Raw genomic sequence first — 144,179 nt, 5'->3', positions numbered from 1 at the left:
AAATGGGGCTCACAACCTACCGCCATCAGAGCACTGAGGACATATTAATTGGAAAGCCTGCCCAGCACTGAGGATGGAGTGCACATGATGCACCCTAACAGCACAATCCCTTGAGTCTGTGCTTCCCGAGGGCTGACATCTTGCTCATCTTTTCCTCTAGCAATCAGCCACAGCTGCCTGGCACTGCCCACGCTCAGTCTCCTGCCTCAGGGGCTGCTGCCCTGAGCAAAGCCACTGGAGGGACTGGGGACGAGGACCAGGACACTGTCACCTGCACCTAGGCCTCTGGATCAGCACAGAAAGGACAGAGGTCCAAACCACAGATGCTGAAGGAGGACGGTGGCCACAGGGGAAAGGAGGATGCAACCACCAGGTGTACCTGGGCTGAGGGACTCAGGGGAGGTGGCCAGGACCAGAGGACACCTCGCTCCCCCATGGTCCAGGCGGGAAAGCCACTTCTGCTTTAGGGGCTAAGTGTCCCATAGAAATCACCTTATTTGGGCTCTCCAAGCTGCAGAGGCTGCACGGCTCCCCACCCAGCCCAGCTGGGCTGCAGCCATACAGTTCAGGTGCAGGAATATGGTCATTTGCTTTTCTTCCCCTTGGGGACCAGACTAAGGGGAACAAAGTGATACTGATTACCTGTTGGTGGTCATATGCGTTCCTGTAATTCTCAAAATGTTTGAAAATTGCACTTCTCAGAAGAAGGCGGAATAATTACAAACATCAGACCCCTGCTGGACCTCACGTTGACCCTACCCCACCCGGAACTGGGCCCTGCTGCAAGCATCATGTGGTCAGATTCAAGAGGGACTATCAGGATCAGCATTCTGGAGGCTAGACCTCATGTGACTCCTGCCCAGACCCTGGCCCTGACCGCTGTGGCTTGGAGGGGAGGAGACAAGGCTGGCCATGGGCCTGCGCTCCTATCCGCCTTGACCTTCTCTAGACTCCAGTTTGGAACCAAACAGGATGAACACAGAGGAACCCTGAGAGCACCAACACAGAAAGTGCGCCACAGAAACCTGGGGCCTTTGGCTCTCTCCCTTCTCCAGCCCCTGCATGCTCCATGCTGTCTGGGTGCTGTGGGTCCTGAAGGAGGGGCCCGGCGCTCTCCAGGTTGGGCCGGCTCCTCCTGGAACAGGGCCCACAGCTCTCAGTGGCCCTTCAGGCTCAGTCTTCTGCACTGAGGAGGCTGTGCCAGGAGCCAGCCCTCCCTGGAGCAGGCCAGGACCTGGCAGACACCCTGGGGAGACCCTGCACACTGGGGGCTCCCCCAGGAGACTTCTGCCCAGCAGCACCCCTCTGCTGCCACACCTGCCAGCAGAGGCCAGACTCGGGGACTGGAATCTGGACACAGCCCTGTGGTTCTGGCTGGCTCCATGTCATGGCTCTCACCAAAGCCTCCTCTTCCTGCACAGGAAGGTAGAGGGGGGTTCTGAGAGCAGGCCATGGGCCAGGGAGGGAAGGAGCAAAAGAAAACCAGGTGGCCCCAGAGCGCTGAGTGGAGCTCCATGTGCGAAGGCCAGCTGGCTGTGTGATTTGGGGCAGGTTCAATGAATCTCTGTGCTTTTGTTCTCTTCAAAATGGTGAGGAGAACCCATGCTACTGACGTGTTGGGGTTTCCAGTGAGTTTCTTGTGCAAAGACCCGGGGCAGCACTGGGACATCAGCAAGGGCTGTGGCCATTCTTGTGTGCTGCCAGGTCACCACTGAGCAAGGAGCACCTCAGAGCCCTGGCAGTCCCTGGCCACCCCTGCCTCTGGCTTGAGGCTCGGGGGAGGGACAGGCCAGGACAAGCTTTCTTCAACAGCCACCAGCTGGGCACATTTCAGTTCCCTCCAGAGTCTAAAATCAGAGTCCTTTTGATGTGGCCAGTGGCCCCAGTGCCCAGAGAGAATAGCTTGGTGAAGTTATTGGTGTGGCGTTTTGGTGTTGTCTTCATAGAAAACCAAAGGGCTTAAACATTTACATTTGCCCTGAAGTTGTAAGCAAGTTCTGACCCCCTGAAGATGAGACAGAGCCACCTTGACAGTCAAGTTCAAGTCTAGGCCCCCCTCCCCCACCCCACTGCAGGGGAAGGTCATTGCGTGTGTGAGGGTGGTTGGAGCAGTCAGGCCCCTCAACCAGTTCCTGTGCTGGGCCTGATGGGTCCATTTGGATTTGAGGACCTCTCTCTGGAAGCATTTCATGACCAGATCGTCCTGGAGATGGTATCATAGACCTTGGTCTTCCCAATATTTCTTTTGCTGATGCCTGACTTTTACCTCATTTCTTCTCCTCAGCCTTTCCAGTTTTCTTTTGGGGTTCCATTGCAGATAGTCCATTTGGTAGCACACGCTACTGTGATCTAGTGTTTCACTCTCCGTCAAAACTTCTGCTTCACCTCCCAAAATTTCTTTTCTGGAATCTGCTTCTTTGTATGAGGCATGCTGATGTTTTCAAAACGAGTCCTGATAGTTCTTACCCTCTCTTTGTAATTAGGGAAAATGCCAATCCTTTTTGGCAGTTGGATTTGTATTCCTTCTGTTTTTGAATCAGTGCCTTCTCTTCATGGAGAAAGCTCAAAAAAAGGAGTGGTGGTGGACCTCCATCTCAGAACTCCTCAAGCAAATCTGCCCACATCTTAGGTGTTCAGGCGAGAGAGCCCTGAGCACTGTGTTTTTTAAAAAGAACTGCCCCCCTCCACTTTCTCACAGAGGTTCACTCAGTCTTTGGTGTTTCTTAGCTCAAAGGGCATCAGAAAGGCCACCCCTCTTAACTCGTCTGAACTTTCTTTAGGCACTTTCCTGGTGTTCTTTTTTCTCCAACAGGCAATGGAGGTGATTTATTTGGTACATTGCTGATGATGTTAATTCTTGTGGACACTGTCTTCTTGGTCAATGGGTGTCATCAAGGCTTTTCATCCAGGTGTTAGTGGTAGGCACAGTGGGAGTCAGTAAGGACACTGACCTCTGCCGAGGAGGGTTTGTCCTGTTTTTTTAGTGCTTCACACTCTGGCACTGACCTGCCACCTTCCTCGTCCCCAGAGCTGCTCCTCTTCCTGAAGCAGCTGTTTCCACTCTGTCTACCTCAATGTTGCCACTGTCTGAGACAGGAGAGTTAGATTTGAAGGGTTCTGGGGTGGGGGATGTCTCCAGAAGTATCAGGAGCTAGAGAGCCACCTCTTTAAGCACAGGTTGTTCTTTTGGTCTCAAAGGTGACAATCCAAACTTAAATCCCCTTCTCCATAACTACCTGGCCCATTTTGAATATGCCTGCCACGTTTTGACTCATTCAGACCTTTGCACCCTCTCTACCCCACCTATCCTTGAAATCTCCTGTGGGCTACATGTTCTCCTGTTCCAAAGGAAATCATCCCAACAATATTGCTCTTTCTCATACCAACTCACCTCTGCACTGACCTCTGTGGAGTCAGAAGGTATCCCACATTACACAGATGAAAGAATTGTTTGCTCCCAGGGGTGTTCTTCAGAGTTTGAAATGGGGTAGAGCTTTGAAACGGGGCTCCACAGGGATAGCCTCTTTCAGGAATTCCTCACGTCCCAAAGTGAACTGTAGTGAACAAGGGCTGTCTGGCCCTCCATCTCCAAAGCCCCACCAAGTACACATGGCCTGAGATTTCCATGGTGATGGTAAATAAGCCTCACCTGCAGCCTCTCTGATCACTACTGCATGTCCCCTCTCCTCCAGGTCTGTGCTAAGTGCCCGGATGTGATAAGACTCGGGAAATGGAGCTTGACCCAAGAGTGGAGGCCTTGAAGTCACACTAGGACTGGGAGCTCTGAAGCTCTGAGTTCAAGGGCTTCAAACCTTGGAAACTGGACAGCAATGCCCAGTGGAGGGACAGGTGATTAGGGTCCACATTTATATGTGAAAGTAAGAATACAGGCATGGTGTGTCCATACGGCAGATCTAGAACTAGCTGGAGGGAAGACGGGTGCTGGAAGTTTTGCCTTGAGAGCAGAACAGATAGGATAAATATGGTATTTCCCAGGCAGTGGAGGTATTTGAACAGAGGCCCAAACACTGTCACAGGGACAGTGTTGGGAATGATTCAGTTATGAGGAAGGGGTAGAAAAGACACTCATCAGTTTGAAAATATGACAATTGTACATTTGCATATTTTGAATATCAAAAAATCCCTCTTTGGCTGGGGTTGTAGCTCAGTGGTAGAGCGCTTGCCTCACACGTGTGAGGCTCTGGGTTTGATCCTCAGCACTACATAAAAACAAAACAAAATAAAGGTAATGTGTCCATCTACAACTAAAGAGAAAATATTAAATGTGTGCACTACTGCACCCGGATTTTAAAAAAAAAAAATCCCTTCTCTATATTCACCCTACACAAAAATCAACTCAAAGTGGATCAAAGACCTGGGAATTAGACCAGAAACACTGCAACTGACAGAAAACAAAGTCAACACTCCAATATACTGGCACAGGCAGCAGCTGAAGACTCCAAAAGCTCAAGAACTAAAACCGAGAATCAGTACATGGGATGGCATCAAATTAAAAGCTTCCACAAAGCAAGGGAATCAAGCATGAAGAGAGCCTTCAGAATGGGAGAAGATCTTTACTGGCTACTTTGCCAACAGAGGATTAATATCCAGAATATATAAAGGACTCAAAAACTTAACACCCTTCCCCACAAAAAAAAAAGAAATACCCCAATAAATAAATGGTCAAATAAACTATAGACAATTCTCAGAAGAAGGAATAGAAGCCCAGTGTGACAACACACACCCATAATCCCCGTGGCTTGGAAGGCTGAGGCAGGAGGATTGCGAGTTCAAAGCCAGCCTCGGCAATTTAGTGAGGCCCTAAACAACTCATTGAGACCCTGTCTCTAAATAAAATACAAAAAAGGGTTAGAGATGTGGCTCAGTGGTTAAGTACCCCTGAATTCAATCCCCGGTACCAAAAAAAAAAAAAAGCTCAACATTCTTAGAAATTAGGAAAATTAGGGAAATGCAATTCAAGTCTACACTCCAGTTAAAATGACAACCATCAAGAATACAAATAATTGCTGGCAAGGATGTTGGAGGAAAGTATACTCATACATTGTTGGTAGAACTGCACATTAATACAACCACTTTCAAGAGCAGTATGGAGATTCCTCAAATGACTAGTAATGAAACCATATGACTTGGCTATCCCACTTATTGGTATTTATCCAAAAGACTTTAAACTAATGACTGTGATACATGCATACCATTGTTTATAGCAATGCAATTCACTAGAGCCAAGTCATGGAAACAGCTTAAGTGCCTGTCAACAAATGAACGAAAAAAAAAAGAAAATATGGCACCTATAATGGAGTTTCGTCAAGTCATAAAGAAAAATGACGTCATTTGCTGGTAAATGGAAATAAGCCAGACTCAGAAGGTCAAAGGTTGAACATTTTCTCTCATATGTGAAAACTACACAGAGAGGGAAAGAGAGGGAAGAGGGGAGAGAAATTTTTAAAAAGGGGAGGGGATATCACAGAAATAGAAGGGAGACCAATAGAGTAAAGGATTAAGAGGGAGAGGAGGGCATGGAGAAGTATTGGGGAATCAGATGATGCTATGTCCATGTATGAATATATTACAATGAATCCTCCGTGTGTATAATAATGCACTAATTTAAAAATAATAATAGAAAGTAGAATATTAGGATAGAGCAAGCAGATCAGGGGAGGAAGGAGGGAATGAAAAAGGAATGGGGAATGAGATTGGTCAAACTTTTATGTAACTATATAAATACAGCATATTGAATCCCACTATTGTGTATAGTTATAATGCACCAGTTAAAAAAAAAAAAAAACCTTCTCTCCACTCTGCCTGTTCCCAGAAGAAACTATTTGCAATGATTTAAGCTTCCCCCACTTCCTGAGCATCACCAGTTTTCTTTTTATGCTTTTGCCCTCCTCTCTCCTCCCCAAGTTCTTGTATCTCTATGTTTGATATTTAATCCATTACGTTTTAAATCTAATTGAAACTTTTTCCAACTTTTAAGGGTTACTTGTGAACTTGCTTTTCCAATGAGTTCTTCCTTGGTCATTTGTTTTTACTTTATTTTAGTAATTTTGATTATATTTTCATTCTCTTTATTTTTTGATGGCTCATATTCATCCCTATTTGTAAGAGTCATATGAAGGAGGTCCCAGTGGTATGTGTCATGCTTTTACATGTCTTATTAAAGTTTTTGACTATAGTTGCTATTCCCTAATTTAAATGAAATATGTATTGTAAATGAGATGTTTTATAAAGTTTATATATAGCTGGAAAGTACTAATAAACACCAGTGTACCCATCTCTTAGCTTGAGAAATTCAATACAAATATTATCTTTGAGTCATCTGTGTGTCCTCAGCAATCATTTCCCCTTCCCTGATATTGTTATAGATTGCTTTCTTTTTTAAAAAATAGATTTTGTTTACACTTGTTTGTTTGCTCAAAAAGTAGTTTTGCATGTCCTTGAATATAATGCTATGTAAACATTATAGCACAATGTAGTTGTTCTAGCTAACTATTGCCCAATGTTGTTCTACAACTAATGATCTCAAAATTCATTAGCATAAAATGATAATCAATCCTCATTTGTGTATTTATTGGGGTCCATTGTATTGAACTGAGGTAGGTTCAGCTGGTTTGTGGTGTGAGTCCAGGCTTGGTTCACCTGGCTTTCAAGGCAGTCTCTTCTCATGGAAAAAGACCAGAGCACCAGAGAGCAAACCCAGCCATGCAAATGTATATTTAGCATTCACTTGTGTCATGCCTGCCTGCATCTCAATGGATAAAGCAAGTCAGAAGGCTTAATCTAAAATCAATATGAGGGGATTTCATCTCTACCCTCCAGGAGGATGGGGTAATGGTGTGGATCTATAACACAATAGTAAGTCACACATCAAGTCTGTCATTCAATCTCTCACGATAGTACAGATTATATTTGTTAAATGCTTCCATGTAGGAATATGTAGCTGTACTTGATTCATTTTAACTCATGTAGTATTCCATTCTAATGACTAATTTTTCCATAATTCTCCCATGGACATTTAAATTTTGCCAATACAATGCTGCTTTGGACAAGCTGTGCATCCCTCCTGGGGCAAGTGTCTGAGAACTGCTGAAGATTAAATCACAGGATAGCAAATTACCCAGAACTTTGAAGTAAAGCAAAAAAGATAATCTTTAAAAAGTAAAAAGCATTCTAGGAGAACTTTTATTAAGCCTCCAGAGGGTTATACAACTCAGGGATATAACCTTGTTGACTTATTAAGGATTATATAAAGCTCTATAAGTCAATGAATTTAGAGATGAACTTGTAGAAAAATGACAAATTTTTGTACTTGATAAAGATAATGAAAAGTTAGTTTTCTTGCCTATAGCACAAGAACATTTTGAATTTAGCAATTTTTACTCTGATTTTATAAATTCTGGTTTCTCATATCCTTATTAATTTGCTATTCTTCTGCTTCCTTTATTAAAGGATAAATAAAATTTTGACATATGCTCATCATCTATTTGTATAAGAATTATGTTTTTTTTTTTTGATACATTTTCCCAATAAACTCTTTAAAAATTAAAAAAAAAAAAAAAAAAAAAAGAATTATGTTTTTAATAATTTGAGAATGCAACTGGAGTAGAATCATTGACTCATGGGATAAATCCATATTTATCACTAATTAAAAGATCAAATTGTATTCCAAAGAGATTGAGTAAAAGAGCTTCCACTACTACAAGTCCTTGCCATACTTGATAATTTTTATTTTTATATATCATGACTTCTCCTCTAGTCAGTTGTAAGCTGGTTCTCAAAGTTCCTCATTTTTCTCCTTTACTGGCTTCCACCTTGCTGGTGGACCCTCATTTGATCCAGGAAAGCTCCCACCAGCCTGTGTGTCATGATTTGGATATGAATTGTCCTCCCAAAGTTCCTGTGTTAATGCAGAAATGTTTGGAGGTGAAACGTGAGAGCTGTAACCTAATTGGTCCATCCTAGCTTAGTGGGCTGACTGGGTGGTAACTGTAGGCAGGTGGGGTGTGGCTGGGGTCTCCCAGGAAGGGTTCATTTTCCTTGTGATCTCTTTTTCTCTCCCTGTCTTTGCTTCCTGGCCACCATGAATGGAGTAGTGCACCTCCACCATGTCTTTTCACCACAATGTTATGCCTCACTTTGAACTGGGCCCAGAGAAATGGAGTCAGCCCACCATGGAGTAGACCTCTGAAACTATGAGCCAAAATAAACTTTTCTTCCTCTATGCCAGTCTTGTCAGGGATTTGGATCATGGCAATGAAAAGTTGACTAACACACTTTGCAACCCATACCACATCTTGCAAGGAAAGAGACTGGCTTTGCAACTCAGGATGCCTCTCTTTTGAGAAGTGCATCTGCCAGCTCCTTCTGCAGTCTGCATCTTCGCTTTTCCCCACATCTGTGCTCAATCTCTGCAGTGGGTACCTCTTCTACTTATTTTCTAGTTAGTGTTTTAGTTTTCCAGTTTATTTGAAAATGTGTTTTACATGTATTTCCGTGTGTATCAAAAAAGGAGTAGAGGAAATGCTCAGAACTGGAGGCAATTAGCTGAGCAACTAAATGCAATGTGTACACATATGCACAGGCAAATAAAACCCAAGAGCATGCACAAGCATACCTTTTTTAAGCCATGTAGAGGGATATTGTAGGGCAGAGGTAACAGTTTGGTGGATGTGGTACAGGATTTCAGGGTTTCCCAGGAAGGCCATACTGCAATAGAGGCCCTTTCCCAAGGGATCCTGCCCCTTCTATTCCATCATGAGTCTTTTGGTACTGGTTCCTGGAGGCAGAGTATTCAGATTTCTCCTCCTGCTTTCACAGAGGGATAACCTGAGATCCTAGAGCCAACGCTGATGATGGAAGAGAGCAGAGGAGTGAGTTATCATTCCTGTAAGTTGCTATGCCAGAATATCATTGACGGGTTGCTTAAACAACAAACATCTATTTCTCAAATTCTGGAGGCTGGAAGTTTTGGATCAGGTGCCAAAATGGTCAGGTTCTCAGTGAGGGCCTTCCTGCTAGCAGATTGATGGCTGTCTTTTTGTATTCTCGTATGGTAGTGAGAGAAGTTGTTTGTCTCATAAGTGCACAAACTCATTCCTGAGGACCCCATCTTCATGACCTGGTCACCTCCCAAAGGCCATATGTCCTAATGCCATGAAGTTGGGAGGTTAGGATTTCAACACAGGAACTTGGGGGAACACATTCAATTCACAATATCACATCTTTACTTGGGTCATCTAGACCCCTCTTCTCTGAGGGTATCTCTTGTCCTTCAGAGATGTCAGACCCAGAATAAGCTCTGACCAGAGAGTCAAGCCCCATTTATGCATAAATATTCAGGCTCAGGGAAGAAAGTTATGACATTGGTCACACAAAAGGTTAATGTGGCCACCTGTCTTGATCCTTTTCGAAGACCTGAGCCCAAGCCAGACAAATCATAAATCTAATATTTTTAACATACTGTATGTGAGTTAGATAATGAGACTTGGGGAGCCTGAGTTCAAAGAGGGGAGAGAATCCCAAATCCTTGACTACCTGGAGAGATCAGAACAGCTCTACAACAAACCAAGGCTGAGAGTGAGACCCTAGCAACAAAAATTCACTCACTTCGAGGGCTGCTGTCTTGGGAGTTGACCAACTTGCTGGGTAAGCTTGGCCAAGTTGTTTTCCTTCTTTGGGGCTCAGCATTTTAATTAATGCGTGTAATGTTTGGTCTCAAAACTGTCGCACCCTTCCATACTCTTGTGCTTCATGAGATTACCCATCCTACAGATTTGAGGTCACTCTGGGTGATCATTCCTTTGGAATGTATCAGGAAAAATTGGTGAAGAAATTATGGTTAAGTGCCTCACTCCCTGCCTTTAAAAAAAATTTGAGACAGGATCTTGCCAATTTGCTTAGGGATCTCACTAAGTTGCTGAAGCTGGCTTTGAACTTGCAATCTTCCTGCCTCAGCCTCCTAAGGCACTGGGATTGCAGTCCTGTGTCACCACACCTAGAAGCACTGTGATCTTATGCTTGGTGAAGGGCAAGTGGATGATCAAGTTTTAGCTTCTACGGGGACAAACATTATGGCAGCATATTGCACAGATCCCCTGTTTGCAACCTGTGTAGATAAAGAGAAAGGACTCTTCAAGGATGGGCATCACAGAATCCACGGCTGATCAGACCATTACTTTCTATGTGGCAGGTGCCAGTGAAGGAGGGGATAGGGAGAAGCTAATAAAGGTAACTGACAGTGGAGTTTCCTAAAGGCACTTTGGGTCCTAAATATGGCAGTCCCCAGAAATAGTACCTTCTATTTAAATAGAATGTTCATTAGATTGTGGGATGGGCAGAGGAGACCCAGTGCCTGTAAGATTCCCAAACCACATCACCAAATCTCCCTTGTACTACCTCCAAGGCCTACATCTGGGAAATGGGGCTACTGGAATTTCAGAATAGGGCTGCATTGTCCACCTTTCTTATCACATCCAATGTATCTGGAGTATCATTCTTGATAGGATGAAATTAGATTGGAAGTGTATGGGATCATGGCCAAGGGTGGAAGTCCAAGAAGTAGAGGCTTGCTTTCTGTAGCTATGAAAACCCCAAGTGTCCAGCATGGAAAGGTGTTTTTAAATGGAGGGATCATTTAAGTGTGGTGGTGCACATTTATAATCCCAGTGACTCAAGAGGATGCGACTGGCAGGAGGATCACAAGCTCAAAGCCAGCCTGGGCAACTTAAAAGAAACTGTCTCAATAATAATAATAATAAGAAGAAGAAGAAGAAGAAGATGAAGAAGAAGAAGAAATAATTAAATTTAAAAACGGCTGAAGATGTAGATCAGTGGTTGAGAACACCTATGTTCAATCCCCACATACACACACACACACACACACACAAAAAAAAAGTTAATTAAAAATAAAATAAAAAGGAGAGGTATGATGCTCAAAGACAAAAGGAGAGGCAGGACCAAAAGGAGGGGTGGAGCCAATCCTCTTCCTAGTGCTTCGGAGCAGGCTTAGCCCATCCCAGCTTCCCAGGAGGTCTTAGAAGTGCAGGCTCAGATGGGCTTCCTGACTGAGCTCTGGGTTCAAGGGCTTGCCGGACTTCTACCTGAAGGTGTGACGTGAGAGTGTCACCTCTCCCTAGTCCACATTTTCTCCTGCAAACTTGGGTCATATATCCTGACTGATACCCAAAATGGGAGTGGGGTCGGGGTCAGGGGAGGCTAGAGCTTGAAGTAAGGAAGGGCTGTTGCTAGATGTGCCCCTGGGACAGAGTAGAGCAAGGACAGCTCTTGGGGGAATTTAGGAAGGAACTTCAGTTGCAGTGACTTCAGGAAGATCGCATTGCGACCTCGCCCTGCCCCGAGCCCAGCACGGGGTTGGCTGAGTGCTGAGGGGAGACTGGATGCCTGGGCCTGATCCCAACAGGGTCTGATCCCAGTGGAGCCTCCTGCTCCTCCTCCAGGTCCTTTACATCTCCTCCTCTACCAAGGCCTCGGCCTCCTCTGTCCTGCTCAGCCTCTGAACTCTGCGGTCCTCTGCTCTTCGCTGCGGGTCGGGTCAGGGACAGTGTGGGGATGGCCGGGGTGCCCATGAAACCTACTGAGAGAAGGATTCAATCCTCCCCACACCAGTAACCCCAGTGACTTGGGAGGCTGAAAATTGGAAGTTAGAAGCTAGCCTCAGCAACTTAAGGAGATGCTGTCCCAGAATAAAAAATAAAAGAGGGCTGGAGATGCAGTCAGTGTTAAAGCACCCCTGGTTCAATCCCCAGGACCTAAATAAATAAATACCACAAAGTCTAAATTCCTAGCAAATTCTAACAAAGAGGTTGTACTGAGCTGGGAAGAGAGACTGTTTTCTGACACCATTTACCCTGGAGATGTCTCCTGGCCTCCAGGTCAAGTACAAACAGACTTCAGAAACCACACCATCAGTTGGAGAGGAGGTGTCACGAGCAAGGTTACAAGCATCTTCTTATTTGTCCCTGTAGCTCTATGATATCAGTGGTTCTGAGAGACTCCTTTTCAGATAAGAAAACCAATATACATTGATATCCAGTAACTTGAAGAAAGATAAACTGGAAAATGTGAGATGCCCACTAGATAAATCCAAGGACCAGGAGAGCTGTCAGGGCTAGAAATCATCAGTCATCAGCCCAGTCATCAGTCATCAGCTAAGGATGACATGGTCCTAACTGTACATTCATCCCAGCTTGTCTTTGTCAGTATTGAGGAAGCACCACTTTTTTTTGTTATGTTTTGGGGAAATATCTGCAATTTCCTTTAAAATGAATAATCCAGGAGCAATGACACCAAATTCTAGTGACTCAGAAGGCTGAGGCAGGAGAATTGCAAGTTCAAGTTCAGCTCAGCAATTTGGTAAGATGCTGTCTCTAATAAATAAATTTGGATGAGCTTAATATAAAACATATCTGAATATGAATTGGATGATCAAAAACCAAACTAGTATTTCCTACATTTTTAACCAGAAAAGGAATGAGAACTTGTCCTAAAGAATTCTCCTTACCTCCCGCTATGGTTTGAAGGTGTTCCCCCTCAAAATTCATGTGTTAGAAATGTAATTCCTAGTACAACAGTGTTGAGGGGATCTTTAATATGTAACTAGGTCCTGAAGGCTCTATCCTCATCAGTGGGTGAATGCTCTTGGAGAAGGAGCATGTTGCAAGGCAAAATGTCTCAAATCAGCTACTCAGGAGGCTGAAGCAGGAGGATCAGTAGTTCAAGGCCAGCCTCAGCAACTTAAGGAGAACCTGCTTCCAAATTAAAATATAATAGTAAGAAGTCTGGATTGGCAAAGCTTAATCCCTAGTACTGCCAAAAAGAGAGCGGGAGAAAGAGAGGGAGCAGGTAAGTTATCATGGGAGGAGTTTGTTTCTGATAAATCAATGAAATTAGGTTCCCTTCCTTCCCTCTTTTGCCTTCTCTCATCCTCTCATTTTCCATGTAGGGTGATTCAACAAGAAGTTTATTGTTTGATGCAGGAAACTTGCTATTGGACTTCTCTGTCTCCAGAACTGTGGATAAAAAGTTTTATTCTTTATAAATTTCCCAGTCTCTGGTATTCAGTTATAGCAACACCAAATGGTCACCTACTCTCACAACACCAGTTCTGTTTGCAACACAGGGGCATGGATAAAAGATGGTATACTAGTCAGTACTCAGAGAACAAGTACAGCCACGTGGGCAAAGGGAGGTTGGGTAAGAAAGATTAGTAATCCAATGCAGATAAGTAATCATGATTCTATTGATCAAATTCCTTTCTTGCCTACTGCAAGAATTTGAGAACTGGTTTTTACTCTAAAGGCAGAGGGACCATGAATGATGTTGAGCTGTCCAGGATACAGATGGAGCTAAGTCTGAGAGAAAGGCTGAGTAAGGGGATGGATTGGAGGTCTGGAGAGGGAAGAGAGAGTTTCACTCCCAAGAGAGAGTTTCACTCCCAAGATCATTCACTCCACTCATGGAACTTAAATGGTGCACTGTAAATATTTGTTGGTGTGTCTTGGATAGCATAGAATGGAAAAATATAGGATTAAATAGGAAGAGTCAGAAATTAACTAAAAATCGAATGGTAAAAGGACTTTTAAAGAGCTTGGTGCAAGCAGAGGTGCAGAGAGATGGAGAGGAGCTAAGAGTGTAATGACTAGTTGGGGGATTCCAGGGGCAGAAAGGACAGATTGAATCAAAAGCCTCTTTCATCTCCTGGCCCCAGCTCCTCAACAATGCCCAGCTTTCAAGTGTGACTGTGTGTGTATCTTTGTCATTGCAGATACCAGCAGAGGGCTCTGACCCATATACTCACCCATTTCCAAATAATCTAGAATGAAAACTGAAATTCTGAGTCATGGAATAAGCGGAAGAGAGGCCCAAACCATAGAGACTGGGCACACAAGATGCTCAAGCATGCAGACTTTGAGTTTGCAAGATGTGCTCCTCCAAGAAGAGGGAGGCATCCTGACTTACAAAACCAAACCTCCTTCTTGCAAGATGGGATATGGGGTGAAAAAGAGTGATTGAAGCCCAGTGATATTTCTTAAGCAAGTTTGTAGGAAGCAGCTTAATTTCACAGAGGAGAAAAACAGGGGTGGTTTGTTCTCGTGAACCAGCCTGTTACTTGGCAAAGTCTGTTACTCTGGAATTGGGTGTATATACCTAATTACTGGAAAACAGTTTGATCTTGTCAACTAAAGTTGAATGTAGATCTCTCCTCTTAACCAGCAACTATACTCCTTGACACATAAGTGTTAATCTAAGATGCCCAAACCAATTCATATTTATATAAGTAATTGATAAGTATGTGTCAAGATTGTATCTAGCTCATTAATGAAACAGGACAACATAAAATTGATTCAATTAAGGCATAGGAACTGGCATTTATATAATCTGTAGGAAAACTGCAGAAATAAAATTGCTAAATTTGATACAAAACTCATCATTGCCCCACAGGGCAATAATACTGTAATTCTTGGTGACATTGCCTTTACTGAATTTTTAAGAAACAGACATACCTAACTAGTTTTCTACAAATTAACATTCTACATAAGAGAGTTATAAAAGATTAAGACTCAGTTAATTATAAATAATAAGCCAAAAAAGTTTTATGACATTGAGATGACCTTAAAGTGTACTTAACCCTAAAGTCCCAAGTTTTCAATTCTACAAATATTTCAATAAAATTGACACAGGAGCATTAAAGTAAGTTTTAAGTAATGTCTAAAGTAAATGTAAATTAATTAATATGATTATAATTATATTGTTTTAATTATATAATTACATATTATATACTATATTTTACAGGTGTTCCAATCTGGAACTATGGGGCAAATTGGTTAATAAAAAGTACTTTTTGAATATTGAAATATCACATAAATCATTATTCTACTTTGCTTCAAAATTGGGGGTATTATGCTAACTAAAGAATCTATATATAACAATTCTATTATACGTGCCATAGAATATGTTGCTAAGATTGTTCAAAACAGAATTTTCTTTATTAACAAAACCTAGAAACCACTCAAAAGTTTAAGAGAATGGGTTGGGGTTGTAGCTCAGTGGTAGAGCACTTGCCTAGCACATGGGAGGCATGGGGTTTGATAAAAATAAAAGTATTGTGTCCATCTACAACTAAAAATATTTTTTTAAAAGAGAATGGGCCAGGTGTGCAAACCTCAGTGACTCTGGAGGCTGAGGTAGGAGGATTGTACACTTAAGGCCAGCCTTGGCAACTTAATGAGAGCCTGTCTTAAAATTTTAAAGAAAAAATATTTTTTTTAAAAGGATAAGAGGCCAGGCATAATCACGCACACCTGTAATCCCAGCTGGTAAAACAAGAGGCTGAGGCAGGAGGATCACAAGTTCAAGGCCAGCCTCAGCAACTTAGAGATCCTGTCTCAAAATAAAACAGCTGGGTATGTAGCTCAGTAGTTAAGTGCCTTTGGGTTCAATCCCTGGTACCAAGAAAAAAAAAAAAGATTGAGAAAAAAAATTATAGTGTGGTTCTTACAATAAAATACTAATCATCAGTGAAAAGGAATAAGCTACATGTGTAATATGGAACAATGCACAATGTAATTGTGACATTATTTAAGTGGCTGGGTCATATGATTTGCTTTGGTCAGTTCAATTCAAGGAATGACAAAAATGCACACTAAAAATGAACTTGCATGTTTGGTCTTACCTTCTGCCTTTTGACCTTCAAAGAGCATGACTCTTGCTGGGGATATAGCTCAGTTGGTACAGTGCTTGCCTCGCATGCACAGGGTCCTAGGTTCAATCCCCAGCACCATCAAAGAAAAAAAAAAAAAAAACCTCTGGAAATCATCCATCCAGGGATTAGAGGCATGTTGAACAGATTTAAATGAAGCCTGTGTCCTGGATGCAAGTCTGTCTGAGCCCTGCCCATCCTCAGTGGCATAGCCATGGAATAATATTTATGGTAGTAGCCCATTGACTCTTGGGAAGGTTTGTTATGCATCATTATTGAGAAAACAGCCTAAATCCTTTATAGGTAATGTTCAAGGACATGCAAAAATAGTTCTCTGAATATGATCTAACATTATATATATATATATATATATATATATATATATATATATATATATATATATATATAAAGCATTCTGCTGTCAGGTATAACTAATTAGAACAACATGGTGAGGCTTATTTGCCATCACCATGGAAACCTCAGGCCATGTATACTGGGTGGGCAAGAAAGTATAAACAAAGTATAAAGGAACCAATAAGCATAAATTTCAATATAACGTTTATTTGAGTGTGAAGGAGAGAGATGCTTTGGCCTACACAATACTGGTATATAGGTACACACAGAGCCCCACAATAGTAGTGGTGGTGCTTTGCTTCTTGGGATGAGTGGGGTACGCTGTTCTTCATTGATACTACAGTTACATACTGTTATGGTTTGGATCTAGAATGTCCTTCCAAATCCCATGTGTTAAAGGCTTGGTCACCAGCTTGGCAGGTCCTGGTGGGAGATTTTAGTTCATCAAAAATACAACCAGAAAAAGGACGACAGGAAAAAACAAAGAACTGGCAAAAAAAATTCTCACCAACAAAAAGAAGGGGAAAAGGCTACCACAAGGCCAATGGAAAGTAAAACCACGTATTTTCAAATTCCCCAAAGTTAGCGAAGCACTCACCTCCAAAATCAAGAGGCAAACACAGAGACACAAGTGATAACTATCAGGGGCAACACATGAGATGACGTTCTTTTGTTCTTTGTTTTTGTTTTAGAACAAAACATTATTACTCTTGCCTGAGAGCAAAGGGGGAAAGAGGACATTACTCTTTGTGAGCTTTGTACAGTTATTTGCCTCTTAAAGACACACAAATGTGTAACTTGGATTTTGAAGCCAGATTTTTTTAAGTGCCTTTTCCTACTCCTATCCCCTGATTGAATCCCCTCAGCATTGTCCCTACAACAGAGTTTGGGCCTCTCTTCAAGCACCTCCAGTGTCCGTCCGGGAGACACCCTATTTATCCATGTATCTTCCCTGTTCTCAGACAAATTTCTAGCACCCATCTTCCCTCCAGCTGGCCCCAGATCTGCCACATGAACCTTAGGATTCTCCAAACCAAGGCTATATTTCTTTCTTCCATATATAAACTTGGACCCTAATCACCATTCACTGCCTCTACCCCAGGCATTGCTGCCCAGCTCCCACGGTTTGAAGCCCATGAACTCAAGAGTGTCAGAGCCCCCAGTCCCTGCGTGACTGGCCCCTCTTTGCAGGGCTCCATTTCCCCTAGAGTCTATTGCAACCAGGCATTTAGCACAGGACAGGAAGAGAGGGGACATGCAATAGTGATCAGAGGCAGCAGGTGAGGCTCATTTACCATCACCATGGAAACCTCAGGCCATGTGTATGGGTGGGCAGGACCAGACCACCCCTCTTTGGTCCTTGTTCACCCCAATTTACCGAGACTCTTGAACAGACGGGACACCTCTGGCAAGCAGTCATATTCTGAAGAACCAGTTTCATGGGTTACACTACTAACTCTGTGCGACCCTGAGAAGACCACCCTCTTGGAGTTCTGATATTTTTACCTCTAAAGGTTGGGAAGGTTGGAACGTTTCCTTCCCCATATGAAAAGCAGTGGGTAGAATGGAGGGAGAGTTAGGCTGGAACAGGAAGAAGGCAGAGAAGGCTTCTGGGACAACAGCAGTAGATCAAGGCACATGTCCAGGTGTGTTCACCCAGGGACCGGGGGGGGGGGGGGGGGGGGCGTACAACGTCACTGCACAGGAAGTCACCCAAAAGGGAAAATCCTGGATGCCAGGCCCTGAGAATGAGCAGAAAGGGATCTGAGCACAGAGAGACAGTGGGGTGAGACCTGGGCAGACTGTAACTCTTCAATTACATCCTGCCACTGAGCCCAAGTAGACAACGGAAATTGTAGAAAGAAGAAATGAGATAAAAGTCAGGCATCAGCAAAAGAAATATTGGGAAGACCAAGGTCTATGATACCATCTCCAGGACGATCTGGTCATGAAATGCTTCCAGAGAGAGGTCCTCAAATCCAAATGGACCCATCAGGCCCAGCACAGGAACTGGTTGAGGGGCCTGACTGCTCCAACCACCCTCACACACGCAATGACCTTCCCCTGCAGTGGGGTGGGGGAGGGGGGCCTAGACTTGAACTTGACTGTCAAGGTGGCTCTGTCTCATCTTCAGGGGGTCAGAACTTGCTTACAACTTCAGGGCAAATGTAAATGTTTAAGCCCTTTGGTTTTCTATGAAGACAACACCAAAACGCCACACCAATAACTTCACCAAGCTATTCTCTCTGGGCACTGGGGCCACTGGCCACATCAAAAGGACTCTGATTTTAGACTCTGGAGGGAACTGAAATGTGCCCAGCTGGTGGCTGTTGAAGAAAGCTTGTCCTGGCCTGTCCCTCCCCCGAGCCTCAAGCCAGAGGCAGGGGTGGCCAGGGACTGCCAGGGCTCTGAGGTGCTCCTTGCTCAGTGGTGACCTGGCAGCACACAAGAATGGCCACAGCCCTTACTGATGTCCCGGTGCTGCCCCGGGTCTTTGCACAAGAAACTCACTGGAAACCCCAACACGTCAGTAGCATGGGTTCTCCTCACCATTTTGAAGAGAACAAAAGCACAGAGATTCATTGAACCTGCCCCAAATCACACAGCCAGCTGGCCTTCGCACATGGAGCTCCACTCAGCGCTCTGGGGCCACCTGGTTTTCTTTTGCTCCTTCCCTCCCTGGCCCATGGCCTGCTCTCAGAACCCCCCTCTACCTTCCTGTGCAGGAAGAGGAGGCTTTGGTGAGAGCCATGACATGGAGCCAGCCAGAACCACAGGGCTGTGTCCAGATTCCAGTCCCCGAGTCTGGCCTCTGCTGGCAGGTGTGGCAGCAGAGGGGTGCTGCTGGGCAGAAGTCTCCTGGGGGAGCCCCCAGTGTGCAGGGTCTCCCCAGGGTGTCTGCCAGGTCCTGGCCTGCTCCAGGGAGGGCTGGCTCCTGGCACAGCCTCCTCAGTGCAGAAGACTGAGCCGAAGGGCCACTGAGAGCTGTGGGCCCTGTTCCAGGAGGAGCCGGCCCAGCCTGGAGAGCGCCGGGCCCCTCCTTCAGGACCCACAGCACCCAGACAGCATGGAGCATCCAGGGGCTGGAGAAAGGAGAGAGTCAAAGGCCCCAGGTTTCTGTGGCGCACTTTCTGTGTTGGTGCTCTCAGGGTTCCTCTGTGTTCATCCTGTTTGGTTCCAAACTGGAGTCTAGAGAAGGTCAAGGTGGATAGGAGCACAGGCCCATGGCCAGCCTGTGTCTCCTCCCCTCCCAGCCACAGCGCCAGGGCCAGGGTCTGGGCAGGAGACACATGAGGTCTAGCCTCCAGAATGCTGATCCTGATAGTCCCTCTTGAATCTGACCACATGATGCTTGCAGCAGGGCCCAGTTCCGGGTGGGGTAGGGTCAACGTGAGGTCCAGCAGGGGTCTGATGTTTGTAATTACTCTGCCTTCTTCTGAGAAGTGCAATTTTCAAACATTTGAGAATTACAGGAACGCATATGACCACCAACAGGTAATCAGTATCACTTTGTTCCCCTCATTCTGATCCCCAAGGGGAAGAAAAGCAAATGACCATATTCCTGCACCTGAACTGTATGGCTGCAGCCCAGCTGGGCTGGGTGGGGAGCCGTGCAGCCTCTGCAGCCTGGAGAGCCCAAATAAGGTGATTTCTATGGGACACTTAGCCCCTAAAGCAGAAGTGGCTTTCCCGCCTGGACCATGGGGGAGCGAGGTGTCCTCTGGTCCTGGCCACCTCCCCTGAGTCCCTCAGCCCAGGTACACCTGGTGGTTGCATCCTCCTTTTCTCTGTGGCCACCGTCCTCCTTCAGCATCTGTGGTTTGGACCTCTGTCCTTTCTGTGCTGATCCAGAGGCCTTGGTGCAGGTGACAGTGTCCTGGTTCTCATCCCCAGTCCCTCCAGTGGCTTTGCTCAGGGCAGCAGCCCCTGAGGCAGGAGACTGTGAGCGTGGGCAGTGCCAGGCAGCTGTGGCTGATTGCTAGAGGAAAAGATGAGCAAGATGTCAGCCCTCAGGAAGCACAAACTCAAGGGATTGTGCTGTTAGGGTGCATCATGTGCACTCCATCCTCAGTGCTGGGCAGGCTTTCCAATTAATATGTCCTCAGTGCTCTGATGGCGGTAGGTTGTGAGCCCCATTTTCAAGTGGGGTCCCCTTTCTTCCCCCATTTGGATCTGACTTCCCCATATGTGCTAATTTTTTTTTTAATTTTGAAATTCTGGAGAGTGAAGACAGGTCGTCACATATTCTAGAGAAGCCCTCTACCACTGAGCTGCACCCCCAGCCTTTTAAAAAAATTTTAATATTTTTTATTTTGTTTATCTTTATGGGGCGATAAGGATCCAACCCAGTGCCTTCACATGTACGAGGCAAGCGCTGTGCTACTGAGCCATAACCCCAGCCCTTAAAATTTATTTTGAGACAGGGTCTCACTAAGTTCCCCAGGCTGGACTTGAACTTGTCATCCTCCTGCCTCAGGCTCCTGAATAGCTGGGATTGCAGGCCTGTGTCACCTCATGCCTAGCCCTGTGTTTGTTCCTGGAGGCCTGGTCTTTCTCTGAGGGAATTCTAGACTGGTTCTCACACTGCCCTCCTCAGCCTCATTGCCTGGCTCCCAGGGGCTCCTTCTGTTGGGCCAGTGGTGCCTACAGGGAGCTCACTGCCCCTGTGGGTCCCTCCTCCTGGAAATGCTGCCTGAGGCCCTGCCTGCCACTCAGTGTTTCTTGCTGCAAAGGGGAGGGAGGGAGAGAGGGAGGGTGCGGACACTAGTTTGTGCCTGTGCGCCTTCTGTCTGTCTGCTTGCATCTCTGTGTAGTGCACTCTCAAGGCTGAACCTGAGCTCAGGACCAGGCGTCCCTCCCCTCCAGACCATGGTTCCCATGACATCTGTGCTGCTGGAAGGAATCTGGTAAAACCCAAGTCAAGGTTTAGACCATGAGCTCTGACGTCAGCCATAGTAGATGCTACCCTCATTCTCTGGAGACAGGGGGCCTGTCTCCTCCTGAATCCTCAAGTCCAGGATCTGCCCTGATCCTGAGAGCTACTGTACCACCTCCTCCCCATCCCCAGCCTGTCCCCAGCTGCTCTGAAGGAGGCAGGTCACACAGAGGATGTCCATCCCTGGGACATGGCCTGACCTGGTAGGGGTCTCATGCCCTGACCCCACCATGGGGCATCCTTCTTACCAGACAGAAGGTGACTTTCTTATCCATAGAAGCTCCTCTACCAGCAGCCACGTTTGTCCTTCTCTAGGACCCAGGCAGGCTCACACTTTGTCCTTGGATGGCCTGACCCTGCTGACCACTGGCCATCTTCCTGACTTTTACTATTCCACCCACTGACCTCCCCTCCGACTCAATGACCTGGACAAGTCAGTTTAGTCTTGAGTCCCAACATGGCCAATATCTTCTGAGTCGTTGAAATACTGGACCATCTGATGAGGTCTTTGTCAGTTTAACTGATTCTACTCCAAGGAACCACCCGCTGGATGATTCTGATTGGCTGAATTTTGTGGCCCACCCGACCATGAGTGGTCCACCAGCTGGTCACCAGCTGCCAATCAAAGAGAGAATCCTGTGAAGCCTAGATGAAAAAGAAAAGAGGAAAGGAGAAAAGAAGTAGGGTTGAAGGAAGGTTGGGTGGTAGTTGCCCAGAAGTCTTGACCACAGGCTGCTTGAGTTTTTTTTTTCTTCTTCTTCTTCTTCTTTTAAAAACTAGCTATATTGAGATATGATTGACATACCATAAAATTCACTCATTTAAAATGTACACTGGAGCTGATTGCAGTGGTGCATACCTATAATCTGAGCTATTCAGGAGCAGAGGAAGGAGGGTCAGGGTCAGCTTAAGCAACTCAGTGAGACCCTGTCTTGAAATTTAAAAAATTAAAAGACTAAGGATGTAGCTCAGTTGTCTAGCACTCTTGTGTTCAGTTCCCAGTACTGAAAGAAAACGTGTTCTGGTTGTTAGTATAATCACAGCATTGATTGTGCAATTTTCATCACAATCTAATTTTAGACCATTTTCATCACCCCAAGGGAAAACTCTGTACCCATTAGCAACCACTTTCCATTTACCACAACCCCTAGTTGAACATAATGGCTAATCGATTTTGTACCTATAGATTTGCCAATTTTGATATTTATTATTATGGATTGGATCTGGAGGATTCCCACAGCAGCAAAGTACAGTGGTGGGCTTTTAGGAAATGATTGAGTTATGAGGGCTTTAACATTTTTAGTGGATTAATCCTCGTTAGTGGATTAATTCACTGATTTTCATAATTTGAATGGACCATTGGGAGGTGATGAAGGCTGTGGGAAGTAGGACCTAGTTGAAGGGCGATAGGTACTTGGGAACGTCCCTTGGGGACTATACTTTGACCCTTGCCCATTGAGCTCACTGTCTCCACTCTGATCCCCATAAGGTGAATATCTCCCTTCTGCCATATGCTTCCCACCATGGTAGTCTGCCTTACCACAGGCCCATAGTGATGGGACCAAGCAACCATGGACTGAAACCTCTGAAACCATAATCCCAAATAAATCTTTCCTCCTTTGTTTTTCTCAGGCATTTGTCACAGCCACAAAAAGCTAACTAACACACACTTATAAATGAAATCATACAACAGGTTTGTGCCTAGCTTTTTCAGTTAATAGGTTTTCAAAACGTGTTCTTGTTGCATCATGTATCAGAATTTCATTTCTTTATTTCTGTAAAATATTTCATGGTATACATAACCACAATTCATCCATTCATCAGTTGATGGGGAGTTGGACTCTTTCCACTTTTTCTTATGAAAAAGGTGCTATGAACATTTGGGTAGTTTGGTGTAGACATGTTTTTCATGTCTCTTGAGTAGATATCTAGGTCACAGTGTGTATTTCTGGGACAGAGTGGAATTCTATGTTTAACATTTTGAGAAACTGCCAAAGTGTTTTCCAAAGTGCCTACACCATTTTACATTCCCATTGGCAATATATAAGGATTCCATTTTTCCTCTATTTTCATTAGTATTTGTTATTTTCTTTTTTAAAATTTGTAATTTGTTTTAAGTAGTTATACATGACAGTAGAATGCATTTATGCACTTTGATATATCATATATAAATGGGGTATAATTTCTCATTTTTCTGATTTGTATATGTTGTAGAATCACATTGGTTCTGCAGTCATGTATGTACATAAGGTAATAATGGTTGCTTCATCATACTATCCTTCTTATTCCCATATCCCCACCCCTCCCTTCACTCCCCTCTGCCTAATCTAAGTAACTCTATTCTTCTTTTTTTTTTAAAGAGAGAGTGAGAGGAGAGAGAGAGAGAGAGAGTTTTTAATATTTATTTTTTAGTTCTCGGCGGACACAACATCTTTGTTGGTATGTGGTGCTGAGGATCGAACCCGGGCCGCACGCATGCCAGGCAAGCGCGCTACTGCTTGAGCCACATTTAGCGCCACCCCCCCCCCTTATTGTGAGTTAGCATCTGCATATCAGAGAAAAACATTTGGTCTTTATCATTTGTTATTTTCTATTTTTTATTACAGTAAATCTCTTGGGTTAAAAAAAAAGTGGTATCTTGTGATTTTGATTTACCTTTCCCTAATGAATAATGGTGTTGAGCATATTGTCATATGTTCCTTGGCCTATATATCATCTTTAGAGAAATATCCATGCAAATCCTTGCTTATTTTTTTCCACTAATTTGGTTTTTGTTTGTTTTTGCTGTTGTTGAGTTCTAAAAGTTGGTGTTTTTCTTTTTCTTTCTTGTTTTCATATTTGTTCTTTGGTACTTGGAATTATACATGCTAGACAAGAGCTCTATCAGTGAATCCCCAGAAGAGTGGGTTTTTTTTAATGTACTCTAGATATAAGTCTCTTATCATATATATAATTTTCAAATATTTTCTCCATCCTGTAGGGTATCTTTTTACTTTGTTCGTGGTGTCATTTGAAGTCAAAAGCTTTTAATTTTGATGAAGTCCAATCTATTTTTACTTCTTTTTTTTTTTTTTTTTGGTAGCTGGACACAATACCTTTGCTTTATTTATTTATTTTTATGTGGTGCTGAGGATAGAACCCAGTGCCTCACACATGCTAGGCAAGTGTTCTACCACTGAGCCACAACACCAGTCCCTCGTTTTTACTTTTGGTATCTGATCTAAGAAATCATTGCCTAATACAAAATTCCAAAAATTTACTCCTATGTTTTCCTCAAAGAGTTTTAGAGTTTAGTTCCTACATTTAAGTCTTGATTTTTTTATTTTTTATTTTTTTTTACTATTGGTGATTAATCCTACGGCCTCAAGCATGCCAGGCAAGCTCTCTGCCATGGAGCCAAATCTTAGCCCTTTGGTTCATTTTGAATTAGTTTTTGTATAATGATGTAGGATGGGGGGGGGTCCAACATTATTATTTTGTCTGTGGCTACCCAGCACCATTTGTTGAAAAGACTATCCTTCCCCCATTGAGTTGTTTTGGCACCTTTCTTGGAAAGTGATTCTAGTGGTCAAAGTATAATTTTATCTAACAATATAAGGCTTATTTCTGTGCTTTTAAGTCTGCTTCGCTGATCAGTACACCTGTCCTAATGCCAGTGTTGCACTGTTTTGATTAGTGCTGGTTTAATAAGTTTTGAAATCGAGAAGGGTGAGTCCTCTACAACTTGTCTTTTCCCAAGATTGTTTGGACTATTTTGGGATCCCTCAAATTTCCATGCAAATTTCAGGATCAGCTTATCAGTTTCTGTGAAGAAATCAGCTGGAGATTTGATAGGTATTATATTGAACCTATAACTCAACGGGGGGGAGATGAAGTAGTCAAGATTCTCTAGAGAAACAGGACCAATAAGATGTACAGATATAGAGATGTTTATCATAAAGAATTGGTTTGCATGATTATGGAACAAGCATGTCCAAACTCTGCCTCATGAGCTGCCACGTTCAAGACCTAAGAAAGTTGACCTTCCAAAAAAACCAGTCTGAAAGTCTGCTAATGGAGATCCAAGAGGTCATATGTTGCAGTTATAGCCAGAAAATGAGCCTGCTGGAGAGCTAGAACTGAGAGTGCAGATGAAGTCTGAAGACAGTCTTCCACAGAACTCCCTTTTGCTCAGGGAGGCTGGACTTTTATTCTACTCAGGCCTCCAGCTGATTAGAAGAGGACCATCCAGTCATTCCCAATTATGGAGGGCAATGTGCTTTACTCAAAGTTCATTGATTTACTTATTAATCTCATCTAAAAATATCCTCTAAGTTGCACAAAATTAGCCATCACATGAATATGGGCATATTGACACTATTAGGTCTTCTGATCCATGAACATGGAACGTTTTCCCATTTATTTAGAATTTCTTTAATTTATTTCAACACTTTTTAATATTCAGAGCATAAGTTTGATACTGCTTTCTTAAAAAATTATTCCTGCATATATTATTCTCTGTGATTCTGTTAGAAACAATTGTTTTCCTTAGTTTTAACTTTTGTCTTTCATTGCTAATGCTCAGAAATACAATTCATTTTTGTATATCGATCTTATATCCTACAACCTTACTGAAATCTTGTTTTTGGTAGATTTTTTTTTCATTTTTATGGAGGTAGTCTTCTTTCTTTCTTTCTAATTTGAATTCTTCTTGTTCCTTTTTCTTGCCTAATTTCCTGGCTAGACCTTCCAATACCGTATTGAATAGATATGGGTTATTGCAAACATTCCTCTCTTGTTCAGGGGAAGATGTTCAGTATTTCACAATTAAATATGATGTTAGTTGTGGGCTTTTCACAAATGCCCTTTACCAGGAAGGGAAATGTCCCTTTTGGTCCAAATGTGTTGGCTACTGTTATGATAAATGTGTCCTTTATCTTATCAAGTGATTTTTCTGTGTCTGTTGAGAAAATCATGTGCTTTTATCTTTTTCCTATTGATGTGGTGTGTTAGATTAATTAATTTTTCACATCTTGATGCATCTTGAATTCCTAGGATAAATCCCACATGGCCTTCGTGTTTGAACATTTTCATATGCTGCTAGATTTAATTCACTATCATTTTGTTGAGGATTTAGTATCTACATTCTTAAAACATACTGATCTTTGTTTTCCTCAATATGTCTTTGTCTTTGTATACAAGATTCAGACCACTTCCTGGGACTAGGAGATCCATCTTGGTCTACTCTGCAAGACCCTGTAGTCTTCAGAGTCAGAGCCCAGAGTGATCTCTGGGAGCTATTTTAATGTAGACAATTTCCATAGAGACCACCAAGTCCTTGTGTCCTGCTGCCTATGGTCATTAGTGTGCCAGGAGGGGCAGGTGCCAGGTGATCCAGTAACAAGCAGAATCTTTGAAATCAGTTGCCTTCTCAAAACTCTCCAAAAGGCAGATGAATGGAAGCCTCCACATGAGAAGCTTCCCTCCTGGAACTTGCATTGTAAGAGGGAGGGGAAACAGCTACAAATAATATGTAAAGAGTGACAGTGGATGGTAGAAAATTGCTATGACTAAAAACAATAATTTTGGTGGAGGAGGAAGGCGTGGCTTATTCTTGAATACAGCCCGACAATAACCGGTTGTTTAGTGAAAACTAAAGAGGTTAATAAAAAATCAAAATATTTTCGAGAAAGTAGCATTAGTAGGAACTCATTTTTCACTGAGTATGCAAATTGATAAGACCACTTTAGAAAACTGTTTGGCCTTATCCAAGGAAGGAGAACATACAATTCCATGACCAAGTAATACTTTGCACATGTGTCCTTGAAAATGGGCAAATCTTGATTAAAGCAGCAAAAACATTCCATATGTATGTTAACAGAAGAATGGTGAAGTAAAATACGGTAGAACTACTGTAGTAGAATACTTCATAGCAGTAAAGATATGCAAACTGGAGGCCGGGGTTGTGGCTCAGTGGTAGAGTGCTTGCCTGGCATGTGTGAGGCCCTGGGTTCAATCCTCAGAACCCTATATAAATAAATAAATAAATAAATAAATAAATAAAAGATCCATTTAGAACTGAAAAATATTTTTTTTTAAGTGCAAACAATGGCTCCATGCTTCAATGCACAAGAAAGACGCTAACAAGGGGTGGAGGTCCGGAAGGGCAATACACATAAGAAGATGTGCAGAACCATCCAATGTGTGATTTGCAAACACAAAGAACTGTAAACACACTACAAAGAAAGGTAATTTATATAGAAAGGTAAAATTCCAGATAGTGGTTGCCAGGGATGTGACTGGTTGAGGCTCTAGGGGGATGTGCAGAAATAATCATGGGGATCTGTTTCTGGAGCTGAGCAGTAGCTACCCGGGATGGATTCTCCCTTACATATACAATTTATATGTTCTTTCATATTAGCTGCTGCATTGCATTTTTTAAGATGGAGAAAAATCCCTTGCAAAAAAAAATCTTGGCTTTCTAATGATAATTCATGAGAACCTGGATCACAGTGCTCTATCTTCCTCCAAATGAACTTCCTGCTAAAAGAATGATTGGGGAAAAATGATTTGGGAATGAGCTGGGGCTGTAGCTCAGTGGCAGAGCACTTGCCTAGTATGTGTGAGGCACTGGGTTTGATCTCAGCACAACATAAAATAAATTAAAAAAATAAAGGTATGCTGTCCATCTACAAATACAAAAAAAATTTAAATGAATAGGAAAATGATTACCTCATTCAGAGATAATTTAGCAAGAAAGGATGAGCTAGAGACACTTTTTAAAAAATACTACTATAAAAAAAACATGAGAAAGAAAGAAAAGTGCAAAGCAAGGCTTACTGGGAACCTACCAGAAAAGCATTGCCTTAGATCAGGAGCCACTGTGACCCATATTGTTGCAACAAATTATAGTGTGAAAATTCTGAGATCTACCTGCTCACAGAACAGAAGGGAAGACAGCAGGACAGCTTGAAGTGGAGCTGGCAGAGCTGGGGACAGAATGGTGGTGTGTTGTTTTTGTGTGTGTATGTGTGTGGGGGGTGATAACAGGACACCAGCTCAAAGAGGAAAAGATTATTTTCTAGCAAGGCAGATAATGAGGATAGGCCAGGGGAGGGGGTTGCTGGATTTTTTTTTTTTTTAGTTGTTGATGGCCTTTATTCATTCATTTATATGCAGTGCTGAGAATCAAACCCAATGCCTCTCACATGCTAGGCAAGTGCTCTACCACTGAGCCACCATCCCAGCCTGTGCTGTTTCTTAAAATTAAGACCTCTTTGAAGTTATTCTATCCAGGCCAATGTTTGAGTATGATAAGAAATAACCCAGTGACTGGGAGGAGGCTCCAACCTCTGCTTGGTGTTGGTTTTCTAGGAAAGCCCCACAGAGGTCTTCCATAGACAGAGCTGAGTGTGTCTTCCTAGGACCAGTTCTAGTGCTAGCTGCCAAGGACACCAGAACGTCTGACTCCTTCCATTGTCTCCAGCTTAAGCTGCTTAGACCACAATGTCCTGTGCTCCCTGTTGCTGGAATTCTGAAGCCCAGGCTCACCTTTCCTTATCTAAGCCCCCAGACTGGCCACTTGCCTGGGGGTTCCATTTTTCTATTTCTGTTCATTACATTTGTTCTTCTCCTTACTCTCCTATTTCCTTTAAGAGAGTTATACTATAATGTAACTATATTATATACTATATTAGTGTTATACTATATTATATACTTTAATAGTGCTATACTATATTATATACTATAATGGTATTATACTGTGTTATGGTATAATATAACTATATTATATACTATAATAGTGTTTATACTGAGTCTGAGTTTTGTTTTTCTTGTGCAAACATGGGCCCCGTATTGACTCACACTGTACAGATGGGAGCTGACTGTGGTTAGATAGAAGTAGGAACTGGAAGAAGGGTCCCTTGGAGACTAGGATGTGGGCAAAGGAAGGCTAAGAGGCAATTCTCTGAATCAAGTTACTAGGGGAGGGGCAGAGAGGTCATGCAGGCGGCAGAGGAGCTGGGGATTGGTCCTATGGACTCAGAGGAAATTAAAGACGAGCTGCCCAGTAGCCAGACCACAAATCAACAACAGAAAGAACAAAAAATCTCCAAAGCACTTGGAAACTAAGCAGCACATGCTAAGTAAACTATAGGTCAAAGAGGAAGTAGTCTCAAGGCAAATTTTAAAAATGAAGTTAAATGAACGAAAATGAAAACAGAACATATCAAAATCTGTGGAACATAGTTAAAGCAGTTGCCAGAGGAAAATTTATAGCACTAAATGCATACATCAGCAAAGAGGGAAAGTCTCAAATTGATAACCCAACTCTCCCTTGAGAATCTAGAAAAAGAAGAACAAAATAAACCTAAAGCTTATTATAATACAGAGGAGAAATCAATGAAATTAAAATCAAAAAACAATGTATATATCAGTGGAGAATTTACTGTTTGATAAGATCTAGCAATATTGACAAAACAAATAATCACATATATCTCTCAGATTATAGATTTTAGACATTATAATGTCGATGCTGGAGTGAAACAGAGGATAACATGATGAGCCCTGCAGGCATCCAAAGGCACAATTCCACTTACCTAAGTATGATAATGTAGCTGAAATGGACTGATTCCTTTAAAACCAAAAACTATCACAGCTCACACAGTTGAACCAGATAATTTGAAAAGCCACCTAAAACTATTAGGAAACTGAATTTATAATTAATTTTCTGAAAAAGAACTCGCTAACCCAGATTTCACTGGAGAATTTTATCAAACATTCAAAAGAGAGCTAAGTCCAATTTTACAAACTCTCTTAAAAGAAATAAGAGAGCAAGGAAACTTCCCAAGTCATTCTAGGAAGCCAGCCTAACCCTCACACCAAAACCAGATAAAAATGGTAAAAAGAAATAGTCAGGGATCGAAGGAGGGGAGGGAGGAAGGGAGGAAGGGAAAGGAAACTGGAGATCAACATTCATCATGAATATAGATGCAAGAAAGTCATAACCGAATGTTGACAAACAGAATCATACAATTTATAAAAAGAATTATATACCATGAACAAATAGGGCTAGTTCTGGGAATGTAAGACTGGTTCAATATTTGAAAATCAATCAACAATTTAATGTAATCCAACCTATTAGTGGTCTAAATAAGAAAAATGAGCATGTTGAGCAGCGCAGAAAAACCATTTGACAAAATTCTGTACAAAAATTTATGATAAAAAAATCTTTTATGAAAATAGAATTAAAGGAGACATTCCTCAAATTGATAAAAAATGTCTATAAAGCTGGATGTGGTAGCACATGCCTGTAATTCCAGCAGCTTGGGAGGCTGAGAGAGGAGGATCACAAGTTTTTAAAGCCAGCCTCAGCAATTTAGCAAGTCCCTAAGCAACTTAGCAAGACCTTGTCTCAAAAACAAATAAAAACTTCAAAATGGATTATGAACATCAATGTAAATTGTAGAGTTATAAAACTTCTAAGGAGAAGATGGCGATGGGAAGGGAGTGAGCCGCTCTGTGCCCCTGGCCGTGGCGCCCGCAGCGTGTGTTGCCGCATCTTAAAAGAAAAAGTAAAGATCATTAAAGGAGATCTGTCGACAAAGACTAAGCACCGTGTCAAGAAAGGGGCCTAGGTGGAGTGAGTCTGTCACGACTCCAGCACGAGCGTAAGGCTGCAGTCTCCGAGCTGCCCGGCTCTCTCGGGCCGGCTTTCCCTCTCCTCTCCGCCTTTCCGCCTTGCTTCTCTCCTCCATCTCTTCCTCCCACGCTCACTCTCTGAATCTCATTTCAATTTCTTTCCCCCGCCCTGCCCGCTCTCTTGCATGCCCAGTCACCCGGCCCGCACAGCCCCGAGGCGCTGCCTCCCCTCCCCCCAGCCCACATTCCCTCCCCGGCCTCCACCGCTTCCTGCGGAGCTTGTTAGAGCAGTCTCTTCACCGCGAGTGAGCCGCCGACCCGCCGAGCAAAATGGAACAGCTGATAAGATGAGTGACAATTTAAAATCTAAGGGATCCAACATGGCAGCGGACGCGGAGAGATCAAGTCTCTAACCCCTCACAGGCATAGGGAGACGTTAACTGTCAAAATGCTGTTTGCTCGGGATCACTAGGCAATGTTGAGCTGACGTGGATCTGGGGCGAACAGTCTGGGCTTCTCAGAACACACCAAGCCCGGATCAGCTGCATTCAAGCTCCGGTTCGCCTGCTTCTAGTGACTCAGCACTAACGATCCCGCTGAAATAACTGGTCGGCCCTCCTGAACTTACCGAGGTAAAAGCCAACCAAGCACGATAGCCAGACTGAGGGAATCAGGAGTGAAGTGGGACTAGCGGCGCAGAACTCCCGGCTACCGCTCCCACCAGTGTTGACAACAGAGGTCCCTTGCACCAGTACCAGGGGAGTTCCTACCGGAGGGCAAACAAATTCGCTGGGGGTTCTCAGCCCCAAGCTCTACAAACTTAGGGTCTGAGGGAGGCAAACAGGGAGAGTGTGCCCAGGCGTTCATGAAAACAGGGCTCCCAGGAGCAGCAGACCTAGCGTGTAGCCAGTATTGTGGTGAGCGTCACCAGTGAGCGGGGCCTGGCTTGAGGAAACACAAGAGAAGGCCCTAGGCACTCAGGATTGGAGACCCACACAGTCTGGGAGGAAGAGCTGCTGCACAGTGATTGGATCCCACCTATTGAGAAGAGAAGCTTGGCCCAGTGGGCACAGCTCCACCTACTGGGAGAGAAGTTAATCGAGCTCTATGACTGCATTTATTATTATTATTATTATATTTCTCTTATTTTATTTTCATTTTTGTTGTTGTTGTTGTTCTTTAACTTTTTTTATTAATGTTTTCAATTTTTTAATTCTTTTTATTTTATTATTATTTTTTTAAACTTTAATTTCCAATTTTTATTATCATTTTTTTGTTTTAAATTTTTGTTTTTTCTTTTCTTTCTTTCTTTCTTTCTTTCTTTCTTTCTTTCTTTCTTTTCAATTTTCTTCTTTTGTCTTTTTGTTTCTTTTCAATTTTCTTATTCCCCCTTCCTTGAATTCTACCTGCCTACACTCATTCTCTTTAGTGACTTCTTCCCTTCCCTTCTAATAACTTTCCTCCCAAGCATCAAATAAATTTATAAGAGTAAACAGTAACTCAGCAGTCAAACAGAACAAGAAGTAACATGAGCAGCATAAAAAACAAGGAAGAAAAGGAGTACAAACAATGAAGGACAGCCTAAATATTCAGGAGGACCTAGAGTCATCAGAAAAATGTTCATATAAAGAACTCAAGGAATACCTTAGACAGATGGAAAGGAACCTTAAAGAGGATATGAGACAGCAAATCCAAACAGCGAAAGATCACATTGAAAATGAATTACATAAACAGATAAAAGAAGAAGTTAAGCATCTTTATCAGGAGATAGAGATTATAAAAAAAATCAAACAATAATTCTAGAAATGAAGGAAACGATAAACCAAATTAAAAACTGAATCGAGAGTATCACTAACAGAGTGGAGCAAGTAGAAGCCAGAACGTCAGATAATGAAGACAAAATATATCATCTTGAAGAGAGTCTAGCCAACTCAGATAGGCTGGTAAAAAATCACGAGAAAAACATCCAAGAGATTTGGGATAACATAAAAAAAAAAACTTACTAGTCATCGGGATAGAGGAAGGTACAGAGATTCATACCAAGGGAATGAGTAACCTGTTGAATGAAATAATTACAGAAAACTTTCCAGAAATAAAAAAGGAATCAGATATACAAATTGTAGATGCATACAGGACACGGAGCACACAAAATCACAGTAGACCAACGCCAAGACACATTGTTATGAAGATATCCAATACACAGAACAAAGAGAAAATATTAAAAGCTACAAGAGAAAGGAGGCAGATTACATTTAGGGGTAAACCAATAAGGATAACAACGGATTTTTCATCACAGACACTGAAAGCGAGAAGATCCTGGAACAACGTATTTCAAACACTGAAAGACAATGGATGCCAACCAAGAATTCTGTATCCAGCAAAATTAAGCTTCAGGTATGACAACGAAATAAAAATCTTTCATGATAAACAAAAGCTAAAAGAATTTGTAGCCAGAAAACCAGCATTGCAAAGCGTCTTGAGCAAAACACTACATGAGGAAGAAATGAAAAACAATAACCAAAACCATCAGTGGGAAGTGCCTCGGTAAAGACAGAGGATGGGGGGAAAGCTAATCATGGAAAAACAAACTAAATTAGAAAAAAAAAAGATAAATAAACATGGCAGGAAGTACAAACCATATATCAATAGTAACTCTAAGCGTTAATGGTTTAAACTCTCCAATAAAGCGACATAGGCTGGTAACATGGATTAAAAAAAAACAAATCCAACAATATGCTGCCTCCAGGAGACATAGGCTGGTAACATGGATTTAAAAAACAAATCCAACAATATGCTGCCTCCTCCTTTTCTGATTGGAAAAGACATACACAGGCTCAAGGTGAAAGGTTGGGAAAAAATATACCACGCACATGGTCCTCGTAAGCAAGCAGGGGTGGCCATCCTCATATAGAATTAAATCAACTTCAAGACTAAGTTAATCAAAAGGGATAAGGAAGGACATTATATACTGTTAAAAGGAACCATTCACCAACAAGATATAACAATTATCAATATTTATGCACCAAATAATGGTGCTGCGATGTTCATAAAACAAATTCTCCTCAAGTTCAAGAATCAAATAGACCACAACACAATAATTATGGGTGACTTCAACACACCTCTCTCACCATTGGACAGATCCTCCAAACAACAGTTGAATAAAGAAACTATTGACCTCAATATCACAAACAATAACCTAGACTTAACTGACATATATAGAATATATCAACCATCATCAAGTGGATATACTTTTTTCTCAGCAGCACATGGATCCTTCTCAAAAAGAGACCATATATTATGCCATAGGGAAACCCTCAGTAAATATAAAGGGGTGGAGATAATACCATGCATTTTATCTGATCATAATGGAATGAAACTGGAAATCAATGATAAAAGAAGGAAGGAAAAATCCTACATCACATGGAAAATGAACAATATGTTACTGAATGATCAATGGGTTACAGAAGACATAAAGGAGGAAATCAAAAAATTCTTAGAGATAAATGAAAATACAGACACAACATATCGGAATCTATGGGACACAATGAAAGCAGTTTTAAGAGGGAAATTCATCGCCTGGAGGTCATTCCTCAAATAAAGGAAAAACCAACAAATAAATGAGCTCACACTTCATCTCAAAGCCCTAGAAAAGGAAGAGCAAAACAACAGCAAATGTAGCAGAAGGCAAGAAATAATTAAAATCAGAGCAGAAATCAACGAAATTGAAACAAAAGAAACTATTGAAAAAATTAACAAAACTAAAAGTTGGTTCTTCGAAAAAATAAATAAGATCGACAGACCCTTAGCCATGCTAACGAAGAGAAGAAGAGAGAGAACTCAAATTACTAACATACAGGATGAAAAAGGCAATATCATAACAGATGCTACAGAAATACAGAAGACAATTAGAAATTATTTTGAAAACCTATATTCCAATAAAATAGAAGATAGTGAAGACATTGATAAATTTCTTAGGTCATATGATTTGCCCAGACTGAGTCAGGAGGATACACACAATTTAAACAGACCAATATCAATGGATGAAATAGAAGAAGCAATCAAAAGACTACCAACCAAGAAAAGCCCAGGACCAGATGGGTACACAGCGGAGTTTTACAAAACCTTTAAAGAAGAATTAATACCAATACTTTTCAAGTTATTTTAGGAAATAGAAAAAGAGGGAGCTCTGCCAAATTCATTCTATGAGGCCAACATCACCCTGATTCTGAAACCAGACAAAGACACCTCAAAGAAAGAAAATTACAGACCAATATCTCTGATGAACCTAGATGCAAAAATCCTCAATAAAATTCTGGCGAATAGGATACAAAGGCACATCAAAAAAATTGTGCACCATGATCAAGTAGGATTCATCCCTGGGATGCAAGGATGGTTCAATATACGAAAATCAATAAATGTTATTCACCACATCAATAGACTTAAAGATAAGAACCATATGATCATCTCAATAGACGCAGAAATGGCATTCAACAAAGTACAGCATCCCTTTATGTTCAAAACATTAGAAAAACTAGGGATAACAGGAACTTACCTCGACATTGTAAAAGCTATCTATGCTAAGCCTCAGGCTAGCATCATTCTGAATGGAGAAAAATTGAAGGCATTCCCTCTAAAATCTGGAACAAGACAAGGATGCCCCCTATCACCAATTCTATTCAATATAGTTCTCAAAACACTGGCCAGAGCAATTAGACAGACGAAAGAAATTAAAGGCATAAAAATAGAAAAAGAAGAACTTAAATTATCACTATTTGCAGTTGACATGATTCTATACCTAGAAGACCCAAAAGGGTCTACAAAAAAACTAATAGAACTAATAAATGAATTCAGCAAAGTGGCAGGATATAAAATCAACACACATAAATCAAAGGCATTTCCGTATATCAGAGACAAATCTTCTGAAACGGAATTGAGGAAAAACACTCCATTCACAATATCCTCAAAAAAAAATAAAATACTTGGGAATCAATCTAACAAAAAAGGTGAAAGACTTATACAATGAAAACTACAGAACCCTAAAGAGAGAAATAGAAGAAGATCTTAGAAGATGGAAAAATATACCCTGTTCATGGATAGGCAGAACTAACATTATCAAAATGGCGATATTACCAAAAGTTCTCTATAGGTTTAATGCAATGCCAATCAAAATCCCAATGACATTTCTTGTAGAAATAGATAAAGCAATCATGAAATTCATATGGAAAAATAAAAGACCCAGAATAGCAAAAACAATTCTAAGCAGGAAGTGTGGACCAGGCGGTGTAGCGATACCAGATTTCAAACTATATTACAGAGCAATAGTAACAAAAACAGCATGGTACTGGTACCAAAACAGGCGGGTGGACCAATGGTACAGAATAGAGGACACAGAGACTAATCCACAAAGCTACAACTATCTTATATTTGATAAAGGAGCTAAAAGCATGCAATGGAGGAAGGATAGCATCTCCAACAAATGGTGCTGGGAGAACTGGAAATCCATATGCAACAAAATGAAACTGAATCCCCTCCTCTCACCATGCACAAAAGTTAACTCAAAGTGGATCAAGGAGCTAAATATCAAATCAGAGACTCTGCGTCTGATAGAAGAAAAAGTTGGCTCCAATCTACATATTGTGGGGTCGGGCTCCAAATTCCTCAATAGGACACCCATAGCACAAGAGTTAATAATAAGAATCAACAAATGGGACTTTCTTAAACTGAAAAGTTTTTTCTCAGCAAGAGAAACAATAAGAGAGGTAAATAGGGAGCCTACATCATGGGAACAAATTTTTACTCCTCACACTTCAGATAGAGCCCTAATATCCAGAGTATACAAAGAACTCAAAAAATTAGACAATAAGAAAACAAATAACCCAATCAACAAATGGGCCAAGGACCTGAACAGACACTTCTCAGAGGAGGACATACAATCAATCAACAAGTACATGAAAAAATGCTCACCATCTCTAGCAGTCAGAGAAATGCAAATCAAAACCACCCTAAGATACCATCTCACTCCAGTAAGATTGGCAGCCATTATGAAGTCAAACAACAACAAGTGCTGGCGAGGATGTGGGGAAAAGGGTACTCTTGTACATTGCTGGTGGGACTGCAAATGGGTACGGCCAATTTGGAAAGCAGTATGGAGATTCCTGGGAAAACTGGGAATGGAACCACCATTTGACCCAGCTATTGCCATTCTCGGACTATTCCCTGAAGACCTTAAAAGAGCGCACTACAGGGATACTGCCACATCGATGTTCATAGCAGCACAATTCACAATTGCTAGACTGTGGAACCAACCCAGATGCCCTTCAATAGATGAATGGATTAAAAAAAATGTGGCATTTATACACCATGGAGTATTACGCAGCACTTAAAAATGACAAAATCATGGAATTTGCAGGGAAATGGATGGCACTAGAGCAGATTATGCTTAGTGAAGCTAGCCAATCCCTAAAAAAACAAATACCAAATGTCTTCTTTGATATAATGAGAACAACTAAGAACAGAGCAGGGAGAAAGAGCAGGAAGAAAAGATTAACATTAAACAGAGACATGAGGTGGGAGGGAAAGGGAGAGAAAAGGGAAATTGCATGGAAATGGAGGGAGACCCTCATTGTTATACAAAATTACATATAAGAGGTTGTGAGGGGAATGGGATAATAAACAAGGAGGTAAATGAATTATAGAGGATGGGGTAGAGAGAGAAGATGGGAGGGGAGGGGAGGGAGGATAGTAGAGGATAGGAAAGGTAGCAGAATACAACAGTTACTAATATGGCAGTATGTAAAAATGTGGATGTGTAACCGATGCTGCAATCTGTATTTGCAATCTGTATTTGGGGTAAAAATGGGAGGTTCATAACCCACTTGATTCTAATGTATGAAATATGATATGTCAAGAGCTTTGTAATGTTTTGAACAAACAATAAAAAATAAAATAAAATAAAATATTTTAAAAGTTTAAAAAAAAACTTCTAAGGAAAAAAATTGAAATCTCTAAGGTCTAGGCTTCGGCAAGAGTTGTTACATTTAAAAAAATTTTAAATACTTTTTGTAGTTGTAGATGGACAGAATGCCTTTATTTTGTTTGTTTATTTTTATGTGGTGCTGAGGATTGAACCCGGTGCCTCATGCATGCTAGGCAAGCACTATGCCACTGAGCTACAGCCCCAGCCCAAGAGTTGTTAATTTTTTTTCCAAAATTTTGATCTGTAAAAGGAAAAAAAAATAATCTGGACTTTACCAGAACTAAAGACATTGCATTTGCAAAAGGTCCTTCTAAGAAAACAAGTCTCTTCCATTAAGAGAAAATATTTTCAAACTAGATATCTGACCAAAGATTAATATACAGACTGTATAAAGAAAATTCATTACGGACACTGTGGTGCAAACCTGTAATCCCAGCAATTTAAGAAACTGAGGCAGGAGGATTGCAATTCCGGCCAGCCTCAGCAACTTAGTGAGATATTTCTGTCTCAAAAAAAAAAAAAAAAGGTTGGGGGTGTAGCTCAGTGATAGAGCGACCCTAGATTCAATCCTCACTACTGAAACAATAATAGCAACAACACCTACAACTATTAAAGTGAAAAAGAAAAAAAATGGGCAAAAGACAGACATTTCACTAAAGAGAATATAGAGATGGCAAAATTAACATGCAAAAAGATGTTTGACACCGTGAGCCACTAGGGAAATGCACATGGAGCTCATTATGACAGATTGCTATATACCTACCAGCACAGATGAAGGAAAAAAAATAGTGACAAAACCAGGTGGTGGCAAAGAGGAGGAGCAACTGGGTCACTCATAATTTGCCGGTGTAAATACTAGCCACTCTGTAAAATTGTTTCTTTTAAAAATTAAACATGAAACTACCATAAGACCTAGTAATTATGATCCTGGAAATTTACCAAAGAAAAATGAGAATTTATGTTCATGCAAAAACTTATACAAAAATGTCTATAGCAGCTTTATTCATAAGCACACAAACAGGTCACAAGCCAGTTGTCCCTCAGGGTGAGAGTGTCCAGAGTGGGCTGAGGCAGATGCTGCAGAAGCTCACATGTGGACTGTGTGGAGCTTTCCAGAGAAAGCGCATGACTGGGGCAGACATAGGGTGTGTGTGGAGGGATGGGGAGAGAATAGTGAAGGCGCACTAGCAGATCCAAAGAGTTAATCTAGAGTTGGGTACATTGTGAACTGAATCTTTAAAGTCACAGGTTTCCCAGATCTGTGAATACTGCTTCAATAGGGCAGCCTCCTTGGCGGTGAAGGGGCATGTGCTTTTCTTCTTTAGCAGGATGTGACTTGCTACCTACATATAGAACGACGTTGTGTGGACCCGTTGTGTTGTTGCTTTTGTGTGTGGGGTTATGGGCGCCTATGCAGGATGTATAAGTACATATAATATATAAGCCAAAAGGATTGGACTAACTAAGTCAGCCAAGGGACTCTGGTATATAGGACGCATGTTCCTCCAAAGTACCATAAGATGGCAGTACATGGGCACAGCATTTAAAACTTTCTTCCACTGAGAAAATGTTGAAACCGAACTATCCGCTGGTAATTCCTCTGCCATCCTGGGAAACTCTACACTCCAAGGCTTACAGGGCATGATGATAATGTGTTGTAAGCACGTGCAGAATTTGTTGAGGTAAATACAAAGATTTCAAAGATGACAAGAGATCAAGTAGTTAAAATCCTTCCGAGTGCTCAGTAAAATTTGCTCCTGAAGACGGAAGTGAATGATACTTGATAAAAGAATCTGTAATTGCTGCTGTAAATTAATAATCTGTAAATTAAGAATTTAACCCTATGTCAGGCATATATATAATCGAGTCCTTACATATATTATTAAACCTTACTGTTTTCATCTGGAATACTGATGATTATCCTCATTTTACAGACTGGGAAAAGGTGGACTAGAGCCGTTAGGAATTTCGGTAATGGAATACAGACGGTGAAGACTGAGGTGCAAACTGGTTTAATCCCGTTTGCCTGATCCACAACAATCATCCAGTACACCGTATCTCCGCTAGGTGGTGCTCGTGTCTAACCTGTGATTGTTGGTGATCCTTGAAGTCTGTCCAACACTATTAAACTGGAAAGGGTCTTTCTCTTCATCAAAAATATTTTGCAACTAATTATTTGTATATTCATTCCCACCACCAACTGAGAATATCCCTTAGCTTGGAATTAGTGATAACAGTAATTAGCAATTTATTATCAAGAAAAAGTTTTATCTCTGGTACCCTGTTGGTGGGATTGTTAATTAGTTCATCACTATGGAAATCAGTATGGAGGTTCCTCAAAAAGATTAGATATGAAATCACCATATTGACCCAGCTATACCACTCCTCAGTATTTATCCTAAAGAATTAAAGTCACCAATGGATAAAGAAAATGTGGTGTATATATACACAATGGAATATTAATCAGCCATAAAGAATGAAATTATGGCATTTGCTGGTAAATGGATGGAACTGGATACTGTCATGCTAAGCGAAATAAGCCAATCCTCAAAAAACCAAAGGCCAAATGTTCTCTCTGATATGCATATGCTAACACACAATAAGAGGGGAGGGAAGAATAGAAGTTCATTAGATTAGACAAAGAAGAATGAAGGAAAGAGAAGGGGGTGGGAATAGGAAAGACAGTAGAATGAATCAGACATAACTTTCCTATGTTCATATATGAACATACGACCAATGTAACGCCACAAGAATGGGAGGTTATACTCCATGTATGTATGATATGTCAAAATACACTCTACTATTATGTGTATCTAAAAAGAATTTTAAAAAATTATAAAGATTTAAGAAGAAAATCATCATATTGAAGCAATACATGCTCCCCATGTTTATAGCATCACAATTCACAACAGCCAAATTACAACTATAATACACCAATAAAATATATGGAAAAAAGTTCATAAGATTCTTTACAAGAGTACTTCATTTTTTGTTTCCCACTTCAATTGTACAACTAAAATTACAAGACACCCAAAATACCATGAATTAACAACTCCTGGAAGTGATAGATCCCAAGTAAGCATAAACAGCTACCTTCAAATGGTAGTTTCCTGCCATACATTTGGTTTGGTGTTGAGCAGAGGGAAAGTAAGATGGCTAGATACCAATAGTTACATTTTTAAAAATTAACTTTGCAAAGCTGACTTTTTCCAATTCCCATTTCTATCTGGGAGTATAGAGGTATCAAGATGCCAAATACTCCATAGTACTTAAGTGATAGAATACTGAAAAGAATGTAAAGATAGGCAGGCAGGAAGGAGGGAGACAGGAAAAGTCTATTGGACATACATCTATTTTATCTACATACAGAAAACCCATGGGGATCCTGCCTACTCACTGCCACCCCAGCTCAGCAGTTCATGTTCACACCTCCACCCCCCAACCCAGGCAACAACTTGGTGGAAGAAGGGAAACAAGATCAATTTAGGATAAAGTAAATAGGGAATCAGAACCTTCCCTTTTTTTTTTTTAACTGAAAATGCCAAATCCTATCAAAGTGAATTTAGCATGTGAATTTTCACTAAAGACATCTCTATTTTTTGACTTGCACATTTATGATATATGTGATTTCCAAATGTGATATGAAGTTATTTAAGGTGGGCATTATCTCTTTTTTACCAATCCAGAAACTTGTAGCTTTCCTAAGTGATATATCCAGGGAAACAATGAATTTAGAAAATTAGACTTTCAAGCATAGTAAAATATCATCTAGCTGGGTGTGGTAGTTCATACCTATAATCTCAGCTACTGTGGAGGCTGAGGCAGGAGGATCAAAAGTTCAAAGCCAGCCTCAACAACTTAAGGAGACTCTGCCTCAAAAAGGTGTGGTAGGGGCTGGGGATGCAGCTCAGTTGGCAGAGTGCTTGCCTTACATGCACAGAACCCTGGGTTCAATCCCCAGCACCAAATAAATAAAGTCAACATATTATTTTTTTTTTTAAAGTGTGGTGGGCTGAGGATGTAGGTCAGGGGTAAAGCGCCCCTAAGTGGAATCTCTATTGATGAGATAAAAGTTGTGTGACTAGGGGGACTATCAGGTTTCAGACCAGCCCTGCAGATCCTCTAAGGTGAGTTCAGCCATGTGAGACCCATCAGACTGCTGCTTGCTTTCCCCCAGCTCTGTTCAGCTGTGTGGGTGCAGACCATGGCTTGGAGGTGAGATGGAAATAGAAGGCCTTGAGGGCACATACAAGGAAGTAATTCCAACAACTGGCTGGGTAATTAAAGCTGGAAGAGGCAGAAAGTGAGAGTCTGAGAGGAGGAAGCAGGCCACTGTTAAAGGGGATGGGACCAATGCATTGGCAGTCTGGCTGTGGGGAGGGTGCCAGAGGGAGTGAGCTGTGATAGAGAGCAAGATGCACAAGATTTCTGTTAGGGAAAGCTGTCAGTATTTGTCAGGACAGGTCTGGGAAATGACCATTGGAATGAATGGCTGAAAAGACAAGATCTTTGGCAGAGAACCGAGATGCCAGGATATTGGAAATGTTATTTACAAAAATATTGACATCACCAAACAGAGAGTGTTAGAGAAAGTGACAGTGAGGCAGGAAGTGAACCTTCAAGGAAGAAAATCCTCTGCAGCCTTTGGTAGATGACTGTCACCAGGAAGGTGGTGGGAGAAATGGGGTATCATAGAAGCAGGGAGAATGTTCCAGGAAAGGAACAATGAATGGTGAGGAAGACAGCCACCTTTGGGCCCATGGATATGCAAACAGGGCATGAAAGAAGACATCAGCATTCTGACAGAACAAAAAGAGAAAAAGAGGTTGCAGTCAGAGCTGTGAAGTCAGCCACATCCACTACTGAACAATGGAAAGGTGACTTGTGTGACCAAGGAACTGAACTTTCAATAGAACTTAATTCAAATTCAGTTAAAAACTGAATCAGAGTAAAATATTGTATTAGTCAGCTTTCAGTTACTGTATCACAGATCTGAAGTAATCGACTTATAAGGAAGAAAGGTTTATTTTGGCTGTTTCAGAGATTTCCGTTCATGGTTGTTTGGCCCCATTGCTTTCGGGCCTGTGGTGAGGCAGCATATCATAGCAGGGAATATGTGGTGGAGCTAGCTGCTCACCTTCTGGCAGTCAGGAAGCAAAGAAAGGAAGAGAGGACCAGACAGGGTCCCACCATTCTCTTCAAGGCTACCTCCCCAGTGACCCCAAGAACTCCTACTAGACCTCTTAAAGGTTCCAATCCCTTCCAATAGCACCAAGCAGAGAACCACACCTTTAACACATGGGCCTTTGGGGAACATTCCAGATCCATACTATAACAAATGTTTTTCTCTTAAACATAGGTTTATTGATTTGGTAGGATTTCATTTCATTGTAACTGTTGGAAATCCAAACTGAGATGTACTCTACCTATAAAATGCATTGCTGATTTCAAAGAGTTAATGTGGGGGATATAAAATAGCTAATATTTTTATAGTTTTTGTGTGTTGAAATATATGGGGTTACATAAAATGTTATGAAAATTAATTTCACCTTTCAACTTTTTTTTTCTTATTTACTACTAGAAGATTTGGAATGAGGCCTATATGTTCAGTGCTAGCCTAGAGAAAGATGAAGGGACCATGGAGGGGAAAGGTCGAGATTGCTTCTCAGCCTTTTGGCTAAGATCAAATGTTGTTTCTGTTCTTATCAGCTTAGTATCTGATATGTCCTCTACCCAAGGACAATACATTAAATGGATTTTTGGAAATAGGAGATGGAATAGCCTGCTCTGTATACTCCATGCATCAAACAGATTACAGTATCTCCAGGAATGATGCACCAAAAAAGAAAAGGTAGAAGACATATGGCATTTCACTGACAAATGACCAAGCAGCACAGAGGAAGGCTCTAGGGATGGTCAGGAATGGAAGAAGGGGTCAGAGAGTTAGATGCACAGTCGTATGGGACAAGTGCCTCAAGGTTGAGGGACCACCAGGGAGTCTTGGGAGTCTCTTGGTGCCTGGAATGAATAAGCAAAGGCAACAGTCAGTCATAAAGAGGTAAGTCCTGATTTTCTCAAAACAGACATGGTATTGAGGCCATGAATTTTTTCAGGTAGGTAGGAGGCCCAGTGCTAGCTGGGAATCCCAATTCACTCTGTCAAAAGGGGCAGGGAGAAGAACTCGACAGGATTTACTAATGGATTGGAAGTGGGGTCTGAAAGTAAAAGAGGAGTCAAGGGTGACTCTAAGCTCTGACCTGAGCAAACTTGAAGGATGGAGTTGCATGTCATCAGATAGGGGAGACAGCTGGTAAAACGTTGGGGTGCACAGAGGGAGGACATGAGTTCCCACTGGGATTTGTGAAGTTTGAGATTCCTGTTAGACCTCCAACTAGAGATCTTAAAAAGGCAATTGGCAACAGGAGTCTCTGGTTCAAAGGAAAGATGAACCTAGAGACATAGATCTGAGCATCTTCAGCATATAGATGGTATTTAAGACAATGGACTATGAATTCTGAGATCAAATAATTGTATACCAATTAGAGATCAATTCATAGTCACGTTCGTCATTTTGAATAGCCATGGCATAAATAACTCCCAATTCATTTTTAAAGGTGGTTTTTTAAAGTGCATATTATCTAATGATATTTGGCTTAATGTAATTTTACAATGACCGTATTTACTCCGGACACACACCAGATTATAGGTAGTACAAGAATCCAGAAACTAGACTGACGTTACCACATTTCATCATTCAGAGACACTATAGCTGCTCATCCAGAATTTTCTACCTTCTGCTCACCCTCACCTCATTCCTGTCTCATTGCAAACATTTCCCTGCACACTTGGAATCTTGTTACAATGAACAAAATGTTGAGTGAGAGGCTTTTGAACTGAACCACCCACAGTACCCAGCTGCGTTAGGTCAACTGGTGAACAGGCAAATCTCCAGTTCATACCCTCAGCATAGTGCTCTCTGCCCAGAAATTAACCAACAGCCTAAATTGCAATAAGAAGGAAAAAGGGGAAATTGCATCAGATGAATCATTCTTCCTTTTTTTCCCCCCTAGTTAGCTAAGAAAACACAAATAAACTCCTGATTATCACAGTTCAACCCTGGGTTGCTTCTGCATTCCACTTCCCTCCAGAAACCCCATGCCTCCCTACAGGTGTCCCTGCACCCTGCCCTCAGCCAGGCTGTACCCCATTCTTCAGCACCCACTTTCCTTGGACCCATTTGTGCCACTATACCCTGTAGTGAGCTCAATCTTGCCAGGAAAATGACTGATTCATTTTCTGAACACTCCCCTGCCAAAACCCCTACTGTGAACAACACAAAAGCTCTCCATCCTCCTCCAGGCTGGCCAGGCTCCAACCCTTCTGTGCCATCTGGACTTCCACTAAGTGCTACACCCTCCACTGTGCTTCTTGGACCAGCGCCAACAGAAATGCCTCCTTCTGTGCCTCCCACCAGACCCCCTCCAGGACCCCCAGGGCCCTTTCCTCCTTCAGGATCATCATGGCCCCCTTCTGGTGATTCTTACCCAGCCTGATCTGTGCCAGGCCCTGACCCCATACAGCCATATATTATATAAAATATGCCCTTTGCAGAGCTACCTATACCTTATGGTGCACCCAGATTCAGCAGGAGCTGGTCTTTTAGGGCCACAGGGATTCATGTCTTCCGGGCTTTGTGCATCAGAATCGGTAGGACCGTATCCTTTCCCTAATGTACTATACAGCCATCTCCAGGGCCATATCTCACTGTTGCTCCTCAGCAAGCATCAGAGGCAGCAACGCGTTTCATGGGACATGGGGCTACCAGGAGCCTGAGTACCCCCAGCACTTGCAGGATCATATCCCACACCAGAACTCTCTCCTACTCCCAGTAACCCTTTCCAGGTGTCTTGGGGACTTTCTGGTGTTCCATCAACAGCTGGTAGCTCCCCTTCCTGCCATTAAGTTGATAGCGGATGAAAAGATGGCATTTTTCAAACTGCATGCATATATGCATATTAAGGCTTGTATAAAAATTGCTGATTTCACTTTGAATGTTTTTGAAGGCATTTGTGGAAGAAGGTAGATCTTCTACCCAGGCCATTTCCTGTAGTTGCCCCCTCACACTACCCCAGTTCTTTAGAAGGAGCACATCTCTTGATTACTTCCTTATAAGGAAAACTGACACACTCTAGGGGTGTGCTATCAGAACATATACCAGTTTAGAGAACTTTAGCCAAACAGACATGACTCCTCCCTTTCCACAATGTGAATCCAAAATGCACGTCTTTCAGAGAGCCTTCTAGAATGTTCCATGTCCTCTATATGGCTTTTTGCATCCTTTAGTGTCATCTATGACCTATGGTGTCCTCTTTTCCCTGTATTTCCTGTACAGGGAAAGGCATACTCACATTCAGTTTTAGCTGTTTAGGAAAGAACTGATAATAGATATTGTGCTTTTGCTACGGCCATGTGCCAGAAGGCACATAAAAACTTTGTTACTCTTGCTGATGCCAAAGCCAAAATGTTCAGGAGGTTCAGGAGGGGGGTCACATTCATTCCTCACCAAACTTCTCACTTTGTGGTTCAAGAACTCTGGACAAGCATTGCCTACAATTCACTGTTCCACTGATGTTTACAAGGTGACAATTTGTCTAATTCTGTCATTCCTTTTGCTTTTTTTAGTTGGAATTCTTCCATAAAGGAAACATTTTCCTTATTAACTCCTTGATTTTCCTGAAATACAACTGAAACTCAAAGGGAGGATAAATGCTTGATTCTGTCCCTTTGTTTATAAACTTACAGAGAACTAGGTTGTGCCCAGTAGGCTCTAGTGGCAACAAATGCAGGATTTTGGTTGTTATTTTATTTTGTAATTGTATCAGGACGATATGTTTTAGGTCACAGACATCCCATTAGTGTCAAGACTGTCCTCTCTGGAGTCTCTTTCAGATTGGCTCATCTGTTCTCACTTCATCCCTTAAGTCTTTGATGCCTTCCTTGTTTCTGGCACAAGAGGGCTCTAAGCTCTTGGGACACAGGGAATACTTCTTAGAGACTCCAAAGAGGGAAGCCCTCATGGCCCAATTTTCCCCAAGATAAACTGCTAGCTACCACTCCTGAGTCATTTAAAAGGAAGCAGGAAATTAAAAATGTTAACAGAACCATCAGAAGTATTAGTCATTAAAAATGAAGTTGTAAAATGCTAAAGAGTAATGTGGAAATTTTTCATTTTCTCTCTACATACATACATGTATACAGTAAGTTTTTTTTCGAAATAGTTTCACAGGAAGTTGCAAAGATATACCCTTCACCCAATTTTCCCCAATGGTTCCATTTAAATAATCCTAGTAGAAACATAAAAACCTAAAAATTGACATTTGGCACAAGGTTATATAGTTAGTTCTGTGTCTTTGAATCACACAACACAACCCTCACTACATTCAGGATCTAGAACAATTCCATCACTACAAAGGTCTCCCACCTGCTGTACTTTTAGAACCAGCTCCACCCCTTGCATGACATCCCTAACAGTTGGAAACTATTGTTTTCCACTTTTCTGATTTGTTACCTCAAAGTTATGCAAATGTAATCATATAATACATGATCCTTGAGATTCCATATTGGTTTTCTATTATTCAATGCAATGCCATTGAGATGTTTCCAAGTTGCTATGTTCTGAAGTGTCTTAGTTCATTACTTTATTTTTTAATTTTTTTTTTTTGATGGACACCACGCCTTTGTTTATTTTTAAGTGGTGCTAAGGACCAAACCCAGTACCTCACACAGGCTCACAAGTACTCTGCCACTGAGCTACAGCCGCAGCCCAGTTCACTGTTTTTTATTGTTGAGTGTTTTTTCATGGTCTAGATGTTTCAGTCTGAACCATTCACCTATAGAAGAATATTTTTGTTATTTCTAATTTGGAGCTCCTCCAAATAAAGCTGCTACAATCATGTACATGTTTTTGTGTGGATGCAAGTTTTTATTTCTCTGAGATAAATATCAGGAGTGTGATTGCTGGGTCATATTTCAATTGCATAGCTCTAGGCAATCACTAATTTTGTTTTGCCTTTATACCAGGGTTTTGCAAAATACTGTCTTGAGTTAAATTCAGTTTATGGCCTATTTTTGTAAACAGTTTTATGGGAATACAGCCAAGACCATCCATTGGATGTCACCCACTGGCTAACCTAAGGTAAATAATGCTGTCTTTTCTAATCACTAGGTGCTAGAGGTACAATAAATACCTCTAGATACCTAGAGTCAGAAACAGCGTTATAGCTTAGAGGTAGAGTGCTTGCCTAGCACATGTGAGGCACTGGGTTCAATCCTCAGTGCCATATAAAAATAAACAAATAAAGAGGTACTGTGTCCTTTACAACTAAAAATTATTTAGAAATAAGCCAGGCATGGTGGTGCACGTTTTTAATTGCAGTGGCTTGGAAGGCTGAGGCAGGAGGATCCAGAGTTCAATGCCAGCCTCAACAACTTAGGCCCTAAGCAACTCAGTGAAACCCTAACTCTAAATTAAATATAGAAGGGGCTGGGGATGTTGGGCACCCCTTGGTTCAATCCCTGGTACCAAAAGAAAGGGAAAAAAAAGATAACTTAGAGGGGTGGCAAAAGAGAAAGTCTGGAAAAGGATGAAGTGGGAAGACAAGACAGGTTGGCATGAGAAGGTAAGTGTCTGCGGCTGGGTGAGAGATGCTAAGAAGATGGTTACATGCTAGAACTTTCAGGAAGCAGGTTTCTGAGGTAGAAGTGGGTCCAATCCCTTATTGGGCACCTAACTTTTTATATATCATTAGCAATGTGTAATGAGAAGTGTGTGTGTCTGTGTGTGTCTACAATCATCTAATTTAATGGACCAAAGGGCACAGATATAATGCCATAATAAGCACTCAAAACACAAAAGGGTGTATACCACCTAACAAGCCTCTCTGACCACAGCACCTGGGAGTCATACCATCAAAGCAATCTCATTATTCTTTATATCTTGGACTCAGACAAAAAGTAACAAGGCAAGCAACTATGAAGAGAAGCATAGCCAGCTACTCTGGAAATTCAGAGAGGGGAAGGAAAGGCACTGTGCTTAGGCTAGGGTATTCATAAAAGGCTCCAAGGCTGTGGAGTGTCTTGCAAGGAGAGGTGAAATAAAAGAAAAACGATGGAGATGGAAGCAAAGTACAAGTGACTCTGGAGTTAGTGAGCAGCAGAATAGGACAGGAAGGCCCTGGTGAAAGATGCTGGAGACAAGGCTGTGATGCAACAGGGAAGCAGAATGCTTATGAGACAGTGCCACTCTGGCCATTCTGCTTTTAATTCAGCAAGAGCACTTGAACTCACTTGAACAACTGAGTCTGCCAGTTGTTACCTCATCACCACAGCTAGTCAGATTAGAATTTACTTGAATTAATAAATGCTTCCTGTTAATACTGAGTATTACATAGATTATCTCTTGGGGAGAAAACGCAAGCTACTGAACTGAAGCCAGTATATGAACTCCACATTTGAACATTTGTACCTGTAGATACACAGCTATGTCTGCAAGGGGACATATTCTATCAGCCAAGTTTTCTTGGGGATAGGCAACAGAATCTGCCTCTAAATGATATTAAAAGAAAGGAGTTTGATAGAGGGATGTGAAAGATCTCATAGAATTGGAGGTCAGAAAGGATGAGTCAAGATGATCTAATGGGTTTCATGGCAAAATTAACTTGACATCCTGGAATGGAAACAGTCAAAGTACTTTTTCTAGCTTCTGGCTGTTCTGATGAAGACATAATGATCCAGGAGAGTTCAGAGATTCAGCTGGTCTGGCTCTATTGATGTGCCTAGTCCTTCATTGGCGGAAAGGAGGGCACTTCGTCTTACAGCTCTTAAAGACTACACCCAACATGTGAGAGAGAATTCCCAAATGGGAAATGCTGCTCCCAAAAGAAAGCAGGCACTCAACAGCTGAAGAACCACAAATCTCTCCACTACAGTTATGTTCTTAATTTGGGCTTCCTGAGGGAAGGCGACACCCATATCACACTCCTCTAGGATGGTAGTGATTTCTAACAGTGTTATAATGATCAGAGAATCATGCCAAATAAGCACGTCTTGGCTCTGAATACACTACAGATGCATACATATGCGTCTATTAGAGTACATAGTATATAAATCTAATTTTCTTGGGTGTAAGCAACAGATTCTGCCTCTCATAGTAGAAAATTATGCCCAAGAAAAATGGACAAATTATAAAAAGATAAAACAAAATTGACCAAAATAGAATATAAAAATGTTCTTGGGCCAAAAACCAAAATGAAGCCATCTGATGACACTAAGGTGATGTGCAATGTCCCAGGTGTCCTTCACCAACTACCGGTTATAAATCATTTAACTGGGTTCAGATCAAGGTTTTGGAGCTTTCGAGTGAGGCAATAGAAAGGCAGAAGTTAGAAGAGGGAAGGAAAGAGACAAAAACACAATCACAAAATGACAACACACATGAGGAAATGACATGCTAAGAGAAAAACCAACAAAATCAACAATCTGAACATCCTAAAAAAGATTTAAAACAAAAGTTGAGGGTATTCAAAGAGATAAATAGAAGTTACACTTTAATTTAAGAAAAGACTTTGAACTATTTTTTAAAAAAGGAATGAAATAAAATTGGATGAACATAAAGAAGAATCAATTAGAAAATTTGGAAAAAATGTATGGCTCAATTAGTGTCTAAAATAAACAGTAAACAGTATACTAGCAAATTGGAACAGAGGAAATTACCTCAAATGCAACACAATACACACTTATACCTCCTTTCAACTGAGATGTCTAATAGGCAACTCAAATTCTTATCACATTTTTACTAAAAGAAACAGAAGAGTTTGCACAGCTTCCATTCCCATGATAATCAGGAAAAACAAAACAAAACAAAACAAGGGTGCCTGCGATTGCTACTAGCTAATGAAATAATTTTTTAAATTAGAAACAAGGGGCTGGACTATGGCTCAGCAGTAACACACTTGCTAGGCACATGTGAGGCACTGGGTTCGATTCTCAGCACCACATATAAAAATAAATGTCTATCAAAAACTAAAAACATATTTTTAAAAACAGAAACAAAAAAATGCATTCAGCAATGTAGCTAGAGCTATGACCAATTAACAAAAATTTACTGCTTGTAACTGAGTATTTGAGGAAATGTAAAACAAAATTTTAAAAACCTATTTTGAGTATTATTTTCAATTCTAAGAATAGGAGGGCACAGTGGAACACACCTGCAATGCCAGCAATTCTTGAGAGGTTACAGCAGCAGCTCAGTAAGTTTAAGGTCAGCCTGAGTAACTACGTGTCTGGGGGGGAAAAAAATCTAGGGATATTGCTCAGATAAAGCACTGAGTTCAATCCTCAGTACCAAAAACTTAAAAATCTAAAAATGAACTTTAAAAAGCAAACAACACATAAACAAAAACTCATTTTACTGGAAAACATTTTGAATAAATCAGACATACAGTGTTCTGAATAGAACATCATATTTTTAAACAATCTATCCCTCATATTTTCAACATAGCCAATCAATCCAAGCAGACCAAAATGCCATGGGGACTTAGATTTTTCTGTCTTTTGACAAGCTGATTCTCAAGTTATCAAAGATATGTTATGAAATTTTTAAAAAAATCTGGGCAACTTCCCTATCACATATCATAATACAAGGCACATTAAGAATATGGATTCACTAGGAGAAATATCGAGTCCAGGTGCCACAGCACAGGGGAAGGGGCGGGATGGGAGCAGAGTGATGAAAACAGGGAAGGATAAAGGGCCTCGCTGAAGTGCAGTAAGCCAAGAGATGACCGCTCATTCTAAGTGGAGGTGGGGACAGGGCTGGATAGGTGAATTTGGAACTTGGGGGAGAGGTCTGGGTTGCAGAGAGACATTTGAAATCATCAGATACTGCTGAACTTTTGCTAAGCCTTTATTACTTTCCTCCTTTGAAATTATGTCATTTGGATTTTCAAATTAGTCTTTGAAGTTCACCCACCTACATTTCTGTTTTCCATTTGAGGAAATGGATAGAAGTATATTGGATAAATATAATAGAGGACTAGACAGAATAATTAAAGTACTTCTTCTATTATTCCTGAACTATTTTCCTCATTTTTAAACACTTCCCCTTCATGTCACTTTCCTTCTTTAAAATCATTAACAAGCTTATTTTCTCCTACACATACACCAAGACTCTATCTGGTATTCACAGTATCTTCTCTACTGTCAAAATGGCTCCTTCATTCCTCAAAAAACACTACAACTACACCCTGGCCATAGTTACTCAAACTGCTTTCACAACTGTCCAGATCACCACCTTGTTCTGTAAGAGCTCGAGAGCTCATGAAGTCTTTGTTCCAACCCATGATTTCCTCTCCATTACTTCCAACACACATTTGGTATGGCAGTCTTAATAAGCTCTCTTGCATTTAAGCATCTCAAATCTGTTTCTCTAACTGTATAAGCCCACTAAGAGGTTATATTTGAATGCATTTCCAATGATGGATGCAAAAATAATAGTTTATTTTCTAATATAAATAACTTTCCACCCCCAAAATACATAACCCCAGGAGTAAATCAATTATACAAGTCTAAATTAACAGGACTCCATTATCAACCTAGAGAATCAAACCAGTAATATTGTGGAAGACACAAATCAGTCACAGCTACAGAGAAATCACCAAGACAGAAAACCTGTTCCATAGGTCACACAAGTTCTAACCAAAGCAACTTCTTATGTCCCACTTAAATCAATGAAATAATAAGGATTCTGGTAATTCTCTTCATTCAGAGTGAAGCAGAAATTGGGTAGGGTAACATGTCAAATACTTGACTCCAAGCAATTGGGGCAGAGGAAAAACTCCAGATGTAAATATATAAACACATGCACACACAAACATGCGAGCAGACAGACTCCAGACAATAGTCAAGCACGCCTCACAAAACTATGTTTACTGTGAAACCACCAGAGTTAGGAAAATAGGATTGTTGCCACCACTGTTTATTTATCTAGTTCATAACTAAGCATAGTAGTGCCTGCCCTTATGGGGCTTACAATCTTACTAGGGAAAGTATAGAAAGTACACAAGAGAGCTGGACTGTAAAAAAGTTCATGCCAAGTGCCACAAGACTTCAGAAGGCAGCGTAGTTTAAGAATGCAGGATTAAAAGTCATGAAATCCAGGTTCTAGTTCCAACCTTGTAAATCAGATAACCTCTCTGGTATTATTAACCCAGCAGAAAAACGTAGTAGTGAGATTTAGAGGATGTCTGCACTTGTTTCCATCAGGATTCGAATCAAAAGCTGAGGCAAGTTTTATGGAGGAGGTGGCTCCCAAGCGCAATACTGATGAAAGGCAGAGAAGGCATTTCAGACAAGGAAAGTGGCACTGAGGTAGGCGGAAGTGTGGCTTTGGAGGGGAGAAGAGACAAGTGTCACACAAAAATGGAAAGAAGTACGTGGCAGCAGGAAGCCAGCTGCTGGAGCCCTCAGACACTACCCACTTTGAAGTGAACCGTGGGCCTCACATTCAGCAGTTACAGAACACAATCCCAGAGAGGAGAAAATACCAGAGAACAATGGCGGCATTTTATCAAACATTTCACTCTACTTCCAGAAAGTATAAAATAATTTAACATTAACTCTACATTTCAAAATTGATATCAATAAGCTGTCCCAATTGTCAAAATGTAGACCAATTCAAAATTTACATTCATATTAAATATGTCTCTTAATTTAAAAGGACATTTGATACAAATTATATTAACCCAGTAATTCCAACATTTTTTTATCTACTAAGTTCCATGTACTATGGAAATAAAAATAATTAGTAATAAAGAACCTTGCCCTTGAAGAGGCTGCAGTCTGGTAGGTCAAACATCAACTACATCTACCTAGAATGTAGTATGAGGCACAGCATGATGAACATGAGAACGTAATATCATCTGTTGAAAAACTGGATTCCTTCCTCTGATGGGGTTTGGCAAGGGCACAGAAGGGAAAAGTGGTTGGCGCAAATAGAAATGAGTGTACCAGGGAGAACGTGCCTGGGAAGAACAGGACTTCTGGGCAGAGGGCAAATGGGCACAGATTGGGTAATGTGGGGTCATGGTATGTGCAGGTTCTAGCCCAAGTACTACATGGCTGGAGCACAGTTTAAGTGTTAACAGGGGGTGACACAGAGGCCTGGATTCAGCCCTAAAAACATTTGTTTTAACCCTCTACTCTCACTGGTTTGTAAGTCAGGAAGAAATAGAAAATTAAATGAGTGGCTAGGAAATGAGTAAAGTGTATCGTAAGTAGTTACTATAAGCTCCTCTCAGCAAATTGTTTGGCAGCACATACTCCCCTTTCCTTTCCTGACATCTCTTTTGTGCCCACCCCCATGATGATCTGCTTCCCCTCTGTTCCCAAGTCATCATAGTGGAAATGGAAGAAGAGGCCCAGGAAGAGCAATAGGATGGAAACAGAAACACACATACATGGCCATCAGGTTCTATTAGGGAATGGTCACTGCATTGTACAAAGGTTTGTAGGTAAAGTACACTAATTCCTTCAGTTTTCTAAAAGTGTCCAATTCACAACAAAATTATTAAAAATACCATTCCATGTGGGAAATGTATATAGAATCCTTATAGACTATTTTTCACTAAATATCAATGTCAAAATACCATAGGATTTCCAACCCTATCTTTACACAACTAAGATCTAACCAAAAGTGCATTGCTTAGTTTAAAAAATAAAAAGATGATGTGTAATTTCCAAGTTCTAGGTTTTCAGACACTACCAAAATTATGTCAATGTATGAATAAACTGCCTTGTGAAAAACAGTAAAAGGTAGATGAAATTAGCCATCTCTTTAGGGTAAACACTAAATATCAATTTCTCATAATAACATTATAAAACCATTCTAAAAGTAATAACTCCTTGAAATTCCATTTTATAATGAAGAAAATAAATCTGTCATTTTATTTAACATTCATTCTTAAGTTACAGATGTCAATACAATCTGCTTCTAATGAAAGCAACCTTAGTATAATCTTAAAAACATGCACATATACACTCAGTAAGATCTTCCACATTTCTAAATAAATTACATGCATGATATATATTAACCAATAAAGAAAACCAATGTAAGAATCCAGGACATTTATTTTTCTGCATGGACATTTAACTACTGTACAATATGCACACAAAACAAACCCACAAAGCAACAGTGTGAAATAGGTAGTGAGAGACTCTTAAAATAAGCATACTTTAAATGCCTTAGCTTTTTTTGTTGTTTTTTGTTTGTTTTAGGCAACAAAATATTTTCAGTCCTTGACATCTTCTCACACTTACCTAGCACCACAGATGCAAGGACTGAATAGTAAACATGTATAATTTCATGCTCAAAACCTAAAGCATGCATTGAATCAAATTTATATATTGTGATCTACTCTACTACATACGTAACACATACTTCTAATATTTTATACATTACATTACCCTGCAGCATTTTGAAATTTTAACATTTATGCAAAACAACTTTTGAAAGATGAAATGAGTTTCAAGGCTCACCTCCAGGCTGGTTTGGTTAAGTGAGGGAAATGGCAGCAGCCTCAAGGTTCATACTGAATGAAAATGGTGTATGTGTATGTCAATCCATGTAAAAAATACCTATATACACAGATGGCACAAACATTTGTGCAGTTGGAATCACCAGTGCAAATGCATGCATTTGAGGTACTTATTTGTTCCATGGTCAGGTATAATTATGCGTAGTCACTTTCCTCAAGTGCTAAAGATTTCAGACCTGATCAAATGAAAAGCTCTAAGAGTAAATATGAAATATTTATATAGTTAATTTCAAAGTGCTATGCTTTTAATGAAGATTTGTTTAACATTATAGGCTTAAATATTTAGTTTAAAAATATTTACCAAACAATAAATTTTCTCCTTGTCTAGAGACTGACTGGAAATTATACCTGGCCAAGTGATTTAAATAGCATATTTGAAATTTTTGCAAGAACTGTAGTGAAAGAGTAAAATACTTCATTATTGCTTCATTGGACTGAGAAACCCAAAAGGCATAAACAATGCTCAATGATGAAAACTGATTATCCAGAACAGCGGTGCATGCCCCAAAATGGCCTATGCAATAAAAACTAAGCATTCTCCACATTATCAATGCCATTGATATCAGTCTCCCCACACAAAGAGGAGGGAACAAAGTGGCTAACAGTGGGACACAAACAGCTCTTAAGCTCTGGCAATTCCTGCTTCAGGCGTTCCAACTGCTCCACTTGGAATATATTTGGTTGTTCAGGCATCCAATCATATATCCTATGGTGAAACAAACACAGAATACATACATAAAATAGTGTAATTTTATGGCTTATTTAAAAACTGCCTGACTTAACATTGTCATGAGAATTCATTTACAAAATGTCTGGAATATCCATATTACTGAGTTTTTCTTTTGTTTTTATTTTTAAAGACAAAAGCATCAGATCCATTTAAAATTTTTCTTCTTCCTAGTCTAGTAACCCTGAACACCAGCACTGCTTTTTCATATCCCTGATACAAAAGAGCCGATTATAAAGCAATTGAATTGGAAATGTATAGATTACTAGTGACTTTTGAAAGTATCTGCTACTCAAGTGATTCAACTGGCAATGCCTTAATTTCAAAATGGAAATGTTTGGAGAGCTAGAATTCATAGCCTATTCTGACTTCAAAGTCACTGAAGATCGAAGTAAAAAAAAACTGCCCAGTGTGGGAACTACCCTAACTCTGTGTAGTACAGAGCCAGAAAGAGTCTCCCATGACTCATAGGAGCACTGGCATCACCCATCAGCAGAGAAAGGATAGGATGGCCTCTCACACCACAGTTGAAAGCCAAGTAACTGTACAAGGAAATGTGAGAATCAAATTTTACAAACATCACAGTTGGTAAGAAGTTATTAAACAAGATTTAAAAACAACATCTTTAAATATCTGATTCTAGTACAACAGATTTTGTTAATTAGACATGTGAAGGAATGAAAAGTGACCTCTGGGTCAAATATGAGACAGAAAGAACAGAACCATCTAACTTTACTCCCTTCCTATGTTCTGTTAAAAATAAAGGGAATTTCTGGGCTGAGGATATAGCTTAGTTGGTACAGTGCTTTTCTCACATGCACAAGTCCCTGGGTTAAATCCTCAGCACCATAAACATAAATATATAAAATTAAAAATAATGAATTTTTTTTTTAAAAAGTGCATGATTATGCCAGATACAGTGGTGCACACTCAGCTACTGGGAATGCTGAGGCAGAAGGATCACAAGTTCAAGTTCAGCCTGTATAATTTAGTGAAACCCTATCTCAAAATATAAAGGGTGAGGGTATGGCAGGTATGGCTCAGTGGTAGAGCACTGAGTTCATTCCATGGTAACACGCACACGCGTGCACGCACACACACACACACACACACACACACACTCCATGAGTATGAGAAAAACTCAAAGAGACAGAGCAATAAAACTGAAGGTTAAAAAAACCAGATGGATGAGTAACAATTAGAAGTTTCTCTGTACAACCTAAAAAGACCAATTCACAAGCCAGTAGTAGGAAAAACAAAAAGGCTAGGCTAAAAGCAGCAAATTCCTCTTAAACTGAAATGAAAGGGAAGGGAGCAAAAAAAGAAAATAAGAGGTAAAGATGTGGAGTAGCAATAAGCATTTTCTTCCTCTACTCCCAGCTGCTGAGGCTGTGCCTCCTTCACACTAGACTGAATTTAACTGGATGTCTCTTAGAATAGAAGATAATTTGGGCTGGGGATACAGCTCAGTTGGTAGACTGCTGGCCTCACATGCACAAGGCCCTGGGTTCAATCCCCAGCAACACACACACACACACACACACACACACACAGATATAACCAGATAAGGTGGGGGTTTGAGCATTTTATAAAACCACCACCACAGCCACAGCACCAGGGGAATTTGGAGACAGCATATTACAAATACTAAAACCAGATACATCCTTCCTCCCCCACCTGTCTTCCCTCATTTAATTCCTGGCAGCCAGTGTTGGATGCCCCAGGAATAATATACAGATTCTTATCAGGAATTTGATCAGTCAAAAAGTAAAGTTCTTGCCAAGCATGGTGGCATATATCTCTCAGCAATTCAGAAGGCTGAGGCAGGAAGATTTCAAGTTCAATGTCAGCCAGGGTACTTAGCAAGACCCTGTCTCAGTGGTAGAGTGTGACAGAGTTCAATTCCTAGGACTGGGGCAATGTGTGTGGGGGGATAAAGTTCTAAATCTACTGACATCACCCCACAGTAAAGACCAGGTCAGCAACCCCATTCGTACCTCCAGAATGTCCAATAAGCTTTGCAAGTCCCAACCGTACCATGGAAGGAAACCTTGGATTTCCAAACAGTTTAGAAAGCTTTTAAGATGAAAGAACACGACTGGGGATATAGCTCAGTGGTAGAATCCTTGCCTGACATGTATGAGAACTTGGGTTCCATCTTTAGCACCAGGGGGATTAAAATTCTTATGGAAAATTTTCAGGATGGCACTTGTGCCCACAGAGGTCAACCAATTTTGTAGTGGAGCTATCCCAGTAAAGAGAAAGGCATATTAAGGATACCATTCCAAGAGAGCCACTGCCACTCTAGCAGCCCTGTAACCTAAGGACATGTGTCCTAGGAAGCATAAACCAGTCTTACTTAAATACAGTACATCTGCACCATGTACTGATGCAGTTTCTACAATACCTGACAGGATTAGAATGCTTGGCCCTACTCCTGAGAACTGATGGTAGGCTACAATGCAGCAGGAAATACAGAACAGCCCACTCCAGGCTGTTCCTGTTGTACTTCCAATAGTTCCTGTTGTACTTCCAATGCCTGACCCACAGGCAGATGCCTGATGGTGCTGGGCTAGAGACCTAGTGGGTCACAAAACCAGTTTAGAAGTTAACATTTGCATTTAACAAGTACATACTCATGAATATGAAATATTCAAGGCACATTTCTTTAATTTTGTTCATACAGATAAACATATGTAAATATACATATCTATGTGTGTCATGGATTGCAATGCAAAATAGACTGGGGGTCAAAAAGTTCTGAAAGATATTGTCCTAGGGCTGGGGTTGTGGCTCAGCAGTAGAGTGCTCGCCTCGCCATGTGTGAGACCCAGATTCAATCCTCAGCACCACATAAAAATAAATAAAAAAGATACTGTCCTAGAGAAACCTAATACAGGGGCTGGGGTTGTGGCTCAGCGGTAGAGTACTTGCCTAGCACATGCAAGGCCCTGGGTTCGATCCTCAGCACCACATAAAAATAAATTTTAAAAAATTAAATAAATAAATAAATAAATAAAATATTGTGCCTACCTACAACTAAGAAATAAATATTAAAAAAAAAAAAGAAACCTTATACATATATTCCAGGAAACCTGGTTAGTAATGTTCACAGCAAAGACCAGGAATGTAGCTCAGTGGTAAAGCACTTGCCTAACATGAATGTGTGAGGGCCCTGGTTCAATCTCCAATACTTCAAAAATGATGATGATGATGGTGGTGATGATAAATAAATAGTTCACAGCAACACTGTGCATAATAAAAGTTGGAAACAACATAAATGCTCTTAAAAAGCAGAACAACGGAATGTTATACAGCCATGAAAATGAATAATAGCTATTTTCCAAATAAAGTATGAAGTTTAAAATTATGTAAAACTCAATGGCTAATTATTTAAAGAAAGAAGATTAAATTTTTTTAAGAGGAAAATCAGGTAGGGTTGTCAGACCCTGTGGTAAGAGTGCTTGCCTAGCATGCATGAAGCACTGGGTTCAATTCCCAGCACCATATAAAAAAAAATAAATTAAACAAAAATAAAGGTATTGGGAACATCAACAACTAAAAATATTAAAGAAAAAATAATTTTGTAAGTGGTTATGTATGAAGGAGAAAGAAAGGAACTGTAAAATTATAATGGTATTTATTTTAAACACAGGTATCTGCTGTATTGTTACTGTATTGTGTTCTATTTTAATCATCTAAACTGATAAACAGCTATTTAATAAAACTGAAGGGCTGGACTGGGGATATGGCTCAGGCGGTAGCGCCCTTGCCTGGCATGTGTGTGGCCCGGGTTCGATCCTCAGCACCACGTACAAACAAAGATGTTGTGTCTGCCGAAAAACTAAAAAATGAATGTTAAAAGTTCTCTCTCTCTCTTTAAAAAAAAAAAGATTGTTAAAAAAAAAAAAAAAAACTGGAGAGCTGGGAACTCAGTGGATAGCTCAGTGGTTAAGCACTTGCCTAGCATGTCATCAGGCCCTGTGTTTAAGACCCATCATCTAAAAAAAAAAAAAAAAAAAAAAAAGGGCAATTCTACCAGACCAGTACTATCCTTGATCTCAAAACTAGACAACCAGGGCTGGGGATGTGGCTCAAGCGGTAGCGTGCTCGCCTGGCATGCGTGCGGCCCGGGTTTGATCCTCAGCACCACATACAAAGATGTTGTGTACGCCGAAAACTGAAAAATAAATATTGAAATTCTCTCTCTCCTCTCTCACAAAAAAAAAAAAAAAAAAAAACTAGACAACCATTTGAGTAAGGTAAATTAAAGGTCATCTCACTAATTATCAAAAATGTAAAACTCTCAAACAAAATATTAGAAAATCAAATGCAGTTTATATATCACAAAAATATGATTAAACATGAAATCTGTGTTTGAAGAGTAAATCTGCCTTTGAAGAGTAAAATAGTTTTTTAATAATCTAAAACACCCACTCTTACCATGCCAAATCCTAAACAGCTCCAAATCAGTAAACATTAAAAAACTGTCTTCATGTCTAAATTTGATAATGTAACTATAAGAGCAATAAACATATTAATTAGAAATAGTGAGGTAAGGGCTTGGGGTATAGCTCAGTGCCTGCCTTGCATGCACAAGGTCCTTAGTTCGATCCCCAGCACCAGAGAGAGAGAGAAATGGGGGGTCTCCTAAAAATAAATAAATAAGGAGACAGGGACATGGCCAGGGACAGTGAAAGGAATTGGAACAAAGGACTGAGGCTTTTTTATTATAAGCCTTACAAAACTATTTGAATTTTTAAATCATAATACATGAAGTTCTTTGGTTACATTAGAAAGAAAATCCAGAGTTAACATAATCTAATTTATCTCTTATCAGACTCTAAGAAGAGGTTGGTGCCATTCTGTCTCTCCACACTTTCAGAGTACTACACTAATTTATGTTCTTGCCTCTACCTAAAATGTCTATCTTATCTATCCTCAACTAACTTCTAACTTAATTCTTCTTTTAAGACTCCAAGCCAGGAAGAACTTCCTTTAGTGCCTCGTTTTCCATTATATGTGAACATTTGATGCCAATAACCAAGGTCCATGAGATGAAGGAGCTGCCTAAAAATATAAATCCATACATCTTATAAAGCCATACATTCATAATCTCAAGTACACTGTTCTTGCCTGAAAATATTTGCAATCACTCCTTCCTCCACATATGCACACACCTATGTGTGTACACATATATGAAATCTTTAAAGATTTGATCAAGGTAGCACTTCCTTCAAATTGTTCATTTAAAATTTTAATTTTCATCTAATTAGCTGGACATTATTTTTAAGTTACAGAACACACTATTTTATGCAAAATTAAACCAAACATTAACAAGGAAGGGAGGATCTTGGCTATAATTTAAAAACCAGTCTAATTCAGACAAAATAGTGGGGGGAAAGCTTTATTAAGAAAGTGATATAAATTTATAGGACAAATAATAATACGAACTAAATTCAAGGAAAGGCAGGTCCAGTCAGGATTTTATTACTTCCTCTTTACATGCCTACAATTTTACCGCCTTAATAACATCCTTTCTAATCCCAAACTTCTTTACATTAAAGAAATCTGTCCCTCAAGATAATGTCAGTACAGTAAATATGAATTCCTACTGTGTTACACACATCCAGCCTGTGGAGGCAGTAAATAAAACAGGGAAAAGCTTTGCCCTCATGGAGTTTATGTTCTTGTTTGTGTGCATCAGAAAGCGGGGAAGAGTTGGGGAGAAAGGGGTCAGGAAGAAAAATAGCCAAGTACCATATGATATGCATATGTGGTATGTCAGATGGTGAGAAAAGACATGGAGAAAAGTTCGGAAACACACAGTAAACAGGTTGGAATCTTTCTCTGAAAAGAGAAACAGCAAATGGGGGAAGTTGTGGAAGAAAAGGTCAGAAACGGAATGAGGAATGAAAGGTGGTACAGGGAAAGGGGGTGGGGGTCAGCTCACACAAGGCCCTTACTAAGGACTATGGCTTTTCCTTTTAGGTGGCACAGAAAACCATGTTAGCAGCAAAATGATCTGACATAGGTTTTAAAAGCCTCCCACTGGCTGCAGTGTGAGAATAGTCAAATGTGGAGGCAATCACCGGGGTGCGGGCTACTTCAGTGATGTGCACACTGAGATGAGTTGATTCAGCTGAGTGACAACAGTAAACAAGGTGGGACAGACTCAAGATATGTCTAATAAGGATATGTTTAATAAAAGAGTCAACAAGATTTTCTGTCTCACTGGATCTGGGATATGAGGAACTGGAACAACCACACTTACATAAACAACATTTATGTTGAAATCAGGAAGATGAAAGGAGGAATAGGTATTGGTTCCTGGACATAAATGTTTAGAGATCAGGAAAACGGTCTGAGTTGGACACATACAATGTTAGAAACATATGACGATATGAAAAGACACAGAGTATGACGAGACCACTGAGAAAGCTGTATAGACAGAAAACAGGAGGCAGACAGTAACCATTACTCCCTAAAATGATTTAGTACATCTGGGTTAGGACCTACTCATTTGCATTTTTAGCAAGCTTCTCAACTGACTGATACACTTCAAAGTTTGAAAAAACTCACTGACAGACAAATGTCAAGATAAACCTCAGGCCAAACTACAGAATTTTAACTTAACTAAGTTTAATTTTATTTATAATTTTATAAGATGAAAGCTACACTTTTCCTAACATTTCATGGAAATTTTTTATGAAAACCAAATACCTATCATAAATTAGACCATGAACTCCAAATTCCTTCAATTTCCTTCTGTTTTCAGGGTCATTGGTATCATCACCCCAGCAGAATATGACTAGTCCCTTAGCTTTTGCCTCTTGGATATAGGACGGATTTCTGAGCAGGTCTTCAGTATGTGCGTTAATCCCCTAAAAGAAGAAAAGTTAGCTGTTCATGAAAAAGTAATATGTTTACTATAAATGTTAAATACTTATAGAATATATGGGTCAATGCTTTCTAGAGTGAAGAGGCAAGGAAAGAAAATGTTAGATTTTTTTTTCTTCTAATTTCCCTTATTCTTTTCAATATATAATGCAGTTAAAACAGAGTGCTAATATATGTAAGTGATTTGTAAACATACATGTTGAGTGTATGGCTATTCTCAATTCTAAATAGAGCTACTTGCTTATGACACAGTCAAATCTTTAACCATTAGGTAGATAAACATGAAACCTTATTTACTTACTACCACTGTAAGATACAAAACAATAGAAGCAAAACAGTGGAAGTTCAAACAACTTACCAGAAGATTTTCAAACTGTGCAAAGCTCATTGCGATGGGGGTTGTCCGAGATCTGAGATCCATAAGTTCTGGGTAAATGTCAGATTTTCCTTGAGTCAAAAATAATATGGGATATTTGTTCTGCTTCTGCCGAACCCTAAAAAGGACAAAACAATACTTTCTGTGAGGCGATAACTATAATATTGATTTGAAATTTAGAAATTATTAAAAACATGAAGAAATTGAAACAAAATAAAAACAGTCGAACTACTCAGATATATAACCACCATTAACTCAAGAAAAATATAAAATACTCTCAGGCATGAGCAACGAGAAAGCCCAGGAAGGTTTACGTAAGTTAAGAAGGGCATGACACACAAGTACATGAAGCCCACAGGGTGTGAGGCTCTAGGATTTCACAGGAAACCATCAGAAAGCCATCATGAAAACACAGGGAACTTGAATGAGGCCAAATCAAGGGAAAGCCGAACAACTTCCTAACCTCCAACCACCATCTGTACTGAGTGCTAACTACAATCTAAGAGGACAGAAGAATATTACTTACATTGTACAAATATCTGCATCAAATGAAGAAAAGACTATTCTCCTCTTTCCAGAGTTTTCTAAAACAGTTTTTAAAATTATATCCAAAAACATATTCATGTCAAAATATGTTGATAAGTTACCATCCCACATTCCATCCTATGTAGGGGGGGAAAAAAGCCATAGCACACCTTAGAATCAGAATGCAAAAAAAAAAAAAAAGACAGCATCTAATTCATACTTTTCAAAAATTTCTTAATACACTTTATTATGTTCATTTAAAGCATACCACAGAATATTATGGAATACATGAAGACAGTACAAAGATTACTAAATTGAAATAAGTTATCATATCAATCATCTCACACAGTTGCCCCTCTTCCTCTATTTTTGGAGTTAGGGATTAAACCAAGGGCCTTGAATACACATGCTACCTACCAGCCTACCACCGAGATACACCCTATACTCTTCCCTTTTGTGGCAAGAGCAGCCCAAATCTACTTATTTTGCATACATACAGTATCATTACATATAGCCCTCATGTTGTGCATGAGCACTCTAGACTTGTTATTTTTATCCTTTGACTTTGATCTCCCCATTGCCTCCTCCTCCTCCTCTCCCCAACCCTGTAACCACTGTTTTTTCTCTTCATGTATGTGAATTTTAAGTTGTTTTCAGATCCCACACATAAATAAGATCATACAATATTTTTGTGTGTCTGGCTTGTTTCATTTAATATATAATGTCCTCCAGGCTCAACTATTTTGTGGCAAATGTGAAGAGCTCATTCTTTTCTAGGGCTGAATAATAAATATTCCAACTTATAAATGGACCATTATCCAATTGTCCATCAAAGGGCACTTAGGTTGTTTCTATACCTTGGCTACCATGAATAATACTATAATGAATAAATAATACTATAATGAATAAAGGTATCTCTAAGGTAATGATTTAATTTCCTTTGAATTTGTGCCCAGAAAAGGGACTGCTGGATCATATGGTACTTCTGTTTCTAATTTCTTTAGAAACCCCAATATGGCTGCACTAGTCTACACTTCCACCAACAGTATATAAGAGTTCTCTTCTAAGCATGATCTCACCAATATTTATCTTTTGACTTTTTGATAACACCGCCCTAATAGGTATGGAGTGTTATCTCTTAATGCTTTTAACCAACCCTGATTTCACAGATGAGGAAGTCAAAGACCTGAAAAGATAAAGTAACCTGTCTAAGACTACAGTTATTCAGTGATGGCAAAGAAATCATAATTCAGGTATAGACACTCATATAAAAAGTCACTATCATTAATAGGCTTCACTTTAATATTAAAAGATAAAATTCTAAAAAATTATAATCTACTGATTTAAAATTTATATAATCTTCATAAAAAACTGTTTCATTTGCTAAATGAGAACCTATTAATTTTACCAAAAACAACAAACATCAAAATAACCTTATACATTATAAACAATCCTTTATTTTAAAAAATAACATTTGTGATTCTTCTTCATTGGGTCTCAGACATTATCAACTATCCTTTAAAAATAGTTAAATAATTCAGGGGCAGGGGCAGGGCAAGGGGAGGTTCACTGGGTTGAACAGGGTGGAGTGGGAAGAAGGGAGACTGGAATAGGAAAGTCAATAGAATTCACAGATGAATGCAAGACCAGCATTTACTATGTGAACCAGGACCATCGTAGCCTGTATTAACAGCCATGATTAGCTAGGCACAGTGGTGCATGCCTATAATCCCAGTGACTGGGGAAGCTGAGACAGGAGGAGTTCAAAGCCAGCCTCAGCAACTTAGTGAGGGCCAAGCAACTCATTGAGATCTGTCTCTAATGAAACATAAAAAAGGAACGGGGATGTGGCTTGGTGGTGGTTAAGTGCTCCTGGGTTCAATCCCTGGTACCATAAATAAACAAACAGACAGACAGACAGACATGATTTGAAGAGTCACAGAATATTCTGACCAAAACAAAATACAGGACATCAATCAGTCCAACTGACCAATTATGATACCTGAATAAACTACTTTCAATACCTGTCCTCAATCTAGCTCTCTCACCATGATTCTCATGTTTTCTTCAACTAGAACACACGTTCCAAGAATACAGAACCTTATTAAAGTTCACTGATTATCCACTGTATTCAGAAAATGCCTAGACTGTAGCAGCTTTCTATTAAATATTTACTGAAAAAAAGAAATGATTACATTTGGAAACAATTTAAAGCATAGCTGAAGAAATTTCTTTTCCTGGTAATTATTACTAACTACTGCTCCTCAACAGAAAACTGCTCAGAAAATTATTTAAAATAAATATTTAGATGAAGAATTAGAAAGTATTAACTAAATCAGAGATATTGTCTACTTTATAAATCTGTCTAGAACCCATTCATTAATGTACAAACCAGGTGTATGTAAATCAAGACTTCTATTATAAATGCATCATTAATTTAAAAAGTACTCACATATTAGCTAAGTGTAACATAGGCTTTTGTAAAAAGATCTAACAAGTACTGTACTTTGATGGATAAAGTTGAAAAATTTCAGTTTAACTTAATTGCATTAAAACAAAAACACAGAAACCAAAGAACTTTAAAAATGGAAAAGGGGGGACAGGGATTGCATAGAGAATTACTTACCCTTTGTTGGCAGATCCATTTAATTTCTATGTTAAACCCTACATCTTCTGGCAAAGACTCTAAAACCTGGAGTTTTGTTTTTGGTGAAACAGATGGTAGAATAAAAACAAATAAATAAAAGAATTATTATAAGAAGCAATCAATAAGAATACTTTACTAGTAAGGATAAAGTGTTTTATGTCTTCAGTAAAAACCACTGTGTTCTCATTAAACTGACAAAATGGTTAGTGACCACTATATTAAATAAGACAAATTAAAACAGCAAAAGGAGCAATTTCAAGCAATAAGTGTAATAACTTATAACTACCACCAGAAAGATAGATCCTTAACCTAAAATCCTTTTTTTTTAAATATTTATTTTTTAGTTAATAAATAAACTAAAAAATATTTATTTTTTAGTTTATTTATTTATTTTTATGTGGTGCTGAGGATCGAACCCAGCCACAACACCAGCCCAACCTAAAATCCTTTTCACCATTCCTTTTAGAACATTCCATGTGAGTTATAGACAACATCAAGAATTCAGGAAGACATCTTATGTATTCTAAATTATATTCAGGTATATTGATATACTAAGGTATGATTACATGAAAACCAATGATTTTTAGCTTTTTTTGGAAGCGATAATACTTTTAAAAAAAACATGCTGATAACCCCCCCAAAAATTATCTCCAAATGAAACAATATACTAAAACTCATAAAGCAAAAAACTATATAAATGAACAAATAGTTATTCTATTTATTAAAAAACATCTGGGACTGGGGTTGTGGCTCAGTGGTAGAGTGCCTGTCTAGCATGCGTGAGGCACTGGATTCGATTCTCAGCACCACATACAAATAAATAAAATAAAGGTCCATCAACAACAAAAATTTTAAAAAATCTGAATTATTTAGTCTTAAAAACAAATGATAGGGCAACACACAAATATGCTTAGGGCAAAATGAATCAAAATACATTGTTTTTACTTTAACAGATTCAAAACTTCAGAGTGTCATTAACATGTATAAAATATGATATTTAATTTTATAAAAGCAAATAAAAGCACACCAACAAAAAAAAGTTAGTGTAAAGAGCACAGCTGGGGCAGGGGATATATAGCTCAGTTGGTAGAATGCTTGCCTTGCATGCACAAGGCCCTATGTTCAATCCCCAGCACCACAAAAAAAAAACCACTGCCTACCCAGGTGTGGTGGCATATCCCTGTAATCCCAGTGGCTGGGAACAGGGGTGGGCAGGCTGAGGCAGGAGGATCTTCAATTACAGCTTAAGCAAAAGGAAGGCATAAATAAGCAACTCATTGATGCTCTGTCACTAAATAAAATACAAAACAGTGCTACAGATGAGGCTCAGTGGATAAGGAGAAAGTGTGTTATAGTGTGGATAAGGAGAAAGTGTGTTATAGTGTTAAGACTATAAAGCATAAAATTTGCAAAAAGATTGTCCTTATACTAAAATTATATTTGATAGTTTGTTAAAATTTCTTTGTGATTACATAATGATAATGGCAAATTAAGTGTGTTAGATGCATCTGAGTGTCACTTATTAGGCTAAATAAATGTTGTCAAACATTCAATACACAATTAAAATTTGTCTATTTCTATAGGGTACACATACACAATGGAATACTACCCAGCCATAAAGAGGAATGGATGGAGCTAGAGACTATCGTGTTAGGTGAAATAAACCAGTTCCCAGAACCCAAGGCCACATGTTCTCTCTGATATGCAGATGCTGACTCACAAGTGGGCATGGGGTGAGGCAGTGGAGTGAATTTGATAGAGGAGTGGGGAGAGGAGAGGGAAGATAAAAATGGGAAAGACAGTAGAATGAACTGGATAAACTCTCCTATATTCCTATGATGTGTAACTCCACACACTGTACAACCACAAAAGTGAGAAATTAAACTCCATGTATGTAAGATGTCAAAATACATTCTATTGTCATGTATAACATATAATTTTTAAAAATTTGCTTTTCTTTCTATTCAGTAATTCAAAAGGTTGGGAATCATGAGATTTCTGAGAACCAAATGACTTATGGGTTCTTTTGTGACAACATTTTTGCAGAATGAATAATACTTCTTTTGGGGGGGGGGTACCAGAGATGGGTACTCAACCACTAACCCATATCCTCAGACCCTATTTTCGTATTTTTCATTAGAGACAAGATCTCACTGAATTGCCTAGAGCCTTGATATTGATGAGGCTGGCTTTGAACTTGAGATGCCATTGCCTCAGCCTCCAGAGCTGCTGGGATTATAGGTGTTCGCCACCATAGCTGGCCAATCAATACTTTGACTACTTTAATTATTTAGATTGTTTTATGAATGTCTTCTCAGGTAATACATACCTAAGTGTTTTAGCAAAATACCTCATTACAAGGTCCTTACTGTCACTCCTTTTCTAAATTATTTATCTTCATATTTTAGCAACCAGATAACATACTAGATAAATACCCCACTAACACTATAATGGAGTTTTATTCATCCATAAAGAAAAATGAAATTATGGCATTTGCAGAAAATGGGATGATCATGTTAAGCAGAGTAAGTCAAACTCAGATGGTTATGGGTCATGTGTCTTTTTCTCATATGTGGAAGCTAGAGAGAAAAAAGAAAAACAAACAAACAAAAAAAGGTGGGATTGTATGTCCTAAAAATCAAAAGGGAGATCAGTAGAGAAAGGGTCCAAAAGGCATGGAGGCGGGAGGGAAGGGAAAAGTGCTAGGAAGGGATACTGGCTAAATTATAGTGTTATATATTTACATATTGTTATATATATATTGTTATGCATGTACAAATATATAACCACAAATCCATTTAGCATGTACAACTATAACGCACCAATAAAAAATGCGGGGGAAAAAAGAAGAGAATATGAAAATAAAGAATCATCATAAACTGAAAAAAAAAACTCCACTAATAAGCCCCCATGCCTAAAACATACATTTTCCACATCATAATACTCTGTATTCACCTATTTTTGTTTAAGAAATCTACCACACCTGACATTACCAGGAAAAACAAAACAAAAACAAAAAAACAGACAAGCCAGGCAAGATGGCACACACCTATAATCCCATCATCTCAGGAAGATGATATAATGGGATTGTGTGTATAAAGCCAGCCTCAGCAATTTAGCAAGGACCTAAAACACAGGAGACCCTTTCTCTAAATACAAAAATAAAGGGGGTGGGGGTGGGGCTGGAAATGTGACTCAGTGGTTAAGTGCCCCTGGGTTCAATCCCTGGTATCAAAAAAACAAAACAACAAAAAACACACATAAGAGCAGGTATTAAGAGGCACAGTAGAAACCAAGGGAGACCCATCATCTCTTTTGCACCTATGTGGGCTTTCCTGATTCTTTCAAAAGAATTCCTGTATTAATTGCCTGGTTTTTAAAATTTTTCATCCTAATTTCTTTCTCAGTGAATTTTTTTAAATAATGAGGGTACTCATTTTCTCTAGTACAGAATCTTATTTCTTTCCATAAAAACTATTGTTTGAAAACAATCACTTTTTTAAACATCTCACCCTCTTCCAGCCCCTTTTTTGCCTTCTCCTTCTTCTATATACAGAAATATGTACATATGCTCTTCTTACCAAATTAAGCCATTGAGGAAATTTTTGAGATAAGTTACTCTTAAAATAAAAAAGCAGCACAAGTATATCACACAAAAGTACACCTTCTAGAAGCAATGATAACAGATTTGCATTAATCACATTATTCACACCATCTTTTTAGTACCCATTTAGAAGAACAAAATAAATTGTTCAGGCAATAAGATTAATGAGATAGACTTGTCCTAGTTTTCCTCAGAAACTTACCATCTTAAGAGAAGGAAATGGTTGATTTTCAGAAAAGGAATTTTCTTCCTCAATCACAGATTCTGAAATTTTAAATAACAAAAATGTAGTAAATAAAATGCCATTGTATCACTAAGATTTTTTAAACTCTAAAAAAGTAGAATGAACATATGCTGAAAGTATCGTAAGGTCCTTTAATGTCTGAAACGTCTGAAGTCTCCTGGATTATTTTCAACATTGAAAACTGCATATTCTAAACAAGCATCCCTCATAAAGACTAGTTTGCAACATGTAGTATAAACACCATAGTCTGGTCTCAAGAGTGATTGTTTTTTTAAACATTGGGGATTGAACCTAAGGGTACTCTTATCACTGCGCTGTTATGCCCAACCCTTTTTGAGATAGCATCTCCCCAAGTTGCCAGGCTGGACTTCAACTTGCTATCTTCCTGCCTCAGCTTCCCAAATTGCTAGGATTACAAGTGTGCATCACAGTGCCTGATCATAATACTACTCTTCTGAAAGTAGTCAAAAGCAATAATCAGTCATTTATCAATGGAATTGAGTTATGTTATTTTGCTAAGACTTCTATTTAAAATATCAAAATCAGCTCAGAAATTAGATAAAATAATGAATAGATAAACCAATAAATCATCTTAAGAGATCTAGAAGACAATTTTACTGAGAAAAAATTTAAAATATCAAACCTTTCTTAAAACAAACACAAATCCCAATTTATGTATATTTCAAAAAACTAAAAATAAAACTAAAACTAAAATAATGCAAATTTTTCCAGTTGAATAAATTAAAGGCAAAATTAGTTTTATAGTCATTAAATATCTGTAACACTAGGCATTTATAATTATGCTTCAGAGATAGTCTTTTAAGTCTTAAGCACCTCACAGTTTGTTCATAAAGGCATCCATATTGTGTTAATAACACAACTGCAGACAAACTACTAAAGTGCCTATCAAATGTAGAACACTGTGAAAGTAGATCTCTAGAAATATGAAACCATTTTTCTACACGTGAGAGGCTTAATTAAAGAGCAAGAACATAAACACAAAGGATTCAAAAAGGATACAATAAGCCTCAAATGAATGGAAACCTATTAAACCCTAGGTGAGTAGAAAGCAAAGTGTAATTACAAAGAGATATGGCAGGCAACAACAAGCTTTGAGGAAATGGAGGCAGAGTGCTGAAGTAACCTGCCCAAGGTCATAGCTGATATTTGAGAGAGGTGGTTTCAAACTCTGGCTCTGTAGCCAAATTCTATACTTGATAATACTCTAACCATAATGATTAGAACATTTGGAAAGATTTATAGGTACAAAAATTGCGAAGAATTCTGATGGCTTTGCTAAGAAAAATAACAGAATGGTTATTACAAATGACATATTTCAGTTAAAAATTAACACATGTACAGCCATCAAATCTATAAAAATACATTCAGATGGCCCAGTATTATATTCATTAAAATGACCATGAACAGGTTTCCATATTGGTGCGTACCTTGTCGATCTTTAGATTTTAATGCAGTCACATGGGCAAGCTAGAAGACACAAACACACAACATGCAATGAGAAAAACAAATCCTGGTTTATGAAGACATGGTTATAGTTCTATTAACTTGAAAACTCAGGAATTTTGAAAATAACATAAAATGTAGAATTACAAATTTATTAAGAATAAATTATTTTATATACCTAAGGTCATGGTCATTTATATACCTAAGGTCATTTGATCATAAACCTAAGGCCATGATCAAATGCCCAGGTAGGGAAGAAGAATATAAAAATTCCTGAGTCCAGAAACTGCTCATACTTAACTATTTATGTATCTAATGAGAATGGAAAAAAGAATCATGTAAAACTACATGGTACAACCAAAAATACAAAGATCCTAATCAACATTTGTACAAAACCTACTATCAAATAAAAGGCCAACTATAAAACAGAGACAGCCATAAAGAAAAGGGCTACTGCAGAACAAAAGCAATTTAAGATTATGAATGTGAAAGGCTAACCCCCCCCTAAGGCCTACAAAGACTTATGGCCTAGTTCTTTCAAAAACACAAAAATCAATGACATCCACAAAAACTGTTAGAGAAAATGGATGAATCAGCATCTTCCAAATCAGAGCAGAAAAGTAAAGCACACATTATGTATATTAACTAGTCAATCTTGTGTGCAGGAAAAACATAGCCATTTATCAGTAAGTAGAACTTATGAAATGGTAATTTACATTTATGCTACTGTTACTACCTTTAACAACTGGAGTTGGTCAAATGTTAGTTCCTTTACTGGAATTTCAAACAATTCAACTGGATCAGCATCAAACTTCTAAAAAATACAAAAAAAGAAAAAAGAGAAATGGGCCTGTTTCATTATTACTGAATGTTTCCTCTGGATATGCCTATAATTTCAATTAACTGAATAATAAGAGTAACTATTAGAAAGCCCCATGCAGAAAAATCATTTTTACCTAACATTACCTCCCAGTTTTATACTCTTGTTTTTTTAGGCGGTGCTAGGGATCAAACCCAAGTTCTTGCACATGCTAAGCAAATGCTCTACAAATGAGCCTACCCAAGTCCCTGGCTTTTTTTTTTTTTCCCCAAAGCAGGCAGAGAATGCCAGGACAGAAAAGCCTGTGGGGAGTAAGTTGTGGCACTGAAGACACAAGGAACTGTCTGTCAGTCATCCTTTCCCCTGCTTTCTATCATGCTATATACTTTGTATTTGACATATAATCCATGCTACATGCCTAGGAAATCAACATGCAAATTTCTGTTTCTAAGTTTCTAAAACTTCAAATGTAAGTCTAGATAAAAATAGCAGCCACGCAAAGAAATTGCCATAACAAAACTGTGCAATTAGCTTTATAAGCAATACTATTTAATAAGAACTCAGATCTATCATGATTCCCCCACAAGCAAATATACTCTTCTAGATTTTAATGCCATAGCAAACATCACATTGTTAGAGGTACCATTATCTTTAGGAAATGAGTTGAGTACCTCCAATAAATAAATCATCAATTCAACAAACACGCTAGAAGTCATTAAGTACATATATATTTATTCATGTACACTGGTACGAACCTGTGTATGCCTAAAGTTTTTCTGGAAGGATACACAAGAAACTATTAAGAATAAGGGAATGAGATCAAGGAAAAGGGGAAAGGAAGATTTATTTTTTTCATTTCATTAAATCTGAACTACTTGCATTTTTAAATAGACAAATAATAATACACACTCACTACTTTCATTCCCCAATTAACTCATTCAGCTTCAACGTCAAAGCAAGACAGTCTGGTGAAAACTGGAGATCAGTAATACTCTTCACTAAATTTTTAATACTCTTCACTAATTTTTAGAGATGGTGTTCTCCCACAGCAAAAGCTACTTGCTCCATTTCTTTTTAATTATTCTACTTCTTTCTTCATCTGAATACATGTATCTCCTTCCTTCCCTCCCTCTCCTGATAACACTTAACAAAAACAGAAGTATCTTTTTTTAGCTATCATAGCAACCCAATCCCCAAGAACTCTTAAATCCACTAGCAGGCAGACCCAGGTGCGTTGTCTTTTATACAACATATCTGGTACAGTGTTCTACATAAACTGGCCTTAATTTTAAACCAAATAAACTGAAAATGAGAACCAATATAATTGGAGGTGGGAGGAGCCAGGGAATGAACCTAGGGGGTGCTTACCCACTCAGTCACATTTCCAACCTTTTTAAAATTTCTTATTTTGAAAGAGGGTCTGAGTTGCTTGGGGCCTCAGTAAGTTGCTGAAGCTGGCTTTGAACTTGCAATCCTCTTTCTTGCCTCAGCCTCCCAAGCCTCTGGGATTACAGGCTTGAGCCACCACACCCAACTGAGAACCAATATAATTGAAAATGCAAAATGAACCTTCCTAAGTTCCTGAGAAATCACTTTAGTTAATTTGTATATACTGAAGCTCAGGGATGAAAAAACAATGACAATTTTGTTTGTACAATGACAAACTTTTAAAATTATATGGATTTCAAAATCTCATTCTGAATTCTGCTCTCCATAATATATGCCCTCTTCTCCATTCTCCCTTTCCCTACTGTACCAATGGTCCATATTACTACTTCCCTTGTCTCCAGTCTGTTTTTTTCTGAAATTTACTAAAAGATTAACCCTGAATTTTAGTTCTTGACATTTCCTTCTCAGCTAGAAAGTCTTTCATATTTCCCTGGCTCTTAAGTCCATTCCTTCTTCAATGGGACCTTCAATTTTTTACTGTGATTCCTCATTTTATACCAAACTATCCTATAAATTTGAGAAAGAGTATAAAGCAAAAACAGATGGGGGCTTAGAAAATAAACACTGGTACATATACCACCTGGAATAAAAATATAAATTGAACAAAACAGAGATTCTACTTGAGGAAATCAGTACCCATCTCTTCACTATCTTAAAGTTGCCAGAGCTAGAGACAGGAAAATACTGGCAATAATTCACCAAGAAATGAATTGAGTTGACTCCAGTTAATAAATAACTAAAAATATAACAAAGGTCCTCGTTTCACACCTTTTAGCTAACAATGAGTTTAAAATAAAGGAATTTCCACATACCTTCTTCATGGTCAAACAACAAGTGAGATCATGATATACCACAGGCACAAAGTCTTTTGAAAGGTGAACATCAAATTCTACAAAGGCTGCACCCTGACAGGAGGAAGCCAAGTATTAGAAAAACATTATCTGGCGTGGGAAACATCTAAAAGTACAAGAACATTAAGAAGCTTAATGTTATCAAAACCACCCTAAGATACCATCTCACTCCAGTAAGATTGGCAGCCATTATGAAGTCAAACAACAATAAGTGTTGGCGAGGATGTGGGGAAAAGGGTACACTTGTACACTGCTGGTGGGAGTGCAAATTGGTGAGGCCAATTTAGAAAGCAGTATGGAGATTCCTGGGTAAGCTGGGAATGGATCCACCATGTGACCCAGCTATCGCCATTCTCGGACTATTCCCTGAGGATCTTAAAAGAGCGTACTATAGGGATACTGCCACATCAATGATGGTAGCGGCACAATTCACAATAGCTAGACTGTGGAACCAACCTAGATGCCCTTCAATGGATGAATGGATTAAAAAATGTGGCATCTATACACAATGGAGCATTACACGGCACTAAAAAAAGACAAAATCATAGAATTTGCAGGGAAATGGATGGCATTAGAACAGATTATGCTAAGCGAAGCTAGCCAATCCTTAAAAAACAAATGCCAAATGTCTTCTTTGATATAAAGAGAGCAACTAAGAACAGAACACGGAGGAAGAGCATGAGGAAAAGATTAACATTAAACAGAGACGAGTGGGGGGAGAGAAAGGGAGAGAGAAGGGAAAGCATATGGAAATGGTAGGAGACCCTCAATGTTACACAAAATTACATATAAGAGGTTGTGAGGGGAAATGGGGAGGGAACAAGGGAGAGAATTGAACAACAGCAGATGAGGTAGAGAGGGAAGATGGGAGGGGAGGGGGGATAGCAGAGGATAGGAAAGGTAGCAGAATACAACAGTCACTAATATGCCATTATGTAAAAACGTGAGTGTGTAACCAATGTGATTCTGCAATTTGTATTTGGGGTAAAAATGGGAGTTCATAACCCAATTGGGTCAAATGTATGAAAGATGATATATCATGAGCTTTGTAATGTTTTGAACAACCAATAAAAAAAGAAGCTTAATGTTTACTGTAAAATTAATAGATCGGTACACAAAAACACCACACTAATTATTTAATACTACATATTAAGCAGTTTATTACCTGGCCCCCTCCTTTGTAAAAGCACAACTTTTACCTGGCCAAAAAGAGGGGTGGACATGAATCCACTGATAAACACCCAAGGGCATGTCAGTTAACAATGACAGCATTCATGGGTATCACCTCTGCTACTGCAATTAGCAGAAATGGAATAAAATAGGAACCTAGAATACAGGGTTTCCCCTCCTTGCTGCCACTGCATACTTTAGCATTAGCTAGACCTCAGAGATGATATGAGTAAAGAGTAACCCAGAGACCCTTTGCTCTGCTTCCTAGTTCGCTTTCTTAGAGAATGTCAATAGTGTATTAAAGAAGCTACAACTATTCCTGAACAGATAAAACAAATCAGGCAACAAAAATGATGCACATGCCAAATGCCTGGATGGAGACCTAAACAAATTGGGAGGAAGACATGAATTAGCATTAAGAATATATTTTTAAAAGTCAGATTTGCTGGCCTTGGTGAGCACCTGTGATCCCAGCTATTCTGGAGGCTGAGGCAGAAAGACAGTGAGACTCACCTGGGCAATATGGTGAGTCCAATTACCAAAAAAAATCCATTCTATCCCCTGAATTAATGCAGATAAAGACTGAGAACATAAACTGACATGTAAATATGTACATTCACCAAAAGTTGGGATCAAAGGAAGCAAGATTTGAGAATTCTGTATGTTACTGACTTGTGATCAACAGAAGTGTTGAGAATGGCTAGATACATTTCCATTCCTACAGTGCGTCTAAGTCATGAAATGGTACCTATCTTCTCAGCACATATGATTACAACCAAAGGAGCTCAAGAATTTGGCTATGAAGTCTACTTCCTTGTTGATGTCTAAAGCAGAAAATGTAGCTACTTCTTATTAAAACACAAACCATTTCTACCAAACAGAACAACTCTACCACCATAAATAGTAACACCTACTTAACACTTTAATGTACATCTTTCTAGTTTAAATGTTTTTTTTAATAGAGAGAATTTTAATATTTATTTTTTAGTTCTCGGCGGACCCAACATCTTTGTTTGTACGTGGTGCTGAGGATCGAACCCTGGCCGCACGCATGCCAGGCGAGCGTGCTACCGCTTGAGCCACATCCCCAGCCCTCTAGTTTAAATGTTTAATCGTACATAGCTGTACATATCATCCTTCTGGGAAAATTTTACTAAGAGATAAAATCTAATCCCAAAATTCACGTGAGCTTTAAGAAATAATAACAGATTAAAACATCTTCAAAATTATGTTTTTTAATATTAAAGCAAGTTAATAAGCAATTAATAATTAAAATAAGACATTACCAAATGTGACCCATGTGAGTTATAAAGGATTTTGTCAGAATATAGAAGGGTAAATGAAATCCTCCTTCCAAAAAAGCATGGAGACCCTGAAAATTCTTGAAACGGCAGTCAATCATGTTTTTACCATTAGTTAGTTAAATGATACTTAGACTAGCTGGCTACAGTTAAATAAAACTGGTTCCAAATTATGAACTATATACCACAATATACATAAATAAGGGCTGTATTTATTTATTTATTTATTTTGGTACTGGGATTGAACTGCTAAGATTACAGGCATGTCTTACCACACCTAGCAATTAGTATAATCCTTAACACAAAAATAAAACTACTAAAATTTTAAATATCAAACAACTACTATAATTAATTTAGGATGCCATGAATTATAAAATGTATCATTATTATAGTACTGGTGAGGATGCTTCCAGTTAAACCATGACTCAAAGATAAACCGTAAAACCTATTCCAATTTCAGAGAGGTTAAGATATGAAAAGGTCTGTCAGAAAATATGTTGGTTCACAAAAGTGATAAACACCCAATTACTTGCTGAACAATTTTTAAGAAGGCAAAGTTTAATTGATCTGGAGGACACTGAAACAAGTGAAAATACAAAAATAAGATCTTCCTCCATTTCCCCCTAGTTTAACTTCAGAACCTGAGACATTCTGGTCAGGCACAGAGGAAGGGGTGAAGGAGGAAACCCCAGGTTCTCAACTAAAAAATGTCAAACTGCAGGTGCTAAAAATCAGACTGGGAAAGGAGTTAAGAAATGTAACATAACCTGGTAAAAAGTAAATACCAGCTGGGTGCAATAGGACATGCCTGTAATCACAGTGTCTTAGGAAGCTGAGGCAGGAAGATTGATTCCAAGTCCCTAAAGCAACTCAGAAATATCTTGTGTCTAGATAAAATATAAAACAGGGCTAGGAATGTGGCTCAATGGTTAAGTGCCCCTGAGTTGAATCCTCAGTACCGCCCCCCCCCCCAAAAAAAGGGGAATACAAGGAACCATGATGAATGAGCTTTACAGAGCCTGCAGGGGTGCACACAATCTGTGTACCACATTCTTAGGGCATAAGTCAAGTCACAGCTGCCCTGTCCAATTCCTCATGCCATATTGCTGGTCAGCTGCTTTGATCCCAGGCCCCAGAGAGGAGTGTAGAGGAGGGAACAGAACAACCACTGAGATCTCAGAAAAAAGGTCTTGTGCCAGTAGGTTCGAACTCACCCCGCATCTATTTATAATCTTAGTATATACAGTGGCCACCTGAAAGCAGTTGCCCCTTGTATTATTATATACATAGCACCAGCTGCACATACACTGTTCAGTAATTAAATATTCCAATCTGGTTTTGACCTTTAAAAAAAAGTTAATACCTGAATAAATACATCATTCAGATAGTAAATATCAATGCTTAGTGGAAATTTTTTTTAAAGAAAACAACTCAAAATATGTTAGATGAAAAAAAGATGCTTATGATCTTATTGTTCTCATCCCAAACTTTACCACGGATTGAAATATAATGCCAAGACATAGTCTTCACTTAAAAACATGTTCAAAACAAGCATAAATATTCCTCTTTAACATACTAATATAGACTGGAGGAGATCACCCTGAGCCACATTTTTCTAAATGAATAGCCCAAAGTATTTAAAGAAATAAAGGTTACTTACATGACTAGCAGCATTTCTTAAAGAAGCAATAGTATTTTCTTGAACTTTAGCCAGCCTGAAATAGAGAAGAAACATGCTATCACAAACTACAAAAAAAGAAACAAATGTAAAAAAGTCAACTATATTTTATTTGTCTTTTTGTGGTGCTGGGGATTGAACCCAGGGTCTTGTGCATGCAAGGCAAGCACTGAGCATATCCCCAGCCCTCAACTGTACTTTTAACAATGGAAATAGTATTTATTCTATTTTGAAGCTAATTTTGCTATCCCCAAAATATGACTATGGAAAAAAAAGGACTGTAACCACACTTGGCTAATGTGTACATTTATTCCATAAATGAAAGCTCTAACAACTACAGATACTTATAAGCTGAAATATAGACACATGCTACACCACAACATATATTCTCCTATAATAAGGATTTTTCCCCCCCTTGGAACAAGTTAAGGTAACCAATTAAGGAAAACAATTGTTTTCAATGTCATGAAAAAAGAGCCGTAGAAACTTGTTCTTTGAAATAAAACCTCCAGACTGTGGGGGAAACACTGATACACCAACAGGATAGAAGTATGAAAAGTTTATTTAAAGAACAAGAAAAAAAGGGAAGACAATTTACTTTGATGGAGCCTAAGTATGCTTCTTTCTTAAATGGTAGTTGATTTGTTTTATAGACTTAATCATAATAATGAACCCAAGTCCTAAAGCTATCACATCATCACTTTATTTATTTGGGGTGCCAGGGATTGAGTCCAGGGGTGTTTCACCACTGAGCCACATCTAAAGCCCTTTTTATTTTTTGAGACAGGGTCTTACTAAGACTGGCTTTGAACTTGTGCTCCTCCTGCCTCAGCCTCCTGTGTAGCTGGAATTAGAGGCATGTGCCATAGCACTCAGCAGCAGCAGTTTAAAATAAAAGGAATGGAATTAAAACTACCAGTAGAAAGCCAATGGCAACAAGCTAGAGTACTTGTAAATAAATAAAACTCAAAGCTAGAAGGAACAACCAACTGTACCAGGCTGAAATTTGTCTGTTGAGAAGAGATGAGGCATCTTTCTGATGAGTTGTTGGCTGAACAAATAAACACACCCTGAGTTTACTTAAACTTTCTTGGAGTCATGGATGCTTAACTAGGAGCAGAACACTAGGGAACATCCAAACCCTTCCATTTTAAAGAATGGCAATGTGTTGGGCTGGGGATGTGGCTCAAACGGTAGCACGCTCGCCTGGCATGCGTGCGGCCTGGGTTTGATCCTCAGCACCACATACCAACAAAGATGTTGTGTCCGCCGAGAACTAAAAAATAAATATTAAAAATTCTTTCTCGCTCTCTCTCCTCTCTCACTCTTAAAAAAAAAATTGGCAATGTGCCCAAATCAAGAAAGACACAGATTCTCGAGAGCAAGCTTTACTTCCTGGCTTTGTGGTTCTAATGTCTTTCTCATCATCAATTCAGTATAATATCAAAGACTAATCAGAATCTTAGGAGATTAGAGTTGGGCTTTAATTATTTTGAATTGGTAATCCTGATTGTGAAATTACATTTAATTCCCCAGATGATAATAAAAGCATCATCTGACCCTTTTGTGGGTCAAACCAATGTAACCTTATGAACTACTGAATGCCAATTCTATGCAAATATTCAACCTACTGGGCAGTTGTTGTTGAGTTCCCTGCACCTCTGTGTCCAACATCCAGTGGTATTCTCGGCTTCCAATACTTAGAAAATGAAGATTTCATGTCACAGTTGTATCCTGGTAATGGCTTAATAATGATAAAGTCAACTTCCATAGGAAGAAAGAGGGAGGGATAAAGAAAAATGGTTAAAAAGTTCATTATGAGCTCAATGACATTAAAAAAGCACTTAAACCAGTTTAATTAATCTCTATCAAATAGAAAATAATCAAGTCAAAATTGATTCAAAGTTGTAGAAAATTTAATAAACATACTTCTTATTATATTAATCTAAATTCTTATGTTAATAATGTAAATTATTAATCATTACTATTCTCAAATCCTCAATTTAGAAATAATGAAAAATTCTAACTTAACCTTAGCTTTACTTGTCAGGATTTGCCTATTTTTCTAAACTTACCTCTCACTTTGCCTATTGTTTTCCTGGAATTTCTGCTCATGATGGGAAGAGTAAGAATTCCAGCACTCTTCCCACTCTCCGCAATGGTGGATGATAAGAGACAGGCTGTGCCCACATGTCCAGGAAGGGCATCACCCTGAACTACATGTTCACTGAGATCTTCCTGAAAAAATGAGATTCAGACAGAATACTCTGAATTCTTAAATGTTTTAAATTCATGATTAAAGAACTCTCTTAAAATCAACTGATAGTCTATGATAAGGAAGAAATAAAAAAATCAAACTTATATCCAGGTAATTTAGATAGCTTTTTTTATTCTAAATGATATATTTTCTTCACTTCTGATCTAATATGTATTAGGTGAATATAAAGCACAGTCTGAAAATCTCACTTTACAATGAAAGACCAAGATATACTTCTAATGAATTATAATGTAAATTACATTCTCTACAAACATGTCCACTTGGTGGCCTCTAGGGATAGTAACTCCCAAGGAGACCAAGTGCCTGTTTACAGTTGGTATTTATCAGCCTTATCTATGAAAAAAAAAAACAACAGTTGTTTCTAAAAATGCCAACCAAATGAAAAGTTAGGTGTTTAAGAGGTTTTTATTGGGAAGGGTGGGAGAGAGGGGTACTGGGGATTGAACCCAGGGGTGCTTAACCACTAAACCATATCAAACTGTAGTAAGGACCTTAGGGAGGTACCAGGTATTATTTGTGAGAGCATCTGAACAGCTAGTGAGCTTACAAGTTTTAGTGTAAGTTAACACAAGTAGCTTTGGAAAGTTGGCAGCACTGATTCTGCATAATCTAGCACAAACTTTCTAACTAGATTTATTACACATTTATAACACTGAGTAAAATTACATAGTCCACTGTCACAACAAATCCTCGTAATAAAACACCTCAGTGAAAGACAGATTTTTACCATGAAGAGGATTCAATAATGATAATTACATCAGATTATCTGCCAAGGGTCACACAGCCTTCCTGGCCCTCAACTTATCTTTGAAAGCTCCTTTAGATATATTTCACTTATATTTAGATTAAGAGACATGGACAAAAACAAATCCAGTCTTGATTAAAAACATCAATTCTACTGTAGTTCTTAATTATTTTCCTAATAGTACTTAAAATTTGTCACCTCTGAGTTTTTTAAATCTGCTAAAATTATATAGGAGCCAACACCTGAAGAGTTCTTATAAATCATGGCTTTACACAAATCAGTAAGCTCATGCTTGCATTCTTTTTCAACACCTTCCCTAAAACTACTCACCTCAAAAAAATCAAAGATTAATTCCAGGTTATCTGGTTCCATTGTCTGTATGCTATATTCTGTCCAGCGATCAGGCTGTAAGCCATAACCACACTCTGGCTGTGAATGCCTGCACTTGAACTCATTGTCACTTATTAAAGATATCTCCAAGGTATTGGACATTTTGTGAAGAAGAGTGGGAGACACCCTATCATCATCATCTTCCTCTGGACCCTCTAGTGTAAGCTTTACCCTGAAAAATAGGAAAGAATAACGAAATGCAAAAGTGGCATAGAATATAACTTCATAGAAATGTTACTTAAACCTAAGTGTTCGCTGGTCAGGGATATAGCTCAGTTGGTAGACTGCTTGCCTCACATGCATAAGTCCCTTGTTCCAATCCCCAGTACCACCAAAAAAAAAAAAAAAGTGTTATTCCAACATGCTCAAATAACAAAAATAAGATATTACATTAAGGCTACAAATAGATTAAGGCATTAGATGTGCTTTATCTACAAATGTTTCTACAAGATATTATTAAAATGAGATAGGTGTCCATTATGCCTACACTAAGGTTGTTTTTTATCTTTGGATAGAACGGTATAAGTTTTTTTAATATCTTTATTTTACTTATTTATTTTTATGTGGTGCTGAGGATCAAACCCAGGGCCTTGCACATGCTAGGCAAGCGCTCTACCGCTGAGCCACAACCCCAGCCTATGCCTTTTTAATAAAGGAAACAAATAATCCAAGAAGTACTCTCACTGGGCTCACAGTAATGAAAACAAATACCACTTATCCAGCCCTAGGGGTCACAAAGATTGATCTACTCCCAATGAAAAAGCAATTACACAAAATATGTGTAATACCAAAAGTAAATTCAATTCTGGAATATTTCTTGTACCAACTAAATCACATATAGATTAAACAATCTGAATGTTAATATAGGATGCAAAGTTATTATAGAGTAATATGTAAACTACAACAATTTTTCATTTGACACTTAAAATGAGATTTAATATAGAACGCAAATAATTACAATAGTGGTCCACCCTGACCTCCCTCCTCCTAATCACTGCTGAGGCTTTGTCTTTGTATTTTGCTGGGCTAGGGATTAAACTCAGGGCCTTATGCATGCAAGGCAAGCATTCTACCAAGTAAGCTACATCTCCAGCCCTGCTGAGGCTTTGTCTTAAAAAGTTTTTCCTGAGGTTTCAGACATATAGATTATTCCATTAATAATACTGTCTATAATCACTCAATAAAATCTAAGGTAGTATTTCAATAACTCAACACAAAAATCATCATCTTTTCAGAAAACAAATTGTCTTGGGAATGATTCTGGAAGATTGATTCTATTGATACACCTGAAGGAACATTCTCCCCTGAGGTACATGAAAAAACTACAAATGGAAAGAAATTAGTAGGCAAGACAGTCATTTTTGAAAAATAAATAAACGAACTTAAAGGGACAGGACCAATGATAAAACTTAATTCATTTTATTTGTATTAAATGTTTTCGTCAAATAGCTATATATATGTTATACTCTGCCACAAAGAGACATCTCCATTGCTTTCCATTTGCTAGTATAATCAATCAAAAAGAAATGTGGGGGTCAAGTACAGTGGTGCCTGTCTATAATCTCAGCAGCTTGGGAGGCTGAGGCAGGATTAATGCAAGTTCAAAGAGAGCCTCAGCAATTTAGGGAGACCCTGTCTCAAAATAAAAAATTAAAAAGGACTGGGAATAAGGCCCAGTTGTTGATTGCCCCTGGAGGGGGAGGAAGGAAAGGGAGGGAGAGGAAGGGGGGGGGAGAGAGAGACAGGGAGAGAGGGAGAAGGAGAGAGGGAGAGAGAGGGGAGAGAGAGAGAGAGAGAGAGAGAGAGAGAGAGAGAGAGAGAGAGAGAGAGAGAGAGAGAAAGAGAACGAAACAAAGAGAAGGAAAGAGAAAGAGAAAGAAAGAAAGAGGGAGGGAGGGAGGGAGGGAGGGAGGAAGGAAGGGAGGGAGGGAGGGAGGAAGGACTGTTTAAAACTTGTTGATAACAAAGTGCATGCTCACTATTTTATTCTAAAAATGCATAAGCTGGCCAGATATAGAGGCACACATATGTAATCCCAGTAACACAGGTGGCTGAGACAGGAAAACAAAAAGGGCTGGGGACATAGCTTAATAATAGTGTGCCCCGTAGTAGTAGAGTCCCCCTGGTTTCAATCCCTTGTGACACAAAACAATAAATAAAACAAAGTATATAAGCTGTTGCCAAGTTTTTAAAATACTGAAATCCTCACAGATAAATTTTATTTCCTACTCCATGAAGGCTTAGTCTAGCACTAAAATGAATTTGGGGAAAAAGATCATTGGAACAAGCACTAATTTCTAGAATTAAGTCATTTAATAGGTAGACTCCAACTAAGTACATTTCATTTTAATTTAAGCCTAAGCAACTCAATAATATATACAGTCAAAGAATGTCCTTAAGACTCAGTATTCATTTGTATTCCAAATCAGATCCCAAACAGTTTTTCCTGCGGGGACTGATGCCAAGGGCACTTTACCATTGACCTACATCCCAAGTCCTTTTTATTGAGACAAAGTCTCATTAAATTGATGAGGCTGGCCTCAAACTTGCAATCCTCCTCCTGCCTTAGCTCTCCAACCCCATCACTGAGATAAGTGGCATGTGCTACCATGCCTAGCTATTAATTGCTTAACTGTATCCAAGGGAAAAAATAAAAGTACTAATTAGCTAACTAACCAAGGTTTTTCCTTATATTGTTATTTCCATGTCTTATTCTGTTAGTCAGTTTACAGCTGTAATTTGCTTCTTTTAAAATAAAAAGTAAGCAAAATACTAAAATATGTATAGATAACTATTAAAGAGTTTGAGGTCCAGTGGATCTTGTAGATTGACCATGTGGAGGACAAGGTACACACACCCCAAACCCTATACTCTATCAGAACAGCCAACACAAAGGGCCGTGAAGTGCCACCCACACTTTTCCTTGTCTATGATCGGGATAAAAGTGCTGTAATATTTAGACAGTTAAAATATTTAAGGACTTACAGACACCAGTATCATTATGAATGCTACTAAAAAGATAAACATCTTCAGTTACTTTCAACCGACTCCTGACATCTTATTCAGAAAAAGCTGTGTTATACAATCAAGCTATGGTACATATTTCAGTCCCAAAGTCACAAAGATTCAAGTGTAGGGCTCCCTGCGTCTTAAGCCAGTTCACTCATAGATATATACAATAATATCACAGAAAAAAAGAAGCTACAATTTAACCATTTACACAAAGCTTTATTTCTATCTCTAAAACTGAAGCAACTTTAAAAAAAAATCTAGCCAGGCATAAGCACACGCCCATTATCCCAGCAACAACTCAGGAGGCTGAGGCAAGAGGACAGAGTTTTAGGCTAGCCTCAGCAACTTACTGAGATCCTGTCTCAAAGAAAAGAGAAAATTTAAAGTGTGGGGGAGGGGAGACTGGGGATGTGCCTTGGTGGTTAAATGCCATTTGTTATGTTCATTTTAAAACAAATTATTACTACACTAAGAAATATTAAATGATAGAAATTACAAAAATACACAAGCTTAGAAACCACTGATCTTTGTAAAAACTAACTTTTCTGGTTCAAAATTTTGAGATTCAACACTGATACAGTGATGGGATTACAGGTCTGTGGTAGCACACACACATAACTAGTATCTAGGAGGCTGAGGCAGGAGGATCTCAAGTTCACAGACAGCCTGGGCAACTTAGTGAGACCATCTCAAAATAAAATATAAAAAGGGTTTGGGATATAGTTCAGTAGAAGAGCACCCTTAGTTTAAATCACCAGTACCATAATGGGGGGAAAAAAAGATACTAACATAAACATATGTAACAGTAGTGATCTATGGGGGAAAAGCAATTCACTATCACAGATCTCTAGGATTATTAGAAAATGTGACAACAGCTGTGTTATTTTATTCTCTTAAAGGCTAAAACAAAATGGATCCAAACTCTACAGCATTCTTTTTTTAAAAAGAGGGGGGCCTAAGTAATAAAAGCACATAGTCATACCTAAATCTAGACTTTTTAAATTTTTTCTTGGTTATTGAGACTGGAGGTTTTTCAGAATAATGCAAACGTAATCTTATTTCAGTTTGACACGTCAGCCACCCAGAATCCAGAGTTTCAACACCATCTGTCAAGAGTAAACAGAAAGAATAGTAATTATTTTAATTCTAGTTCAAATTCACATTTTAATACACTGAGGTTATAAAACACTGGCCTTGTCTCACACCACCTCCAAAGTAAATATACTTGTAGCCTTAAATTTGTCATTAAAAAAGAACTTTTATATGATTGGGAGAATTTAAATGACTATTAACAATGAACTATTCTTTAACAACTTTAGTAAATTAAAGCCTTTTTATCAAGTAATTTTTATTGAAGTAATCCATATCTACAATGAAAGAGAACATGTTCCAAAATGATTCCTAACATAGCAATTGTTCCATTAGGGATCATTACATTTCCAAAGTTCCATAAGAAACTTGCAATGTTTTCTACAAGCTTATCCTATAGGCTATTTCTGCAACTCTCCCAACAGTAAAATCAATCGTATTTCTTTTTTTTTTCTTTTATTGGTTGTTCAAAACATTACATAGTTCTTGATATCTCATATTTCACACTTTGATTCAAGTGGGTTATGAACTCCCATTTTTACCCGGTATACAGATTGCAGAATCACATCAGTTACACTTCCATTGATTTACATATTGACATACTCATGTCTGTTGTATTCTGCTGCCTTTCCTATCCTCTACTATCCCCCCTCCCCTCTCCTCCCCTGCCCTCATAAGAAACTTTTAGTTGAGGGCTGGGGATGTGGCTCAAGCGGTAGCGCGCTCGCCTGGCATGCGTTCGACCCAGGTTCGATCCTCAGCACCACATACAAACAAAGATGTTGTGTCCGCTGAAAACTAAACAATAAATATTAAAATTAAAAAAAAAAGCTATATGGCTTATATTTATTAAAAAAAAAAGAAACTTTTAGTTGAAACTACTTATGCCACTAGTCTGGGTTTGAGATAAGAGAAGGTAAGAACAAAACTTTTATTAGTTTTACAGACTCCTATTTATATATCCTGCCATAAAAAAGTCACACATTGGTAATAGTATTATTTTACCAATTTTTAACTTGAAGTTTATATATAATACAATTTTCATAAATAACAAAGAAGCTGTCAACTAGACCTAAGGTTTTTCATCAACAGAACTTTTAAAAGGGGCTGGGGATGTGGCTCAAGCGGTAGCGCGCTCGCCTGGCATGCGTGCGGCGCGGGTTCGATCCTCAGCACCACATACCAAAGATGTTGTGTCCGCCAAGAACTAAAAAATAAATATTAAAAATTCTCTCTCTCTCTCTCTCTCAAAAAAAAAGAACTTTTAAAAGACATGTATGTGTGTGTGTAAATATATATATATATATATATATATATATATATATATATATATATACACACACACACACACACACATGTATACGCACAAAAAACATCAGTGGACATTTCAAAATTCATTCTCACTTACTGTGGATTCCAAATTGTCCATCATCAATAATAATTTCATTTTCTAGAATTCAAGGAAAATAGAAGACATCGTTAAAATTCATAATGTTTAAAGAATGAACGGCTGAGAAATTACCAACTTTAAGGACTGTTTAAAATATTAAAGTTTTTCTACAACTTAAAAGCAGCATAAAGTGAATAAGCATATTTATTGTAGCCCTCTATAAAGAATTCCCCTTTAAAGAGACTAACAAGTAGTACAGTTCTTACAGACTTTGTCATTATCCATGATAGCATAAGGAAGTGAAAGAAAACTCCACAGAGAGGTGCTCTAGAGGCACTGGGATGAACTTCTACACCCACCAATATACAAAACTAACAGGTTGCTGGACAATGGTAACTCCATGTGAATTTTCAAAAAAAAAGTCTTGGCACAATTAAAATGCTTATTCTTGTGCAGTGCATATTCTGAACTTGTCTAAAATGTAATTCTCCTCAAATCCCAACTACAATCTGTAGCAAGCTAAAAGCTTTACAAACAGTATAACTTACCTGCATATACAGAGCTGTGAGGAACTACCAAAAAAAGAATAAATGCTAGCATATCCCCTTCACCTAACATTCAAATAAATGAGAAAAGCTTTGAGATCCAAGCCTCTAAATACTAATTGTCCCTCCTACTTCCCTTCCCATATTCATTTAAACATGAGTTTGAAATACTTGAAATACAGTTGATAGTACAAATTTTCTGGTAGATTTCACACAGCTTGTAAGTTTAAAAATTATATAGAATATATTTCTTTCTAAAAGAGAAGAAACAAAATCATTTCACTTCTCACAATAAGACAATGTATTTAACTACAAGATGCTTCAAATGCAAATTACTTTCTTAAAATGTTCAATACCTAGTAAGTTCCAACCTCAGTATGGGACTATTAGAATTATAATAGAATTATAAAGTATACTACCATAAAGATTCTAATTTACACTATTAAAAATGCAATAAAACACATAAAAAGAAAATCCAATAAAGAGGATGGAATGAGACATCTATTTAAACAAGATGTGTCCTGATATAAGGTAAAGCAGAAACTCCCACTCTTTATTAATCTAAGCTAGTAAATTAGTAAATGAGTTATCATTCTTAGATTTTAACTTTGCCTAGGAACTGAAAGATACATTTTTCAGCAGTAAGTTAATATACAGATGAATACAAGTGGGTAACTTAATGTATGTAAAATGAACTTCAAATTCTACTTTCAGTATGGAAAAGGAAATTAAAAAATACTTGTATGAAGAGAAATGCCATTTTTAGGCACAAGAAAGCTGAATAATGTTCAAAAAAAAAAACAACTCTTGGGATTACCACTTCCAAAAGGCAGTAGGGAATTTAAATAAGCTAGCAAGAATCTATGTCAACTACAAAGATATTTGAATTCACTCATACAAGTTTATCCAAGTATTTACTCATTTAAAAAAAGAATGATTTATTCTAGTACCTTTACTATTCAAAGCTAAAAGTTATGAAGTTTTTGTTTTGGATTAATTCATTCATCAAATGTTCTTTTACTAAGCCTGAGCAAGCAATCAAATCCATGGATGCTCAGTCAAGAAGAATGTTATAAACTTCCTAACCCCTCAAAATGAAAGCAAGTATTTCATAATAAACTAATCTGACCCAAGAAAACAAAAATAACTAGGCAAGCATTTCTAATAAAATTTGTAAAGGCAATTTATAATAACTGTTTAGTTTTGAAAATAAGATTCATGAAACGCTAAGTGAAATTTGTAGTACTAACAATGCATTAACTTTAAACTTTAGAATAGAAATTTATTAAATCCCACTAAGCCATTGTGCAGCATATTAGTAACTTATGCATATGCCTCAAACAGATGCAGTTAATGCCCATACCTAAAGGGGTTATTGATCGTGGTTGTAGATGAGTCTCCCACTTGTGAACTATGACTTGACATGGACCACCGATAGTCTGCAATTTAAAAGTTAAACGTCTGCAATAATTTCTTATATCTTATTTTCTACCCATGACTCCATTAGATGTTTGTGGCCTAAATCTTATACTAAATATGAGACCAAGAGATTCATCTCGGTAATTATCAATATTATATGCCAAAATCAAGAATGTACCCAGGTTACAAAATATGATGTAATGCTGGAAAAAAAATAAAAAGTGAGGCAGTAAATAAAGAAAAATGAGATGAACTGGCACACAAAACTCTTCTTAAACCCATTTGTAAATGAGCCTACAATACTCAAATTTTCATTTTGATCTGATATTATTTCTGTCATAAGTTAATATCAAATATACTCTGGAATGTTGGCAAGCATAGGAACTGCCAGATAAAACATTCATCTCCCTCCTCTATTTAAGAAAAGTGTTTGGAAAACACTTTAAACAAGACTACAATATGAGAAATAGTAGGAATGAGTACTTTGAGATCAATTATCACAAGTTACTCAAAGAATTAAAAGGCATAATAAAGTTTTTCATTACATTTATTGAAGAACACTAAGTGGGAAATAATAAGAACATCAGATTTGTCATATCACTGTGACCAGTGTCTTTAAAGAAGACAGAAAACCCACTAAAGAAAGGACACAGGGCAGGTAAACCTGAAGAACAAGTGTGATAATAGGGGAATTAATGTCCAATTTATGCCTAAGAGTTTATAAATTCATACACTGGGACAATTCCTAATACTGTCTTCTGGTATCACATTCCTTTACTAAAAAAGAAAAAATAAAGCTGTATGTGTTAACATACAACAATTTTAAAGTATATTCAGGTTCCCTGAAAGACTGAAATTTTAAAGCATTGTACTTTTTAATTAAGAATCTTAAATAATTAAATAACTAAGATTAAAATAAAGCTGTTAAGTACACATTTTTAAAAAATTGTTTAATTAAAATTTTAGTTGTAGATGGACACAATACCTTTATTTTATTTATTTATTTTTATGTGGTGCCAAGGATCAAACCCAGTGCTTCATGCATGTAAGGCAAGTACTCTACCACTGAGCCACAACCCCAGCCCCTTCAATACACATTTTAAAAGCAAAATTTCAAAATTTATCAAAATTCCAAGATACTGTTATTTTTTATTTACATAAAGAAATTTAATTACATAATTATATAAAAATCTAGTAGCACAGAATTTTGGGATAATCATTATCAATATTTTCATATAAACCTTTTGAGCTCTTTCCTAGGCATATACTAAAAATACTGGAACATATAGTTTCCATCTGTAGAGTGTACATCTTTAGATGATGTCAAACACTCTTCTACATATCTTACTGGATTTTAATACTGATTGACTATATTTGATAAGTGTGCCAAATGATAATAAGTATGTAACAAATGAGGGACATTATTAATTAAACATGAGATAATTTAATCACTTCAAATAACCAGGTTAAATTTTTTTAAATTTGCAACTTTTGAAGCTTAAAAACTACAACAGCATTATTCATTGAAATTGTTAATCCTAAAATTATAAATGAAATGATCTTTCTCTATCTAAATACCTCCTTGCTGTAAGGGTTTATTTACAAATTGGTAGACTGAGTAGATTTAAAAAAAAGTGTAATAATGTTAAACTACTCATCTTAAAATGTGAATATCATTTCCATTATATTAAAAGAGGAAATACATGTATTTTCCTTCCACTAGATATTTTTTAATACAACTTCTTTCCTGCTATATATTTTAAATTTGTTTTTTAAACATTTAACTTTTAACCCATAAAAGAGAGAAACACATATACATTAAAAATAGGAACAAAGCTAGGCTTGGTGGTGAATGCCTATAATTCCATCAACTCAGGAGGCTGAGGCAATTGATTAAAAGTTCAAAGTCAGCCTCAACAACTCAGCCAGGCCTTAAGCAAGTATGCAAGACCCCATCTCAAAATAAAAAAGGAGTGGGGAGGCAGGTCAGTAATAAAGCACCCACAGAATCAATCCCAAGTATCAAAAAAAAAAAAAAAGGAACAATTTTTTTTACTAATGAAAAACAGCCAAAATGATCTATGCCTTTCCTTCACCTCTCCCCCCTAATTATATGGGATTACATTCTCATAAAAATTACTAGATTTGAAAGGCGTGCTGTTAATACGTCAACAGGAATAAAAATGTGAATACAGAAAAAGATTTTTTTCATTTTCTTTTAATTCAAGTGTCAGGAGAACATAAAATTCAGACTGCTCTATCACATAAGGACAGTTCTGTGTATGTATTAAAATATTTGATAGGAAACTTATTTAGTAGCAACTTTAATATTCCCACTCATCTATTTTAGTAACAAACCCATCACTCATGCCATAAAATCACCTAGAAATAATGTGGTGCTAGAGGTTGAACTCAGGGCCTTAAGCATGCAAGGCAAGCACTCTAACAACTGAGCTATATCTTTAGCCCCAGAGCTGTTTTTCTGTTTGTTTATTTATTTTTTGCAGTTCCAGGAATCAAACCCAGGGCCTTGAGCATGCACTCAACCACTAAGCTACATCCCCAGTTCTTTAATAGTGTGTCTGAGGGGCAGTCCATAGGTACAGCTCAACAGATGATTTTTAAGATGATGTTTACTAGCATTCACATTACAAATCCATGTTGGCTGGTATACAAAGTGATATAATAACCAAAAAAAAAAAAAGGGGAACCTACTCTTAAAATACATCTTAACTTCCAAAATTAATATTACTACTCTATTAAACTTGAGAAGGTAATCTTAAATTTTAGCTTTACTGAAGTCCTTTTAAAAAATAAAAGCTAAACCCTAAATATTGGGAAATTCAAATTCTCAAACATGCCGTTCTTTTTAATATACTAACTGTAATAATTCATTCATCAACATTTTAGAAAACGAACAGTTCTATTCTGCAAAATACTGCAATGATTTTAAGTTCAGAGTAAGGTAGAAGGTGGATCTTTGGAAGAAAAAAGGAAGAATACCAGTCCAAGACAATAAAACAATACTAATAGAGTTATTTCACATTTAGTATATCTAAAATCAGATGAATATAGGAATGTTTTTGAATATGTATGTTAACAAACATTTAAAAACATTTAAAATCAATTTGTTTCTGGGAAAAAAATCTTAATTATTGCTTTCTTAAACAGTGACATTACTTGGCTACATCAAGCACTGAGAAGGAAATAAGATTGTCCAACACATTGACTAGGGGTTTGTTTCTGAACAAACCAGTAAGCAAAATTATCAGTGAATTCTAGTACTATCACTGCAGATATGAACTTCCAACATTTTTACCACAATTTTGTATGTAAAAGAGGACTGAGTAATTTTTATTTATGAAGTCATACAGAAGCCAAACGCACTGCTATTTTAAAAAATCACTATTTTTTGTAAGACCAGTAAGAAAAATGGTCACTGATTAGAACTGAGGAAGCTAGGTCAACAGGTATCTCTAAGGTGGCTCAAATCTCAAGTGGATAGCTAGGAGCAGTTAGCACACAGAACTTCACTATAGTAAGAAACCATTCCACAAAATGACAACCTAAGCTATTTTAAAAATTAACAATTATCGACCTCTGACAGATGATTTTCTTGTTCAAGGATTTAAAGAAAAATCAAGGGAGATTAAGATCAAAATAAGAATTTGTATTGAATCTAACTGAATGTTAGCACCTGTAAACATTAGAAATAGATGTGTTACTGAAACATAAAGACCTACTTTCACACAAAAAAAGAACAAAGTCTTCAAAGGATAATTAAAAACTGGCTAACATTTCACAATGAGAAAACACCCCTAATTCTAGTTACCAGCAAAGAGGGGTGAACATGAATAAAGAAAAAATGTTTAAATTACATGCAAATTCAAAAGTATCTTTGGTGAAGATGTGACATTAATGGGACTGTAGACTCAAATGTTTTCATTCGGGAATACTCATTACTTTTATTTGCTAAGCTTAAGTAAGATAATAGTTTGCCTTGTCACGTGTAAAATTATTTTAAGATTCAACATATCAACACCTCACTAATTTTACAAAACGTAAAAATACATATCTGAGAAAAAAGGACTTCAGAGCTCAAATTCTAAACTAAAAGGAACATGCCAAAAAAAGCAAAGTATGGACGAGAAAATGTAAATGGTAAAATTTTATTTGCTCACAATAAAATTTTAGTAATGAAAGGAATCTAAGAAACCTGAAGTTCAAACCCTTCATTTTACAGTTGGAAGCAGCTAAACTATACAAGCCAAGTGACTTGTCCAAAAATAACAGATTTTTAGCTTAGGTTCTACAACTGCCTAGTTAGAGTACCCCCTAAACTTTTGATCCAATAAAATTAATTACTTCCCATAACGATTTTTTAATACTTGCATCATTGTTTTGCTTTCCTATCATTATTTATGACCATAAAAATATAATCCATTAATTTACATCATTTCTTGATTTAAGATTCCCTGCACATTACATTTATCATTTGACAATACACAATTAAGACAAACTTTGATAATACTTATAGTAAAAATGTTTTATTTAAAAAGTGCCACAGACTCATTTTAAAATAAGTATCACTTTAAGCCAGCATGTGGAAAAATAGCCATATACATGGAATTTTATGCAGCTATTTACTCTATTCCATGAAAAACATACTTACCATGGCAGCCCCTGCATCACACGGTACATGTGTACACGATACAGAGCAAGCACCTACTTAAAGAAACACACTCACCAACACATACTGTAAACTTTTGCAAGTATTACATGGGGATAAACTTGTGTTTTTTGTTTGTTTGTTATTTGTTTGTTTTACTGTTCAGGAGACTTCTTGCCAATTTTTCAAAAAGGCATTTTGGACTGATTGCTATTTTGGTTACATTTTCAATGAAGTGTAGAAAATATTACAGGTTGGCTTAATTTTACCTGTTGACAATAGTCTTACTTTAGAAAACTATGCCGAGGACTTATTGTGATTTTTCTTTTCCAAATTCCAAGTAAAATTTAGTTGATTTACTATGATACAAAGCTAGATTTCACACACCAGGATTCTCAAACTTCCAAAGTCAGGAGTGTTGTGGCCTATGTAGCTAGACACAATAGTTCAATTTATACTGAAAATCTTCACCATGGTGTTGTGGCCCTATGCAAATAAATAATAGATGCTCTTTTCTTAGGTTGTTAAAGTGAGATCATTGTCAAGATAAGCCAACACAATGATCAACCATAATGTAATTTAAGTTCAATTACTTAGTATTTACAAAGTACTCGGAATAAAAAAAACGTAATAGGTGCAAAAGACAGCTGAAATGGGGTTGTCAGTTTTCTTTCTTCTTTGTAATGGTGGCTAAGAAAATGAGGTAACAGTGACTGCTTGCATTTTTCACATGTAGCAAAAGAATCTAATGACTCCCAAGGGAAATACTTTTTAAAAAAGATCTAATCTGTGTTTTTCTTAGATCCCTGCCTAAACTCTTGTTCACATGCAGCCTAAGAGTGTCAAAGGTAAAAATCTGAAGGAAAAGAATCCTTTCAGCAAATAAGTATCTGTAGACTAAGAGAAAAAGAATCAACTTTTATTCTTATCTAAATATGAAAACAATCCCAAAATAATAAATCACTGTGAAAAGGCAGATTGAGAATTAACAGATATCCCAAAGACTTTCAGAAAAGATCCTGGCCAATCAATACTACCTTGTAAAAAAAAATCTAGGAGGAATCACTTCAATATTGATAGGAGTTAAATAACAGTCACTAAGAGATGACTGCTGGGAAATAATTTTTTAAAACAATTAACCATTTAAAGCTGGCTACGTGCTCCTCTTAATATATCTACATGGTATAAAATTTAAAAAAAAAAAACAAAAAACAAAAACCTTTGTAACTGATTACTAACTTACAAAAGTTACCAAAAATGCAAACCTATAGAGAACATTCATCATTAAAACAAATTTCATGATAAGAATATTGCAGAAGATACTTACTATCAGTCTTTTAAAAATTCCATGGCAGACAACATCTGCCTCTGAAGTGGCTACTTACTTGGGTTTTGGTACTAAAATGTTATTGAGAACTCCATTCCTTATTTGACCAAAACAAACTCATTTTATTTTTAATGTTTTCAAAGTTAAGCTAGTTGCTTTTGAAATAAGCAAATAAAGAAATTGGAAACTAGATAAAGAAAACATACCTTTGGTTCTAAAAAGCACCCTCTGAAGTAGCGATATTGAACTGATATGCCTCTAGTGAGTTTAATGGTTGCTTTCCACAACATGCTGTAAGGGGGAAAAAAAAAAAAATCAAAGCAGCATCAATATCAAACTAAAATTATACATAAACAACTCACAGTTCACAAAACCTCTCAGATACAGTATGTGGCCAATACCATCCATTTATTCCTACACAAAATTTAACACAGGCTTACTCTACAGCAGGTAACAGAAACACAGCAATACTGTAGGACAGCCCCATCTTTAAGGAGTTTGCTTTCCTAAGTGGACAGACAAATAAGCAAACAAAATTCACTGCATGGTTTGTTTGTTTTTTTGGGGGGAGGGGGTACCAGGTATTGAACTCAGGGGCACGACACTGAGTCACATCCCCAATCCTATTTTGTATTTTATTTAGAGACAGAGTCTCACTGAGTTGCTCAACATCTCACTGTTGATGAGGCTGGCTTTGAACTTTTGATCCTCCTGCCTGAGCCACTGGGATTACAGGCATGTACCACTGTGCCCTGCAATACACTCCAAGTTTTAGAGATGCCTTTGGAACAAAGGCCTCAGTGATGAAGAACTATCTGAACTGAATCCAAGTAATGCAAAGGTGAAAGCCTATATCACAATCTTCTTGCCTTCCTACTTAGCTTGGGATGTTACATGGTTGCTAAGAGGCTTTGGGCTGAAAGGCTTTAGGTCACAAGGAGAGAACACTGACAAGTTGCACTCATATTACTACTCAGGCTCTAGTTATTCCCAAGTCACCCACTTAGTATCTGTTACTTGCTTCAACTCAATGTCTTCCTCTGAACTATGCTACAGCTGCCTCAACTGTGATTCATGATTTTAACTGATCTTGTAGCTTCAAATGAGGGACCACTGATATCCAAAGTGGAGTCCTGGGAGTATCAGTATCATCTGGAAACATGTTAGAAATGCAGATTCTCAGGACCCATCCAGACCTACTGAATTAGAAACTCACATTTTTTAATTGGTGAATTATAGTTGTACATAATGATGAGATTGTTATATATTCACACATGCACACAATATAATTTGGCCAAGATCACTCCCCAGCACTTCCCCACTCCCTTCCTGTTTTCCACCCACTTGGCCCCTTTCCTCTACTGATCTCTTTGATTTTCATGAGATTCCCCCTACCACACACCTTTCTCTTTTTCCTTTCCAGCTTCCAGATATGAACGAATATATATGACACTTGAACTTCTGAGTTTGACTTGTTTTGCTTAATCACCTCTAGTTCCATTCATTTTTCTCTAAATGACATAATTTCATTTTTCTTTATGGCTGAACAAAAGTTCATTGTGTATATATACCACATTTTCTTTATCCATTCATCCACTGAGGGCACCTAGGCAGATCCCATAGTTTGACTATTGTGAATTATGCTGCTATAAACATGCGTATGTATGTATCACTGTAGTATAATGACTTTAAATTCTTTATATATATACACACACACACACACACACCAAGGAGTGGTATGGATGGGTCATATTTTTTGAACAATCTCCATACTGGTTTTCCACAGTGTTTACAATCTCACCAATGTAAAAGTGTTCCTTTTTCTTCATACTCTCTTTAGCATGTATTATTTTTTGTATTCCTGATGACTGCCCTTCTGAGTGGTATAGGATGAAATCTCAGTGTAATGAAGACTTGCACTTCCCTAACTGCCAATGATGTTAAACATTGTTTCATATTTTTTGGTCATTTATATTTCTTCTTTTAAGAAGAATCTATTCAACTCATTTGTCCATTTATTAATAGGGTTATTTGTTTGTTTTTTTTATGTAAATTTTTTTATTAAAGAGAGAGTGAGAGGAGAGAGAGAGAGAGAGAGAGAGAGAGAGAGAGAGAGAAAATTTTTTTTTAATATTTATTTTTTAGTTCTCGGCAGACACAACATCTTTTGTTGGTATGTGGTGCTGAGGATCGAACCCGGGCCGCACGCCAGGCGAGCGCACTACCGCTTGAGCCACATCCCCAGCCCAGATGTAAAATTTTTTGATTTCTTTATTCTAGATATTAATCCTCAGTCAGAAGAGTAGCTAGCAAAGATTTTCTCCCATCCTGTACATTCTCTCTTCACATTCCCAATTGCTTCTTTTGCTTTTTTAATTTGATGTCATCCCTCTTAACTCTTGGCATTATTTCCTGTGCTTTAGAGGTTCTTCTAGTCTGTATTTTAACAAGGTTCCTGGTGACTCTGATGAACACTTAAGGTTGAGAGCCACAGACACAGACCATTACCTAATCATTAATTCAGCATGAGTAGTTCAGTGCATACAGCAGCTCCAAATGATTTTTGTGTGTGCGCGTGCACGTGTGTATGCCTATATGTATGCCAGCCTACCTGCCAGCCTGCCTGCACAGGATCCACCCTGGGAGCCACACAGAACTTATAAAACTTTACAGGCCAATCAGATGTATATGGCCAGTTGCCTATCACTGCTACAAAGCAAGGATAACAAATGCTCTACATCGGTAAGCCTCAAAATCCTTTTCAACAGAGGGTTTCAGGTAGATTCATCAACTTATTTCTGCTGCTACCATATCTAAAAAAAGGCAGAAGAGGGAAGATTTCCATGCAGCCAGCCAGAATATATAGAACTAGCTCCAGATGTGCACAGAAGAATTAGTGATAAGCTTTGAAAAATGTGCTGGTGCTCCTCTCCCATCCACTACCTCGAAGTATCCAGAAGCAGGATCTAGGCATGTGTATTTTTTTAAAAGTGATTCTGTTGTATTCCTCTGGTTAAGAATTACTAAATAAAGCGATGGAAAAATCAATACACCACGTCTTTTTACTTCACTTCTTGAACAGAATGCTTCTTAAGTTAAAAAGTGATCCAGAACTGTTTCATGAGTTCAGTGAATTCAAGATTGAACATAATCTGATTAAATTTCAGGAAAAAGGGCAATGAAATTGAGTACAAGGTTGAAATGTGCTCCTATCCTCTCCTAAAGTGTCAATAAAATATCCAAAAAAAGCAAATAAAATCATAAGTGACCCACATCTTCGCCCTTCTTAGGAAACATTACTACAACCTTCAAATGATCTGTAAGTAGGAAAAAAGTTCCAACAGAGCTCTACCTACCACCTGGCACCAAAAACTAGTAATAAGCTTAAAGAGAATGTGAACAAGAGGGACACAGGCCCTAGAGGTAGAACACATTGAAATCCCAAAGATATGCCATACTTCTAAAATACAAAAAATGTCATTTGGGGCTGGGGATTTGGCTCAAGTGGTAGCGCGCTCGCCTGGCATGCTTGCGGCCCCGGTTTGATCCTCAGCACCACATACAAAGATGTTGTGACCACCGAAAACTAATAAATAAATGTTAAAAATTTTCTCTCTCTCTCTCTCTCTTTCTCTCAAAAAAAAAAAAAAATGTCACTTGAAAGCAAGCAGATTCTCTTGTACTCTTGAAAAGCACTTCCTTTTTCCCTGTGAAGCACTCACACTGTCTATCTGCTATATATGACTCCCTATGACTTGGCTTTATTTTGGCATACATCGGCAATGTATAAATGGCTGGTCCCTTAAGGTTCGATAGGTTTAAGTACTGTGTCATTCGGTCCACGTCACTTTGACTAGGGTGGCTGAAATAATTCAAGACAAGCAGAAGTGTGTTTTAGAGAAAAGTTCAGAAAAGTTTCAATGCAGACAGGATAATTGATCTGAAAAATCAAAGAAAAAATGGCCACTTGAAAAAAAATAAACAACTTGTCCCTCTGGGAGAGTCTAACAAGGAGTATATACCAAAAACTTTACCTATAAAAACAGCTGAAGACCAGAAGGGAAAATGGATCACACGACTGACAAACAGGAAAAGGGATATTCTGTGTGCTTCTGTTTTTCTTTCCTTGGCTCACAATATGGTACTGATTTACTTTTCTTTGTTGTTTTCCTAGATTTTGCCATCCGTGCTCCTCAAGCCACTACTGTAGAGGACCAGTTCTTGTCTGCTGATTTGTTTTATTCAATGTGTCCAATGACCAATACTCCTCATCTACACATGTAGTTCAATGAGATGAGCCTTAGACGATGTTTACCATGTACATTTCTGAATGCTTGCTCTCAATTTCTGCACTTTAAAATTTGGTATCAGTTCATATCACTGATTGAAAAAAAGTCCTTTGGATAGGACTACCAGCCATATTTTTAGTAGCATTGCTTTATGGGAAAATTAATTTTGAGCCTAAGGAGTCTTAAATAATCACCTCACCTGATGTTCCTTTTTTATTTTTTGTTAATGGGGGTTAAATCCATAAAAGCTTTCTCACTAAAATATATCCCCTGCCCTTTTCATTTTTTGTTTTGTGACAGGGTCTCACTAAGTTGCTGAGGCTGGCCTTGAATTTGTAATCCTCTTGCCTTGGCCTCTAGAGATGCTGGGATTCCAGGCAAGCACCACCACACTTGGCTTCCTTAGCTGGTATTTTTTATAGTGGCACTGGATGTACTTGTACACTATTTAAGACAATGCATAACACTTCCAAATATTGAGAAGTAGGATAAAGGCCACCTCTGTTGACTATCTACTAGTCTAACCCCTTTACTAGGTAGATGAGCTGAGACCTACAGACATTAGACTTGCCCAAGATTAGTTAACTGAATATTGGTGACACCCAGATTCCCCTTCACATAGTTCACTGCATCTGTGCTGTTTAGTGCTACATTCCTTTTTATTAGTTAAGATACCGAAGTGTGTGTTCCATTCTCTAATCTTTTTAATTAATATCTTGTATTTCTCAAGGATATAAATTTCATAGGTGAAAACAAAATTAATTGGATGTCTTATCTAGAACATGTACTGAGGGCTGGAGATATAGCTCAGGGGTAGAACGCATGTGAAGCCCTGGATTTGATCGCCAAAACTAAAAAAAGTTGAACTGAGAAACCAAAAAGACAATTTTGCTCTTTAGCAGTAAGTATCCAAAGAACCAGTCAAGAATTTTAAATGGGGCTGGGGATGTGGCTCAAGCGGTAGCGCGCTCGCCTGACATGCGTGCGGCCGGGGTTTGATCCTCAGCACCACATACCAAAGATGTTGTGTCCGCTGAGAAGTAAAAAATAAATATTAAAAAAAAAAAAAAAAAGAATTTTAAATGGTTGAGGAAAGAGATTGAGGAACAGAGAAACCAGTTTTTCACAAAAACTTTGTAAAACTATTTCACTCCTTAAATAGCATTCATGTAATATTCTGACATAAATTAAAGAAAAATTATACACTAGTATAAAGTATATTAAAAGTGTATTAAAGTATCTTAGTAGTTCCTCCATTTATAATGTGAATGTCACAATTACTCTGTAACCTGACATTGCCATGCTTACCTTTCACCAGTCTCGTTCTCTGGAAGAAGAGCCACAGCATTTTGTGGATTCCAGTTTCCCAAAGCATCATAACTTCCACATATCGCAAAAACTTCCCCTAAAGAAATACAAAAGTCTTTTCCTAAGCAGGAAAGTTTCAAATTTCAAGTTCAGGAAACAAGAAAAGAATAACCCTTTGCACTAGTTCAACTGGCTGTGTGTTCTTTGGCCAAGATAGAAAAGCTTCACATGGAAACATGGGGAAGATCCAGGGACCCACTAGCACCTATATTTTATTTAACTTGACTCACCTCTCTAGAACCAAAGTCAGAGAAAATGGGAAGGTACACGGAAGAAATTCTCTTCATTTGTTCAACTTCGTACTGAGATAGTAACAAGCACTCAAGAATACAAAGTGATCAAGCCACAGTTACTGCCTTCAAGGCAGTTTCCCATCTAAAAAGGCAAACCCTAAATGCATGTAAGCCTTCTAAAGAAATATTAACCAATGTTTTCCAAGAATTCAAACAGTGACTATTAACTATTAATCAAGAACTTTATCAATGGGACAATAGCAAAACCCTCAAAACAAAGACATAGTGAAAAATCTAGTACTCCTCACTCAAATAATGACTATTTTTTTCACCTGAATACTTCTCATCTATAGGTATGCCTGCATTTTACCAATTTTACTTTGTATTTCTACTGATTCCCTGGGAATACATTTCTGAAAAAAAAAAGGAAACATTTTATTAAAACAAATCCACCTCTATCTTTAACTGGCCCTCATTTTTAAGAGAGTACAAAGATGTGAATGCTAACTAAAGAGAATTTGTAGAGGACTCCCCCCCATACATATCCTTTTTACTTACTTGTTCCTTCCCTTTCACTCTTCTTTCTAATCATGCATCCCTGTACTCCCTACTCTCCACATTCAACAGTGATCATGCTGCAAAGAGGAAATCAAGGCGATGGGATGCTATGGAAGGTAGGAGTGGAGTCTTCCCATGTCTCTTCCCTATCCCTCTACTTCCTCCTTCCCACCTATAGAGTCAATAGGCACCATTATCTACTTCATTCTAGTCCCTGAGAATGTGTCCCCCCTCATAAAGCTGAAATTCTGTGGCCAGTCCATCTGCCTGACATGGCCAGCTCCTTCAAGCTAAAACTGCCTATTCACAACTCCCTTAAAGGGTATAATATAGTTTTTCTGTCTTTTCTTCAGGAGGCTACATACAGGACCAGAGGTGAGCACTTGGCCCTCTAGAGTCAATAAGTCAGGTGACTAGCAATATTCAAACTGCAAAATCTACCCAGAGGTAGAGCTGTACCAGATTATCTTGACAACATGAACTTGAAAACACACACACACACACACACACACACACACACACACTCTCTTTGCCAATTGCCATGAAGGTTGCTAGAATAAAGATGTTAGCTACAGAGTGAGTCACTAATTTATTCTTTGAATACATGTTTACTATACGCCTAGTCTGTGCCAAGCACTATGCTAGGTGCAGGAATTTGACATAAACAAGACCATGTTTTCACAGAGTTTACAATCTGCCCACAACAATAAAAAAATACTGAAATAATTTTAATAAAATCTTTAGAATATGCTACAAAACAGTGCCAGACATTAAGAAAATTTTGCAGGGGTCCTCACCTTGTGGACTATGGAAGTTAGGAGTGGGGGTGGGGTGGGGACACAGAGTAGACATAGGAAACCATTTGAGAAAAACTGAAGAGGAAAGGAGAAGGAACATAGCAGATTTGAGGAACTGAAAGGTAGCCAGTATACTCAGTATTTTAAAGAGAGAAGTCCATAAACCGGGTGTAGCACTGTTTTGATATGCTATCTAAACTAAAATTAACTCATAGTACTTCTACAGACTACTCAGAGTACTCACAGTAATTCTACAAAACTAAAAGATAATACAAGTATCCAAAGTTATTTTAGCTAAATATTTCACCAGCTTCTTGGACTAGCTAGCACAATTTCCCTCATTTTCATGTTAATTTAAAAATCACAGCCCAACCATTTTCCTTCTGTGCAAAATTAAATAAACCTACAGCTTTTCTCAAACATGAGAATGAGACACTTAGAGGAAGGTTTTCCCCTAAGCATTTACTGTTCTCACAGCACATTTCTGATAAGCAAGGTTATAGATATTTTCATCTAAAAATTAGGACCACTTTAATAACAACTCCATATTTAAATAATTTAGATAGGGAAAATGCTCATTTAATTTTAAAAATTGTTTTAAAGTAAAATGTACAATACCTGGTAAAAGATTTCCTCTTATTTCAAAGGTAACTTGAGAAGGTGTCATTTTGATGGATTTGTTTTAGGATGTCTTGCTAGGAAGAAAAAGAAAAGTTATTTACAGTACATTAAAATACTGGCATTAGACAGTTATCATCATGAAACAAGTAAAACCAAGAACTATGTTTACATTTTGTAAAAGAACATTTAATGTCTTTGCAGCTTTACATAGGGTTGTATATTCAAAGAAAAAAGGTCAAAAAGCAAAAAAATGAAAAATCAATCTCAACTATGACCAAAACAATTAGAGTCCTTATATACTTCATTAATTGGGAAATACCTAACAAGATTTAAAGTAAAATTTACAACAAACCTATTCTGTAAGAATGGACCCACCTGAAATATTGCTAAGAAAATTGTCCAAACTTAAGAAGAGTCAAGAGTTTCTTGCCACACATTTTCTCTTCTGATAAGCAGCTGTTCTGAATTCAACCTATCTTTCCTGACCAGATTCATGTTATTAGGGGGGTGGGGGGAATATAAATACAAAAAAGTTTGACTCAAGAGGATTTCTACTTCAATAAGGTGTGGAATGTAATTATTATTATTATTATTATTAATTATTATTATTATTATTATTATTAAAGATAATGAAGATTGAATCCAGGGATGCTTTCATGCTGAGCTATATCCTCAGACCTTTTTATTTTTAGAGTCAGTGTCTTGTGAAGCTGTTGAAGTTGACCTCGAATAGGTAATCCTCCTGTCTCACCCTCCCTAGTTGCTGGGATTACAAACCACCCTGACCCCTGACCTGCTGACTTTAGTAACAAGGAAACAACCAAAAAAAAGTATCACTCACTGAAACTAACTAGTTTTTTTCCCCCCTTTCTTTCCAGTAACACATTTTATGTCAACTAGAATATTCATCCTCACATTCCTGACTTTGAATCACTTTGATGATTTATAGAAATCTAAATCTCTAAGATTTTGAGATCTTTTACTGTTTTCACATTTTCTAATTTTTTCCTTCTTCCCTTTCTTGGTCAAATAAATCATCCCCTAACTTAAGTAACTTGAGGAAAGACAGGAAACAGCTTTAAATACATACATACATATTGATATCTAGATATATAAACACACACAAATAGTTACATAGTTTAAAACACATACTCTACATAAGGATATATCATACTATAACTTCTAATACCTCCAAGACTTATAAATCCCAATCCATCAAAGTTCCTAAAAGAATTTCAATGTCTTTATTCTGCATCATTTCCATTAACTAATCACCTAAATTTCATTAACATCTATAGATTATAAAATAATCCTAAATTATTTTCATAGCTATTCATTCCTCTATTTCTTCTCTGCTTCCTTTCCATCCCTCTGAACAAATGCATAACTCTACAAAGGTCATTTAATAAATATTGCTACCCAACAGTTAACAACATCAAGGTATCTATTATCATTGGTTCTCGCTAAAGGCAATTTTACCCTCTAAGGAATATGGGTAATATCAGGAGGCATTTTTAGTTGTCATAACTGAGAGGGTTCTTCCTAACATTTAGTGGATAGAGGCCAAGGGTGCTGCTGAACACAGTGCACAGAACATCCCTCCATGTAAATGTTCAGGTCCAAATATCAATAAGGCTAAAGTTCAGAAACCTGACCTATAATAGCTATAGAAATACGATCAAAAGTCAGAGCTCGGGGCTGGGGATGTGGCTCAAGCGGTAGCACGCTCGCCTGGCATGCGTGCGGCCCAGGTTCAATCCTCAGCACCACGTAAAAAGATGTTGTATCTGCCAAAAAACTAAAAAAATAAATAAATAAATTCTCTTTCTCTCTCTCTCCCCCCCCCTCTCCTCTCTCTTTAAAAAAAGAGTCAGAGCTCAATGTGAGCTACAAACTATGTATCATCACATTTACATCAATTATAAAATGTAATACTAAAAATACACTTTATACTCTTATAATACTGGTGTCATGATGTACTTAGACAAAGAATTCCATATTTGATGACTCTACTATTTCAGTTAATAAATTCAAGACTGGAGAAAACTTGTCCTTGATCAAAATAATTTGCAAGATATGTCATTCTACTTTCTGTGTCTAAGAGTTAACACCAGGGGTGGGGATATGGCTCAAGCGGTAGCGCACTCGCCTGGCATGCGTGCGGCCTGGGTTCGATTCTCAGCACCACATACAAAGATGTTGTGTCCACCGAAAACTAAAAAATAAATCAATTTAAAGTATATACATCCAATTCTGGAATTGTCAAAGAACATTCTCAAAATGAAGAGCTCTAGATTGTTACTCCCTCATTAATTTGTTATCGGAATACTTTAATAATTTAAGACGACATCTGATATTAATCGGAGTATAACCGTAAGAGTATATTTCTTCCTAATAAAATTGTTCACTGAAGCACTACAATCTTACATTTAACATACCTCTATCATATGAAGAAGAAACCTTAAGGCTAGCAAAAAAAAAAATCTTGATTTTTAAGCAACTAATTTTGAGAGCATAAACCTCATCATCCAACAAAATGGCTAAATGGCCAACTTCAATCTGTAAACTTGTACTTTTTATTTTTTAGTTATTGGTGGACATAATATCTTTATTTTATTTTATGTGGTGCTGAGGACTGAAACTTAGTGCCTCAAGCATGCTAGGAGAGCACTCTACCTGAGCCACAACCACAGCCCTATAACTTGTACTTTAGCAGGGTTTACTAACACAAATCTCAAACTAAGGACAATCTCATCTACATGATTACAGAGTTGATATATCACTGCTGACCAATTTTATTTTTTATTTTTTGGCTTTTAAAAAAATTTTTATTCTGGGCTGAGGATGTGGCTCAAGTGGTAGCGCGCTCGCCTGGCATGCGTGCGGCCCGGGTTCGATCCTCAGCACCACATACAAACAAAGATGTTGTGTACGCCGAGAACTAAAAAAATAAATAAATATTAAAAATTCTCTCTCTTTCTCTCTCTCTCCCCCCCTTTCTCTTTAAAAAAAAAAATTTTATTCTAATTTGTTATATATGACAGCAGAATGAATTACAGTTCATATTACATATTACACATATATAGTGCATCATTTTTCATATATCTGGTTGTATATAAAGTACATTCACACCATATGTGTCTTCATACATGTATTTAGGATAATGATGTCCATCTCATTCCACTATTTTTCCTACCCCAATGCCCCCTCCCCTCCTCTCCCTCCACTTTGCCCTATCTAGAGTTCATCTAATATTCCCTTACTCCCCCTCCCAACCCCACTATGAATCAGCCTCCTTATATCAGAGAAAACATTCGGCATCTGTTTTTTGGGGATTGGCTAAATTCACTTAGAGCGTAATATTCTCTGACCAGTTTTAAATAACCAATTCAACCAATAAGAGAAATCAGATATAGGGCTGGGGTTGTGGTTGGTTCAGCAGTTGAGCTGAAGAGAGAAATCAGATGTAACCATTTCTATATCTTAAAAACTACTGCTGGTACAAAATTATCCCTAGATTTCTACTATATTAAAAAACCATCAGGAAAGGTTGTAAATCTAATAAAAGGGAAATAAATCAGCTGATTATTAAAATTGGGCTTTTCATTCCTAAAGTTGTTTTATAAAGTGGCTATAGTAACTTGGCAGTAAACAGCTGCAGTAAATGTACTATACAAAGTTATATATACAAGCACAAAATTGCCCCATCCCCCAAAACCCTCCCCAAAACTCAAAGCATCACCTTCCATTGAACTGACAAGTCAAATCAAGCAAAGCAGTTCAAATTTTCACTCTCCAAAAATAAATATCATCCCAACAAAAGAGAGAGAGCTGCTACCAGGGCAGTTTACTTGATTGTGAACAGAGGCCAAAATTCTGGTGCAGGGTTGAAGCATACAGTTTTGGCACCCAGCTATCACCAAAACAGCAATGACAAAGTAAAAAACGGATCTACTTCGGACCACAAAATTTACACATCCACTGGTACTTCTTCCTCTCCCAAACAAACAAAAACCATCCCAAAACAGAGGGGGAGGTCTTCCAGATAAACAGAAAAATAGAATAAGATTTTTTTAAAAAAAAAGCTAGTCACTGTATGCACCGAGCTGACTATGTAGATATTTTAAAACAATTCACTTATTATCTCACAGACTACATATACTTCCTGAGACAGTTTTTGGTTTGTTTGCTGAATAAAACAAAAACAAAAACAAAACTGGGCTTTTAAAAGATAAACGTCAATCTCACCTGAGATTGAGTAGTGCTTAAAACTATTGTAACATTTTTAAAACTTTAGCAAAATGATATTGCAATTAATTTAAATTTTTAAAAATTTTAGAGTTCACACTACCTGTCAAAATAAATTTTACTGTATTCTTTTTACCAAACAAACTTTCCCAACCCTTGACTTTACCAGTTCACAAGCTTGGGAAACAAAAGATTTAAACAAACCAAGGTACAGGAACATTTAGTTTAGAGGTAAACTGAACTCAGATATTTTTTGCTAAAGAGTGTATGTCTGGCCAAAAAGAATCTGTTTTCTTTCCAAATTCTTCAAGAAAAAAGTTATTTCCAATTAGCCTTGCTCTTCTCTAGACTCCAGCAGCTGTGATCCTCTTAACTAGCTATAGTAAAGGAACATATGAAATCCCTACAATTAATCTGTTATTTTTGGTGGAGGATCATCATGATCCCACTTTTCTGACCTCTACATACTTTAACTCAATGTTTTAATCCAACACAATGTACATATTAATAGATTTTTATTTAGAAAGTATTTCTGAAGTAGATTTCATTAAGCTACATTAACTTTCTAAACAATGCAGTAACATTTTTTCCAAATGTTTTCCATTTCATTTTCTGATGTATATATTTCATATACTTTCATATACATGTATATTGCATATGTACTTCATATACTTTAATGTTTGAGTTATACACAGAATTTGATTCATCAACCTACTTTTTTTACATACCAAATTTTTATTCACTATGAGTTTGCTTTTGTGGTCATCAATTCTTTGAGCCCAGTTTTCCTGTCTTACTTTGCAGATTTAAATTTTGTATAACACTGTCTAGATCTTAAACCAGCAATGGACTGGGCTTTATGCAGTCTTACCTCGGTTGATTTTTGTGCTATTTGTATCTAGAACACTAAAAATAGGAAAAAGACTGATGGCTTGTATTTTTTTCTTAGTTATGTAATAACTGTTAGAAATGTAGCAAATAGAAGCAGCAGCATTAAGAGGTAGAGTAAGTTGATAGGAGCATGGCAGAAACCGGGAGGGTGACAGAAAGGAGTGTGAAAACACCCTCAGATCCAAACATCCTGCTTTTGCTTGGTTTGATCAGTTCCTCTTTGCTGGTACTACAGACTCAACAGCTGCCTCAAGGTGAAAGAAGTATCTACAATTCCTGCCAGATTTCCTTTGCAACTAGGCAGTGCGTGAGGGAGGAAGGGGCCAGAAGAAGCGCCTAACTCATGAGGCTTTTTCCGAAAAGTCAGGTTTGGGGAGATATGGAATAAGCAAAGCTTAAGAGAGGTGGAGGAGGACAGCAGCCTCAAAATTTTATCGAGGGCACTGATGACTATTCCTGGAATAGGAATATTCCTAGTAAAGAAAGGCACTGTGGTTCCTAGGAAGAACTTGACTTAAAAGCAAGCCCAAGACTTCTGGTCCATATCAAATGCTCACTCTGCTACTTTGGGGAGTTTTCTTTTGTGGTCACTATTTTTAGGCAATTGGGAGGGAAAAACAGTTGTCAAGACACGGGAGTTACTTAGGGACACAGTGGTAGTGGGCAAAGGGACTGCTGTGGGAAAGGGGTATTCAGGGGACTTCTGTTGCATTTTGTGTGTTTCTTTGTTCCTTAACTTAGTACTGTGTATATTCTTGGTGGTCCTACACTCTATAAATTCTAGCCACATGTTTCAAAAGGGAACCAAGCACTGGACAGTCCCGGGGAACCGTGGTCGCGAACAAAAGCGGGTAATACTCCCACCCACCGACTTACCGCAGCGAACGTCAAGGCCGCCGAGGCTCCCGACGAGGCGCCCCGGCCGCAGCCGCGGGACCCAGCCAGCCCCTCGGCAGGGCGCCCCCAGCCCGGCCGCGTCCCGGGGCTGGGACTGCCCTGACAACTCGCCTGCCACGTGAGCAGCCGCCGCGGCCCGCACTCGGCGCCCAGCCCGCCAGCCTTACCTGCCGTGTCCCCGGGTCAGCGGTCCGCGGCACCGCCGCGCCGGAGAGCGAGGGCCGCAGGCTGAGGTGCCGGGCGCCCGCCGTCCACACCTCGCCAGCGCTCCTCCAGGCGATCCGCGGCAGCGCTGAGCGGTAGGGAGCGCCTCCGCTCAAACCGGTTTCAGCTGCTCCAGACCAAACGGCCAGGCCACCCCATGGGGCGGGGCCGGAGGGCGGCGAGGCGGGGCCTGACGTCACGCCCGGCGCTGTCCCGTCCAATCGGAGGCCGCGCGCCGGGGGCGGGCCCGCGCTTTCCTGGAAAGGGCCAGCGACGGCGGCCGAAGGTGGACGGGTATCCCCGGGTTCCCCGCGGCTGGTTTACTACTATCTGGGCTGGTAAACGCGCTTGCAGAGGTTCCGCAAGCTCAGGCCGCGTTCATCAAGGACTAAGGGCCGAGGCTGAAGCGGCAATTCTTCCACGTTTGAAAGTGAGGGAGATAAGAAGGCTTGATGTTTCTTAGAAACTTTCATTCAGTTACAAAGCAGTCACTTTGGGATCAAATCATTAAAGTTGAAGATAAAGATCAGGAAACCTAAAATGGTTCAGAGTTGATCCTTTGCCATTCAAAATATAGTCTACAGGCCCGTAGCATCAAGAGACAGCACTCACCTAATCCCAGACCTGCCTAACCGAATCTGCATTCAACAACACCCCGGGGCTGTTTGTATGCCAAGGAAAGTATGAAGGAACTTTTCTAAAAGTAGACCCTTTCTGAGGAAATTGTAGTCTCTAAAAATAAACCCTATTTAAAAAAAAAAAAAATTTCCCTCTCCTTTGATGGTCCTCAAAAAATTAATCAGTATTAATCAAACTGCTACCAGCGTCAGGGTTAACCTTTGCTTAACTTCAAGTAAAATTATGTTAACATTTAAATTTAGTGAAATACTGAAAATTAAGAACCACATTTTTGGGAGATGTTATCTTCAGTAAAAGATAGTTGTAGTTACAAGTTGATTCAAATGGGCCTTCTAAGAAGGTATTTGGCTTAAAAAAAAAACACAAAAACTCTTGCTTGCTATAGACACAGCTTCTAGTCTTATAAATCAGATTGTTTATGGCCACATTTGATATTTGAACTTGGATTAGATCCCAGGACATTTCTGACAAAGTCATTCAGTTATTAAATAATTAATGGGTGCTTGCTTTTTGCTGGGCACAAGATACAATGTTTTTTCATTTTTTATTGCACTCATTTTAATCCCAAATTTCTTGAAGAATTAAACTTCCCTCCTATTATATACCTTTATTAAAGTCTGCTGCTTTCACTGTCCTTAGATAACTTGGAATCAATTTCATTCCTCTGCTGTTAGTCATTTAAGTGATGAATTTTTTCATATATTTGCTTCCTTTAAGTGTTTATAGATCTTTATTTTCCTGTGCTCACCATTTGGTCAAGTTATTTTTTTAGTCAAGCTATTATTTGCCTAATTGTTTATAGTTCAATGATAGACCTAAACCATATTCCTTCCTTAAATCCTCTTGAAATAACAATTACAGTTGGCCCTACATATATGCATATTCAACTACTCACAGATCAAAAATATTCAGGAAAAAAAAGTTGCATCTGTACTAAACATTTAAAGAGTTCTTTTTCTTTTCATTATTTCCTAAGTAACAGAGTATACAAAATTTGCCTTGTATTGAGTACATCATCTATAAGTAACTTAGAGATGATTTAAATATAAAAGATGTAGAAGATGTGCAGAAATTAGACTAAAACAGTTAAATTTATATAAGGGACTTACTTAATCATTTTATTATCCCAGGAAGTCCTGGAAACAATCCCCTATGGATATGGAGGGACAACTGTATACACATTTTGAAAAATATCCTAAGGGCTGGGATGTGGCTCAGCGGTAGAGCACTTGCCTAGCTTATGCAAGGTCCTGGATTCAACCCCCAATCCTGCAACAACTACAACAACAAAAATCCCCTGACTGGGCCAAAAATTAAGGAATTTCTAAAAGATATGAAACAAGCCAATAGCATTAGATGATTAACATAGAATGTGGACCTACACAGGGAAAAAAGGGATTCCTGGAGATGCTATTTTGCAGTCTTGCTTACAAACTGTTATAGAACATATTTTAGATTATGCTGTTTATTTGGTTATGATTGAGATATTGAAGTAGAACATAAATAACATATTCCTTTCTCTTGCCACTTCTGTGGAATATTGTAATTTTCTAGACACATGGTTGATGAGATTAATTTAAGTCTTACCTCACTGTTTCAAAAAGAGCTGCAGCTGAAATTAGAACTGCAAGATTAGGAGCCAGACCCCCTATCTTGTCTTCTATTTTACCTGTCTCTGACATTTTATTTTATTTTATTTTTTACTACTAGGTCATTTTGTCTGTGACATTTTAAATAAAATCTTTGGTAAATTTTACTGCCATTGATAAATTTTGACAGAAAAATCTGGTGAGCCCATTTAATTTCTTAATTAGGTTATCTAGAATAAATTGTTGTGTCTTCTATGTCTTCTAGATATGTTCCATTTTATTTTCTGAAATTACTTTTATTAGGTTCAATATTTTCATATGCATTTTACCTTTCATGTGTATTTTTTTTAGAGAGAGAGAAAAGAGAAAAGAGAGAAGAGAGGAGAGAGAGAGAATTTTTTAATATTTATTTTTTTTGTTCTCGGTGGACACAACATCTTTGTATGTGGTGCTGAGGATCGAACCCCGGCTGCACGCATGCCAGGCGAGCACACTACCACTTGAGCCACATCCCCAGCCCCCTTTCATGTGTATTTTACCACATAAAATTACTTTTATGTTCATACCATTATTTTTTTAAACAAACCATCAACTATAGCTTCTTCCACTGTGAGTTTCTTTTTGTGGCCATTATTTTACTGAGTTTAATTTTGCAAACATGTATTTTTTTTCACAAAGTATTGATTCTTTCAATAATGTTTACATAACAGCACATTTTTATCTTGGCAATTTTAGCTATTATCAGTTTTGTTGTTCTGATTCTTCTCCCAGAAACATTCATCATGACTAGATAAAACACTCACTGCTGATACTTACCTCTTGCCCAATCTATGAAATATTGTGAGTATTCCTCCAGTATTCCAGTTGCTCCACTATCAGACTCAAATGCTATCACTTTTGTGTTTTGTGCAACTCATTGGTAGCCCTGTACCTCAAAAAGCCTTTCCGTGGAATTCAGGGATTTATTTCCTGTTTGCCATCACAGATAATTCCCCAACTTATAATATGCACTGCTTATGCTTCATGAACGTGATAAAATGCTAGTGCTAACTATTGATTGTTCTTTCATATAAAGATCACTCCCACACAGAGGAAATCGAAGTAACTTCTGGTTTCCAAAGCAATTCAAGTGACTTAAAGGTAAGCCTTCAAGTCAGGTGTGGTGGCATATGCCTGAATTCCCAGAAAATTGAAAGGCTGAGGCAGAAGGATCACAAGTTCAAGGTCAGTCTGGGCAATTTATCAAGACCTGTCTCAAAATAAAATAAAAAGGCTGGGGATGTAGCTCAGTGGTAAAGCACCTCTAGGTTTGCTCCCCAATACCAAAAATAAAAATAAAAACCTGAACCATAAAACCAATTTCAAACTGGCTACAGCTTTTTCCTATGTTGCTTTCAGAGTTCTCAAATTCACTTTAGGTTCATTTTATTGTACTTTGATACTTAAGGGGTGCCTTTGAGCCACATCCCCTGTGTCCTTTTTATTTTTTTGTTTTGAGAGAGGGTCTCACTAAGTTGCTTAGGGCCTCACTAAATTGCTGAGACTAGCCTTGAACTTGGTATCCTTCTGCCTCAGGCTTCCAAGTTCTGAGGATTACAGGCCTGGGCCACTGAACCCGGCCCATTATAGGTTTAAAATCTTTGAAGCAAGAAAGATTCAAATGGCAAGATCAATTGTCATCCTTGATTCATTTCCTCTCCAGTTAACTGTAAATTCAGGCACCACAGGATTTTTCAGATGAAGGTTGAAAAGGCACCCAGCAGCCACCTAGCACAGTGCCTGCTCCTCCATAATGCTGAGGTCCCTTCCAGGCTTCACTAAACCTCCCTTCCATGAAGGAATTGTTCTAGGGCAGAGTCTTGCCACAAAACTGAAGCAGAGCTGGGTGCAGTGGGGCACACCTGTAATCCCGGTGGCTGGGGAGGCTGAGACAGGAGGATCACAGTTCAAAGCCAGCCTCAGCAACAGCTGGGGCACTAAGCAACTCAGTGAGACCCTGCCTCTAAATAAAATACAAAATAGGACTGGGGATGTGGCTCAGTGGTCGAGTGCTCCTGAGTTCAATCCCTGTTACCAAAAAAGAAAACTCATGCAGAAATGAAGACCCCCCCCTCTTCACCCTAGTTCTTGTGTTCATGCCAGAAATATTTCAGACATGTGGCTAAGAGGAGTAAGCCTAAGTTTATTGAAGGGATAGGAAAAGAAAAAAGGGGACACTCTCAAGAGAGAGAGTGGGTCCTCTCAGAAAGGAAAAGGGCTGCATGCCTCTCCTGCCCTTTGGTTTTATTAGGGTTTATACTATGTTCTCTAGAGGAACAGAACCAACAAGAGGTATGATTATGAAAAGGGGATTTGTTAGATTGACTTACACAGTCAGAGGCCGGATATTCCACAATGGCTTTCTGGAGGCTGGAGAGCTGGAGGAACCAGCAGTGGCACAGTCCAAGATGCTGAACCTCAGAACAAGAAGAATCAGCGATGCTACCCCAGTCTGAGACTGAAGGCTTCTGGAAAGTCCCTGAAAAATCACTGGCAGAGTCTACTTTGGAAGAGTGAATGAAAGTCTGATGTCCTCAGGGAATCACGGCAGCAATCAAGAAGAACCAAGCTTCCATCTGCTGCTGCTTCCTAATTCTTCCAACTTTTATTCCGTTTAAGCCTCCAACCTCCTGGGTGGTGCTGCCCACACTTAGGGAGGGTCAACACTTCAGTTTGCTATCCCACATGCCAATCATTCCTAGACACACCCTTACTGACTTATCCAGAAGCCTCTTAATCTTCTGCATCTCTTAATCCAATCAAGTTGACTGGTCAAGTTGACCATCATAGAGTCCCAAGGAACTTTCCAGAGAGTTCTGCTCAGGTCCACCTTTTGGCTCATAGCAAAATGTTATCAAATTTTCTTTCTTTTTTTTTTTTTTTAAAGAGAGAGTGAGAGAATTTTTTTTTAATATTTATTTTTTAGTTATCGGCGGACACAACATCTTTGTTTGTATGTGGTGTTGAGGATTGAACCCGGGCCGCACGCATGCTAGCCGAGCACGCTACCACTTGAGCCACATCCCCAGCCCGATATCAAATTTTCAAGTCCCCACTGTGCATGGCAGTTCTAGGTCAGTTTGACCCATGCTGATCAGTTCTAATTGGAATCTTATTTGTGGTGGTGGCTTGTTTTGTTTTTTGTTTGGTTTGGTTTGGTATTAGAGATTGAACCCAGCAGCACTTTACCACTAAGCTACAGCCCCAACCCTTTTTATTTTTTGAGGCAGTGTCTTGCCAAATTGCTTAGGATCATTCTAAATTGCCAAGGTGGCCTGGAATTTGCAATCCTTCTGCCTCAGCCACCCAAGACACTAGGATTACAGGTGTGTTTTACTGCACCAGACTGTAACCTATTCTTACAGATTTTATGATTAGGGAGAATTATCCTTATCTCCCTGAGTTGTAGGATCTGGTCTGTGTAAGGGTCACAAAAGTCCCCTCTCTGGGGTAACTTGTATTCTTTTCATCAGCAGTTCACCTACATTTCTCCTATGAATGAAAGCTTGTTTGCTGATGAATTTAACATATCCTGTTGACTTAAGCTAGGCAGGGATACAGGTAAATGGCTTTTAAAAAGTAAAGAGCCAGGCACAGTGGCACATGAATGTAATCCCAGTGGCTCTGGAAGCTGAGGCAGTAAAATTGCAAGTTCAAAGCCAGCCTCAGCAACTTAGCAAGGCACCAAGCAACTCAGCAAGACCCTGTCTCTAAATAAAATATTTTTAAAAGGGCTGGGGATGTGATTCAGTGGTTAAGCGCCTTTGAGTTCAATACCCAGTACCAAAAATATATAAATAAAAAAATAAAAAGGATTAGGAGATATGGTTTAGTGGTAAAGTGCTCCTGAGTTAAATCCCCAGTACCTCCTCCCCACAAAAAATACTAAGAAAGAAAGAAAAAGAAAATATATAAGGATCATTACAATAGGCCCAGTTTATAAAATTATTTCTTCAACCTCATGTTCCCACCACTCACATCTGTTCCCTATCAAAACCACCAAGTTCATGAAATTTGATTTGATTGTAAGACAATATTAAGAATCAAAAATGGCTATTCTTGGGCTGGGGATGTGGCTCAAGCGGTAGCGCGCTCGCCTGGTGTGCGTGCGGCCCGGGTTCGATCCTCAGCAACACATACAAACAAAGATGTTGTTTCTGCCGAAAACTAAAAAATAAAAGTTAAAAATTCTTAAAAAAAAAATGGCTATTCTTTATACTATACCTTTATGCTTTCTTATAACTTAGAAAAAAATTATGAAGACCCAAGGGTAGTTGGAGTAAGGTAATACCTGCTCTAAATCACAGAATTATGGCAATGAAGCTATTTGCTTAGTGAGAGAAAGAAAGAAAGAAAGAAAGAAGAAAAAAAAAACTCCAGTATCTACCAATTAGATTTCTTTACACTTATCTATCTATCTATCAATTTATTTGAGTACTAGGGATTGAATCCAGGGGTGCTTTACTCCTGAACCACATCCCCAGCTCTTTTTTATATTTTGAGACAGGGTCTCACTGAGTTGCTTATGGTCTCACTAAATTGCTCAGGCTGGCTTTGAACTTGCCACCCTCCTGCCTCAGCCTCCCGAGCCACTGGGGTTACGGGGATTAACCACCTCACCCAGCTCCTTACCCATATTTTAAATACATATAAACATAAAGCAAGAGCATGAAAGAATTTTTTAAATTTACTTAATGGAAGAATAGTCTTAAAATATTTGTCACTCTATAAAGTTTTCTTCCCCACAGAAAGGGACAATTATTTTTCATAACTGATTGGGAAAACTTTCCATTCAATTTTGACTAACTGGAAATAAGTCATTTGGGATAATTTGACCCATCAAGGTGTTCGTTCAATTGTTCATGTTTTGATAGCATTGCGGAAATATCCCAAATAGTGAGATAACATTTGTAAATGACATTTCTTAGTTTATTTTTATTTTTTTTGTGGTGCCACAGATTGAACCCAGGGCCTTGTGCATGCAAGGCAAGCACTCTACCAACTGAGCTATATCCCCAGCCCAGTATCAAGAAGCTTTAAAGAAACATTACTACATGTAACATAAATGAACATAACTGCAACCCTAGAACACAAGGGCCCTATGAACTCTTTAGGAGTAAAGACCTTATTAAACCAAGAAGCAAAAAGTTATACTGGAAAACACTGAACTGAGCCATTTTGTGTCCCGCCTGGTCTATTTATTATTATTACTATTTTATCTTTCCAAATGTTTCCTGGTCTTGTGCATTCCTATTCAAATAGATTCCCTATGGGAATTCCCTTTCCTGCTTAAATGAATCCATGATTGGTCAGCCATCATTTTGTCATTTTTATGAAAATACTGATGACTGTCCACAGAATGAGCTGCTGTTCTCAGGACATATCCTTCCTGTGAACAAAAGATGTCTAATAGTCTGGGCTCAAAAACCCAGCTGCCAACTCTGGGCTGGCAGCCAGCCAAAGCGAGCTGGGACTGGAATCAGGGAGTCAGGGCTTCTTGGCACTGGTGGTGCATTAATTATGTGCCTGATTTTGATGAAAAGATTAGAGACCATGCTGCTGCTCTCTCTCTATTCCACTCCTGACTTGCCGGCTCACATCTTACCTTTGTTATTTTACCCATAAAACAAAAATGAGAGTGAGAACTAACACTTCATTGCTTTTATCTGTCATATCTGTATTTTGCTCTCCCATAATCAGGTTTTGAAGGGCAAGAATTACGACTTAAGGCTCTTCCTACCCAACACAGTGCCTGTTGCACAGCAGGTATTAACATGTTTATAGAGAGCAATGAAAATTTCAGGAAAAAGTATTAAGTGAGCTTGTCGATTCTAGATGCCAGTTTTATTTATAATAATGAAACAACATTATGTAGCCCCGCTAGAGAGATTTTTTTAAATGTATTTAATTTTTTTTTCAGTAATTAGGAATTAAACCCAGGGGTGTTCTACCACTGAGCTGCATTCCTAGCTCCTTTTATTTTTTTCATTTTGAGACAGGTTCTCACCATGTTGCCCAGGCCGCCTTGAATTTGCCATCTAAATATCCTGCACCACCAGGAAATCCCGGCCTTCAAAATATCGCTGATCCAGCTATTTGCTAGGCTTAGCCAAACCAAGATTCCCTCATGGATGTCTCTCCTTTAACCTCTCTTTTAAAATAATAGAGGAACGTTTTCTCTGTATTTTATATGCCAAGGATATGCCATAAATTATATTATGAATACATAGTTTCCAAACTCTTCTCCTGTGTTAGCTTCAAGTAATTCTCTACTTTTAGGGCCTCAACCCAGTGTGATAATGAAAAGGAGGAGGAGGTAAGGAACATACAGCCCTGGTTCCTCCACAGGAAGAGCACTGCTGTCCTTTTCAAATGTGTGCTTGAGGGAGCATCCATCAACAGATTGGGCTTGGAAGAAATACATTTGCTCCCTGTCTAGCTCGAAATTTCTTTCACTCTTTCAGTCCCCCCACCCTGGCACTAGGGATTGAACTACCCAGGGGTACTCCACCACTGACCTATGCCCCCAGACTTTTTCATTTTTAATTTTGAGACAGGGTCTTACTAAATTTTTGAGGTTGACCTCCAGCTCATGATCTTCTTTCCCCACCCAGCCTCCTGAGTCACTAGGATTATAGGTGTGAGCCACTGTCCTGGTTCTGAGATGTTCACCTCATTCCTCACCCCCCTGCTTCTTGTGGCACTCGTGAAAAATATTTAAAGATATCACTGTTTCCCTCCAGATTCACAATTATTAACTATACAGGGCTTTGGATGCATCACCTTTCTTAGTACTCCAACTCCAGAGAGAACTTGATGGCACATGTGAGTGATAATGGCTTTATTATTACTTCTCTATTTATTTGCTTATTTATTTTTGGTACTGAGGATTGAACCCAGGGTACTTTAGCATTGAGCCATATCCCAGCCCTTTAAAATTTTTATATTTTGGGACAGGGTCTAGCTAAATAGCTGACAGCCTGGCTAAGTTATTGAGACTGGCTTTGAATTTTCAATCCTCCTGCCTCAGCCTCCCCAGTCACACACCACTGTGATGGCTGTAATTTATGTATTTGTGTATTTATGTATTTGTTTTTTTCTGGTACTGGAGATGGAACCCAGGGAAAGCATACTACCACAGAGCTACAACCCTAGCCCTTCTAATTTATTTTAAAAGTACTTTGTGTTCATCAGCACGTAACCTAAGCTCCCATTATAATTCAAACAGAATTGCCTTCAACAGTTGCTCCAATGCTTCATCATTGAAAAAGTATTTCATTCGCTGGGATGACCCTTCATAAGTCATAATATGCCAGAACAGAATTCTGTTAGCAGTTAAAAGTATTTAAAATTTTCCTCTTTTTGGCATATTGGCATTTACTACAAGGAACATCTATTGCATTTCAGTTAGAGAATAATTGCATGTTGGGCAATGTGCTAGGAATTTTACATGTTTTATATTCTTAAATATAAAGATTTTATATTCTTAAATCCTCCCAACCATCTTTGAGGTACTATTATTAATCCACTTCACAGAAAAGGAAACAAAGGCCACTGAGGTTAAATACCTTACCTGGTTCAGTTTGGCTGCTTGGCTTTAAACAAACCGCTAATTCTCTTGGGATCTCAGTTTTATAGGCCATAAAACTAAGATAGTATCTGCCTCATCAAATATAAGATTAAAAAAAGAATGCCAACTGTGAAACAACTGGTCTAGAGAAAACAGCATTTTTTTTTCTTTTTACATTCTCTGCAGGTGTCAAGTACAATTAAAATAGAGCCTTTGGCAGTGGTGTGCAAGAGCTAGCTCAAATGCTGAATGAGGACATGTCCTCTGAACTTCAAGCTCACTTTCTTAGATTTGGGGTCTTGAAATTGGCCATGATGGGGGCAGAAAGAAATCATTGCAAATCATGTCTTCTTCCCCTGGAGAGCCTGTACTTCAGTATTTATCAGCACACCATACTTCCTAGATTGAGAAATGATGGATTTACTGGTCTGGCTCAAGTTCAGGCTTTATTTATTTATTTAGGTGGAATGATTCATAATTTGGCTCTATGGGTCATGAGGCCTATTTTCCCAGTGAAGGAATTCCAAGAATGGCAAAACAGTCCCAGAAAAAAATTTTTTTTCCCATTTCAGCTGTTTCAATCTGATTAGGAAAACACAATATACTACATACAGTGTGTTTATTTATTTGAACTTTTTTTGTTTTTATTAAATCTCTTTGCTGCCTGTTGTTGCCCTAAAGGGCCCAGATTAATAATTTTTTTTGAATAACTTACTTTGTTTGGCATACTTGTTCTTTGGAGTGGCTAGTTCATTAACCAGACAATATTTCTTCTCCTCTAGGACCATGTTTTATAAGAATGGCTGTCAAAAAGAAATTAAGATATTTTATCAAAATAAGACAGTTGCTGGGCTGGGGATGTGGCTCAAGCGGTAGCGCGCTCGCCTGGCATGCGTGCGGCCGGGGTTCTACCCTCAGCACCACATACAAAGATGATGTGTCCCCCGAAAACTGAAAAAATAAATAAATAAATAAATAAATAAATAAATAAATAAATAAATAAAACAAAAAATAAGACAGTTGACATTATTTCCGTGGTTGCTGTTCAACCCTGAAAAGTTTGCTTTGTGTCTTTGATAAAAATGCTGGAGACTCCCCCTCATTCTGGCTAAAGAAATGGAAAACCGGTAGGTTCATTGTGGCCTTCCTGAAACTCAAGCTTAAATGCAGTCGGGGACTGAAAGTAAGATTCCAATTTCCCCACCCCCACCCTGCTTCTTCAACTGTTTCCAAAAGCTTGGTCCTTATCTCTGATGTCAATCCAATAACCTAGACACAGTTGTTTTGAGGAAAAGGAAAAAGGTTTATTGCTCTGTTTGCAAAGGAGAAGCACAGCGGACTTATGTCCCAAAGGTTGTGATTCTCCCCATGAGGGAGAACAGGGAGTATTTAAAGAAGTCTGTGGAAGGATACATTTCACATGTTCTCAGTTGGAGATGTAATTCACTTCTTAATTTGGGAGAGAGTAATTTCCGAGATCTTCTGGTGCCATCCCCAAAGTCTGAATTACTTCATTCCTTTGGTGGGTGTGTGCTCAAGGACAGATAACTCTGCCTAGAATGAGGAAGAAAGGTAATCCTGTTCCTTCTGAAATTTGGGAGAGGGAAAGATTAGGGAGGAGCAGGGAGAGAGGAAAAGAAAGAAACATGTCCTTTTTAAAATAAGCTCTAGTGGGAGGGGAGCAGGGGCCATATTTAAAGCATAACTTGGACCACTGTTGTACAACCCCCCTGGCCTTTCCCCAGAGGGTCCTAGCTTTCCATTCTTTGACATATAGGTCACACTGCTTCATCCATAGTAACCCAGACTAGGAAGCAAAGCTAGTTTGAGCTCTGATTGGTCCTGAGATAACCACCTGATCCGAAAGAAGCAAATCACCTTATTCAGTATATTCAGCTAGGATACTGTATAGTCCTAAAACTCCTGCAACAAAGTATTATAAACATAGTGGTTTAAAGCAAAAGCAATGTGCTCTCCCACAGTTCAAGAAGCCAATAGTCTAAAATCAAGTTTCAGCAGTGCAACATCCTCTCTGAAGGTCCTTAGGGAGAATCCATTCCATACGTTTCTCTTTTAGCTTTGGGTGTTGTCAGAATCCTTTTGGCATTCCTTGATTCATAGATGCAGCACTTCAATCTCTGCGTCTGTCGTCTGACAGCATTCTCCTTGTGTGTGTGTATGTGTGTCTGTTTCTTCTGTTCTTCTAAGGATAATAGCCATTGGGTTTATGTTCCATCCCGAGGACTTAATTGCATTTATGGAGACTATTCCAAATAAGGTCACATTCACTGATATGGGAGTTAGGACTTTAACATATCTTTTGAGGGACACAACTCACTCCAATAACATACTAAGAAAAAAGTTCTCAGAATGTATTTGAGGAAGATACTTCATGAGTGATCAGTCCAAATCCAAAATGAATCAACAGAGAGGGAAACAGAACAGATGTGGAGAGGGGAGCAGAACAGCTCTGAAAAATGGAAAGTGTGGTTTCCTCTCCATCACTTTCCTCATTCACTCACCTGTTCCTTTCTTTATTTTCGTTCTCTTTCTATACTATAGAATCATTGGAACCCTGACCACAGTGACTTCTCCAAAGTTGTGTGAAATAGAAGGTGATTCCTGAAAGCATGTTCACCAGCCAGAAGAAAAATGAGAGTTTGGCAAGGTGGGATGGTGCACACCTATAAACTCAGTGACTCTGGAGGCTGAGGCAGGAGGATTGTGAGTCTGAGACCAGCCTCAGCAATTTAGTGAGCCCTTAAACAATTTAGGGAGAACCTGTCTCAAAATTAAAAAATAAAATTGCCTGGCAATGTGGCTCAGTGGTTAAGTGCCCCTGGGTTCAATCTCCAGTGTACAACCTCTCCCCCCAAATAATTTTGTGACAGGGTCTCACTAAATTGCTGAGGTTAGCTTTAACATGGGCTCCTCCAGCCTCAGGCTTCTGAGTGTCTGAGACTATGGGTGTACATCACCAGGCTCAGATCCTCATGATGTTTTAGTTTGTATTTCCCCAAAAGCAAACTTGAGGCAAAGCCTTGCTTTCAAGTAATTTGCTTGTGACATGATCTCAGGAAGTCTTGGCATGAAGAAGGGGACAGCAAAGGAGACACGCCAGTAAAGAGTATGTAAATCAGTGCTGTGATGATGGTAAATATTTAATAGGGGCTCTCTAGGAAAAAAAAATCTGATTTGTAGGATTTGCTAATTTTCATGGCATAAATATTTCTGCCATGGTCATTTTCCAGCCATCAATGGAACATTACTGAATGTTGATTTGAGATGAGAGGTGAGGTTGTATACCTTTATATAGTATTTCCTTGCGGGGGAGGGGGGTGGTATATAGTATTTCTGTTGAATGAATACAATAGATATGAATAACCTCAAGAGTGGTTAGGATTGATGAGTTTGCATATGTCTCCTATGGAGAGCTACTGTACACTGGCTCTAGCACATCACACAAGAGAAACCTACTGCTATGGGAGGCTGGAGCTCAATACTTCCAGACCTACCACAAGGCTGTACAGACAGTTGTTAGAGGGCTTCTTAGGAAAGCATGACTTGCCCTGCTTGAGGCAATGGCCAGAGAATACTTGTGGGCAGAGAGAAAAAGCAGGAAGCCATAAATATAAAAAGGTGTGTAGGGGTGACCTCCAGGGCAGGTTGAGGGCCACACACACACACACACACACACACACACACACACACGCGCGCGTGTGTGTGTGTGTGTGTGCGCGCGCGCTAACAGAATCTGTTTCCTAGAAAACGGGAATTTTTTTTTTTTTTTTGAAGGGGTGGTTGTTTGTTTTTGGTACTGGGGAATTGAACCCAGAGGCCCTTTACCGCTGAGCTACATCTCCAGCCCTTTTTATTTTTTATTTTGAAACAGAGTCTCACTAAATTGCTTAGGGCTTCACTAAATTGCTGAGGCTGACCTTGAATTTTTCAATCCTCCTGCCTCAGCCTCCTGTGTCCCTAGGATTACAGGTGCACCAGAGTTGAAATACTTGTCTTGAGTTCTGTTAATAGAGAGCTCTGACCAGAAAGGTCATGCATACCTACAACTCCTAAGCTGTGCTTTTCTTATGCTTCTCAGTACTTGTTTTGCAGCTATTTCTCTACAGCTATTCCCAGTTCCTTGAAAATCCCACCCTACCTGTGCATTTGGGTTACTATAATAAAATACCACAGGCTGGGTGGCCTACAAACAACAGAAATTTATCTCTCACAATTCTAGAGGCTGAAAGTTCAAGATCAAGGTACTGGCAAATTTGGTGTCTGGTAAGGGCTATTTTCTGATTCATAAGTGTTTCTCTGGGGTCTCTTTTTTATGAGGGTACAAATTCCTTCCTAAGGGGCTGGGGATGTGGCTCAAGTGGTAGTGCGCTCGCCTGGCATGCGTGCGGCCCGGGTTCGATCCTCAGCACCACATACAAACAAAGATGTTGTGTCTGCTGATAACTAAAAAAAAATATTACAATTCTCTCTCTCTCTCTCTCTCTTTAAAAAAAAAAAGAAATTAAGCCAAGCATGGTGGTGCACTCCTGTGATGCCAGTGACTCAGCAAGCTAAGGCAGAAGGATCAGAAGTTCAAGGCCAACCTCAGCAATTTAGCCAATTTAGCCTTAAGTAACTTAGCAAGACACCACTGTCTCAAAATAAAAAGGCTGGGGATGGGACAGTATTAGCATCCCTGGGTTCAATTCCCAGTACAAAAAAAAATTATATTAGCATCCAACATCATTGGGTTACCTTTTACACAAAAGTACGTCACTGCAGATTACCTGATGCTACAATCCTGGGTTTATATTTCTTCCTTAATAGTTATAGGCCAAATGACAAACTACACCCTGTAGTTATGTAGTCACTTTCACATAATGACTCATGAAAACACACCATTAGTTTGGAAAATATTTACACAGAAGGTAATATCAAACATCAAGTCTGCATCAACATCTTTGGTTCCAATTCAAATCACCTTTTCCCACATCACTTTTGTAGAAAGACCTTGAAGAAATTACCAAACTCTTAATGCTATTGCCTCTTCTTTCTCCCTGTCTTTCTATCTCCCTCCCTTTCTTCCTCTTTTCCTCCTTCCCTTTTTTCTTTCCTTCTTTTAGTACCAGGGATTGATCCCAGGTTCAATCAACCACTGAGCCACATACCCAGTCCTTTTCATTTTTCACTTTAAGATAAAATCTTGTGCCGGGTGTGGTCGCGCACGCCTGTAATCCTAGCAACTCCGGAGGCTGAGGCAGGAAGATCACAAGTTCAAAGCCAGCCTCAGCAATTTAGTAAGGCTCTAAACAATTTAGTGAGACCCTGTCTCAAAATAAAATATAAAATGGGCTGAGGATTTGGCTCAAAGGTTAAGTACTCCTGGGTTCAATCTCAATTGCTGGGACTGGTTTTGAACTTGCAATTCTCCCACCTCAGCTTCCTGAGCTATTGGGATTATTGAGCTATTGGTGTGCCACCACGCCTGGCCTTCCTATGCTATTTCCATAGCTCATTGGGGCTCAGAAAACAACACCGCAAAGTGAGGATCTCAGAAGTAGCATCGGAGGCAAAATATCCCTTTTATCTTCTGCCGGTCTCTCACTCCTCTTCCCCCAAGGCAACCATAGAACTTAAAATCCTCTTTCTCAAGTCATGTTCTAGAAATCAGAATCTTTTCAGGAAAAACAGCCATAAAACCTAAAGATAGGGCTGGGGATGTGGCTCAAGTGGTAGCATGCTCGCTTCACATGTGTGAGGCACTGGGTTCGATTCTCAGCACCACATAAAAATAAAATAAAGATATTGTGTCCACCTAAAACTAAAAAATAAATATTTAAAAAAGTTAAAAAAAAAACAACCTAAAGATATTACTCTAACCTTCCATACCTTTCTGTGTAACAGCAGCCTGTAAAAGAAATTAAGACTCTGGTTAGGTGCAATGGCACATACTTGTAATCCCAGCTAATAAGGAGGCTGAGGCAGGAGGACTGCAAGTTTAAGGCCAGTCTCAGCAATTTAGTGAGGCCCTAAGCAACTTAGCCAGACCCTGTCTTAAAAATAAAAAGTGCTGGGGATGTGGCTCAGTGGTAAATTGTCTCTGAGTTCAATTCCTCAGTACTAAAAAAAAAAAAAAAAAAAAAAAAACAGAAAAAGAAAAAAGAAAAAGAAAAGAAATTAAGACTCTGACCGAAGTCCTGCCTGCTACTCAGAATAAAGGAATACTACAACTGAGGGGCCAAGAGCAATCTGAATGGACAGGGCTTGCTGGGTTTCCCCACTCTGTCTTCCATTCGCCCAGACCCTTTTTGTCCTAGAGCCTCATGATACTTAAACATTTAGTTACAGGCATATCATCCCTGCTACATGGGAGGCTGAGGCAGGGAGATTGCAAATTGAACAGCAATATGGGCAATTTAGCAAGACCCTGTTTCAAAATAAAAAATAAAAAGGGCTGTTCACCTAGGGTCTTTGGATCTTCTGTCTGAAGGTTCCCATCAGGTAAAACTATGATCAAATAAATTTACTGTACTTTTCTCTTGTTGTTAACCCAAGGTCACAGGAACATTCTGTATTGTGCTGATTAAGTATAGTAGAGGAAAAAAATTTTTTTCCATAGATATTTGTATATATATATATATATATATACACACACACACACATCTTGAAGTTTAAACACTTGTAACAACGTATTAAAAAATGTCATCGATTGCTGGGCAAGGTGGCACACGCCTGTAATCCCAGTGGCTCTGGAGGCTGAGGCAGGAGTTTCAAAGCCAGCCTCAGCAATGGCAAGGCACTCAACAACTCAGTGAGAACCTGTCTCTAAGTAAAATACAAAATAGGGCTGGGGATGTGGCTCAGTGGTGGAGAGAGCTCCTGAGTTCAATCCTCAGTGCCAAAAAAAAAAAAAAAAAAAAAAGTTATCGATCAAATAGATGAGTAGATTATTAGAGTGGAAGTTAATTTGAACCCCCTATATCATACTTTTTAAAATTAATTTTAGGCCTGGGGATTTAGCTCAGTGATAGAGCATTTGCCTAACATATGCAAGGCCTGGTATCAATCCCCACCAATGGGGAAAAAAAACACAAAACTTTAAAATTAATTTTACTTAATACTCTTATGAAGTGTTCTATAAATGACCAAAAAAAAAAGTTTCCCAAATTAAAAGAGTTTCACAAACTATCATATATATATACTTCCTTTGATACAATAGGATTATAGAATTATGGCTGAAAAATGACTTTTTTTAACCTTTTATGAAAATTAACATCAGTGTTTCCTGCTTAGATAGTAGGGTATTTACATTTTATTGTTTCTGTCCCAAATCTGTTGGGAGATTCTGGATACTTGGTGAGTTTAAAATCTCCGCTCTGCAAACATCTGTCTGTTCCTCCCAGTCAATATAGTTATCGAAGGAAATCTTGGATTCTATTAGCATTTACTTTTCTCACTTCATTTTGTGAAATCACACAGCAGCTTACCAGACTGGATGGGTTCGGGCCTGTTTTAATGGTTTGGGAGTGGTGGTTGTAGAGTTGGTAACTTTCAGCAAACACCAAAACTGCTTTTATAGAAATACTAGACAACAAAACATGTCTTACGTTTTGCTTTCTAATTAGAACCGCCTAAAAGTAAGGGCAGCACAAACCAAGAGAACCAACTTGAATTGTCCTGACCTCCACAAAAGCATATCCTGAAAATAAACATCCACTTCCTTTTTTTTTTTTTTTGAGGGGAATTGGTGCGTACTGAAGATTGAACTCAGGGACACTCAACCACTGAGTCACATCTGAGTTGCTAAGTACCTCGCCATTGCTGACACTGGCTTTGAACTCGCGATCCTTCTGTCTCAGCCTCCGGAGTCACTGGGATTACAGGCATGTATTGCTACACCCCACTTAAATCTCCAATTCTTTACTGTTCAGCATAAGCCTAGGGCATTCAGGTATGAAACCAGGTCTCTCAAATGCAATCTCATTGATAGTCAGAGGGCCTTGCCATAGCCTCATATTAAAAAAATTATCCTGCTAGGTGTGGTGGCACATGCCTGTAATGCCAGCTACTCGGGAAGCTAAGGGCAGGCAGATTGTGACTTCAAGGCCAAGTGTGGCATCTTAGTGAGACCCTGTGTCCAAAAAAAGAAAAAGAAAAGAAAATCACACATAAACCCTACCCTTCATTATCTCTGCTCCCAAACCTGAGAAACTAAACTGAGAACGTCACACAGCCAAACAATGGCTCGATTACAAACTGATAATCAGCAGCATTAACAAGAATTCTTAGTCTTTGCCTTTTTCATTGTGTTCATTAATTTTGCTATAGGACACTATTCCAAAATTTAGTGGCTTAAAACAACCATTTCCTTTTCTCTCTCAGCTCTGTTGTCTGGCCACACTTATCTGGGAAGATCTTGCTTAGGGCTCCTTACAGATTTGCAGTCAAATGGCAGCTGAGGCTAAAATTGGCTCAAATCCTGACTGGACAGGATGTCCAAGATGGCCTCTTTATGTACATGTCTGGCATCTCATTTGGAACTGCTAAAACAGCTGGTACTAGTCAGGCCTCTCTCTCTTTCAAGAACCTCTCCATGTGGTTAAGTTGGGCTTCCTCACAGCATGGTAGACTAAGCAAAATCAATCATCTTTCATGGTGACTGGTTTCTCCCAGAATGGCTATTTGTTTTTAATTTTTTTTAAGTTGTAGATGAACCTTTATTTTTATTTATTTATTTATATGTGGTGCTGAGGATTGAACCCAGTGCCTCACACATGCTAGGCAAGTGCTCTACCACTGAACTCCAGCTCCAGCTCCAGAAAGGTACACTAACACTCTCTCTCTCTCTCTCTATATATATATATATATATATATACTGGGAATTGAACTCAGGGGCACCCAACCACTAAGCCACATCCCCAGCCCTATTTTGTATTTTATTTAGAGACAGGGTCTCACTGAGTTGCTTAGGGCCTTGCTAAGTTACTGAGGCTGGCTTTGAACTTGCAATCCTCCTGCCTCAGCCTCCAGAGCCCCTGGGATTACAGGTGTGGGCCACTGCACCTGGATAGAATGGCTATTTTTAATTTGCCATTACAGATTTTAAAAAATAAAATAAATATATATTTTTTTAAGTATAGGGAGAAAGAAGCTCTGAGCAATACAGGCTAGGAGATGTTTGATCTGAAAGCAGACTGTCAGGACCTACTTAACTCAAAACATACATATGTGCATAACAGTGATCTCATCTCCTTACTCCTGTCTTGGATTCTTCATACCAGTTTTTTGTTTTCTGAAATTTGTCAGTTACATGTCTAAATTTAAAATAATCCTCTTTAAAATACATAAACCCTTCTGGGAGGTGTGGAGCTGTTCCTAGTAATCCAGTCTTAGTGATGTATTTATTATCTATTGCCATATAACAATTCATCCCAAAACTTCTTGGATTGGGCAATTAGGGAAATGCAAGTCAAAACTACACTGAAATCTCATGTCAGTCACAGAGAATATAAACTATAATACATGCTGGAGGGGATGTGGAGGAAAAGGAACATTTTCACACTGGTGGTGAGATTGTCATTTAGTATAGACCCTGTGGAAATCAGTATGGAGGCTCCTCAAAAGACTAAGCATGGCACCATCATATGGCCCAGATATACCACTTCTTGGTATTTACCCTGAAGAATTAAAGTCACACCAGGCATTGTGGCTCACACCTGTAATCCCAGTGACTTGGGAGGCTGAGGAAGGAGGATCACAAGTTCAAAGCCAGTTTCAGCAACTTAGCTCAGTGGGATCCTGCCTCAAAATAAAATAAAAATAAATGGCTGGAGATGTGGCTCAGTAATTAAGCCACTGGATTCAATCCTTGGTACCAATAATAATAATATTTAAAAAGAAGAAAAGAAAAAGAATTATAATCGTTTTACAGTGATATATGTATATATATACCCATGTTTATAGCAGCACAATTCACAATAGCCAAACTATGGAACCAGCCTAGGTGTCCATCAGCAGATGAATGGATAAAGAAAATGTGGTATTTTATATGCAATGGAGTTTTATTCAACCATAAAGAAAAACGAAATCATGTCATTTGCGCGAAAATGGATGGAACTGGAGACCATTATGTTAAGTGAAATAAGTCAAACTCAGAAGGTTAAGGATTATAAGTTTTCTCTCATGTGGAACCTAGAGAGGGGAAAAGGAAAACAAAGGTATGGGCAGATCTCCTAAAAAAAATCAAAGGGAGCTTAGTAGAGGAAAGGAACCAAGCCATAGGGGGCAAAGAGGGAAGGGGGAAGTGCTGGGGGGTAATATTGTTCAAATTACATTGTTATATTGTGTGTATGGACAAATATGTAGCAACAACTCCCAGCAATAGGTACAACTATAATGCACCAATAGCAAAATGTGGAAATAAATAAATAAAAACCTTTTTGGCTTGAGCTTGAGGATGTAGCTCAGTGGTAGAACACTTGCTTATCATATGTGAGGCCCTGAGTTCAATTCCTAGAACCACACAAAAGTAACTAACTAACTAACTAACTAAATAAATAAATAACAAATGAAGCAAAAAAACCCTCCTTAAAACAAACATTTTATGCCATGGTTTCTCTGGGTTAGAGGTTTAGAAGGAGCTTAGTTGGGTGATTCTGGCTCCAGGTCTCTCAGGAGGCTGCAGTCAAGATGGCAGCTGGGGCTACGGCTATCTGCAGGTTTGTCTGGGGCTGGAAGGATCCATTCCAGGGTGGCTCATTTATGTAGTGTGGGTTATTATGAGGAATCTTAAGATCCTCCTTCTGAGAACCTCTCCATGGATTACTTCACTGTTCTCATGACATGGTAGCTGCCTTCCTCCAAAGTACACAATCCAAGAGAGACCAAAGGAGAAGCCACAATGGTTTTTGCAACCTAGACTTAGAAGTCATCCTCTACCATTTCTGTAATATCCTTTTGGTCCCTATGTGGTCTTTATGCAGTGAGGAAGGGGGAAATATAAGGTAGGGGAATCACTGAGAGATGAACTAGGCCAAAGAGATGATGTTGAAGTCTGGGAGTGTAGCTCAGTGGTAGGGCATTTGCCTGAGTGGCTGGAGGCGCTGAGTTAGATCCCCAGCCCTGCAAAATAGCAATGACAAGGGGCTGAGGATGTGGCTCAAGCGGTAGCGCGCTCGCCTGGCATGTGTGCGGCCCGGGTTCGATCCTCAGCACCACATACCAACAAAGATGTTGTGTCTGCCGAGAACTAAAAAATAAATATTAAAAAAATTCTCTCTCCTCTCTCACTCTCTCTCTAAAAAAAAAAAAAAGACACAAATGGTGTGAATATACTTTCTATACAACCAGAGATATGAAAAATTGTCTCTATAGGTGTAATATGAATTGTAATGCATTCTGCTGTCATCTATAACAAGTTAGAATAAAAAATTTAAAAAAAAAACAAAATAGCAATGACAACAACAATAATAATGTTGAGAGATGAGAAGAAGAAACAAACAAGGTCTGTAAAAATATTAGAGCCAGGAACATTTTAAGGAAAAGTCATGCAATAATTTGCATCTTGGAGCTAAGAATGGACTGGAGAGGGTCTTGAAAGGTAGTGGTCACAGAAGATAAGAGGCACATGAAGAATGTCAGATTCATTTCTCCTTTTCCAGAGTTATTCTTGCACTAACAACAGAAGACAAGCTGCCCCTGCCCTTAAAAGGTCATTTTCAATCTTCTTGGCTAAACGATAAGGAGCTCTTTCTCCTGAATAATTAATTGGATGGAAAGATATTTTCAGCTCCTAACAAAAAATCACGGTCACCAGAATACTTTTTGGTCAACAAGGGTCACAATCTTTCAGGAAGTTTATTTGTTGCCGGTGTCGTGAAGAGTTAGCTTTACAGGATGATCATGTCCAGGTTTCGTGCTGGGATGAAAGGATGTGATTTTCTAGTTAGTGCTAATTGAAAATTGAAGCAAAGTGAACTTTGTAATCAAAACAGGAAGGGAAAACCAGGCTGCAGTCTAACAATAACCTCAGAGCTTTGTTCTTTCACAACACATAGGGAAGCAAAGTGTTTAAAGAAACTACTTACATCTGAGCCAGATTTCTTGGAAGAATGCCCTCTACATGACATCTCCACTTCCCTCTGGCCTGACTCTTTGCCCACCACTTCACTCAACCTGCTTTCATCAGGGTCAACAAGGACACCTATGTTGCTTAATCTGACGGATATTTTTCTGTTTTTGTATTTTCTGATCCCTAAGCAACGTGAACCAGCTGACCACCGGCTGTTTCTGGAAATACTCTCCTCTTGGTGTCTAGTATTGCATTTGGCTTGCCATCTCCTTGACCATCTGTGTATGTTCTTCCACTATTCAACCTCTACAGAATGTAGATCTTGATCATTCCTTCTCTTGTCTTTCTGTGTGATCTTATCCAATGCCATGGCTCTGATACCATCTAGACGTCAGCATGTCAACATTTGTCTCCAACCCTGATCTCTTCCTGAAACTTGCAAGAACAATGTCCAACTGCCTTCTTGATATTTTTATTAGGCAATTTCCTAGACATCACAATGTATCTCCAGGTGCTCTTCTTTCCTCACCTCCCCAAACTGTTGCCCTACCTCAAGCCTTACCTATCTTGCAAATGGCACCACCTCTTATTTAGATATCCTGTTGAGGAATTTCATTATATCTGGATTTATTCTTTCTCTCTCTCTCTCTCTCTCTCTCTCTCTCTCTCTCTCTCTCTCTCTCTCTCTTTTGGTATTGGGGATTGACTCAGGGACACTTTGCCTTTGAGACACATCCCCAGCTCTTTTTGAGACAGGGTCTCACCAACTTTCTTAGGGCCTCACTTAGTTGCTGAGGCTGGCTTCAAACTTTTGATTCTCCTGCCTCAACCTCCAGAGCTGCTGGGATTGTAGATATGTGCACTGAACCCAGCTCTTTCCCTCACTCAATATCCAGTTCCTCAGAAGTGCTGCTGATTCTATCTCCAAAGCCCACTGCAAACATGTCCACCTTACTACTGCCCAGTCTCCATGCTCTATCCATCCTACTATGTGTGCAGAAAATAGATCTATGTTAAATAATAAAAATCAAATCATACCACAGTCTACCTAACATCCTTCAATGATTTCCTACTACACTTAGAATTAAAAATAAGGTGTAGTGTCCTCTAAACTCCTGCAGGATCTGACTTCTATCCACCTTCCTAAATTCATTTCATATCACTCTTTGGCTCCCATCACCAGTCCTGCCTAACCTCAGGGACTTTGCATAGACTGTTCCTTCTTCCAAGAAGCAATTTCCCTACTTTTCTCCTGCTGGACCTTCCTTCCTTCCCTTCTTCCTTCCCTCCTCCCTTCTTTCCTTCCTTCCTTCCCTCCCTCCCTCCTTTCTTCCTTCCTCTTTCTTTCTTTCTCTCTTTCTCTCTTTCTTTCTTTCTTTCTTTCTTTCTTCTTTCTTTCTATTTTAGCATAATTATTATCTATTCAAACTAACTTCCTCTGACCATCCTATTGAAATAATCCACTGTTCCCCTTTTGTGTTCTTCTTAACTCCCTTTTTCTTTCCACCATCATAGTTGTTTCCATAGTTGTAAAGCCAGCCCAATTTTCCCACAAAGGAGAGAATCGGGATTCATTTAGGGAACTTGTTAGACTTGAAACAAATCAAAGACAACAAAAGAATGAACAGCTTCTTTCCTAAGTGGACATCCTGCTGCTTGTGACTAGTCATATCCAATAGCACCCATATCTAAACCTGATAAGGCAAATCAGCACATAAAACTAAAAATAAGAACACTCTTGAGACCCCTTCAGTGGAAAGTGTTTAGCTACCCAGTTCCTGTTTGGCTGTGGTCTTGGCCCTCAATGACACAGCTGCAGTCAACTGAACTTATAGAGGCTGGAAAAATTTTCCCATGGTAAGTCTCATTTCCTGTGTTTCTCATCAGAGTTTATTGTTATTTTTCCCTATTTTTCCTCCTTTAAGACCAAGGTCCCGTGAGATGGACATTGATGGAGTAAGAGAAAAATATTTGAACTTAACTTAAATCCTCCTATGCGTGAATGAAACTCCCAATTTTGTCCTTGAACTTTAAAATCCTTACATTTCTGGAAAATATGAACATTCTGAAAATATATCCTTTGAAAAAGTATAGCTTCTCAATTTTCTTCCTCCCTCCCTCCCTCCCTCTTTCTTTCTTTCTTTTTTTTTTTCAGAGTAGAAATTAGAAGTTTATTAAAGGACAGCAGAAAAGACTTCTCCCGGAGGAAGAAGGGGACCCAAGAGGTGGAATCCTTTCTTTCTTTCTTTCTTTCTTTCTTTCTTTCTTTCTTTCTTTCTTTCTTTCTTTCTTTCTTTCTTTCTTTCTTTCTCTCTCTCTCTCTCTCTCTCTCTCTCTCTCTCTCTCTCTCTTTCTTTCTTTCTTTCTTTCTTTCTCGCTTTCTTTCCTTCTTCTTGGGATTGAATCCAGGGGCACTTAACCACTGGGGCACATCCCCAGCCCTATTTTGTATTTTATTTAGAGACAGAGTCTCATTGAGTTGCGTAGTGCCTCACTTTTGCTGAGCCTGGCTTTGAAGCTATGATCCTCCTGCCTCAGCCTCCCTAACCACTGGGATTACAGGCATGGGGCACCACTGTGCCCAGCTCACTTTTGTTTTTATAGCAAAAACTTGTGTTATATGCACTGAGCTGACAACCTATTTAATAACGATGATGGTCTTGAAGTTGTCCTTTGGCTAACAACCTATCTAATAATGATGGTCTTGAAGTTGTCCCTTGGCCAAAACTTACTTAGGCTAGCCTGTTGGCGTACACCTATAATCCCAGCACCTGGAGAGGCTGAGACGGGAGGATCGTGAGTTCAAAGCCAGCCTCAGCAACTTAACCAGGTACTAAGTAACTCAATGAGACCCTGTTTCCAAATAAAATACAAAACAGGGCTGGGGATGTGCCCCAGGGGTTAAGTGCTCCTGGGTTCAATCTCTGATACCAAAAACAAAAAACAAAACCTCACTCAGGAATTTGGATTGTGTTCTAACACCTTAAACAGCTTGTCTTCTGTTTTGTTAACAAACCACTAAGTGTTGAGTACAAATTGATAGCAAGTTTTCAGTATAATTTAACCCACTGAAGTTCCTGCTTTCCAATATTCACATAAGACATAAATCACTTTTGTCAACATAAATCCTGAAATTATAGTTCACAAAGCAGCCTATAATCCTGCTAGATGAATTCAAATCATCTCCCAAGAAGCCAAAAATGTTTCAAGTGCTTCAAAATAAATCCCAGGACTGGGGCTATAGCTCAGTGGTAGAGTATTGGCCTAGCATGTGTCAAGCCCTGGGTTCAATCTCCAGTACTGCCATAAATAAATGAATAAAATCATAAATCAGTCAGGCGTAATGGCTCATGTCTGTAATCTCAGCAGCTTAGGAGGCTGAGGCAGGAGATTCATGAATTCAAAGCTAGATTTAGCAACAGTGAGGCGCTAAGCAACTCAGTGAGACCCGTCTGTAAAAAAATACAAAATAGGTCTGGGGATGGGGCTCAGTGGTCAAGTGCCCTTGGTACATTCCAGTCCCCCCCAAAAATCATAAAACAGAGAATGGATAGATAGAATTCTCTGGGAAGAACTCTTTCACAGGAAATAGGACCATGCTGCTCTTCAGACAACTAAAATTATGTTTGTATATAGAAAGAGAGTCACCAGATACTTCAAGGGTCAAAGATCCTGAGCTCCTTTGTCTCTGAGGAAATATTGAGGAGGAAATGTACCCAGTGGTTTATGTTAATTTCTATAAGAAACAAAGTTTAATTCAGAGCTGAAATACTTTCTGTATTTTCTCCTGCCATTTCAACATAGTCCCTATTCAGGATCCAAATGCAAATTTATTTATTTTTTTAGTTTTCAGTTGACACAACATCTTTATTTTATTTTTATGTGGTGCTGAGGATTGAACCCAGCGCCCTGTGCATGCCAGCAAATTTATAATGGTATAAAAAAAACCCTCACTTTTGTTTTGACCATAAAGATGAGATGATGGGATTTAGAGATTATCTTAAACTGACCAGGCATGCTATATCTATTAAGGTCATTTTTCTGGCTGCTTTGTGTGCATATGCATGTATGGCACTGGGGATTGACCCCAGGGGCACCTAACCACTGAGCCACATCTCCAGCCCTTTTTATTTTTTATTTTGAGACAGTGTCTCCATAAATTGCTGAGGCTGACCTCCAACCTTCGCTCCTCCTGACTACGTCCCCAGCCCTATTTTTTCTTTCTTTCTTTCTTTCTTTCTTTCTTTCTTTCTTTCTTTCTTTCTTTCTTTCTTTCTTTCTTTCTTCTTTCTTTCTTTCTTTCTTTCGACAGGGTCTCAATGAGTTGCTTAGCACCTTGCTTTTGCTGAGGATGGCTTTGAACTCCTCTGCCTCCCGAACTGCTAGGATTATAGGTATGCAACACGGTGCCTGCCGCCCAGCTTCTTGACTGTCTCTAAAGAGAATTGTTTATACCAGGTTGCGCTGAACCTCTCCATTTACTTCTTCTGTGTAGAAGATTACATCAGTTTAATCCATAATTCACAGTGTCTGGTGAACTTTTGAAAGGAGTTATAAAGTGCCTTGAGCCACAAAACATAGCTCTCTAATTGCTCAACAAACACAGAGAATGCATGTCAGCAGTCCATGAGTCAACCTAACTGCCCATCGTTAGCACTGTACCTTCTCCTTTAATCCTGTGGGCTTGGGCCTGCTTCAGACACCTCCACCTTCAGGAAGTAAGGCAAGACACAGAACTCAAATATTTCAGATCTGGAAGGGATGTAAAGATCACCTCCGATAAAATCAAATTTTCCTAGTCTCAAATGAGTTAATTAGAAAATGATCACCAGATATATTTCTTGGAGGGAATTTAGAAAAAAAGAAAGAAAGAAAGAAAGAAAGAATTCATTTTCCTACTCTGAAGTATAGCCAGTCATCACATCCCAACCTAGGAAGAAACCCGGGTGATGTTGCCATTAGCAACTGTTAATCAATAGGAAATATTTAGTAAATCTCAACTCCTACTTGTGGTGACATGTATATAGAATTTGCTTCCCTATTGCCTTAACAAAGCAAGAATTTTAAAACTCCTTGTTTTTGCTTCTCTTAGCTGATTAGCTCTGATCAAAATCGTGCATGGGTCTGTCCAGTCTGCTTTTTCAGGGTTTTCTTCAGCTGGTGGTCCTGCACCCAGGCCCCTTTCAATTCTTTCCTTTCCATCAGAGCTTATTCTTGAATAAATTCATGTTAGCCTCAATGCATGATGATGGTTCTGATATCTCTTTGGGGGATATGTGTATTTAAGCAGGAGGAAAGGATTTAGGCCCAAACATGAGGCATGGAAGCCAAAGAGATGTCCCCTAGGCGACACTGCTGGTGATGGTGGCTTGAGCTGGAGCCCTTCCTTTCCTGTCCCACACCAGGATCCTTTCTTGCCACTCAAATGTCCTGCCATGCAACATCCACCACAAATGCTCTCACATGTCACAGACATGGATATTTGCAGAATTAACCCTCTACAGAGAGCAATATCAGATCCATTTGTAGTGAATTTCTCTTTAAAAAGTATGCAGTTCTCATCCACTAGTATAATTTCACATTGCTACCACAGGAAGTATTAAACAAATATTTTCAATTCTGTCTAGAAATGTTTGGAATGGACTTTGGATTAGAGTCTGCTCTGAAAAAAAAAAAATGTTTATTTAACCCATTTGTGCTTTTTGCTTTCTTTCTTTCTATTTTTTTTTTTTCCAGTTTTAGAGATTGAATTCAAGGCCGGCATATGCTAGGCAAGCACTCTACCTCTGAGCTACATCCCCAGCCCAACCCCCATTATGCTTGTAATTCAAAGGTCAGGTTCTGGATCCCTCAAGGGCAGCACTTTCTGTCATACATAGAAAACTCCATGGTTTCCTGACATCCACATCCTGGATCCTTCCAGCGCTCTAAGTCTGAGGATCTTATCCCTCCTTTCTCTGCCTTGGACCACTACACCCTTTTGTGACCTGTCCCCTGTGTCCCATCCTCCCAAACTGCTGCTATCCACAAGGTTTGCAGTCATATCAAATTTATTAAATAATGAGGAAAACTCAAACCACGTATGAAAGAAACAATTTCAAATGAGGCTAAGTGCCAGGCATGATGGCACATGCCGGTAATCCCAGAGGCTCTGGAGGCTGAGGCTGGAGGATTGCAAGTTCAAAGCCAGCCTCAGCAATTTAGTGAGGCCCTAAGCAACTCAGCAAGACCCTGTCTCTAAATAAAATATTTTTTAAAAGGTCTGGGGATGTGATGTGGCTCAAGTGGTTGAGTGCCCCTGGGTTCAATCCCCAGTACCAAAAAATATAAAATAAAATTTAAAATAAATTGAGGCTAAGTGAGAATTTTCCTCTAGTTCAAGGAAAAACTTTCCAGAAAGTTCAGTTCTTCACTGAGGTTTCTTGTGAACGCATCCCAGTTCCTAAATCTGCCCTCCACTAGCTCATATTCCACTGTCTGTAAAAGATCCTCTTTCCCTGCCATCTGTAGCTCTCCTGACTATTCAAAACCCTGGCCCTTGTCCATAGGACTTGGTCTTAGGTATTTTCCCATGTTCCTCCCTGAGCAGGTTATGCACCAAGGATGATTTATGGATCTGAAGCAAAACCTTGCTTAGGGCAAGGGTGTCAGGACAGTTCTCAAAAGTTTTAAGGCTCCAGTTTCTCCAAAGAGTGGAACATGGATATAAGTCTCCCACATCCTGATCCTGAACTCAAAATCCCTCCAGTGTACAGTGTAGTTGCAGATACAACTCTTTAATTTCTAGTTGCTCATCAGGAAACTGAAGGATCACGCTACACCCCCCAACAACAACAACAACAGACAATGCTTAGTGTAGTCTAAACCCAAATGGAGGAAGAAAATGTTTTCCAAACACACCTTATGATTTGTGCTGTAGTCTCTCCCCATGAAATTAAAATTTCCCCTTTTATAGAAGGCAATATTTCTTTCTTAATCTGCCTTCCCCTTTGCCCCTTTTAGATCATGTCTTCTTAGGCCTGTGTGGAATATTTTGAAAGAGGTCTGTGACAAAGCTTCTTCATTTCTCAGTAACTGCCTTCAGCTACACAGACCCAGCTAAAACTCTGAGATGACTATATAAGGACACAATGAACATTGTGTGTGTGTGTGTGTGTGTGTGTGTGTGTGTGTGTGTGTGTATGGGAGAGGGAGGGAGATCGAGCGTGTGTGTCTCTGCAGTTATTATATTAGGCTATATGTGCTGCATATATTCTATTTCCTGCTTTTTGATAAAAAAATCTTGTAACCCAAACCTCCAATCAAAGTATCCATTATTCATAGAATTAAAGAGAGTCAGTGTCATCAAATTCCACAACTGTGCTCCTGTCCTGCACTGGAGAGGGTCACTAAGAACTACAATAGAAACAATAATAGCATTCACCCCTCAGGATTGTAGGGAGTTTTCAGTAAATTCATATATGTGTATCTTTGTGTGTTACCAGGGATTGAATCCAGGGATGTCCTACCACTGAGCTAACATCCCCACCCCTTTTATTTTATTTCCAAATAAGATCTCACTAATTTTCCCAGGCTGGCTTCAAACGTAAAACCCTCCTGCCTCAGCCTCCCAAGTCACCAGGATTATAGGCATGTACCACTGCACTCAGCAGGGAATTCATGTATAACACAAGCATATATATAACTTGTAATTAATGTGCTAATCAGATATTAAGGTACTATGTGTACATAGTAAGTGCTCCATAAGATAGAGTGTGAAGTTTCACTTTTTTAAAATACCACTTCTAAAAATTGTTTGAAATTCTCAACTCTGGCTCAAACTTCAAACTACAGGTTGAAGGAAAGTACCCTTCATTCCCAGGAAGGCCCTTTGTGCCTTCAAGGAGCACATGCTTAAAGGAAACACACTGTCCTCTGTTATGTAAATAAGCCTTGGATTTTGAAAACCATAGAAATCCCTAACATTCATGGAGCATTTTTTAATGTGTCAGATACATTGTAAATTTATTTGCTAAAACATCCCCATGAGGTAGGTTATAGCATTATTGAAAGATGGGGAACTTGAAGTTGGCTTAGATAATAAAGTGAGTTTATTGGTTCACAAATTGAGAAATCCAGAAGTCTTGATCCGGATGAGGTTGGGCAAGCATAGTTTGAGCCACTGGTAAAATCTTGTGATTATTTCTCACCTCCATTCTCCCAAATTGCTACAATCTCGCAAGCTTCTCCCTCTATCATCTTAAGATGTCTGTCAGTAGCTCAAGAGCCACATACATATCAATCACACCCAATAACAGAAAGCATCACTTCTGGGATATCTTCTGATATAGTAGGGAAGCTTGTTTTCTGTTCTAATTTAGAAATTAGTGTGGCTGGAAATGGAGAAAAAGATGAATTTTTCCTGATATCTGAAGTCTGACACTGAGTCTGGAATAAATCACCCCAAAACTTCACTGGAAAATAGCAAAGGAATGTAGTCCCAGCAGTGTGGGAGGCTGAGATGGGAGGATCGCAAGTTCAAAGCCAACCTCAACAACTTAGAGAAGCCCTAAAACAACTCAGGGAGACTTTGTCTCTAAATTTAAAAAAAATAAAAATTTAAAATATGGATATATGGCTGGGGATGTTGCTCAGTGGTTGAGCACTATTGAATTCAATCCCTAGTACCCTGGTACCAAAAAAAAAAAAAAAAAATAGTAAAGGGAAATCCCCAAAGGGAGTTCAGAATTGTTGCAGATTTGTATTCTGGAAAGGTGACTTTCAGATGGACAGTTATGAACAGATGTATTAGGGAGAGCCCTATAACCAGCAGCTGAGCAAAGGGTTGGGCAGAAGGAGAGAAATGTGAGGTAGCCTTAAAGAGGACCCCAATCAGGTGGGGTGACCCTTTGGAGGTATCCTGAGCTGGAGAAGGATCAGTGGGAGTGTGAGGGCTGGCTCTTTCTGCGCTCCCTACCCCATGACCCAGGTATAATCTGTGGGACACTCAGGAAGAAGGGAGGCCCTGGGTGGGCAGCTCTTTTTAGAAGAAGGTAGTCTTGGAGAAGCATTCAGCTGTTGGCTGACACAATAGCTGGGACAATGAATCCCAGGGTGAAGAGGAATCTGAGTACTGTGTGCCAGTCATCAGGAAGCAGTTGTTAAAAATATTACCCAGCACTATGGCTTGAATAAAGTTTGTCCCCTCTAAAACTCATTTTGGGGCTGGGGATACAACTCAGTTGGTAGAGTGCTTGCCTTGCATGCACAGAGCACTGGGTTCAATCCCCAGCACCACACACACAAAAACCAACTCATCTTGAAATTTCCTCCCTTTATGAGATATTAAGAGATGGAACCAAGAGTAACTTTTAAGAACTGATCAAGGGTCTGCCCTCATGAATAGATTAATCCATTCATGTGATCCATGGATTAACAGGTTGATGGATTATCCTGAGAGTTGGTGAGCTGTAAAGGCCTGTTAAGCCAGTTCTCTGGCACGCTGTGCTGTCTCACCATGTGGTGCCCTTGGAACAGAACTGTGAGCAGCCCAAATAACCCTCTTTTCTTTTCTTTTTCTTTTTTGGTACTGGGGATTGAACTCAGGGCACTCAACCACTGAGCCACATCCCCAGCCTTATTTTGAATTTTATTTAGAGACAGGGTCTCACTGAGTTGCTTAGCACCTCACCATTGCTGAGGCTGCCTTTGAACTCTCGATCCTCCTGCCTCAGCCTCCTGGGCCTCTGGGATTACAAATGTGCACCACTGAGCCTGGCCCCCTCTTTTCTTTAAAGCTTACCCAGTCTGTGTTATTGTATTAACTAACAACAAAAAAGCAGACTAGCACGACTGCTTCTAAGAGGCAAAGCTCAGAGGTGATCTCAGATCTTCTAGATGTTATTTGCTAACTGTTCAGTGTGTGCTGATTTCCACACTCTGACTTGCTGTAGGGCATTTCTGGAAAGACTCCAAGACACACAGTCTCCTAAGTAGCAGCTGTCCATCCATGTGTATCATGTGAATACCTAAGAGGGCCAGACACAAGGAGGAAATGATGATACACCTCATTGGGTGGTTAAGGAGACAAGATGTCTGGTCAGACTCTCACCATAGAACTGTCCACTTTGAACAAATGAGGAATGTGAAGAACTTGGAAACGTTGCAGAGAAGTCACTACAATGATAAATGTTTCTCTGAACCAGCACAGTCAGGAAGAGGAAAGACCAGCATTAAGGATGGCCTTGCTGATCTCTCAAGATCTTCTCTTTATCCTGTGATGCAAAATTTAGTGTGTACAAGTATAACATTTGCAATTACAGCTTCTTTCTGGCAAGTGTGCCAGATTATTACTGGCAAAATAATCAAAATCCTACAAATACTATGCTCATTTTTATCTCAGCTGTTTCAGATGTTCATGAATAATAAAATCACAGGGATCGGAAGAAACACCCCAGAAGCTCCAAAACTCCTGAAGTCAGGGTATAACCCAGATCCAGTTTAAGAAGATGGGACCATGGAAGTTGCATCCAGTAAACCACTTAATCACATCTGGTTCCCATGGCAACAGACACAGAAACAGCTCCACTGAACAAAACTGAATATGATCAACTGCCAACACAGAAATATAAATCCTGCCCTGTTCTCTCATTTTTCAGCATTTCTTTCTCTGACATGATCCGTGTTATTAAGTGGGATGTGGAGGATTCCTTGGGTCTCCCTCTGTCTATAGTCTCCAAATTCCAAGGGCAAAATCCCCTCTCTGCTGTGTTTTCAATGTAGAACACAGAAGTGTGGGAGGGAAAGCATTGCATGCATCTTAAGAGGCAAGGATAGTGATTTCAAATTGTTCCTTTCCCATCCATGTCCCTTACTAGGAGCTCTGGTTTTTCTCTCAGGCAGTGATGCTTTTTTTGGTTGGATTAAAATCAGAGCATATTTGTGTTCAAGAGCAAAAAAGATTTCCTAAGTAACAGAGAAGCTATTTTTAGAGGATCTCAGGAGGGGGAAGATCTCAGAATCCACCTAAACTTAGATTTGGGACAGAGTATCTCCTAGGGACATAGTCTGCATGTGCACAAACATTTTGCCTCTCTAACTACAGACTCCCTGTGCTGTTCTTGAGTGCCACCTGGAGAACCAAACATCCTTCCCTTCCCTCCATTTAAGTACAGCACCTTAGCCAGGCATTGTGGCATAAGCCTATGATCCCAGCTACTTGGGAGGCTGAGACAGGATTGCAATTTCAGGGTCAGCCTGGGCAATTTAGTGAGACCTTGTCTTAAAATAAAATGTTTTAATTAAAAATTTTTTTGATGGAACCCAGGGCACTCTATCACTGAGAGACATCTCCCAGCCCTTTTATTTTTTGTTTTGAAGCAGGGTCTTACAAAGTTGCCCAGACTGGCCTTGAACTTGTGATCCTCCTGCCTCAGCTTTCTAAGTCACTGGTTAAAAAAAAAAAAAAAAAATTAAAGGGCTGGGGATGTAGCTCACTGACAGAGCACTTGCCTAGCATGCATAAGACCCTGGATTAAATCCTCAGTATTAAAGAAAAAAAATCATTATCAGTTTTCTTTTTTTTTATAAAAGAGATAATTTTTTAATATTTATTTTTTGGTGGACATCTTTATTTTTAATTTTTATGTGGTGCTGAGGATCGAACGCCAGCGCCCTGCACATGCCAGGTGAGCACATTACCACTTGAGCCATATCCCCAGCCCTCATTATCAGTTTTCTAGCTCTTTAAGAGCCCTATATTAGCCAGACACAGTAGGGAATGACTGTAATCCCAGCAGCTTAGGAGACTGAAGCAGGAGGATTGCAAATTCAAAGCCAGCCTCAACAATTTAAGTGAGGCTCTAAGCAACTTAACAAGACCCTATCTCAGAAGAAAAAATAAAAAGGGTGGGAATGTGACACAGTGGTTAAGCATCCTGAGTTCAGTCTCCAAAACAAAACAAAACAAACACACCAAAAAATCCCCCTATACTACAATTAGGTCAGGTTGTGCTGAAAATCACCACATTCTTGGTATATCTGACGGAATGAGGTAGCTTTAAGGGAAACAATGTCAATATTCATGAATTTTTGGTTAAGGTTTGATTTATAAATATAAATGTGGACTATAAATTTGTATCCCAAGTTTGTGATCTGGGACGAATACTTTATAGTTGAATCATTTTGGTAAGAGATAAGCTGTGGATTAATATTACATATAATAATTCCATGGAGGGCTGGAGATGTGGCTCAGCGGTAGCGCGCTCGCCTGGCATGCGTGGGGCCCGGGTTCG

At 38.9% G+C, this 144,179-nt stretch overlaps 1 protein-coding gene and 1 non-coding gene across 6 annotated transcripts; one reads left to right on the top strand and one right to left on the bottom strand.

The window, feature by feature from the left end:
• The first annotated feature begins 43,280 nt into the window (after positions 1 to 43,280).
• Positions 43,281 to 43,466, top strand: LOC113180714 (U2 spliceosomal RNA). The gene has a single exon (XR_003300503.2). It is a non-coding gene; the product is annotated as a U2 spliceosomal RNA (small nuclear RNA).
• Positions 43,467 to 54,795: 11,329 nt separating this feature from the next.
• On the bottom strand, positions 54,796 to 110,168 carry Gpcpd1 (glycerophosphocholine phosphodiesterase 1). Of its 5 annotated transcripts, none has more exons than XM_026385854.2 (21): positions 109,964 to 110,168; positions 103,758 to 103,834; positions 101,492 to 101,588; positions 96,101 to 96,185; positions 89,843 to 89,918; positions 87,953 to 87,994; positions 86,438 to 86,561; positions 82,384 to 82,615; positions 81,106 to 81,268; positions 80,662 to 80,794; positions 79,013 to 79,067; positions 74,843 to 74,935; positions 73,337 to 73,357; positions 72,498 to 72,575; positions 71,746 to 71,785; positions 70,256 to 70,317; positions 66,429 to 66,494; positions 63,804 to 63,940; positions 63,260 to 63,395; positions 62,725 to 62,885; positions 54,796 to 55,980 (listed from the first exon to the last, which is right to left on the bottom strand). In XM_026385854.2, the coding sequence occupies exons 2-21, from the start codon at positions 103,804 to 103,806 to the stop codon at positions 55,803 to 55,805; spliced, it is 2,028 nt and encodes a 675-aa protein (XP_026241639.1). In that variant the 5' UTR covers positions 103,807 to 103,834; positions 109,964 to 110,168; the 3' UTR covers positions 54,796 to 55,802. The 5 variants fall into 5 exon arrangements, with proteins under 5 accessions (XP_026241639.1, XP_026241642.1, XP_026241641.1 ...); XM_026385857.2 differs by having other exon boundaries at positions 103,758 to 103,830; XM_026385856.2 differs by lacking the exon at positions 109,964 to 110,168 and adding an exon at positions 109,776 to 109,910.
• Between the last annotated feature and the right edge of the window lie 34,011 nt (positions 110,169 to 144,179).

Source organism: Urocitellus parryii, chromosome 6 (genome assembly GCF_045843805.1).
Source record: "Urocitellus parryii isolate mUroPar1 chromosome 6, mUroPar1.hap1, whole genome shotgun sequence".
Classification (NCBI taxonomy): domain Eukaryota; kingdom Metazoa; phylum Chordata; class Mammalia; order Rodentia; family Sciuridae; genus Urocitellus; species Urocitellus parryii.
The sequence above is the reverse complement of the archived record's forward strand: the minus strand, read 5'-3'. Positions and strand labels throughout refer to the sequence as shown.

Bases quoted from the DNA above. Each gene is read 5' to 3' on its own strand.
- Gpcpd1 (XM_026385854.2), bottom strand. From the start codon at position 103,806: ATGACACCTTCTCAAGTTACCTTTGAAATAAGAGGAAATCTTTTACCA. The intron at 82,616-86,437 runs GTATGACTATGT...CCTATTTTTCAG, and splicing joins TTTAAAAAGTCTAGATTTAG to GGTAAAGCTTACACTAGAGG. The intron at 62,886-63,259 runs GTAAGTTGTTTG...TTCTTCTTTTAG, and splicing joins CACAGTTTGAAAATCTTCTG to GGGATTAACGCACATACTGA.